Source organism: Oxyura jamaicensis, chromosome 1, assembly GCF_011077185.1.
Source record: "Oxyura jamaicensis isolate SHBP4307 breed ruddy duck chromosome 1, BPBGC_Ojam_1.0, whole genome shotgun sequence".
NCBI lineage: Eukaryota > Metazoa > Chordata > Aves > Anseriformes > Anatidae > Oxyura > Oxyura jamaicensis.
Window position 1 is genome coordinate 5,823,621 of NC_048893.1, and position 110,186 is coordinate 5,933,806.

A 110,186-nucleotide genomic window follows, 5' to 3' on the forward strand; every position below is an offset into this window, starting at 1 on the left:
CCCCCCCCCCCCAGGCTCCCTCAGCGTCTCCCTCAGCCGCCGTCTCCGGTTCCCTCCCCCCATCCCCGGTTCCCCCCCCGCCGTCACCGGCCTCCCCTCATGACCCCGGCGCCCTCCCGCCCCTCACGTCCCGGTGCCCCCCTCACGTCCCCATCACTCCCCCCTCCGCCCCCGCCACCTCGGCCCGGTGCAGGCATCGCCCGGCCGCCGCCGCCGCCGCTCGAGGCCCCCTCTCCCCTCACGCCGCTCTCCGTGCCCGCGGCCGCCCACCGCGCTGCCTGAGCCGAAGCGGCGTTCCCCGAGCCGAGCCCCGCCGTTCGCCTCCTTCCGCCCAGCCGGCAAATTAAGGACGAGGAGGCGGCTCGGTGCTCGCCGTTGTGGCCGCTCTGTAAGGCTCGGCGGAAGGAGGTTGGTGGCGGCAGGGAGTCAGGCAGCGCACGGGGCAGCCCCGGATGGGGTCCTGAAGGAGGGCGGCCGTGCTCGGGTTACCGGCGGGGTGCGGAGGCGGAAGTGGCGGCGGGGGGGGGGGCGCTGTGTGGTGCCGCGTGACGTCACCGTCAAGTGGTGCTGCGTGACGTCACCGCCGTGACGTTTCTTCACTTGTGTAGCTTCCCATCGCGTCACACGGCTCGGGCGGGCTGACGTTAAACTCCGCCATTACTTGAGGCTATGAGTCTGCCTGCCCTCTGCCAGACACAAGTTTTGGGGCAGAAAACCCCAAATTACCTCACAGCGTGTGTCCCGCATGGCGCTGGCTGTGAGATGGCCCTGAATTAGCCCTACCTGAAAGGTCTGGCAAGGTCCAGCCTCAATAAGAGGGTATTTTTGGGTTAAAATCTAGTTCTGTAAACACTCGGGTGTTTATTTTCATAGAATTACAGAACCATTAAGGTCAGAAAAGCCCTCCCAGATCACCTGGTCCAACCACCCCCTGCCACCAATGTCACCACTAAACCCTGTACCCAGGCACCACGTCCAACCTTTCCTTGAACACCCCCAGGGACGGTGACTCCACCACCTCCCTGGGCATCTCATCCCAATGCCTGACTGCTCTTTCTGAGCAGAAATGTCTCCTCATTTCCAACCTGAACCTCCCCTGGCACAATTTGAGGCCATTCCCTCTGGTCCTATCCCTAGTTACCTGTGAGAAGAGGCCGACCCCCAGCTCCCCACCCCTTCCTTTCAGGCAGTTGCAGAGAGCAATAAGGTCTCCTCTGAGCCTCCTCTTCTCCAGCCCAAACACCCCCAGTTCCCTCAGCTGCTCCTCACAGGACTTGTGCTCCAGGCCCTTCACCAGCTTCGTAGCCCTGCTCTGGACACGCTCCAGGGCCTCGATGTCCTTCTGGTAGTGAGGGGCCCAATCACTTGGACTCCTGTGAGCTGTCGCAGGTACAATGAGGTTTTTGTGCCCCTCCAGGCTTAGAGTGAGCACACAAACACCTGACCGCAACATCAGGGCCAAGCCTCAAGGGGCAAAATAAGATTATTCTGCTGTTAAACCCGCTTTAGTCACAGGGAAGAGGTTATCTGAATACAAGACTGCTTACTGACTTGGTTTTTGTGTACTCTGCCAGCCGGTGTAGGGCTGGACAGTTTTTTGTTGTTGTTGCTGTTGTTTTTTTTTATTTTTATTTTTTTCTTTCTTCCAGGAAAGAGCTCTCCTGCTGTTTACACCTCATTTTGCAGACACATCTGAAAATCTCCATCTGGAAAAGTTTATGAATATTTGAAAGGGTGAAGTCATGCTTCTTATTTACATCGATCATTCAAGTGTCTTTGCGGCACTAAGATTTCATTTGCCTCCCAAGATGGTTACTGGGTTGCTTAAACTGATTTGCTAGAATGGAGAAGATCCATGTGATGTGCTAAATAGAGAAAACGGGCTAAAAGGGGAGGATATCTGCAAAGATACTGGTGTTTTTGGAAAAACAAAAATAACATCACCTGTGAGTGGATGCCTCTGAATGCAGCTTTTCTGTTATGGTTTAAAAAAGGCAGACTCAGCATTATATTAGGGCTACATTGCAGGTTCAGTGGCCTTACATCAAGAAATGGTGGCTTCTTTTATTTCGAAGAATGGTATTGCTACCTTTTCTAGCATGAATAAAATGTACCACGCTAAAAATTTGAAACAGTAGTACCTTCTGTATTTACACCACACTCCCCACAGCTACAACTTTGTTGGAACTCTCTTTGGTAAAGACACTGCAAGTGAACACTGTTTTTTTTTTTACCTTTGATAGATCAGAAAGCTTCTCCTTATCAAGTACCTGCTTCATCTGTGGCTGCCTAAATACTGGTCAGGTTTTCCTACTAATTTACTAAAAAGAAATCCAGGTGGATCTCATTACCTAAGTTTCAGATGTAAAGCATGTCTTCCAGTTTTTTAATTCTTGAAGCTCTTCTTGACTTTTTCAGTATGTTTCTTCAATTATTGGCACCAAACATGCACACTATTCAGAGAGTAGTTGCACTTATGCCAAATACTGGCCTTATGTAGAATCTGTAGGTGTGCTCAGTATTTGCCTTGTAGCCAAATCCAGAAAATTACCTTTTTTTTTTTTTTTTTTTTTTTTTTTTTTCAATTTTGGAAAAAATAAAAAAAATTTTTTTTTTCTTTTTTTTTTTTTTTTTTTTTGCCAAGTGAGCTGATATTCACATAACTTTTTCAGACCCATCTGTTTTATTCCTGTGATTTTTTGAGATTATTTATAGTCACTGTTTCCTGGAAAGGAGCTACATTTTAGTGCACATACTTTTTAAAGGTGTACAAACATATGTCCAATCCTGTTAAAATAAATCACATTTGCTTACATCCACCTTAGTATATATTTGCTTACAGTCCACCTTAACATTCAGATCCAAGATAACCTCTCTTCACCACTTAACTCCAGCTGACAAACCTTGTCAGGGTATACTCTGTGGGAAATTTTGGGGTTGATAGAAGTACTAAAGTGCCGTTCCTTTAAAATGCACCCATATGATGATTTTCTATTTAAAATATTGCAAGTTTAATCTGCTAGGTAGTCTGCTCTATTTAGCACATTGCTTTTGAAATACTTCTAATTTTCTTAACCAAGACATGAGGTAGAACTGATTCAGCCTCATACAGGAGCCTTCTCTCAGGCAGCCTCTCTGCCTCTGCTGGCAGAGTCTGACCAGGACAGTCCTGTTGGGAAGTCAGAACACGTGGACTTAGCAGTGGTGTTTCTGCTGGCATAGGTACCATCTTCTGACACTTAAGCCATGAGCCAAAGTCAACAGAGCCTCTCTTTTATTACCCTAGATATAGTTACAGCAGGACTTTTCCCACAGGTAATCACGTCCCAGACAAGATGGTTATGCTGGCAAAAGTCTTCCAAGCACTTTACATCTTTATTTTCAATTTTTAATCGCAAACAAAACCAACACGCAACTCAAGAGATAGACTTGATGAGATATAGTTTCCATAAACTCACACTTAGACTTGATTAAGGCAGTAAGTGAACCTTTATATATGCAAATATTTTATTACTCCTCTGGGATCCAGACTGTGTGGCTGAACCACCTAATTAGGTCCTTTATAGCTTTGGAAGATGTTTAATGTTCAGCCCCATACATATCAGTGTTGATTGAGAAATATTCAACTAGCTCTTTATCTGTTTTGACGCAAAACCATATTGATATCTGTTATTTGCTTAGGGACTGTGGAAAAGTATTTAATCACCCGTCTGCAACATTTGTGGGTTTTCCCTAGTGCAGAAAATTATTTAACTACATCAGCATTTTCTGCCTCTCTACAAAATGGTGTAATATAGCAACTTTATTTTGATGATTTCTTTATCCTAATGTACACTAAAAATCAATACTGAAAGTCATATTCCTTCTATCCTTTATTCTGTTGCCATGTCATCTGTCTTTCTATGGCAGTATCTTTTCGCTTTCTTTGCAGCTTTATAGCTTTCTCCCTTTTTTTGCCCTCCCGAACTGGCTTTTACAAACCTGCACCAAACCAACCATCCCTCCCTCAGGGAACACAAGTGGCCCCCATCCAGGAACTGCAAAGAGAGTAAGATCCCCGGCCAGCTGTGGTGTCACAATCTATTTGGTTGCAAAATCCAGTTCCACCTGTTCCAACAGCACATAGCCACTGTTTGATTTGAAGAAAGAAATGCTCTCTTCGATTTGATTTCCCCATTGTGCAGGCTATCTACAAAGCAGGCTCGGTTATCTTATTTCCACAGGCACAGCCAAGCCGGCGCCACTCCTGCCTCTGGCCTGCACTCACACAAAGCCTACACAGAACTTTTAGGTTTTGTTCAAACCTCAATTCTCCACAGCTCTTGTATTTTTTGGTAGGTTTTCCAGAGGCAGTGAGGTTAATGTGTCTTTTACCAGTCTAATCACCATCCAGCCTAACAAATGCACAGGGTTAAACTTTGATACTGAACCTGTTGCGATGTTTTAACAGGGTACAGGGATGTGTTTCTGAAGTCACCTAAGGGGTCAGAGAGAAACTGAATACACAGAGATCACCTAAGGAATCAGACTGAACACACAGAGGAGATCACCTAAGGAATCAGGCTGATCACACAAAGGAGAAAAGCTTCCTGCAGTACTTAAAATACGTAATGCGTGGTTTTGGTCTTTTGTTTCTCGTTTTGCACTTTGCACAGTCTTTCAAGTGCTGTAGTTAACATCTGGAAATCAATAACGGTCCTGGGATACTGACTGGAACGATGAGGGGGAATGGGCTAAAGTTGTGCCAGGGGAGGTTTAGGTTGGATATTAGGAAGAACTTCTTTACTGAAAGGGTTGTTAGGCATTGGAATAGGATGCCCAGGGAAGTGGTTGAGTCACCATCCCTGGAGGTCTTTAAAAGACGTTTAGATGTAGAGCTTAGGGATATGGTTTAGTGGAGGACTGGTTAGTGTTAGGTCAGAGGTTGGACTCAGTGATCTTGGAGGTCTCTTTCAACCTAGATGATTCTGTGATGCAGGCCTGCCTGAAAACCCTTGCAGCAACACACTGAGGAGCTCAAACCTTCCACTCCAAGCCCCTCTTTGTGGCCACTGAAGTCAGTTCTGACTGAGATAAATGACTGGATTGTTAGGATATGGAGGTGGTAGGTTATCCAATGGCTCCCATTTATCATCTTTTTCCTGTTTTTCTTCTTCTTCTTCAAACTTCTCATCTGCTTTTAGTGTAAATATTGAGGCTGGAAAAGGATGTGAAGTCCTGATCCATAATCCTGCATAATCACTTTCCTCCTGGCTAAAAAGTTCCTTTGAATTAACATATATATTTAAGGGCTGGCAAATCCAGTCTTCAAAGGATCCAAAAACAGGCCAAAAGACATGTGGTCTTAAAGGCTCCTTTGGCCATTCTATCATACAATACCAGACCATTTTTAATTTACTTTTTCCTTTTCTGGGGCTCCTATCATTCCAATTTCTAATCATTATTCCTAATGGACTTTCTGGTGGTATGTCTGGTAATTTGCTCCCTTTCTTCTGGTCCCTGGTCTTTGATTTTGTCTGATCCATCTGGGAATTCTACTATGGCAATTCCTACCGCCCTTGGTTACCTAGTAAGAGTGTCTTGCAGGGGGTTTAGGACCTATCACCCACCAGAATCCTATAGGAATCGCTTCGGTCCTTCACCGGCCAAGTCCAAGATTGGAACCGTGGTTAGAAGACCTCCACAATAGCTTCGGAACTAAGTTCCGTCTCAGTCACACTCTTACACACACAGGCAACCGAATCCCACCCAACCAAACAGTATATGCCTTAAATACTTAAGACTCCGTCATCCTCGTTCAGATCTTTGCATGCAGAATTACGGGCAAAATATAGTGCTGCAGCCGGCAAGGGAGCTCTTAAAAAAAAATCAATTTATTTGCTTGCCATATTCAGGTTCAAGATGGCATTAGTCCCGACCCGACTCGAACAGGAGCCTCCAAATGGCGGGGCGCCTCTCCTAGATCAAGTCAGAATTCAGGAACCAAGGCCATCCCGGACGAGCCCCCAATTGAGATAAATGACTGAGTCCCAAATAGGATTGCAATCAGAGTTTACAATTTATTAAATGAATAGAGGCCAGCAAACAGCGCTGGGTGTGCCGGGAGTCTCTGCTCCACCAAGACGCACACGTGTTCCATCAGGCAGCTGTTTTTTATGTTCCTAGGCTAGTACCTATTCATCACTACTTCTAGAAAAGGCAGGGTTATTATAATTAGTTCCCGGAGTCCGAACCCTCCCATGGACACATGCCTATCGGTCTCCGGTGGTCCCTCTGGGAGGTTGCTTGTGCTGAAGGCCCGTAGTCTTCCTTCTAGGCTTTGTCCTTCGGTCATTCTTCAGCTTCCCCTTTCCCCTTATTTGGTGATCTCTTGGCCAAATATCAGAGACTTGTGCAGCGTCCCATGCAAAAGTCAATGGTTTTTGAAAACTCCTTTGTTCTCTTATCCCCTAGACCCGAGTCTCAAGGTTTACCCTTCAAACCCTCTATTGACACGAATTGCTGGACCATTCCTTTGCAAGATACAAGAACTACATACATGAACCACTGTTTTTCTTAGACTTGTGGTTATACAAGGGCATGTAAGACAGTAGGTCACATTTCATCCTGCGGCCCTAGCATTGTTCCATATTGACACGAATCAGATGAACACATTTGACATGACCACAGCGTGCCTGCCCCCCGACCCACAGGACGGAAAACGGACGGCAAACCGCCCCCCTCCGCCGGCTGCAGATCACCAGTCCCGGCTCCCTGCCTCTCCCCCAGCCCCGGGGCTCCCTCAGGCCTCCAGGCGGGCGGCTCCGGGCTCCTCCCCGCCGAGCCCGGGGGCGGTGGCGGCGGCGAGGCGGGCGGTTGGCTGCGGGCAGCCCGGTGTCGGCAGCGGAGGCCATGGCGGCTGCGGGCCGCGCGGGCAGCGCTGTGTGGGGCTGGCCGTGGCGGGCCGGGCTGCGGCGCTGGTACCGCACGGAGCGCGGCGTGTACGGCTACAGGCCTCGGAAGGCGGCCGGGGAGATCTCGGCGGAGCCGCGGCGTGCCGGGGAAAGCGGCGGAGCAGGTCCGGGGGGGAGCCCGCAGCCCTCCTGCGGCACCGGGCGGAGCTCGGGCAGGGGGCTCGGGGTGCGGGGGGACCGCGGCTGCGGGGCCGGGGCGAGAGAGACAAACCCCAACGCCCCGGCGGGCTTGGATTGTTTTGTTTTGTGTTGTTTCATTATTTTTTATTTAATTTCTTTAATTACTTTTTATTTAATTTTATGAATTTTTATTTCATTTTATTGATTTTATTTTATTTCATGTTATTAATTCAGTTTACTTCACTATTATTTTTTATGCCATTTTGTTTCATTTTATAATTTTAAGTTTTATCTCATTTCACCTCACTTTATTTCATTTTTATCACGTTTGATCTCATTTTACCTCATTTTATTTCATTTTTACTTCATTCTTTATTGTATTTCACTTTTTAATTTTTTCATTTTTTACTTAATTTCATTTCATCATTTTTCATTTAATTTGATTATTTTTATTTTATTTTATTATTTTATCTTATTTTATTTCATTTTGTTATTTTTTATTTCATTTCATTCTTCTCGGCCTTGCCGAGCCGACACATCTCCCTGACAGCTTCAGGGGGCTCCGGGCTGTTTTTTCTTGTCCCGAGGCAGCGGTTCTGTTACCTGCCCTGCCGACAGCTGTCTGCAAAACAGCTCGAGTCCTTATCACAAAGTTGTTTCCTTTGGTTCCCCGTGAAGCGTGCTGATACCTCGCCAAACTCCATGGGCAGAAATAATTGTGTTTGGGCTGCACAGACTGCTGAAATCGCTTTAGTCAAGTAAATGTGCTCCTGGAGAGCTTTTCCTGCTTGTAAAGGTACCAGTGCCATGTGCCTTAAGTCTTCTATATTAATTTATTATTGGGCTTAACGTAACTAACTACAGGTAATTCTCTTCTATAGCAGTGACTGTGATGCTTTTAGCTGACTTTTATAGCACAGAAAAATAATTTTGAGCAGAAAACTGCTGTAGGAGCATTGTCCCTGCATTGACTTCTACGGAGACTGATGTGAATTAAGCCTCCTCATGAAGGAAGGAAAGCATTAATACATTTTTGTGCCATGTTTTAAAATGGCTTCTAAATGTCTTTCTTGCCATAAGTGTTGAGGGAGCAACCTGTCTGAATGTGCTGACTACAGGAGCAGAGTGGCTGAACCAGTGCCAGCAGCTGAAATACAGAGAGCAAAGAACTTTGTGAAATATTTTTGCTCTGAAATTGCAAGACCCTATCTTCCTGTCATCCCAGCAAGGAACAGGGTAGCATAAGTGTTATGATCGAGTCCGCTCAGGAAATAAGACTGCCCACTGGTTCCTTACTGTTCTCAAGTTGGATGTATCCATTGCCATAAAGAGACTTGAAGCAAAATGAAGTAGCTTTGTGTGTGTGTACAGGAGCCTGACTGTGAGGGCAGCCATGAGGGAAATGTAAACTTGCTTGAAAATCTGATAAATATGCAGACCTAGCAGTTTGATGATAGGAGCTCTTTTGGGGAGATATGATTAAAAACCTGCTTAGAAAAAATCTTTCCAGCTCAAACCTTGATGGTTATCAATGGACAGAGTGCTCCTGTGCTGGTACTGTAAATGGCTTAAATGTGACTGTGTGCTATACCATTCTGCTTTCTTTCTGTGTTTAGTCGACCATGCTCTTGCTCGGTTAATAACTGCATACTCCGAACATGGCCACAAAGCAGCCAAAATAAACCCACTGTGTGCTGGCCAAGCTGTTATGAACATGGTACCTGAAATCCGAGAGTTGACAGAAGTTCTTCACGGGCCTCTCATTACTACAGGTAAGTCTGCAGCCTTATCACAGCAAGTTTTTCTCCTGGTTGGTTTATTGAGAGGCTGCATACTCTGCAGATGAGCCAAATACTGAATGGCAGTTGAATCAATAATGTATTGTTGGACAAAAGGCTATTAACTTCAACCTACTTACATGTTTGCACAAATCATTATGTAATGAACCTCCTAGCATCTTCAGTAACCATGAAAATTTTTAATTGTACTTAAAACTACTGAGGTTGTACATTAATTTCTGTAACATTCTATAATTTAGCGTATTTTTGAAACTATAGTGAAGCTGTCGTGGCACTTGGATAGAAGTCAAGATTTGTCTTTTCTCAGATCTTTGACTCTTACTGTGGCCTTGACAAAATGAGGGTTTCTCTCCATGCCATATTTTCACCGTCTACAAAATAGGCACTTATTACTTCTGATGCACATAGGATTGGAACTTACCTCTCTGAGCAACGAAACAATGAATGCTATACCAGTCACAAAAACTTGGTGTCATCCACATTAAACTCATTCAGAAGGACATTTTGAGCACCTTGCAAATAAGCGTGAGACCCTCCTGTTAATAACACTCAAGTGTGGTTATAAATTTTTTTTTCTTGAATTTTAATTTAAATGAAGGAAAGGAAATCAGGACGTGAATTTGTACTCTCAAGATCTTAATGTAATTGAAAGATGTCAGCTTAGTTCTTAGTGTTTCCTCCCATCTCCCCACAAGTGACTAATAACATTTATTTCTGACCAGGGCTTCTAAACATGGGAAAAGAAGAGGCGTCCCTGGAGGATGTATTGGCTTACCTTGACCATATATACTGCGGGCATATTTCCATAGAAACAAGCCAGCTTCCAACCTCGGAGGAGAGAAAATGGTTTGCTAAAAGGTTTGAAGAGCTAAAACAAGAAGCGTTTACAACTGAAGAGAAAAAGCACTTGTGCAAACTGATGTTGGAGTCCCAGGTACCTTGTTAACTATTACTTGATTCTAACAGAGTTGCAGAGTCTGTTTTGGATCCCCTGCTGCTCTGGACATTATCTGCTCAGGAAAAGAAGAATCACTACCCTAAGAGGTTTGACAGTATCCCAGAGGAAGAAGAACAAGATTTTGCCCAAACAAGTGCAATACCCAAATGCAGGAATCTTTATGGGGGGTTGTTGCTGAATGTACTTAGCAGCCATTATTGAAACATAGAGCAATGCCTTTTGCTTTGCATTGATTTATTGGGAAATTATTTGGAGGAAAACATTTCCAGCCAGATCCAAACTCCAAAAACTCTTAGAACTAATTAGAATATACCTTACATGAATGTATCTCACAAACAATATATGTTCTTTGACATCTGGAGGCACAAGTAATGACCCTACAAGCCTGTGAGGAATCAGTCCTAAAAAGTGAGATTCTCTTCAGCTAGTGGTCTGACAGCGTATATTGCATAATACTGGTGGAAACACAAGGTTGGGCACAGCTCTATGAAGTTCTGTGCTCTGCGTTTTCCTTTCACACTCAGCCACATTCCGATCAGTTTTGGTAGCTTTAAAGCACAATGTTTGTCAGAAGTTTGGTAGAACAAAACAGGGTTGGACTGGGGGTTTAGCCCCAAAGGTCCTGCTAAGTTTGCTGCTTTTCAGCAGAGGAACATGCAACCAATGCATTCCGTAGCAAAGGTTTATGTACTTGCAAAGTGTGCAGAGACAAATATTTCTGTACTGTGCAAAAGTTCAGTTTTCCCCTTCTCTCCCTGTGTTATCTAGAGGGATGGAAAGGTAGAAGAGCAGGATCTGTGAAGGTGTCCCTGTTTCCAGTTTTCCAAGTGGAAGGAGTGTTAAATGTAATACATATCAATGACGAAACAGAAGCATATAGCATGTTTCATATTTTTCTTGCCTCTTTGGCTATTAAAAGAATTTGTTAATGATGCAGGAGGGTGAAAAGTGACATCAGGACCTTGAGAAATCCCTTATCACCTTCAGTGTGACCAGAACTGTACTTGGAGTGTAGAATTTAATTTATGGGGAAAAATGTTTCTCTGTAGAATTTAATTGGGGAAAAATGTTTCTCTGTGTGATTACTTTTGTATATGTTCTTCTTTAGAATTAAATGTTGCTTAACTAGAAGGTGTTCAGGAGTTGGCTTGGATCTTTGGCTGTGACTCAGTCTTCCCTTCTCAGTTACAGTCTTTGCTTATTTTCAGTCTTCAGTTGCAAAACAGTGCAGACACTTCCATTGCTTCCAAAACTTTGTCACTTAAGAGAGCTGTCTAGGAATAGTGAAGTGGGAGGACTGAAAGGAAAATACAGTAAATATAGATTCCTTTGTTTTCCTTCTTTCAATAATTCTTTTACCTATGTACTAAAGGTTGTGTCTAACATAATCAAAGTGAAACACTGCTTCTCTAGCACTTGACATCTCAGGGTACTTAAAGCTTATGCTGTAAAATTACTTATTTTACCATTGTTTTACCATAAAATTACTTATATTACCATTCCTTCATTTTCACCTAAACCAGGTAAACTATTAAGAAATTGGTAAATTGCTCTCATGTAGTTCTGTATCCACCTCCTTCTGCGTTAGAGCCATTTTGGCCCTCAATCCAACATTTGTTCTACCTAAAAGGAGAAAAGCACATGTACACATCATGGCTTCTGGTCTTAGACTGGGGTGGTGGAGAATGAGCTGGGACTTTCAGGCGGTATGCTTAGGTTTGTCCAGCTACAAAAATAAATGATATTTCAATCTTAGAAGAATACTGCTTAGAATAGCCTAATACTGAAATTCTTCCGTTTTTAACAGGAGTTTGATCGCTTCTTAGCCACAAAGTTTGCCACAGTGAAGCGATACGGTGGTGAAGGAGCAGAGAGTATGATGGGTTTCTTCCACGAGCTGTTCAAGATGTGTGCGTACAGCGGCGTGACAGACATTATCCTTGGAATGCCCCATCGTGGGAGACTTAACCTGCTCACGGGCTTACTTCAGCTTCCCCCCGAGGTAAGAGATTTATTGGATGTTGCTATGTGCCTAGTTTGTTTGCAATGAATAAATATCCCAAAAGTTTGTATTGTTGTGAATGCTGGAGCAATCGAAGTTACCATGTGAGAGTATTCTGCTCCTGTCAGTACCTCTGCCAGATCTCCCTGAAAGACTGGCAAAAGAACTGTATTAAAGTTCTTTTTTTTTTTTTTTTTTTGTCACTGGTATCTTAGGCAAACGTGCTGTTTCAGGAGTAGGAAAGCATAGGATTCTGGAAACGTTTTTCTTTTATTGTGTCCGTGGATTGGAAAGGCGATTTAACCAAGTTTGTTTCCATGCAGCTCATGTTCCGTAAGATGCGTGGTTTGAGTGAGTTTCCAGAGAATTCACCAGCCATTGGGGATGTGCTCTCCCACCTGACATCTTCTGTGGATCTTGACTTTGGTTCGCACAGGCCTGTGCATGTCACCTTGCTCCCTAACCCCTCACATTTAGAAGCAATCAATCCGGTGGCCGTGGGCAAGACACGAGGAAGGCAGCAGTCTCTGCTTGATGGAGATTACTCCCTGGAGAGCTCTGCACAGCCAGGAGACAGAGTTATTTGCCTGCAGGTATTTTGCACACAACTTGTAAGTGACCTTTGTAAGGCTTCCTAGACTAGCATGTGAACAGAAATGGTGTGTATAAAAATATCAAACAAAACTGAATTAGTGTAGAATATGAAGAACTGGGATCTTCTTTACGAAGAAAGTGGAGGAAAAGGAAGATTTTAGGTGACGTACATGACAATATTGGCCTTCAAACAGTTCCACTTCCTAGATTTCCAAAGTACTGTTTCAAATACCTTCTTTCATTTTAATACCCTGCATTGAGAGCCATGTGTGTCTTTCCTCACAGACCACTTTTGCATTTAAACTACCACTGCTAGCCTTCTTTTAACTTAAATGGGCTTGGAAAAGAGCTATTAACAAAAAATGTATCAAAAATATACAGGAAGATTTAGAATTTTGTTGTTTTATTGTGGTGCTGTTGAAGTAAGTTGTTTTGTGCCTACTGGAATTGGTTCTAACTCTCTTTTTTTCCAGTGTCTTTTCCACTTCTTTTCCTAAGGTGTCTGTTCTTGTCTCTATTAGTTAAGGCAGGAGTAGGTATAAGTCATGGCTCACCACTATTTGGCAAAGAGAGTAGCAAATCCTATGGTGCCTGGCTTAGTTTTGTTCAGTGGTCAGTGACTTGCTGCTTACTGCTGGAGCTTTGCTGGAGCTGTAATACTTGCAGTCACCTAGACACTGGGGGGGGCAAGTTAAGAAACTGGGGATCTGTTCCAAGTAGGCAGTCATGTACCAGTCATGAAAACAGCCTGAAAGGGGTTAAGAACTGGACCCAACTAAGACTGTCTGTTCTACCTACTCGGTTTGATAGGTCTTGTGTAATGAGCTACTGTTTGTTGATTTTTCTATTCCTCCGGTGTTCTCTAATGAGACTTCTCCATCTTCTTCCCTAACGTAGGTTCATGGTGATGCAGCTTTCTCTGGGCAAGGGATTGTTCCTGAAACGCTGACCCTCTCTAATCTACCGCATTTCAGAGTTGGTGGGAGCATCCATCTGATCGTTAATAACCAGCTGGGCTATACCACTCCTCCAGAGCGAGGAAGATCGTCACTCTACTGTAGTGATATTGGTATGTATAGGTTGAATCAGAAAGAAAATTGCGTCTTGTGTGAGGAAGGCTTTTTAACACCAGTGTGTTCCCATTACATGGTATTGCAATGGGCTTTTCATAGCAAGTGGTGTCAACCCCAGGGAATTATACTAATCTATGTCTCTTTTGATAATAGAGTATAAATTCAAATTATTATTGATTATTGCCTCTTCCTAGCAAAAAAATTAAAGTGCTAAAAATCTACTCTCGGGCAAAGGCTAATTATCAAGGGAAGATCCTGTGAGGCCTTTACAGGATGTTATAAAATATTTACAAAATTTAGGTGAAGTCTTAATTTCATTTCTGCCATGTCATTGACAGCTTTTAAAAATGTATTGTGGTGGAATGTGTAATAGATATATTTTCAATATATCTTTTTAAATATAATGAAAACCATTCCTTTTTATTATTTTTTTTTTTCTGAGCAAGACTTATACTAGTCAGCTATTCCTTCTTTTTCCAGGTTTGTTTGTTGTCAGGTGAACTTGCTGAGCTTTTAATTGAAAGATGAGGCTCACTCCACTTCTAAGCTTAATCTTCGAAAGCCTTTTGCTTTGGACTGATCTTTCTTAGTGATAAACACATATTGCAGTCAGCAAAACCACAGACATAGTAGTTATTTCCTTTGTGTAAGTCTCTTAGAATTGAAAATATCGTAGTGTATATATATAAGGTTCAACATCACCTGTTTTTCTTCTGGCTTCATCAAACTGAACAGGTAGAGTCATGAAATCTGTTAAGGTATATAGGATATGTTATTAGGAGTTTTTCTGTGGGCTGATTTTTTTGTTTTGTTTTGTTTTTTTTTCTCTATCCTTAGTTTTTTTCTTTCTTCTTACGTGGTTATTGAAGGGTGTGTTACCCATATGAGGTTCAGGAGGAAATACTGATATCAGTCAGAAGTGGCGGAGTGACTGAAGCATCTTAATTTACTTGAATTTGGTCAGAGAAAATACAAGAGGAGCATTGCTGAGAATATTTGCATCCAAAATGTCATACAGGAAAGGGTGTTAAGATGTGTGAATTCTGCAGTGTTCCCTTTTAATGAGAGTTTTCTTTGTGCCTGGGGTAGCAATGGTTTGAATGACCAGTAACAAGCAAAAAGATTTTGTGTCACCTGTATGGGTTCATAGTAGTAGTTCATAGCTTAGGATAACAAGGAAACAAAACTGTTTTTGTTTGAAAGATGCAGTCAAATACTTCTTTCCCATTTCTTGAATACTTCCATTCAGATTAAGAAGAATTAAGAACTTTGTGTAGAAAATCTAATGGGAATTTAGTGCTGGTAAAGAAGTTGTGTTCCAACTGTGACAAATAAAACAGGTTGAGCCAATTGCACTTTCTTTCAGGGGAGACTCCTTATCCTAGCTGTCATCACAAAAAGCATCTTTTGTAGGTTTCTTTTGTTAAGTACACTACATACGCATTATGTCTGTTTCCATGTTCTTTGGAAGGGGTTGGGTGTGACTGCTGTTATTATGCTCTGAATCCCTGGGCAGGTAAAATCGTTGGATGTGCAGTTATCCACGTAAACGGGGATGATCCTGAAGAAGTTGTCCGTGCCACACGGCTGGCAGTCGAGTACCAGCGCCAGTTCCGTAGGGATGTGATAGTGGACTTGCTGTGCTACAGACAGTGGGGCCACAATGAACTTGATGAGCCGTTCTTCACCAACCCCAGCATGTACAAAATCATCAGGTAAGTGTATCACCGCCTGATGGGGGAACCCAATATGTGCTTTCTTCTACATCAGCTCAGTGTTGTTCACTACTGCGATAGTCTTTGTATAATGAAGATCCTTTGCCATACTGACAAGTCTTAATATAAGTGTAGCTGCACTGTTGGCAGCCCCTGACTAAGTCCCATGTCTGATAATGGCACATGAATAAAGATAACCACTGGTGTTGGCTCTTAAATATGAAGCTTGGTGCCTCTTGGAGAACAATCTTGCATATAGCCCTTGAATTTCAGATTCATTATTGCTGGTAATCGGAAGGCAAAGTTGCCTACCGTGTGCCAGAGGGAAAGGTAGATTGTGTGGGAGAATGTGGAGGAAGCCTACACAATGTGTGTTGTGTCCTTACCTGGTCCTGCTGGTTCCGATGGAGCCTCATCTTTACAAGCATTTAAATATAGTCAGATTCCATTTTGGTCCCCAAATAAAAATACTGGCCAATGAATTCTGGTATTTTATGTGGAGCATTTATGGAATCAGGTGCCTTGGTTCTCAGCTAATTGTGAAATTCCACTGTCAGTTTGCTTAAAGAACAATATAATAGACTGGCACAGAGCCAGTCTGAATGAGAGATTTTTTTTATTATTATTATTTTTACCTGCAGCTGCCAACTGTAGACACTTTAATAAAGAAAGAACTGTAAAGTATTAAAGAAAGGACTGTAAAGTAAATCCAAGAGAATTGTTATCTTTCTGGAAATGCCAGGAAAGAAAACGTGACCCAAATGAGTATAATACACTAGGTGATAATTTATTTTCATTTTCCTTGGTACCTGACAGCAGTAAGGTGGTATTTCCCTGTTCTGCAGTGACACTTTTCAGGGCTTTGATTCCCTCACTCACAGATCCCGGAAGAGTATCCCAGACACGTATGCAGAACACCTAGTAGCTGCTGGGCTCATGACTGAGGTTGAAGTGTCTGAGATAAAGGCGACCTACTATTCTAAACTGAGCGATCATCTTGCCAACATGACTTTGTACAGTCCACCTCCTACCAACCTGCAGGCTCACTGGAAAGGTTTGGTTGAGCCTTCTGCTAAAATCACCACCTGGGACACAGGTATGCCTATACCACTTCTGCAATTCGTTGGAATCAAGTCTGTAGAGGTGCCGGAAGAACTCCAGATGCACAGCCATCTCCTGAAGACTTACGCACAGGTCAGTAGAGTGTACGGATGTTTCTAGTCCTGTTTCTTAAAGGTATGACCTGTTACAGGGAAAAACTCTAAACTGGCAAGGCTGCCAGTTAAAGAAAGCACAATCTTCTCTAGGAAAAACAGCTTGTTCTCTTTTTTCAAGGCTAGGTTTTCTCCTAGGTTTGAAGAAAAATATGTTCTCCCTCATATCTGAACATATATTTAATTCTGTTATTTTAACAATGTTTTGATACAGTGATGAAAAAACATAGAAAATACAGTTTGTTGTTCTTACAATGACTATCATTTCAACTTCATGATTATGAGTGCTTTGAAAGACAATGAATCAGGAAACTGGTAACAGTGTACGCAGTGTGTAAATAATGTGTGTGTACACATATGTTTATATATAAATAAACACATGTGGCCAAGTTTGAAAGTCACTGTGTTTGGTGAGTCATAAGATTTCGTGCAATAACTGGATTGGTTTGGGTTTGTGAATGTTTCACTTTGATGAATGATGACCGTGGGCTGGTGTCTGGTTGACAGATGTAGAGAAGCCACGAGCTGAATATTTCAGAAGGCTGATGTTCTTGCCTTCCCAGTCCCAGTGGGAAGTCTGGGTGTTATCATTCATCTGCAGTTCTGCAGATAGAGAATTCTGGAGACTGAAATGCTTACACCTGGTATCTTTCAGCGCTATACCAAAAGTCTGTCAAGAGCGCTCTCTCTGCTGTGCTAAGACCTTTAATATTTCAAGACTAAGATCTAATCTCTTAATCCAAAATTTGTTGGCTGGTTACTGAACACATGGGTTATACGCGGTTTTGTGGTCTGCAGGGCAGCCTTCTTCAGGATGTGCGTGTATTCAAAATCAAACCAACCAAAATTGGCTGCTGGAAAAATAGTATTTCTCTCTGCAGCTTTTTTTTTTCCTAACAATGCATAAAGATGGAAAAAATCAAAATAGTAACCTTTCCTTCTTGTTTACTTTTTCAGTCAAGAGTTCAAAAAATAGAGGAAGGAAAAAAGCTGGACTGGGCAACAGCTGAAACTTTAGCATTTGGTTCCTTGCTGTGCCAAGGTAAGAGATAACTAGACAGCAAACAATGAAATATTTTTTGCTTTGATGTCTGTAAAGTATAATGTGAGACTTTTTAGGTGTTTCTGAGTCCAAAGATTGATATGCTGCATAAAGCTGACAATTTGCATTTTCATGTTAGCGAGAGGACCTAAGTGTGAGTCCTGTATGTCACTAATATTTGTAGATTGGCTACTAAATTTCAGAGAACTGTTGCTCTCTCCCATCCCCTTGAAAAGCTGGTGCTCAGTGCTGCGCACATGAGCAATGCATGCGGCATCAGCTGGGCCTCCCACACGCTTACCTTTTATAGTGTTTCCTGCTGTGATTAATTTCCTTCTTCTCTACCCTGAATTCATATTTCAGTTTACATGGGGTACAGGATGCACATATTTTGCAGTTTGCTTCAGCCAACTGTTTAGTTACAAATGCTTAACCCAAAATAATTTTTGGCTGCGAAGAGGAGAAATGAGATGTGAGCATCTCTGTGAGATGGAGCTGTTGCTGGTTAAGATTTGATATTGCTGATGAGGGGAAATCCAGGAACAGGCTTAACAAGACAAGTGGTATTTGAGAAGTGGGAAGTTACTGTCCTGCATGTCTTCTTATTGTACGATACATTAATCCAGTGTTTTGCTTATTGCTTGGCAAGGGTTTAACGTCAGACTAAGTGGACAAGACGTCGGCAGAGGAACCTTTAGCCAGCGACACGCGATGTTAGTTTGCCAAGAAACAGATGATACCTACATTCCTCTGAATCATATGTCCCCAGACCAGAAGGGTTTCCTAGAGGTAGGTTTGGTGGTCCACAAGACAATCTTCTTCAAGTCGTGCTGTAAGAGTGCATATTTTAAAACCGCTGAGGTGTTTGTATGTAGCCTGTATGTTCTGGCAAAGCCCAGACACGGAGGCATAAAACCCACCTGATTGTGGGTTAAGGAGAGTCTACCTAAAGGCAGATTGCTGAATTGTTTGTAGCAAGCTGATATTTGTAGTGCATGGTTAGTTACCCTCTTTAACAAGGAGTTCTGCCTTTCCTTGAGAGATCACCTATTATTTTTCTTCCCTCAGTGCCTTCCTTCAAAAGCAAAAGAGAGGTGACCGTGAATTGCATTTAGGAGTGCATGTCCTCAGTGTGCCTAGCACTGATGTGCCTGGTCCCAAAAGTTCTAAACCCTGCGTTGTCATCTCTCTCACCTGCCCCTCCCAACAATTTCCTTTCTGTTAGGTGAGTAACAGTCCCTTGTCTGAAGAAGCTGTGCTTGGTTTTGAATATGGAATGAGTATTGAGAGCCCTAAGTTACTGCCAATCTGGGAAGCTCAATTTGGAGACTTCTTTAATGGAGCCCAGATAATATTTGACACTTTCATCTCTGGAGGTGAGTGTACAAGGAGCTAATTAATATATTTACAATAAATAATTTGTAGTCAGTACAGTTTTAGATTAGAAAATTCTTTAGCTTTAAAGGAAAAAGGCAATGTTTTGAGGAAAAAAAAATCTGTTTTCTCAAGAAGTCTTGTGAGCTTGCCTATTTGATCCCAAGTTCTGTGCAGATTTTCTCTAAAGACGGTCTGTCTAAAATGACAGAGACCTCATCCTTGACAGAAAACAGTTATTCTGAAAGCACAGTTGATTATGTTAATGGTCTTTCTTCTCTGCTCCCTCTATTTATTTTAGTGTGTATATATATTTAATAGCTTCTTATGATGTACCCTTCCTTTGTGAGGCATCTATAAAGTTCCTGAAGCAATCTAAAAGGAAAGCAGTGATACAGAAAACAGTGATACAGATACAGAAAACATGCAATGAATTATGGTTGGGAGCTTTCTTATTGAGGAGAGATACCGTTGTGGATGCCTGTTAATAAGGAGGACCATGTCATTATGACGATTTTTTCATAAGGTGCTGATGTTCCTGAGTAAGTTTGAAAACTTTCAGTGCTTGACATGGAGCCCGAAGAGCCCTGAAAGCCCCAAGTTATACAACAGTTTCAGAAACTTCAGATCATCTGATGTGTGCTGTTTCACAGTTGTGAATCTCACAGCTAAATACAACAGCAGGTTTCAGGGCAGTACTTAATGATGTGGAAATCAGCTATACTCCATCTTCCTAAGTAGTTCGTGCAAAGTAATGTCTGTTTGGGGGCTCTGTGTTCTGTTGAAATCGTTTTTCTTTCTTTCTCATCGTGTGTTTTAGGTGAGGCCAAATGGCTCCTGCAGAGTGGGATAGTAATTCTTCTTCCCCACGGCTACGACGGTGCAGGCCCCGAGCACTCGTCCTGCCGGATGGAACGTTTCCTGCAGGTACCCCACCCCACCTCCCTTCTCACATTCACATATTCCCTATCACAGCACTGGCAAGCAGTGCTCTGGGAGTTCTGGTGCATCAGGAATGTGGTATTTTGCAACTGCTAGTGACTTAAGATCTCACTATAGGAGTGGGTTGGGCTGAAAGTGGAGGAAGAAAGGGGACAGAGGTGCAGGTCTACAAGTGGTGAGGAAGCAGCATTGATTTAAATGCTGCCACGGCAGCTCTGGTGCAAGAGTCTGGTTGAACTTTGTGGTAAGCGCTTGTTCCTGTTAGATCACTGTCACCTGCCCAAGTGTGTGTGTGGTATCGTGACATTTTGTAATGAGATTTGCACAGTGTTTGCAAAAGCCCTGTGCCCTCTGCAAACATCCCTGGTGGGGTGTGCTTCAGTACTGCCTGCTGTCTCTTTTCTGATTGCCAGTCTTCAGCAATGTCCTGTACCACAGAATGAGTCCAGTAGCGAGACAGAATTGCTGTATTGCAAGTAGCAGACCTTTAATGGGCACTTGTTAGAGAAAGTGTTTTGGGGTTGGCATTGTAAATGGGCAGCCACCCTCCTGTGCAAGCCACTCACGATGTTCCCACTGTGCACAGACCGTACAAGCAGAACACTGGGTGCTATTAAATAGCAGTAAGAAAATTTGTGGCATAATTTTCAAAAAAAAATCTGTTGTTGTGCCATTGTGACTGTAGTAAATAAATGAAAGCTTTTTTGACTGAGTAATTGCTTAGGGAGGTGCTTGGAGCATCTTTAGTGGTTCTGCCATTCTGTTGAAGTTGTCATGACTGTCCACCGTTAGAAGAATTGGAATGCCGTGGTTATGATGCAATTGAAGGAGGCATTCAGATAGAGTCTTACCAGGTAAATGCTAAAGCCATTTCTCTGAAGTTGTTTTTCCCTTGCTATCAGCGTTTGAATTGGGGTATTTTTTTCTCCTTCTGTTATACCAGTAAGCATGTCTTATGACCTAAACTCCTGCATATTTGGCTCACTAATTATTTCTTGACAAGGCATTGCTGTGTTCCCCATAGATGTGTGACAGCTCAGAAGAAGGAGTTGATGGGGACCAGGTGAACATGTCGATTGTGCATCCCACCACCCCAGCACAGTATTTCCATTTACTTCGGCGGCAAATGGTCCGAAACTTCAGGAAACCTCTCATTGTTGCCTCTCCAAAAGTGCTACTCAGGCTCCCTGTAAGCTGGAAAACCTCCTTTTTCTTTTTTCCTTCTCTTCTGTGTTCTCTTCCCCTTTCTGTTTTCTATTCCTCTGTGTTCTTCTCTCTCAGTTTTGGGGTGAAATCAATGGGGTTTTGACTGTCTGTGGCAGAATAAGTTGAGGATTAAAGCTGGGTGGAGGTGAGCCTGAAGTAAGAGTGATTCTGGGTCCAGTGGTGTTCTTCAGAGTCTTATCATTCTGTCTTTCATCTGTGGGAGTGGGAATGTGAAGAGAGAGGGAATGTATCTTTTGTGCTTACCAAAACCCTGTCTCAGAATCCTCCCCCCATCTCTGGCTAGAGAGAAAAGGCACCAAGATTTGGTAACTTCTGACTCTCCCCCATTTAGGCTGCTGTGTCAAGTTTTGAAGAAATGGCTCCAAGGACAACGTTCAAACCTGTCATTGGTGACTCCTCAGTAGATCCTAAAAGGTAGCTCTACTTTCTTACAAGAGAAGCTCAGAAAGGAAGTCCTGTCCCTTTCTTCTACCTAACAGCTCAAGTCTGAGGTGATGTGAAAGATGTGACGTGGGGTGGGGGGGCGCCCCAACTACCTGCATGGTGAGTGACTTAGGGTTTTACTTGTTTCCCTCCTTTTCCTCTGCTTGCTTGTTGGCAGTTATCATACTTGTCATCATAATAATAAAGTGTTGAGGCTTTCAGCCCTTGCCTCCAAGGAGAGGCTGTGATCAGAGTTACTAATCTGATGGATGCTATTGTGAACCATGGCTGTTAGCGAACAGCCACCGGGAGCAGCTGTTCCATGAAGAGATGAAGAATTTTTGTTCTGCTGTCGGGACACTTGAGCTGATGAAATGAAGTTAGGGCAAAAACAAATCATTGTGTGTGCATTATCTTCCTCCCTTCAGATATGACTTTGGAAAACCCTGTTCACAAAGGGCAATTTATATTTTTCCCTCCTAATGTTCTTATCTGTTCCCTGTCCTAGTAGTATAATCACAAGCCTGGAAGTGTCTTAGCATCTTTGTTTTTTAAGTGGGCCGGTGAGGCACAAATGGTGAGGTTTCTCTCCTTGCCTTTGTCCATTAAGCTCAGACAACTAAGACAACAAAACAGTTCCTATTAGGCATGGGAGAGAATTGTCCTCTGGAGGTATTTCTCTCCCTCTCTGGTTTATTCTCTACACAGAGAGCGCAGATGACTAACTTCAACAAAGAGTTTAATTTTAGATAGTTAAAAGGCTGAGTTAAAGCTGAAGAAACAGGACATTTGGGCCCTGGCCTGCTGTGCTCACAGGTTAGTTTGTCAGCTGTTGGATGGGAGTGGGATGGAAGGGAAGACAAAGAAAAGATGGTTTGGGGTAGCAGTTTAGCTTCGTAAAATTGTCTTTAAAGTTTGGCTGGTTGCTTTTATTAAAGGTGTGAAACTGTTCTGCATAGAGCTTCTGTGAAATACTAAACTTGGAAACACTGCTATTTTTTTTTAGTGTCACCCAAGTGGTGCTCTGTTCCGGTAAACATTACTATGCTTTGGTGAAGCAAAGAGAGACACTGGGAGAGAAACAGCACAACGTAGCTATTTTGAGGCTTGAAGAACTGTGTCCTTTCCCCTTGGAAGCTCTACAGCAAGAGTTGAACAAATACAGCCATGCCAAAGGTAAGCAAACCTTTTACCTTTTTCTTTCTGGACTCTTTGAAATTCTAAACTGACAACTGTTGATTGCCTTTTAGGATGAAGAGCTGTAGTGGTGTTTTCCTCTTGGTCTTCCCCCCATATATCTGGTGTTTCTGGAGTGGGATAATACAGGTGTTTGCCACGTGTGCTAAAAGTTCGTCTCTGCTATTGTTAGCTTTTCTAAAGCACTACTGAAAATCAGAGTGAATCATTTGGGGCATTTTTGCATTGATCTTTTCTATCCAGTCCTTTAAGTATTTTTTGAAAATGATAGTTGAATAGAAGAGTATACCCACGGCATGCCCTAATGGTGGACATACTTTTAGTTTGACTGCAGCAAGCTATTACTTGCAATGAATTCAGTCTCACAAGACTTCATTTTAAAGACATTACCAAGGCAAAAAAGGCAGAGGTGCTATAACAGGAAAACATAGTTTTCTTGAGCTACTGAAAAGATAAATTTGTGCATTGTAATGTACCATTTTCCTTCCTTTAGTCTTCATTTGGAGTCAGGAGGAACCACAGAACATGGGTCCATGGTCCTTTGTGTCACCACGGTTTGAAAAGCAGCTGGGGGTTAAGGTAAGGTGTCCCCATGGTGCTCTGGTCTTTAAAATGAACTCTGAAGTTATCCTTGATTGCAAAATTCTGTGATGCTTACACGTAAAGCCTAATGCATAAATCCTAACCTAGTGCCTGAAGTGAATGTGTGTCCTAATTTTAGCTACTTGTGCTTTTTATAGCACCATGTACTAGGGATGAACAGGCCTGGAACTTTCTTTTACCAGGTGTTTAAGTACCAGGTGTCTAAGTAGACAGGGTGATGAAATATCCCAGGTAGGAAACAACATGCTCAAGGTGCCACAGCGAGCAGGAGGAGAATCTGAAGAGGAGAATCTGTTTGCTGTGGCAGATTGAACACTATAATGGTCGTGGAACTGTAGTCGCAGGGAGATGGAGGATAACTTCCTGCAGCACCTCCAACTGGAACTGCCCAGTATCTGACAATAGGCATCACCGTGGCATCAGAGAACCTCAAGATGTGGTGCCATGTTTGTACTTCACTAATCTTTTCCTCCTGACTCTAATTTCAGCTCAGTCTTGTGAGCAGACCTCCTTTACCAGCCCCAGCAGTCGGCATTGGAACCCTCCACCAGCAGCAGCAGGAAGACATTCTCACCAAGACGTTCATCTAAATTTTCAGCGGACAGCCTACTCGTGTAGTCAGTCATGTCTGTTGCCGTCCTCCTGTGAAAAAGAACAAAAGCCAGATCCTTAGGACTCTTAATTTTCCAAAATGGGGAAAAGAATGGAAGAAGTTCTGTATTGACGAAGCAATTTTTTCATATGGGGACATACCTAAGGATGAAAGCTGATGTCTGTTACTCTAGATAGTTTTTTGGTTCTTTTGTAGCATTTTCTACAAGAGATCTTTTTAAAAATTAAAAAAATAATAATGCAGTCCAGGGGGAAGATCAGTGAGGTGGGTATAAAATACCTTGTATCTGATCACTTATCTGCATTTGTCAGTTCCCTGGGATAGTATATGTGTGGAAACAGTTTCTCATTTCTACAGAAGTGTTAGTGCTGTTTGGATGAATAAATGCTTCCCGGTGCCTGGGAATGAGCCATTTCTATAGCAGAGTGTTGTGGATTTTCTCATTTCTTTTCTTATCGGCTTGCAATGAAATCTGTGCAATTGTTGGTACTCTTCTAATGGCTTGAAGGGGTAAGGGTTGTTAAAGGAGGATTTCTGGGGGGACCTAGCAGGATGACCTCCGAAGGCTTCAGGCACTGGTTTCTCTCATGAGGAGAAGCAGTGCTCCCACATTGAAAGGGTGGGAGGTGTGCTGCAGTGAGGCTCCTGCTGTATTTTAGAACCCCATTTTGTAGAAGCCGAACAGTTTGGCTACCCAAAGAGTTTGGCTACCAGTTTGGTACCCTAAAGGCCACCCTGAAAAGTGATGCTTCCCCCTACCCAGAAAATTCTTAGTGTCCACTGTCTATTTTTTGTTGTTTTTGAGGGCTTGCCTCTGTTCAGTTTCTTTGTCTGTGATCCCTAGCTCCTATACAAAATCTTCCTTATGCTGTAAGAAGGCTGAAGGTGTGACCAAGGGCAACAAAGAGTCCAAAACTGTGGAAAGCAAGACAGAAAAGTGAAATAAAGCAGGCTGTGAAGTGTTTGAGCGACACTTGCTGAAAACTGTAATAGTGAGTCCTGTTTTGAATACAGCAGAAGCTTGAAGGGTGAGGGGTGGCAGAATTTGGAGGTCGAAAGGGCTTCTCAAAAAAAAAAAAAAAGCTGGAGCAAAAATATCTCATGGCTTATTTTGGTTTTGTTTTTGGTTTGGGCAAACTTCCCACGTGGAGGCATGTTGTGAGGCTCCTGAGCAACAGCTTTTCTTTGCAGTGAAAAGTTGTGGTATCAAAACAGATTACAGAAGAAAACAGATTAAAGAAGAAATCAGTGACATGAATAGCAGCAAATGGCAACAGGAGGTTGGTTAACTGGGTTTTCTGAAGGAGTTCTAACAGATATTTATGTTCAAGCCACATGAAGTTCCCAAAATGCATAGAGCAGACAAAAGTTTTCTCACTTCAATGCTGTGGCATGTTTCAAAATTTTGTGAGAATATTGATTGGCTCCAAAATTGATGTATTTTTTTTAATATGGTTTATTACCTTTCAATATATTTATTACCTTTTTTAAAAAAATAAATGAAAAACTTCAGGAAACTGAAATAGAGAAGCAGGCTACGATCAGGTATTAAAATCATGGTCTCCGACTTGCTGATTAGAAGCCTTCCCTGTGAAGGAATAAGGCAACCTGTGCTGGAGGTAGACCAATAGTTTAACATTTAAATAACTTACCATCCCGAATGTGCTTTACAAATAATGTCCATAACTTCTAAGGCAAAATTTCACTTTCATTTATGAAATGCTGCAACAGAAAAACTATGCATTGAAGCTCTCTGGATCCCTGCCATTCAATGAAGAAAAAAACCATAGTCTTTGCATCTACTGCCCCCTCTTTTCAGACTCCTTTTGTGTGTGGGCTTGGAAACTACGCCTGAGTGTGGTTGCCTTTTTTCCCCCTTCTTCTAAAACAGATGTTCTTATCCTTGGTAATGAGTTTCCTAGAAGCATGGCTTTTCTCATGAGCAGCAGTCAACAGCTTGCCGTTTTTTGTATTCTGTTAAGAGTATATGAAATTGTAGCTCAACTTTTCTTTAAATATGCCATAGGAAAACAAAACAACAACAAAAAAACATCGTTTGCATGTAGCACACTCTTCTTCGGGGGGAAAATGGTCAGGATTTGGTTCCCACTTAAAGAATAAGTGGTAAGGTGGGACTCTTGCTGTAATCTCTCTCTATTCATTGAATCATTTAGGTTGGAAAAGACCTCTAAGATCATCTGGTCCAACCACATCTGAAGCAGTGTGAACCTGGAAGGGCTTCAGGTGGATTTGTACATTTTCTTAGCAGTAATGTTTGAGTCTCTCGGTGGAATCGTCAAGGTTTTTCTTGCTTAAAAGGAAAACCTATACAAATGAAAAACTAATTCTAATTCACAATGCTAAATGAAAGAAGAAACCTAAATGCCACCAATTGCACTAAACACAACAGAAACTTACATTTCTACAGTACCCAAAACCCATGCAAGTTTCTAGGGATTTTCTCGACATGCAGTGATAAAGAAATGCTATCTGTCTCAATTTTTTCCTCTGGTCACTTTCAAATCTTTATTTTTCATAGAAACTTCAGAATTTATAGTATTCTTCATATGACACTAAAATAAATAAGAAACAGTTAAAAATGAAACAAAAAGCCAGAGCTCCTCTAGGTGCACGGCCTGTTGGCTTTGGAGAACCTCTGTTCCAGCAACAAGGCAAGGTGAGCAGGAGAGGAGAGTCACAGGGATACTAACTGGAGTTCTGCTGAGTCCTCACAAGCAAGGAGTAACCACAAGACTTCACCTTCCCCTCGCTGCTTCTCCTGAAACCCATCTTCTCCCTCCAACTAGAGCAATTCTCTTTTCCTCCATGGTGAGTGGGATCTCTGCATTCATTTAGAGGACTAGTGTATGTGTCTAGGGCTCCACAAAGGGATTTGTAAGGGCTTCTTAAAGGCTGTGTTATACCACTGCCTGTTTCCTTCTGCTTGAGTGACTTTTTCAACTTCATGAGTTTTAAAGAAATGCTAAAAATGTCCCTTGCCTGCTTGTTCCCAAACTGCCCCCTGTTAACAAGCAGTGGGATGTTTCTGTAGCCAAATGCTACCCCAGCAGCTCCTGGCTGGAAAGCCCTGGCACTCCCTGAGGCAAGGTTTCAGCACAGCTGCCACCTGGGGAAAGGAAAGAAATCAGTCTTTATTGGGAAGCAAGAGATAAATGAGCACAACACTGAGTTTAAGGAGGAGAATAATGAAGACAAATGGCAAAAGGAGACAAAAGCTGCCCTCAGTGTTGAGTGCCCCAAGGCAGCGCTCCCATCACCACAGTATTTTCCCCAGCGTTTTGTCTTTTATGGTCTCATTGGCATCATGGATTTGGCACCTCCCTATATCTCCCAAAGCCGTTTGGGGGAGCATGCTTGAACAAACCAAACCCACTGTGCACAAAACACCTTTCTGAAGAGGCAAGTGGGGTTTAACTGAATACAACACTTTATGTGGAAAGCACTGGCATGTCAGGAGGGGCCAGACTACAGGCAAGATGTGCATCTGCCACGGCGAACAGCTCCCCAAAGCTGCTCAGAAGCACAGTTTGATATCGTACCCTAATTAACTCACGCATTCATTCATTAATCTACGTGAGCCAGAAGTAACCTCTGTAATCTCAGTTCTGTAATCTGCTTCACGTAACTTCTTTAGCGCATCACAGTGACATGAGGCCATGTTTCTTTCACTTTGCTGTAGCAAACTTCACAACTTTTTAGGCATTCTGAATAGCTTTATCTAATCAAGACACATTCTGGTTTAAACTTCTGCTCTGAGTGCCCAGGGATTTCTTCCCGTGGTCCCTGAGCGGTGTACTCATCCACATAGAACTCCCTTTTCCTGAGAACAGCTGGAGCTCTGCCTGTCCTTTACTTCTTATAGTTTTTTACCATGAATATGTAATATCAACAGCTGCACTCTTACAGAAATATGGTTATATTTTGCTTGGATATAGCAGAATACTTGGGGTGCATACTTCAGTTTTTCAGAGGTTTTGTCCAAACAGGCGGTGGTTGTGCTTGGTGCTTTTTGCACAATTTATCTCCGATAGTCTGCTCACAAAGAACCTCTGTATCAGTAAGCAGAAAAAGGAGGCAGAAGAGTAGCGTTACTTTGGCTGCAGATGTAGCTAAGTTGTACAGCATAAACATCAGCTTTGACTCCAAACTGCTGGGAACATAAAGCCACATTTTCTCACTATGACAACACACAAGGGAAGAACAGACCCAGCATTTTGAGTTCCCCATTGCCTGCCTGAACCCAACCTTGTTATGCACCATTCACACACCGGCTGTGCAGGTTTACCTAGCCAAATAAAGGACGCTTGAGTGTTCAGACACCGCTATTACTGTAGTGCTGCTCGGCTAAACGCCCCCAGCCCAGTGCTGCTGTGCCATGTAGCCCCCCCAGGGATACTGCGGTAAGGAAAGGAGAGCTTTGGCACTGCTCTCATGGTATCGCTGATGCAGATTTGTCTGCAGAATACAGCTCTCTTGTGATGGCTAACAGCTACAAGGAGCAAGTCAAAGCCTTTGCTGAGTTAGATGTTAACACCGTGTCCCCCACTGATTTTGGATGCACATGAAGCTGTTTTCCTTCTGTGTGCCTCTGCGTGCAGACTTGGCTCACCCTGCATGAGTGCTGGTTTGCTTTTGGAGTTCTGGGACTTGCTGCCTTTAGAGGCCCTCAGTGTCCCTGTTTTCAGACTGGGTACCCAGTTCCCTCCAAAATGCCGGGCAGAGGAGGAGGCTCTTGGGCTTACATCTGATGGAGATCACCATTACTGCTTCTGTGGTGATACACTTGTGAACTTACCCAATTTAAAAGCATTTCAGAAAAGAGTAGAAATTGTGAAAGCCCCAGATGAGGGTGCTGACTGACAATGGGAGTGAGTTTTCTGTGTGTGCAGGACACTCAGCTCAGGTAAGTGCCAGATGAAGCACAATAAAAGTTGCGTGAGTGGGTAACAGAGTAGGACCCAGTCTGGACATTAAATTTTTTGGGTCATTTAAAAAGTAGATATGCTGCTTTATGTGTTGGTAGATAGTAAAAAAGCTACCTAGAAAAAGAACAAGTGTTACAGCACTTGCACATTGTGGTGTGCGGGATGAAATGTAGAAGTCAAGGATGCATGCTCAGGATTTTCAGGTAGAATTGCAAGACTGGAAAAAAAGATATCAAAGGAAAGAGATGTTAGGTTGAGCAGTTAGGTTGAGCAGTTCATTAAAGACAGTGGTAACACAGTTACAGAAGAAAAAAAAAAACAAAACAAGAAAAGAAATACTTTACAATAAAAATTTTAGTAGGTGATGTTGTTTTTGATTTTAAATAATTGTAGTCTGAAATTTGAAGGCTTAAAATTTTGAATACCCCAGAAGTATTCTTTTGGAAGGAGCAAAGAAAACAAATTTCCTTTTTTTTTTTTTTTTTTTTTTTTTTAAAAAAAAAAAAAAGTCACTGGGAACCCGTTGTTGATGATGCTGTAATATTTCTTCAGTGCACCTGCAGTGGTGTATCTGTGTTAGAATAGATTGAAGAAACCTCCTGGATTTTTTATCAATCATCAAAACAGGGGCCAGTGACTTACAGGTACAGAGGCTTGCTGTGAGTGAGGAAGCTGGGAGGACCTGTAATTTAGGGAAGGTGTCAGCATGACTAAAAATCTGAACACAGGTTAACTGCAAGAAACTACCTGGAGCTCAGCTATTAACCCTGGCATCTACAAGTAAGACACAAGGCCAATTAATGATGGACACTTATTGGACTATTCAGGAACCTACAGGAAAAAAGTAATTGTCACAGGGTAACTCGGTAATGTTTGCAAAATATGACAGTGTAAACTGGATAAAAAAGCCTTAGTAAATAATTTCAGCTGAGGGTGATTATTGAACAAAATTCCTTAAAGATGCTGTAGTGAGGTCTTGGTTAAGGGGATTTCTTCTTGGGGGATCCAATCTATGGACTGGAGGCTGGGGAAGGAGCCTTCATCCTCCACACAGGACTTGGATTCTTGGTAACTTGGCCCAAAACACCAGCCGTGCCCTGAGGAAGAACACAAACCCATGTGTAGGGTGAGTTAATTGTGAAGAACAAATACTGTTTTAAATCACACATAAATCCTGCAATAAATTCTAATAAACATCATTTTATAGACCATCACCTATTGCAACAGCAAGCTCCTTAGAAGGGTTTGATACTGGTTTCTGCAATACCCATTCCCACTCCAGATACTCTCACATTTTGGGGTCAGTTTACCCACGTACCTGTGATATTATCAAACTGGGACATACCCATGATTTTATCAAACTGGGATGTGGGTGACTGGGGGCACCAGTCAGACACAGCAGGCACACGCCTCTAACCTTTATTTCTTTTCAATAACCCAGCTGAGAGATGCAGCCAGGCTGGGCTGCAAGCAGCAGCCTCTCACTCCAGAAAACAAACCACTGCATTTACCAGCTGGGCATTGCTTTGACCCAGGAAATATGCCACCAAGGAAAGCAACCCCAAAACTCAGAAGAAATTGGCAAAAATAAACGAGCGCCAGAGCTTCTTCGCCTCAAGGGGCAGGCGGGAAGGGGCAGCCGTGAGGCGCCGCCGCCTCAGCCCGGCCGCCAGCGGGACCTGAAGAGGCTCCGCTTCGGTTCCCCTGGCTCCTGAGAGAGGAGGAGGAGGGAAAGGAGGAGGAAAAGGAGGAGGAGAAGGAGGAGGAGCGGGTGCCGCCATGCCAGCAGGGAGGAGCCCTGCGCCCGGCTTCACGTCACGGCGGCGGCTGAGGGAGGGCGAGCGGCGGTGACAGCGGCTGAGGCAGCGCCGGCCCCGCCGCCGCCATGGGCAGTGAGTAGCGGGTTGGGGGCGGCCGCGGGGATCCTCCTCGCTGTCCCCCCTGAGGGGAGAACATGGCCTGGGGGAGTCCGAGCAGGACGAAGGGGGGCGTCGGTAGCACCCACCGGCAGGGCGAGGGTGGTCGGCGCTTTTTGGGGTGGGATTTTATGCCGCCCCCCCCCCGGCTCGCCATGGGGCGTGAAGCCGGGCTGTGGGATGAGCTGTTATGGGGGTGAAGGAGAAGCTTGGCCCAGCCGAGAGTGTGAGCATAAATCACGGGATTTCGACCCAAAAAAAGCTGCCTAACCTCGGTCCGCAGCGTAACGAGTGCGGTTTGGTGGAAGGGGAGCTGCTGGTGGGTTTTGGTGGATATCCAAATGTGAGCGTGTGTGGTGGGGGCGCTGGGGATACCCTGCAGGTTTTGGCAGGGAAATTGCCCACCTTTGTGTGTTCTGGATTTATTTTTTATTTTTTATTCATTTTATTTTCCAGAAAAAGAGCTCAAACTGTTGAGCTTTTCTGTGTTTTTAAAGGAGAAGCTGTGAGCAGAGATGGACCAAAAGTTAAAGTAAAATCCCACGAAGTTCTGAGCAGAATAGGTGTTGCAGTGATTTAAATTAAGGTTTCTAAAAATATTTGAGTGATTTTTTTCCTTTCTCTCACCTAAGTGCACACGTAAACCACAAGGTACTGGTCACTGTGTAGGTACTCTTTAGCATCCTTTGCTGCTGTGTTTAACAGGCACAGACCAATATATATATTCTATTTATATATATATATATGGAATATATTCCATTTATTTTTAAATGGAATATAATTTTGTTCACTTTTGTGATATATCCACTATTACTTCTCCCCTCAGATGATTAGAGGAGTAGAGGATGGGTCAAATCTGTGTTAAAAAAGGATTCTCTTCCACATTTTCACCCATTTTTCAACAGCTTCAGGAAAACGGAGTTATTTTTCAGGCTTGAATTAGAGTGCGTGTTGATGAAATAATTGCCTTATAAAGTGTTCTCACATTTTATTTTTTCCCTGGAAGATAAATAAAGTTGTAAGAAGCCTTATAAATTCATGTATGTTCATTAAAATATTTCCCTCTTGCCCTCTTGTTCTTTTTTTTTTTTTTTTTTGGTTTGTTTTCTTTTCTGGAACAGTTAAATTCTTGGAAGTTATTAAACCATTCTGTGCGGTTTTACCTGAAATCCAGAAGCCAGAAAGAAAGGTGGGTGCCACATTATGTTTCTACTTTTATTGGTTCATAGATAAGACTGTTGTGCTATTTGAGTCTATGCTGCAATACTCACACAGACAATGGGCCCTAAAGTAGGACAGGTTCTTTGGAGGAGAGGAAATCCATGTTAAGGTGAAAGATTAACATAATGATAAAATCTTAACTGCCTTCTGAGTTGTTCCACTTGGTAATTGTATTAACTCATTTTGTTTCATGTCTTATCTCTAGACTAACTTTATTACTTTCAGCTCCCTGTGACTGGATCTATGTTAATATACCAAACCGGAATTTTCAAGCTTTTTTTCCTGTGGATAACAGTGTTGGCATTGGCTTTAAGTACTGGTGACACTTCTAGGCTTTGAGTTGGCTTAGGTATTACTTTTAAAAGGCCTGTGCTGGAATTCAGGAACCCCACATTTAGTACTTCCTTTCCTACAAAACAAAACGTTTCCTACTCCAATAACCATTTCCCTTTTGATGAGGTGGGAAAGTGATCTGTGATAAAGTTCACATAATTGCTCCCTGTTCACCTACTGGATGTGACACTTTCCTTTGTTTTGAAACCAACATACTGAGTTCATTTACAGCTGATCTACCTATTCCCATAGCCCTAAAACCCACTTCTCTGCCTATTTTGTAGATCAAAATTAATTTCTGCAGATCAGAAGGATCAGAAAGACCTGCCCTGTCAAAAAAAAATAAATGAAAAATCTCTCCCTGGGACTGATTTTTAAGAAGATTGGGATTTATCCTGTCTCTTCATCTTGTCCATCATTCCTTGTTGATTCCCAGCATCTTTCCCTCTCAGGACATGTCTCCAAACAAGTGATATCAGTCAGACAAAGGCATCTTCAGAGCAGGAGTCTCCAGACCCAGACCTTGTGCCCAGATCAGGATGCAACTGCTTTGAGCAGAAAGTTTGAGTGCTGTGTTTCTGCAGCAGTGAACCTTAGTGCAGTCTTCTCATGCCGGTTTAGGGCATATCTTTGGGATGGTTATATCTGCCTATCCCCCTTTTTCTAATGAAGTAGATGAGAAGAGGAAGCTAAGATAAATCTATAGAGATATTGAGGTTTCTGTAAAGCTCAGCAACAGTTGTGATTTTTCTCTTGGCTTCTTTCTCCTACCCTTCTCTTTGCCAGAGAGGAAGAGAGACTTTATTAGTCCATGTCCTCCATCAGCTGATGAAAGATGCCCAGGGAGGTGCTAAAATTCTTGTCCTTGCTGCTTGGGTCACTTTGTCTCTTTCACTATCTAGGTCACTGTCTAGGCAATGACTCTCGGTTGCCAGCCTTGTACAGATTTGAAGTGAATAACATATTTGGGAACAATGTTCCTAGACTGAAGAGTCGTTTGAGCATTTTACATTATGTTCCTTGCTTGTGTCTAGTCTGTTAAGTGACCTAGGTCACTCTGTATAACTGTAATTCTTCTTTGTTTATTGTTTGCTTGCAAACTTTATGGGCAAACATAATTAGTAATGATTTAGTGGGTTGGTTAAGGGCAGGACAAGAAATGAAGATTTTTTTTTTTAAAAAGCCCTCTTCTCTTAGCTTGTATTGATGGTCCAGTGAAGATGAAGTTTTGATTCAGATGTGCCCGCGTTGAACCATTTTTCTATTATTTTTGATGAGGGAAGTGGGCTTTTGCTGTCACTGGGGAGTGTTGCTTTTGTTGTTAGGCCAAGCTGGTTACCAGAAGCAAATGCTGCTTTTTGTAGTTAGTAGCATTTGTTCGTATTACCCTGATATGCACAGATTTTTTTCAAAGAAGTAGAACACAATGTTCAGAACGCCAAGATGATGATGCTCAAGTCCCTTTATTTTCACAGGTTGTAAGTGAGAAAAATGTCAAAGGAATAAAATGTCCAGTTGAATCTGATCAGATGATGAAAAGTACTCTTTTTGGGCTTGTTATCATTTGTGGCTGGAATATTTTGGTACCAGTTGGTATTTTGCTGTTCTTGGCATGCAGATTCATATGCCTTCTTTTTCTTTCCTTTTTTTTTCTTCGTTTTGAATCACAGAGACTGTTCCTCATGAATAAACTGTGATTTGACTGTTGCAGAATTTTCTAATGCTCATGTTCACCATAGTTAAAGTGAGAGCCTGGGCAGTTACACAGCTTAAGAGACTGACACCTCAGAAGCTAAGTTTAGGCTGCAGAGATAGTGCTGCTTGTTTTTCTTGTTTTAAAAGTCTGTACTTAAAAGCTGAAGAATAAAATTCAAACAGCACGTAGTAAAGTGGGTCAGCACTGCATAAAATCTAACACAAGACATTGGATTTATTTGCTGCTGTCACTATTTTTCTTTTTTTAACTTTGTACTGCGTGTATTTTTAGCATCTGGCCTCTTTTAGCAGTGAGTCTGTATCAGTAAATACATTAAATTACTGGAATTATTTTGCTTCAAAGTAAGTGCATGTCTTCACTTACAAAGATATGGATTATTTCCGAGTTTTTCTTTGAGAAGCTGCACTGTTGCCTCAGTTTGTAGCTTCTTATTTGTGGGGCCTAGAAAACTAGGCACTAATCCTTTCTCTTGTTACTTCTCTACAGGCAGGTTCAGTGGTTGGAGGCAGAAATCTCTTGCTTCTGCTGGGTCTGTCTTGTATGTTAGTTCATGTCTCCTTTTAGTAGCTGCTGTGCTCTTGTCTGCAGAGAACACGCTTCTCCCAGGGTTTACAGTCCGTGGAGGAGAGGTGGGAATTTGAACATAACGCTGAATCTTAGATCTCTCTTGGTCTCTGCAAATGCTTTCTTTCTCTCTCAGGCTTTGAGAAAAACTCTGGTTCAAATGTAAACCTTGTGATTCTTCTCTTCTTGCTCGTGGCAGTAGTTACAGTATTCTGCCTCAAAGTTGTGGCCCTGAGAATCTCCTCAATACGCTAGTGACTGATGATCATTAATCTGACTATCTTTTAAAAATTGTACCTAATCTGCATGGATAGAAATACTTCAGAGGGGAAAAAAAAATCCTTTAAAATCACATTGTAGTCTGTGTCTGTGATTGCAATGGTTCATTTAAGCTTCCTGTGACACCTTTTGACTAAATGTCTTCTGACTGATTTGAATTCCTGTCCAAAACTAATGGTTCTTCTGGTTTTTAATCACTTAACTTTCAGCCTTACAAAACTGTACCTCCAATCTTTTGAAGCCTAGAGATAAAACCTCTGCAGATAAGTTTTTTTTTTTTTTGCATTAATCTTTCATGTTTGTTCTGTTATGTTCATGTTTTTAGCCATGCTGCTGCTTTTCTGTAAATACCCCCTGTATTAGAATACTGTATATAAAACATGTTCTGCTCACCAAACATCAAGCACACTGTCTGCCAGATCCCATATAAGCTTTCTTTGACTACCCAGTCACAGACTAGCCCGTGACTATCTCTAAAAACTCTGAAATCATATTAAAAATAATTTCTGATGAGAAACGACGCCATCTGGCTCAACGTCTTCACATCTAATTCTGAACGATGATCAGCACTAACGTGGTAGTGGAGTGAAAATTCTACGTACGACGAGCACAATAATCTCTGTCCCCAATCTGTTCTGCAGATCCAGTTCAGAGAGAAGGTGCTATGGACAGCTATTACACTCTTCATTTTCCTAGTATGCTGCCAGGTGGGTGTTGATATTTTCTGCGTTTCACAAAGGATGTATTCTGTATGTAGAATGCTAAAAATGTGAGCCTTTGTCTGTTCATGTTGACCTGTCAGTTTCAGTTATGTATTTTTGTGGTTAAGTATTTAAAGTTCATTTAAATGAATAAGACTATTTCAGAAATAGTCTTTATTATTCATTTATATGAAGTTAATGCTTTCTATTTGATCTGAAATACTTTTTAAAAGTGAAATATCCTACGAAATAGTGATACTGGCTGCAGGGTAAACAGCAGAGCTAATTATTCATTGAGTAACCTAAGCAGCAAGTTTATGCATTCTTTACTGTCTGTTCATAGCTAAATTTAAATTTTAGCAGTAACAAGTTTGAAAATGAACTGGAAGTGACTGTTCTTACCTGATTCCTCTTGAGCAAGCTAATGAGTTGTAAAGATTGCGGGGAAATGTTTTTCTGAGGTGTTTAAGTTGACATTTAGAACTTGAGTTTTTTAATATATTGTTGAAGATGTTAGGTAACCTCCCTTCCCCAGGGTCTTTGTAAACATTTACATGATCCTTAATATTTATAAATGTGGGAGTTCTTAGAAACCTGCACTAGGGTTGTGAACGGATAGCTTTGTTTTTTAAAGAATACACATTGCAGAAAATCCATACGTTACTTGATTTATTTTTTTATAACTTTTCGACCTCTTAGATCATTTAGAATGAACCAGACATCTTCAGGCTTAGCTTCTTTAGGTTATATTTTATTTATTTATAAACTTGAACTTGCCTGTCCCAGTCGGGCTCTGTAGCAGCAGTTTATTACTTGGATGTTTACAACACTGAAAGACTGTTGAAAGGCTAAACCCCAGCTCTCATACCTAACTGGATGAGGCAGGAAGGATACTAGAGATAGAAGAACGTGTTGTTTATCTATGCTTCCTAGCTGCTAAATAGATGCATAATTAAGACTTTTTGTATAAACTTGGCTAACTTTGACATTTTCATATAGGACATTTTAAAAACACATTCCCAGCTGTAGAACCTGAATATTTAAACTTGATGGAGGAAGATATTTATGTTGTAATTTATGCTTGATCTTTAATTTGTACTGAAAATAAATTTTGTTTAGGGCTGCTTAAAAATAATAAAAATAAAAAATATTGCTTTCTTCTGTCTTCTCAGAAAAGTTTGGTTACAGTTTTTGTTCCATTATTTTTTTGAAGTTCCAAATTGATGCAGAAATTTTGCTGAAATAAGAAATGGAATGTCGCATAGTTATTTTATTTTCTACTTTTTCCCCTCCATTCTGTTACTCGTTTGTAATAACCTAGTTATTTATTTTTTCCCTTTTCTCCCTCCCCCTGGGCTGTAGTACTCCATAACTGCCTAGAACAGCCATTTACATCTTCAGCTTTAGTAATCTAGCTTATGTGCACTGACTCTTTTTTTTCCAGGGACTTCTGTTTTTTTTTTTTTTTTTTTTTTTTTTTTTCTCCTGTAGAAGGGGTCTTAGGTTCCATAGCGTAGTCCTCTGAGTCATACCCCAGTTAGAGGATTAAAATAGATGGTCTCGGTATCTCTGTTATTGTACATTCTGGTTTAATTAAAAAAAAAAAGAAATATGTTAAAGAGTGTAACAGTTGAGTCATTACAAGTTCAGATTCTTGGGTTAATGGAAGCTTTCTTTGTACATGTGTTTAATGCTGCTGTGTGCTTTGACAGATACCTTTGTTTGGAATCATGTCATCAGATTCTGCGGATCCTTTCTATTGGATGCGAGTCATTCTTGCGTCAAACAGGGGTTAGTAGATTATTTCTTTTCTCTGCTTTTTGTCGGTATAAACAGACTGGGGATAAAATGGGTGGCTGTTAAATTTCATAGAACCCAGGTGTAACGTGGAAGAACTTTGTAAGGTTCTTAACACAGAATGACTGATATCTGAGACATACTTCAGTGCAGGAATGGGGTTCCCTCTGATGTGTAAATTAGATTCATTTTGACTCTCAACTTTGGGGATGATTCTGTTTCAAAGTCTCTTCCTGATAAGTGTATGGGACATCAAGTCTTTTCCCCTGGCAGTTAAGGAGGAAAACACTGTATGCATGCAAATCAGTTACGTCTCGTAACGCCTTGGGTGATGATAAATCATTATGGGTGATTTGATAGGCTGGAAAGCTAAAGGCAGAAATGATTAGGCTTATAGTTTAGGAAACCCAAAGTAATTTTTTGTAGAATAGACAAATGAAGTCCAAACGAATACATAAAAGATTTAAACTAATGCTAGAAGCCTAAAACTTAGGACCTGGCAAACATGACTACAAATGAGGTCACTACCCAAACAGAATAGTAACTGGCTGGGAAAAGACTAGAGAGACTGTGAAGGCAACAAAAAACAGGAGTGGGAAAGTTAATTTACACCTAAGTCAACTGACTAGATGTCATTGGAGGATGTGAGGTAAAAGGCTAAAGTTTTTGACATCCTAATTTTCCCAAATAGTTATTAAGATCTTGATCTCTGGTGGGAAAAAAAAAAAAGTCAATAAGGTGCGGAGAGGCACTTTTTCCCCTTAGTGTAAAAGAGAAGGGGCAGCCCATGGTATTTTTAAGCAGCATGTTACAATTGGTGGCAGAAGGTGCCAGAAGCAGTTCCTGAGCAAATTCCTCATATATGTATGGGAAAAGGGAAATACAGCATGGTACATCCCATGGAGAAGGGGCCCTTTTCAGAGATGGGATGTGAGAATAGATGAGCTTCTAGTCTGATCAGCTATGAATACAGCATTCCTACTTCCTTTGACCTTCCTTGTGACCTTACTGACCACACATCTACTGTCACTGATTCTTATTGAGACTTTGCAAGTCTCTAGTGGCTAAACACTTTTTTTGATTAATAATTTTCTGGTAATTTTATGATGGAACACTACTACACTACTGTGCTACAAGCGAGAGCAGAATTGCACTTAAATGTACAGAATTCTGAAAAACTGTGAGCTGGTTCTCCTTTTAATCTCTCTGGTGGATATTATGACAATGTCAGAAAAAACATGCTTTATTTATACACTTTCAGTGTTCATGTAAAAGAGTTCAGAAGTAATCTGGTCTGGCTTAATTCAATATTAAACTTGTAAAATGTGTCCTTACCCAAACTTTTTTTCTCCTTAGATTTAAGGTTCTAGTTTGAGAAACGTGGGAAGATTCAGCACCTGGTAGTTTGTTTATTAATTTTCATCCAGGTTTTCAGCTTTTTATTTATTTATTTATTTATTTATTTATTTATTTATTTATTTTTAATAAACCTTCAGCATTTTCATACTGGAGAAGAATTTCTGGTATGAACTGAAGGATAAATTAAATGTCAAAAATGATCTCTTTATAATAGTCTTGCTCTAAAAAGGTGATGTGGAAGATGTTTCTTGTATAGTCAAGAGAGTACATTTTACAGGCAAAAGGTGGGTTATTTTCCTGAGTTTAATTGCTTTGAGTATCTTCAGTTCTGCTCTCGTACCACGAAGTAATATAATTCAAGCAGATACCAGTAGTTAAACAAGACCTTGCTGAGGATATATCTGAGTTCGAGTACATGGTGGTAGTTCAGTTACTGTGTGTGTGGCACTGAGGGTGTAAGCAATGTTACAGTGCCTCAGTTTTTATTACACCAGATGAAACAATGGGGGGAAAACAGACAGGTTTTCTGGAACATAAATCTATATGCTGCAGAATTAGTGTTTTACAAAGTTATATTTTCCTGTTTGAGTTGTCTGGAGTTGAACATCAATACCTTGCACCAGTAGGTGAGGTGGAACATCTTAATGATGTGTTTGTCCTGTTAAGAACTGGTTTAGTCCTAAACTTCTGTTCTCTTAACTAGAGGTAGTGATTCGGAGAGTGCTGTTGGCGGGCTCTGTGGATCTGCATCTTCTTTCTTGTGGTCTTCCCAATTAAACCTTTGTAAAAAGTGACAGCTGAAGCAGTGACTGAATAAACAACCAAGGAGAAGATGGCTTCTGGTGAAAGGTTCCTTGATATGACATGCCAAAAAGCTAGCTCTGTAACCTGCTAAGCTTCAGTGCGTGTGGACCTGTAGCATTCATGTGGTTTCATAAAGATATTTAAGGTGAAAAGCTACATAGGTTTGTCATGCTGCCTTCAAACTTACAGATTCTAACTTCTGTGGTAAGATGATGGTCTTTGTTTTGGTTATGTCTGTACTGGAATATTCATTTGAAGGGTTATGAAAAACGTTCCCTATAGGTCAGAAGTGAAATGTTCCCTAGAGGTCAGAAGTCTTTCAACAGGCCTAATATCCTCGGTGAATAATCCTTTAGGAGAGATGTTTAAATTGTAATTTTGTTGTTTTTTCTTCCTGGTCAGGTACGTTGATGGAATTGGGTATCTCCCCCATCGTGACATCTGGTTTGATCATGCAGCTGTTAGCTGGAGCAAAGATCATCGAAGTTGGTGATACGCCGAAAGACAGAGCCTTGTTCAACGGGGCTCAGAAATGTAAGTGCTGCTCTGATTGAAATGAATGATCATCTTTTTATTTGGAAAGCAGTCTGCTGAAGTGATACTAGATGTGAAATTTCTTCGATAGGTGAATCCGGGAGATTTTTTTTTAAAGGATTTGCTTTCTTTCTTGTTCTAGTATTTGGGATGATTATTACCATCGGGCAAGCCATTGTCTATGTTATGACTGGGATGTATGGAGATCCTGCTGAAATGGGTGCTGGGATTTGTCTGCTTATTATAATTCAGGTTTGTAATCAGCTATTTTGTGTGTAACTAAAACTGGTTAGATGCAGTATGGCTGGAAGGAAAAATCTTTCTGTGTTTGGCTGCCTTTTATTTATTTTTAATACTAGGAAACACCATCCTTCGTGTCTGCTGTCTACATATGAGAAATTCCTAAATCTTCCGTAAAGGAGGAGAAAGTCAGGATAATTAATATCACAAATGTTTCAGACAAGGAGTGGCTGCTTGATTCCAAGTGTAGAAACTAGTAGACTTTGAAAGCAGCAGCTGCTGTTCAGTACCACAGAAGAGTTCTCATTTAGGAGTAAAGATTCAACTTGCAGGCATTATCCTTTAGAGCAAATCAGTAGATTCTCAGACTTAAACACTTTACTGAAGAAAAAAGTGCTTTCTGAGTAGTCCATTTGCTTGCGTCAATGTTGAAAAGTCACCGAGATTATTGCCAGGTGAGATGTGCAGGTGCGTACGTGAGAGGGCAGAAATACTGCATGAATGGTATTTGGATAAGAAACAACTTAAAGATCACTTTCCAGCATGATGAAAATAACTGAAGCAAGTAATTAATATGTAATTCCTAACTCCATTTATTCTTGTTTCTGCTCAGTTTTGTTTCTTTTCCCACAGCTGTTTGTTGCTGGCTTGATTGTGCTGCTGTTAGACGAGTTGCTACAGAAAGGTTACGGGTTGGGGTCCGGTATTTCCCTATTTATTGCTACCAATATCTGTGAAACCATTGTCTGGAAGGCTTTTAGTCCCACTACCATCAACACTGGCAGAGGTATGGGTGCTCTTACAACTAGTTGTAATGCGTTTCAGTGGCTTTATGCTATGCATACACTTTATCAGCTGTAGCTTCTAAAAAAAATTGTCAGACATTGACGATGAGAATGGTGTCTGACTTGCAAGAAGATAAATTAATTAGCTCCAAATTTTCTTTTGCTGATTTGAATTTCAGTAGTTAAGAGCTATAGCCCCTTGACCGAAGATTTTAGATTTTCAAAGTGCAGTAGCCTTGTTTTAGCATAATTTAGTCTGTAGAAATAGAAGAGAGATTAAATTCTGTATGTTCAGGGGAGATGTTTTTGATCCAACTGTTGTTTGTGGCGAGGGGTTACTGTTAGTTATTGCCTCCAAATTACTTAAAGCTTATTTGAGTCTTCAGAGCCTGCCATCTGTTTGTTCTTCAGCCAATATCTGGTTGTCCAGAGACTCTGGAAATACTAAGTCAAGATACATCCTGTGTTTGCATCAAGAAGTTAATTAGATTAATGAAATCTAGTTAATTATCTGAAATTCTGAGCCAGGATTTTAGTTAGCTCTCATTTTCACCAGACTTCTCATACTTCTCTCTGCTGTGGTATATTTCTGCTTTTCTAAAGCTATTTTTTCTCCTCTTTTATTATTTCTTCCTTCCAATCCTCCTCCTACCCCCAGGAAAGAAAGAAAAAAGAAAAAAAAAAAAAAGATTCTTTTGTGTGAGACCTTTTTTTCTTTTTCTTAACCAAGAATAATCTTGATTATTCTCCCTTCTGTGAATTAGAACACTGTATTGTGATACATTTCTTGTAACAGGATTTATGTCCTATTGAATCTGATTTTAGACATGTTGCTTTTAAAATTCCCTGAGGAAAGCTGTGAAGATTTTTTTTTTTTTAATTTTGTTTTAAAAGTATGGTTTAAAACTTCTTTTCTTTTTTTTTGCTTTTTGTAGGAACAGAGTTTGAGGGTGCTGTGATTGCCTTATTTCATCTTCTGGCTACGCGAACCGACAAAGTCCGCGCTTTGCGGGAGGCTTTCTACCGACAGAATTTGCCCAATCTCATGAATCTGATTGCTACAGTATTTGTGTTTGCTGTCGTCATATATTTTCAGGTAAAATGAGAAATTTCTCATGGTACCTCATGCATAGGTAGAAGTGCTTGGGCTCCAGGGAGTGCAGTCGCTGGGGAAAAAATAAATTGCAAAACTACAACAACTGAACTATCTCAGATTTCAGTAAGGAATTCTTTTGATTTGAATAGTGTTACTTCAGTACAGTACCATGCCTCTGTGACAGTACAGCTGTTAAATTTTATACCTATACGCAGGCAGTGATGTAATTTCACATTCTGTTAGGTGCCATACAGGCTTTTGTGCTAAAAGATGGTTTCTGGAACTGCAGTGATTGTATAATACAACAAATAGCATTGATATTCAAAGTCGAGTTAAAAAGTAATACCTTTGGCCACAGCTAGAGAACCTTGCTTCTTTGGGGCACGCATGATACAGATTTGTTCAGGAAATGACTCTGTAATTAATAGATAGCTTATGGTGCCGTGTTCCCCCCTGCACTCCCACTTCCCCCAGATTTTCTTGAAATACTTAGCTGTTTATTTTTAAATTTGAGTATTTGCTAAAATGGGTACTAAAGTAGACCCTTTTTTTTTGGGGGGGGGGGGGGTTGGTTTGGTTTGGTTTTGTGGGTGTGTCCAAAACATGATGTTTTTCAAGCTGTTGAGAGTGAGTGCTGGCAAAAAACAACAACCTTGAATTCTATGGTTTTCAAATTCGTGTGGCTTTTTTGGGCCTACTGAGTTCGGAGCCCACCCCAGAAAAGAGAAAGGTGGGCTTGCAAATATAAGTCTGATGCTCACCGGTTAAGTTAAAAGCCGTTAAAGGGTTCTATCAAACCATCTTCTATAAAGTAAGTGTATTTTAGAGGAATGTTACTTAGCAGTGCAGAGAGAATGTTTATATAAAAAGAATGTAACACGACCAAGCAGTAACACTTACAGATCTCTAAAATCTGTAACACAGGCTGTAGCAGAAAGCCTTTGGGCTTTACTGTCCTGGAGTTTGCACTCCTTGTTTATCTAGCAGATATCTTCAGGGATAGCTTTTGGGCACACTAGGAGTGATTTCTATCTTAGAAATAAACTCGATGCATTTGTGTTCTTTCTTGTAGGGATTTCGTGTTGATTTACCAATCAAGTCTGCACGGTATCGTGGACAGTACAGCAGCTATCCTATCAAGCTCTTTTATACCTCCAACATTCCCATCATTCTGCAGTCTGCCTTAGTTTCGAACCTCTATGTTATTTCTCAGATGTTGTCCGTTCGTTTTAGTGGCAACTTCTTGGTGAACTTATTAGGACAGTGGGCAGTAAGTATATTATCACTTAAAAAAAATAATAATGACATATAAATCCATGTCCATATTACTTTACGGTGAGACTTGGGTATTTAACCAGCAGAAAACTGGAATGCTTATTTCCTAACATTTGTAGGGAAAAACTGTTTTAAACTCTGAAGAGGGATTCCTCTGTAAACACAGGATAGGAAGATGAGGTCTGGGAGAATTAATTACTTCTTTTCTTCCCCTCTCATAGGATGTCAGTGGCGGTGGCCCTGCTCGTTCTTACCCTGTTGGTGGCCTGTGCTACTACTTGTCCCCTCCGGAATCCATGGGTGCAATATTTGAGGATCCCGTCCATGTCATAGTTTATATAATTTTTATGTTGGGATCCTGTGCGTTCTTCTCCAAGACTTGGATTGAGGTGTCTGGTTCCTCAGCAAAAGACGTAGGTGTTCTGATAAATGTGCCTAATGATTGTATTTTCAAACACTGCCTCTAATTTAGAACCGACTAGTTCCTAACTGATCGGTTATTGCTCTGACTAAACACCAGATGACTGTGAAACACTGCAGCAGTTTCATAAAATCATGTTTCTGCAGGTTGCCAAGCAACTCAAAGAACAGCAAATGGTGATGAGAGGCCACAGGGACACTTCAATGGTTCACGAGCTTAACAGGTGAGGAAATGCTGACCTCCAGCTGTGCTGCTCTGCTGGGTGGGGAAGAGTGCTGGGAAAGTGTCAACTAGAGCAGATACGCTCGGAAAAATCAGGGATTTTTTCCAGTACAAATGTCAAGATCCTTCCCGTTCAGCTGTCTTCTGTCCCGGTAATGCAAAAGATTTATATAGCGGTGGGTGAGAGGTTAACCTGTAGAATATTTGAGTAAGCAGAGTAAGGAGGGAATTTGGGTTCAATCTCTTCTATGTTTTTAAAAGGAAGAAATCTTGATTTTCCCAGGTGTTTAATTTACCATTTCTGAACTAAGATGACACTACAGAAGTGGTACTTGATGCACTACGCAAAGCGTGCAGGTGTGGATTGCAAGGCAGGTTTGTCCCTGCTTATTGAAGCCATTGGTTTTAGTCCCGTGGAGGTTACATAGTATGCATATAACGAAAAAAAGTTACCCTGTTAACTAAAAAGCTTTGTCGGTGGTCAATTATTTATGCAGCTTTCCTAGCAGTGAATATTTATTTTAGCTCCTACACTGTGCAAATATGACTTAGAAGATTGTAAGATGTAACGGCAGAGTTGCAATTGCAATGCTAAACTCGTCCCTAAATATTCAAGTTGGTTGTTTTAGTTGTAAATGTATTGCTAGAACCTTTGCAGGAAAACGTGTCATTCTGAATAGTTCCCTTTGTTCCAGGTACATCCCTACAGCAGCTGCATTTGGTGGTTTGTGCATCGGGGCCCTTTCGGTTTTAGCTGACTTCCTAGGAGCCATTGGGTCGGGCACCGGCATTCTGCTTGCAGTCACCATTATTTATCAGTATTTTGAAATATTTGTAAAAGAACAAGCAGAAGTTGGAGGAGTAGGTGCGTTATTTTTCTAGATGTCCAAATATTTCATGGTTTTGTGTGAAAGGGAAAGTATTTTGACAACATGCGTCACTTAGTCCAATAATGCTCTTTTCTTTTTACTTGTTTTAAAGTGCTCCGTGTCCCGTTACTGTAACGGGCATCGAGCCATGCCTGTGTGCAGCATCAGTACCAGCTGCCTTAAGAATAAAGTTTACATTATCTCGTTTAAGTATATCTAGTGTTGCCTGTAATGCTGGAAACCAATTCATCTACCTTGCTGTTGAAACACTACAGTGAGATGGTAAAATGTATCAGTTCGATGTTGGTAAACATTTTTGCACAGTATTAAAATGTTAAATTTATTTCCGAGTCCTTAATAGGAAAAAAAAGAAATCTCCATTCAGATTGCCACGCGTCAGTATTCTTAACGAAATTGATTTGTAGCCTGTATTTTACATTAATTTTTGTACTTTTTTAACTTGCATTTCCCCATCACTGAACTCAGCACTCGTTATTCCTTTGCGGTGTCTCCACCCAGGCACCTTTCTTTAGCTCTAAGGGTGGACGAGCAAACGTTTTTACCAGAGACTGATACTCATCTCACCTGTGCACTGGTTTGGTGGTGGGTTTGCTGCATCACGGGGACTGGGGCACTGCTGTTTCTTGCCCTGGGTTTCCTGTGAGACAGCGTGTGGTAGCTGCTGTCACGCTGGCAAGTCAGCCCGGTAATTTTGTTTGAAACATGTACTTGTGAAAACTGTGCCACTGAAACTTCATGTCCACTTTGCTTTCGTGAGTCTAAAGAGCAAGGCCTGGTTCCTAAAGCAGTGTTCATAGAAGGGAAAGGGGGGGGGAACGTGGAGTTCCTGCTGAAAACTTATTTATGTTGTCGCACTTTACAGCGGCAATGTAAGAAGTGTAAACGTTAGACAATAAACTTATTTAATTAAGCTCTCTCCTGTCTCTTTTCTGTGCAACATACATAATTCATATGCAGTTCTGAGTAATTTCCTACAGGCTTTGATAGTGAGGTAGGTCTGTAAGGCCTTTTTTTTCTGTTTACCCTTTTTCTTTCTAGAATATAATTAAGGTTGCTGAAAAAAAACGAATCTCAAGTTTTCTCCCCTTAAAATTGTTGAGTTTTCTGCTCACTTGGAGCTGCTGGCTTTTTCTCTTTGATTTTCCATTTTGATTTCTGTCTTTCATACTTGAAAGTAACTTTGCAGTGTTGTTTGGGAATGTAGGAGAACCTTAAGGAAGATTTCTACTTCATTTCTAAGTTAGGAAAGTCTTTCTTATTTCTGCATGCTCATCCAAATGTATTTCAGAGGCAAGACTGATCTTAGCGTAGGCTTATGATGACTTTTAGACCCTAACCTTTAAGTTGTGGTGGTTGTTTAGATAATTAGAAGCGGGTGACTGTGCACTGAAGAGTTGTTTTTTTTGGCAGAAGATTTACCTAGAAGCGATTAGAGTGAAATAAACTACAGCCTAGTTATGCAGATGCACTTTCAAACGCTGTAGTTGGAGTATGCAAGGTGTGTCCTTGTGCAGCCGTTGCTGCTCCTAGTGCAGAAAATTACCTGTGGTTGTTTAAATGATGCTGCCTGTGCACGTGGACAAAAGCATGATGTGCTCTTCCTGCCCTCTTCCTCATTTTGAACAGGTGTTGCTACCCCACCAACTATAGTTCCTTAAGCATCTTCCTTCCACTGAAATACAAATATAGTGTTGAACATGAAATGAAACAAGGTGTTTTGAAAATTAAACAGTATTTTTATTATGATTATTCTCTAAAGGTTTGATAGATTAAGCAGTTAGGAGAAATACTTTTTGTCAGTTACATAATTACAGGTAAAAATATCAGGATTATTCCAACAAACTTTTTTTTTTTTTGATTCTGGACATAACGTAAAGGAGCTTTATTACAAGAAGAGTTACACTTCTAAGCCATCTAAACTGGACAATTTTCAACTACATTTGTCGTTGTGAAATTTTAGAACTTCATGAAAGGAACTTGGAGCGGTTTTTCTGTTGCACGCTTCAGGGCCAGTGCGTAAGTATAAACCCTGGCATCCACTGCAATCTGCTCTTCTGCTACTAGCTCTGGGAGAAGGGAAAAAGATGAGATGCTGTTAAGACTTTCCATCTCCATAAATTTCCAAGTTCATTACTAAAATGAAGATGTACTTAGACAGATGATAGGACAAGGGGGAATGGCTTTAAACTAAAAGAAGAGAGGTTTAGATTAGATATAAGGAGGGAATTCTTCACTCTGGGGGTGGTGAGGCCCTGGCCCAGGCTGCCCAGAGGAGCTGTGGCTGCCCCATCCCTGGCAGTGCCCAAGGCCAGGCTGGATGGGGCTTTGGGCAGCCTGGGCTGGGGGGAGGTGTCCCTGCCCATGGCAGGGGGTGGCACTGGGTGGGCTTTGAGGTCCCTTCCAGCCCAAACTGTTCTGGGATTCTACGTACAGCATTCTAGAATTAAATTCTTCAGGCTAGTGTCTAAGACTCTCTGTAATTCTGTCATATGACCACATCTCCTGCAGGTTTTCTTTAAGATACAGAACTGTAGGATGAGAAATGTCAGGAAGAGTTATGAGAAGAGATACTATGGGTTTCTTGAAGCTCATATTAGTGCTTTTAATGTGTCAGAAAGCTCTTACCATCAATCCTTTGCAGTAAGTCATTCTTTGGAAGTGAAATAACTTCCACATATTCTAAGAGAGAAGAAAACATTAACTGTCTATAAATCAATGGACAGTAGAGGAAGTCTGTCTCTGTTCCATTTCCTATTGCCTACAGGAGGCAACAAACTGGCTTAATGCTCATCACCACCTAGAAGTTGTGAACCTTTGTGTATCATAAAAAGGCTCATTATATACGGGAAGGCAGTGACTGGGGTCATTAAAAAACAGATTTGGCAGAACAAAAGTGGGGAAAAAGGTGGTAGCTATGGCAGGTGAGAACCCCTCAAAAAGAGACTTTCCCCCTTCTGAGAAGGGAAAAATACCATATTGTCGAAGTCGACTCCTGTCTGGCTTAACTGGTAGAGTAAGGGATTTTAGATGCATTTGAAGAGCAAAACAGCATGCTACCTAAAGAATAAAGGTTTGCTAGTGGTGAATTTGTATTGGTTTATACCTGCCCAGTGTGTCTGAATTAGTTGCATTTGGGGGGTGCTTGAATTAATTACAGCTGTTGTAGATTCACTAATTTGTATTTCTTGAGATACCAGTGTCATGCTTGAATGTAACTGGTGGGATAATACCCCGCAGGAATCTTCACGTCTAGGCCAGTCAGTCTCGTGCATGTTTGATTAGGGTCAGGAGATCAACCAAGCCCAAACAAAAATATTTTTTAACTGACATTTTCTACATAAAACACAGAAAGATCACACTTGACCTTAAATGTCACTGGGAGCACAGTATGTAACATACCTCCATCATCTGGAAGAAACAAAACAGAAAAAGCAAGTTAAGGGTTTTGAAATATACTAATGTTTACAACTAAAAAAGCAGTTTTTATACCTGACTGGCTGTGAATGATACCATACTTATGTCCAGGTCAAGCCACAGCTAAGGAAACTAAGCTCACAAGTGCTTATGGCACTTACTGAAGTTTACTATCTGAATTTCTCACCTGACACCTAACAGCTAGGCAGTTAGCAAACAAATATGGTTCTGCTCCTCTAGACTACAGCATGCGATTTGAAGGATTTATTTACAGTCTAAACCAGCAGTGAGGGAAGAGAAGAACACAGTGGTAGGTGTGGTTCCATTAAAGTTCTGTTATCTTCTAAGAATTTCTATATAAATGGTAGAAAACTCACCAAGTTTTTGCTTAGGTCTTGTATTCTCAGCGTCATCTCCATTAATGGTGACACTCACAATGTGCGTTGTGCTGTTTGACAAACCTGGGTCCAAGCAGAGAGCTGCAGACAAGCAAACAGGTTCATTTCTCAAAAGCAGAGGTCAGGCACCTTGCCATTTTACAAAAACTTCCATCCAAATAGACTTTAGCAGAACATATATTTGCCGTAAATTCATGCTGGAGGTATAGTGAAAAGTAATGCTTCTGTAACTCATCTCTTCCAGATTCCTTATAAGATGTGCTTTCAGCACTTAAGTTTATTCTTCATTCCATAAACAGTAGATTAAACTGTAAACTACAATTCTCCTGTAAGCTTCCTCAGCCTATTAAGTCTAATTTTGCTACCACCTGTCTCTACTTCTCTGTCCCCAGCATGCAGTTATACCCAATAATCAAGAGTCAAGTTTTAATTGTACTGACATTTACTTGAAACCATGCATAAGTTGCCTCACCAAGTCACAGATTTTGTGTAAAGTCGCTTATTTAATAGCAAAGTTTTTCCCTATAGATGTCAGCCTTACTTTAGTCCTGTTTAACAGGAGTTCAGCAACCGACTCACCAAGGACCAAAGTCTCATTGGTACAGCCATGGGATAACTCTGCTAATCTGTATCAAGTTTTCTAGAGAGGTATTTCCCTTTGGTTTAAAGCATGTTGTATCTATCAGAGAGAATTAGCTTTGGGTGGGAAAGGAAAAGAAAAAAGCACTGACCTGGAGTACATTCAACGACTTCCCCCTTGTACCCCGTTTCTTCCTCCAATTCTCGCAATGCAGCGCTTTCTGCAGTCTCATTTTCCTCAATGAGGCCTGTGAGATAAATAATTGCATAAGAACAATGTGAAAATTAGCATGCATGTACCCACAATATCCATTCTGAGATCTACTGCAGCTTTACAAATGAGGTGAAACATCCTCATCACCCTATTTTACTGAGGAAGAAACTGAGGCATTAGGGAGGGTTCCAGTTCCTGGATTCATCGTTGCTGCTGCCTATGTCTTCAGCCTCATGTCCCCTTCCCAAAAGATGGCATTAATATTCTCAGGAGGGAAAGAAGCCAAATGCTGGGGCTCTTAAAGAGAAGAGTGGAGGGGAATGCAATATTGTCCTATCAGACTCCTGCGCAAAATGTCTCTAATCTCCTAAAATGAACGATGTTCATTTTGTATTCTTCATTACCGAATATTATTTCTGAGCTGTACACTGAGCTGTACACAGAGACCTCCCTGGATTTCTCAGAGGTACTTCATTACGACTGAAACTCTAGACATGCTTAACTATCAGCTTTATGTGACTCATTTTAATGTTTCAGCCACTTACCTGCAGGAAATTCTAAGCAGTAGCCGTTAATTGGAGGCCTGAACTGTTTCACTAGGACAATGCAGTCGTAGTGGAGAGTTCTCTGTAGTACGGCTATCACTGCTACACCTATAGGCAGCAACAGAAAACATAAGCACAAAATATCTGAGTATAACAAAGTGAGTATTTAGTGCTGGATCCAAAAAAGAACCTATGGACTCTAACACCGTGCATTAAAATGACAAACGGATGCCTGCTCTGTGATCCTGGACTACCTGATATCATGCATGATGAGAGACAAAAGCCCAAAATGGGATCTCCAAAATACCCCAACAAATTATAGATACATATTGCAAACAAGACTGAGCATCAGCCCACCCGTAGCTTGGTGGGTGCTTGCACCTGCAGACAGTTTGGATGCCAAAGTATGGAACCTACGCTCCTTTTGTGGCTGAATTGTGTCCCTCTTTCGCCTGAAGAGCGTCATATCCCTAGTCCCTAACAGCAAGCCCAGTTCACCAGCCTGCGAGCTGCTCTGCATCACGGCATCCCTCATTGAAATTGTCCCATTGTTACAAAGGGAATATAATTATCTTGGGAACACACTCCTACCAGTCAGTTCCTGATACTTCAGCTCTCGAGCTGGGATCTCGCCAGAGCACGCTTGCTCAGTGGTCTGGCATATCCTGGGAGCCCTGCAGAGCTATTTGTGCGTTCGGAACCATACTGTCTCGCAGTCTGCTCTGTGAGTTTATCAGAACTTTCACAAAAGCTGCAAACAATCAAAGTCTTCCATCATCTTACCATCGGCTGAAACTCCCTTTTTCCTGCCAGCACGCTTTACGGTTTCCCAAGTTCTGTTCAGCATAGAGAAAAGAACAAACTGATACATTAAAAGGAACAATATCCATTTCCTCTAAGTTGTCTTCTCCCCTTGCTTTCATTTAAAAGCAAAATATGCCATCATTCAGTGAGGCTCCAAAAGAAAGCAGCTGGCCTTAGGCATCCCCTGTCCTGCTTTGGCTCCATAAGATGTCTGAGGTACAATTTTGTTTTGCCTACCTAAAGGAGAGAGAAAATAGATACCTACTGATTGCTTAGAGTCACTGAAAACAAGGGAAAGACATAAATGATGGTCACGGAACACACAAGTCATATAAAAATCATCCTGGAAAAATGCAAAATAAAGCAATTTATATATTAAACCCATCAGATTTTCTTAGTTTTGAAAAAAGACTATGTGCATTCTTTTATCTTGCCTTTGCATACCATTAATAATTTAAGTTATTGTGAACTCTCAGCTCAGTTACTTGAGCAAGAGAAGCCTGTAGGCAAAGAAGACCAAAACTTCCCTCTCGATATAAGCAATGAAATGAACAAAATCCCCAAACCCATCAGCAATAACAATCCATTCACATAAGCTCCAATCTTTGCTGTTTCTTAAAAGGATACTTTGCTGATGAACAGGGAGGCACTTAGAGAAAGCAAACATTATGGAATCTAATGGAAGGGGGGAAAAATAAAGCTGTGTCACATCTAGATAAATGTGGCAAAACTAAAGCATACAAAAGGATTGGACAGGTGTTATACAAGAGGACAGTAACTTGTCAGTACTATGCAAGGTCCTATTCAACCAACAGGGAAAAAGGAGCCCATAGTGAGGATCCAGAAAAGTCAAAGGACAAACTCACTGATCATCACAGCTTATCTGCACTGCTACAACTTCCTTCTGCACAGCATCTTTACAAGGGAGTGGAAATGCAAGGTAAAGCAAGGTCTAACGCACCCTAAAAGATTTAGGAGCCAAATTTGATCCCACATGCTAGCTAGAGTAGGATTTCTTTCTCTGAACAGTACAAAACTATAAAGAAATCGCACCATAAATAGATGGCCTTGTGTTGAATAATAGGTTTGTAGTGCTCATATTCTCTCTAGCCTGTGGCTGGTCCGTATAACAGGAACATGATAGGAATCTGAAAAGAATCCAGAAATAAAATTACCTGGTTTTACCATTGGGATCAGTATAAGTTGTTTCCTCAAGTTTCAACCATTTTCTTTCTACAATTACCTAGGGGAAAAAAAAAAGATTCCTTGTTAAATAAATTATAAGATTAATCTCAAATAGTTGGGCTTAGGGGGGAGAGGCAATACAACTTTATTTGAAATTATTTTGTGACAAAATCTCAGCATCAGAATATACACAGGAACACTTAACGACTTCCTGTAGCTGGTAGGGAAAAAACATTTTTGCCATGTTCTTGAATTGCAATAGAAAATAAGCTTAGTAAATTCTTTTAACTTGATTTTCATAACCAAGCTGCAATGAATTCAGTGGGATTTCATTTAGTGAAAAGTCCTATCCCCCACCTCTTGTTAGAAGAACTTTGCAAAGGTCAAGTTTCTGCTTAAAATGAGGATCTTGTCCGCACAGATTTAGGTATACTGGAGATTGTGAGTGCCGGCTTATCAGAAAGCACAGCCTAACGGCTATGCATGAAATAGCCAAGCTAAGACTGAAAACCCAACTATTTTAAAACTATTTTTGGCCTTTATTATGGCCTCGAGTCACTGTTGCCTTCTGTAACTGAGAGCCCTTTTTACATGCATGCATACCTGAAATTTAGGATTTCTGAGAGCTAGTGATTGAGTGCTCAGCATTAACATTATTCCAGCTTGTCTGTTCTGAACTGATTTTTATTTTTTTTTGCCCTGTGATGTTTTCTTTTATGTAATCCGTTTAAAAGGGGAAAATAGTGCATTAGACTTTCAGTTTATATTCTTTTAGCATATCTTGTATTTTAAGCCTTACTAATTGTATAGGCAGACAAAAAGCTTGCCTCCAGAATTTTGTATCAAGTTTGTATCAATCATGAATAATCAGCAAGATGAACAAATTGCTTTCTATTGTCTAATGAGACATAATTCTGAGAGCAACGGAGGCTGTACAAGCAAGAGGAAAAGAGGCTCTGAAAAAAACCCACAACCTTAAATTGTAGCAAAGAATGAAGTTAGAGGCTATTCATGTGACAGGCAGATTACAATCCTCCAATGCAGGACAAAGAGCAAATAGGACCTGAGTAGCCATGTGAATCATGAACTTAAGCTGAGAGATTCACCAACTAAACCAACAAACATGTAGAAATGAAATGTAGTATATGACACAGCTAAAACCAGAGTACAGAAGCAGAGAATAGCTTCAGCTGGATGGAAACTGGGAGTGACTCAGGTGTCCAGTAAATGATAATGGAGCTGAGTAAACTCACATAGTCCTTAATCTGTGTTCTTCAGAACAATTAATTTGATATTGAAATATCAGTAGCACTTCTATGGTTGTAAATATGACCACACATACTTTACATGGAGAGAGTTTTGGTATTTGTTCAGGGAAGCATATTTCCAGGTAGCAGGAATTGAAGAGGAGACCTATGTGCTCTCAAAAGGGCTTTCTAAAGCATTTGCGGTCACAAAACCAGCAGGAAGCTTATGATGTCTCCTACAGGTACACGAAGTAATTCCACTTGGAAGCATTCAGATATATTTTAAACAGCTTTGCATTCGCTCCTAAGGCACTGCAGAATGAGAGAGAGTACAGGAAGATCTAAAAGAGATGAAAATCATGTCTCAGCGGTTGACCAAGGAGAAGAACCTATAGACTTCAGTTGAAGAAACAAACACAGCCAACTGTTTGTGTTAATGAATTTTTTAAACACTGCAGAGAACACAAAGGACTAGGCTATTGGTTGTAGTTTGTTGCAGCATTCAACAGAACTGGCAGATCACTACCGCTGTCGCCAAGTTATTGTTTGCTAAGCAGAAAGGGGAAAATGGCTGAAAAACAGGAAAACATCAGGTGCCAGGAGTCCTAGAGGAAAAAGAAACCACTAGCCTGTAAGAAATTTGACCTATCCAAACTCCAAAAGGACAACAGAAGGATAAAATGTAGATTTTAGGTGTATAAAACAACCAATGTCAAACAAAGTGTCTTGTTTTTCATCCGGTATTCTTAAATACAGCTTTTGGCCTCTAGTGTCATGGAGCAATAATTTAGAAGTACTCTAAGCCACACTGCATAAATATGTACAATAGAAGTGAGGTGAACTCCTTGCTGCTAATTGTCTACAGGGTAAGAAAACAGAAAGCTGCCAGGTTTCCCTAAAAGCAAAATAAAATGATATTGTCACCCACCTTGTCAGGTGCACAGCTAAAACCTTTTGGAAGCTGGCTTAGAAACATAACTCTTGGCTTGCAGAACTCCTTACTTAGGGCCCAAAGGCACTTTTCAGGGCATGTTCTACTAACCATACTCAGTTTTAGAACAAGCAGTTTTTATGGCTTGATCTTTTGCTTTGCTGGGCGAATACCATGTGCTTTTGCTCACAATAGCCTGACTGGGGGGTTCCCAGAAGCAGGCAGAAGAAAATAAGATCAGCAGCTACATTTGTGAAAGAAGATTCTCCAACATCAAACCACATAGGTGCTGAAGACCAAAACACTTTCAATGTAAGGCTGACTGGCAGACACATGGTAAACATTCTCCTCAACTATGCCCAGAAAATGACCAAAAAAGCTAAATTGCTTAGAAGATGTCAAGATCTAATTACGAACTTCTAATGACACTGAAGAGTGCAATATTACAAAGGAGAAAACCTAAGAAGATGCTCTTTCATGAAGAAAAAAGAGCATCAAATTCAAGTATTACCTGAAAAAAAAATCAAAAAAACAACTACAAATATGTTCTAAGGTTTAATAAAAACTCGTAGTTTCAATTAAGGAAAATACTCCTAATAAGCAGCCAGGAGTACCTCAGAATTCCATTCTGAAGACCTGATATTTTCTGATTCTGTAAAGGTAAGATGCAACTACAATGTTTTTGACAAATCTTACTATCTCCTTACTAATGTCTTTAGAACAGCAATCATTTAAATTCAAATCCTTCCAGGAAACATCAGAGAAGGTCAACTCCTAAATGTTAAGGCAACTCTTAGAGGTCCATCTTAGAGGAACAGACATTTTTACAATCTACCCATTTCTACAGTCTCTGAGAGGAATCAACATTATTTCTTAATATTGAGAACAGCCTGAACAGTCAATACAACAGCTATAAAATTAGGAAAAAAAGCAGAAGCTTAAAAAAACTGAACTGAGTAGATTTCTCTCCCTCTCCTTGATCATTTGTATGATTGTTTCGCAAGAAGAATTACATATTCCTCATCCACGTCACCTTCTTTAAACTCTTTGACCATCAGGAAGTTCTTTGCCCGAATAGATTTTACAAACCTACAGCATCTATAACATTTCTTATTCTGCACTAACAAACATTCTGATCCATCTCAGCTGGTTGTTATTTAGCAATAAAACATGTCAAAACCAAATATGTTATACCTCTTCTTTAAGGACGAATTGCCTAGCAGTTTTCGGAACTTCTGCGGATGTCTCAGTTGCCATTTTCAGGAATGTCAGGCTTTTCCCCTCCTGTGCAAAGTCCAGACTACTATGAAACAAAGTCAATATTTGCTTTCAGAGTAAAGTTAAAAGGTTCATTTCTGCATTCTAAATTAACAAATCAAACTTGCCAGAGAAAGTTAACAGCATGTGATGGCAAGTGCAATTCACATTTTCAGCTCCACCTGATGGTTTCGAAGGAAGTCTGGGTCAAATCCCAGACTTACGTAGTTGGTAGTAGTCCTATCAACTGCAGAATAGTTGTGCTGGCTGAAGATACCCTCGTTACCCGTTCAAAGGTCAGGCACACGCAGAAGCAAAGTTGATCCATTTAGCAGAATTGTTTTATTCTGCTCAGTGAAGTGTCAGTGCAGCATTGCCACAACAAGTCTAAGCACTCCGGTGTCAAAGTGGAAAAAAAGCTTACACCAGCAGGACTTCAGGAGTAAAAGTTGCACACTATTGAGAAAGAATCAGAACCAGAACCTACATACCTCACAGATACATACGTAAATGACCCAATTCTTCCCCCAAAAACTCCAAGGTCAAAAAGTCACGTGTGTGTTGCGAGTCTACGTGGCACGTGGAGTTAGCGTGACCAAAGCACGTCAGTCTCCCTTACTAGGAACAGTGTGGCCAACACCGTGCAAAAGGCAGCTGGATATGCCCAAAGCAAGGCTCTGCCTCAGCCCCTGTCTCACTGCTGAAGTGTGCAGCAGAGAAACTGGTATTCCAAGGAAGCTCATCTTTGGTATTATGTTGCGATACTGAAGTCCTGAAAATTAATTTTAAGTAAAATGATTGTGCAAAGAAGCAACTCAGTTTAGGTGCCAGCAGAAACAAGATATGTCAGAGATCCCTCATCATTCATTGTCTTAAGAGTTCGTTTAAAGTTGTAATCTTTCCATTAAGTCAACGGGAACCTTTCCCTTGACTCCAACTACAGTTTAATAACGATTCTCTAGCAATGAACACTATCTTCTGTGAGTGCTCACCTCTGTCACACCCAATTTTAGCACTTTCATTCTTACTTTATCCTTCTATGATAAGATCTACAGCACGTTTGTGAAACATACGTGAGCATGGAGCTATATCGGCTTTCTTACATATCAGATTTGTATTTAATTTCACAAAGTAGTTCAGAGGACTAGACAGCACAAGCTATGTCTGATTATCAGAAGGATTACAACTAATGTACATAAATCCATTTCCTCAGTAAGTACAAAGGGCAGGCTCCTTCTTATGTCTTAAGACAGTCTTGTTGGACGCTGTACGTTGTGGTGGTTGTCAAAGTTTCAAATTGTCTTTAGGTAACATAAAACTTGGAAAGGAACCCTCACTTACGAAATCCAATTCTGTCATTTCAAAAATGCATTATATTATCCTTTTTTAATCCTAAAATTACATTATATTATCCTTTCTAAAAGCAATGATGCTTCATCTTAAAATTATGTAGTTTTATTGCCTACCTTACCATTAGTATGAAAAACTGTTCTAGGACCTTACTTGCTTATCTTAGGTTTATCCCATATTAGTTCACAGTTAGTGTTACCCATTTGTTCTTAAGCCAACAATAACTCAAACCCTCCTCACCTAGGATTTAAGAGATGTGGCTGGCAAACAGTCACAGTATCTTGCTGTGAGTCTTGCTGTGAGAAAAGGCTCCTGGTCATCCAGGGGAAACAGTCAGACTAGGCCCTGTGTGATGCCCTAAGTATCTATCTTCAAAAATACAGAAAACTCACATACCTAGCTACAAGAAATGCACCTCCAATGTTTGGAAAGAATGATAAGCTTTCTGACTGACAATATACACATATCAAAGACAGGAGATAGCAAATGCTGTTGATCTTAAACTTTTTTAGGACTGGCTGAGTAACTATTCCTCTTTTAGTCCCCCCTCAAAAGAAATCCCATTCCATTGATCATCGTAACCGTTCTACATTAACTGTATCTGTGTATCTCTCTCAAACAGATTACAGCAGTTGTTCCCAAAATCTCATAAGCAACTTTATTAATGCTTTATATAACAGTATTAATACTTACCTACATCAATTACAAATACACCCTAGGAGCTCATCTCATGCCAGAAGCTCTTTGCAACAGAATTTGCTCTCTCCTGCAGTGACAGATTCAAGGATGATTTGTGACTAAAATTACAAGGAATTACTGAAGATGGCTTCAGTTTGAAATAGCAAGAAAATGTGCAATAAGCGAAAATGAGACTCATCCATCTCAGGCTCTGTACTGAAGATCTTCTCCACTAGTGGGTGCAATAACTCTATGAGTGACATTTTAAAAAGTTCTACCAAAAAAGTATTTTTTTTCCAAATCCAACTCATTGTATAGAATTGAAAATTTCTGAAGTTAGAAGGCTGAAATACCACTTCACTAATTGAAGGCTGCAGGTCTGGTATCTCACATTAGTCAAGGCTGCTCAGACAAAGGAGGCAACACAGCTCCTGTTTCATAAACATTAGCGGCGACTGACAAATCTACAGCTGCAAGGTAAAGCTCTACGTTAGGTTTCCGAACAGACGTTGTCTTACAGTCCTCAGAGAGGAAGGCTCTTTCTCATACAGTTACCACTGGATCATCTGAGTCAAAAAACATAAAGCTGCTGGCACAGCAGCCAGGAACCCAATTACGTGACTTATAATTACATGAACTCCGTGAATTTAAATACTTAATAATTATCAGTAAAATGTTAAGAATGCATCAAAATGTCCACATTTACCAGACTTCTTAGCGTGAATCAACACTACTTGAACCATAAATTCTAGAAAAACACACAGGTTGGCCCACTTCTACCTTCTTGTTGGCCCACCTCTACCTTCTCTGTTGACTTTTCATGCTACTATCACAGGATACTGCTGGCAAATTGTGCTACTTGTTCCATTTGGCTCATGTAGGGCTCAAATTCAGTCCTGAAAAGGCCGTACCATTTATAAAAGTTATAACTTTACACCAATTACTTATTCCTTTATTGAGTGGTTTCCTTTGGAGGGAATATCCAACCTTCTGACATCAGTCTCTACATTACCCTTCTGAAAGTTAAGATCTAAAACCAAGTGAGGCCTGTGAATGAGTTCACAGAGGAGCCAGGCTACCAGGGAGTTACGTTAACCTCTTCAAGTCACAATAGATGGATTAGCTTTTCTAAACCTCTTTTCAGAGTGAATTACTTGATTCAAGCTACGTATCCCAACTGACATCAACCAACAGTGTCCCAAGGCAAGATTAAACTAAAACAAGAGACAGGATCCCTTCCACAGAACGGGAAAAAGGGGCACTGGTGAGTGTTTTATGCACAATTTATCCAGCAGAGTGCTAAGATACGTGCTCAAAACACACATTGCTGAAGTTTGGGAAGTCACTTTTATTCACCGGTTTGTCACCAGGTTTCAGTGAAGTTCTGTATTTCAGCAACGCGATTCAAGCACCAAAATCAATTGATTAGAAGTTGAGAGGGGAAAAAAGGAGAAACAACATTTCATTTTTGTCCTTATTTCAGCGGTACGGACCACCCACTCACTCAGAGCTGAATAAAATATGGAGAAATAACCTGTTCCTGCCACATAGGAGAAAATAAATAAAGAAAAAAGGGAAAAGGACAGCTTTGTGCAAGTAGAAGAGGGTTAGCAGCACCCGTGTGTTGCTGCCAGCCTCCCCTAAGAGGCAGAGGAGGGTGAATTAAAATCATAAGAATCAGAGGAAATAGGAGAATATGGAACTGAGCACGGAATGGGACCGAAGGGGGCTCGAGGCAGGGCAGAACCGGAGGGCTTAAAAAACCCACATCTCCGTGGGTAATTTCGCGGCTCCCGGGGAAATACTTAAGGAAAGGGATGAAAGGGCGTCTGGACGCCGTCCCCAGCGGGTGAACCCGCAGAAAAGCCCCACGTACGAGTTGTGCCCGGCTGCAGGACGGGAGCCGGGGCCGCGGCCGGGTGGCGCTGACGAGATGGCGGCGGCTGAGGCGGGGCCGGGCCGGGCCGGGTGCGCCGCCGATGCCGGCCCGTGCGGCTCCGGGAGCGGAGGGGAGGTTCCGGGCGGAAAGGGAGCTTTTTGGGGAGAAAACGGGCCGAAACGGGTCGGGCCGTGCCGTGCCAGGCTGAGGGGAGGATGAAGAAGGAGCAGGTAGCGCACTGCCGCTTCTCCGTGTGGTACCCGCTGTTCAGGACCGTCACCATCCGTAGGTGTGTGGGGTTGGGGGAGGCCCTGTGGGGCGGCGTGTGAGGGGGTTGTGGGGCGGCGTGTAGGGTGATATGTGGGGTGATGTGCGGGGTGGTGTGGGTTTGGAGGCTGAGGAAGTTTATGCGAGGCTGGCCCTGGCCCTGTGGGTTAGGCTGCGAGCTCGGTTAGACCCGGGGACGGGTGTTTGGGGCCGGGCTGGGTGAGAAATAAGGGCCTGTGTGGGGCAGCGCTGGGTGGGAGGAAGCACAGAGGGCTCCATCGAGCTTCCAGGGGCTGCCCCAAGAGCTGGAGCCTTCTACATCCACCCCTGGGAGCTGCTCTGGGAGGCCCGAGGTGCAGGCCTGGCACTGGTGTTCTCCACGTTGTGCTCTGGTGGGACCCCAGGCTGTCCATGTCCCACCTTGTGCCCATTTGGTTGCTCAAAGAACCAGGCTGAGCGCCCCCAAACCAAGTGTCTGACTTCATGTTCCTGTATATTTTTTGGAAAAAGCTGCAGCTTCTGTGGTTGCTGAGGTGCCACTGCAGGTCACCTGGTGGTTATGAGACCCACCAGCAGCTCAGGGAAGTCCCTTGGTGGATCAAAAAACTGTGACATCAGGCATTTGGTAATCAAAACATTTAATCTTTATGCATTTTAGTGTTTAGCAAGTGGAGGGTTTTGGTCAATTTAGCAACAGCCATGCATTTTTGGAACATTCAAGTGATAAAGGCAAATTTTGGTTTGGATTTTAGAAGGGAAACCTTTGTTTTGAACAACACATTGCCCCTCCTTGCTGGCCATGTGCAGTCTTTGAATTTCTTGCAGGTTTGAAGAAGTGGAGTATTTTTGTGCATTTTGTTTGAGATTTTTGTCTTTTTCTTTCTCCTCTACTTCCCTGGAAGGAAAAAGAGTTGCATTTTGGGAAGGGTGGGAGGGGAGAAAGAGAAACATGTCTTTTCATAGCATTAGAGAATAAAACATACTGATGTTGAGGTACATTCCATTTAAAAACTATTGTTCTTATACAACTATTTATTATTTTAGCAAGTAATATTGATAAGAAATTACTGAACTAATTTTCTTGTTTTTTTTTCCAGTGTTATACTTCCCCTCCCAGATAATGTGAAAGAATACTTGCTGGATGATGGGACGCTTGTGGTTTCTGGAAGGTAAAGTGTGTTTCCCTCCCACCGCGCAAGTATTAATACTATTTTGTAATCACAATGGTATTTTGTATTCATGTATTATAATTTGCATAATGAGTTTTATACGTTTGACCAGCCTGGCTGCAGTAAACCTCATACTACATGAACATGTGAGTGAGCAGACTGTTGCTGTTAGCAAAGCTTGACTTGCTAGTGCCTGATACAGATCTAAAATTCATGCAATACACTTGATTGGATTCTTTTATTTTCAAAATTAAAAAAAATCTTTTATTTTTTTCCTCTTCCTTCCAAAGACTACCAGTCTCTTAGGTTTCAGTGCATAGCCTGGTGATTTGCGTTTGTTGCTTTGGTACAGTTAGCTCCAGTTCAGTGGCCTGGACAGTGCCACGGCATTCCCATGCCTGTAGCCTTATTCAGGGTTGAAGTGTCATTACTTGAGTTTAATTCTCAATAATATGAACCAAATACAAAAATCTTAGTGATTTTTGAGTTTATATAGTCATTTGCTTACATATAATCAGTGCCTATGAAGAGGCTGAATGTACTGTATGTATGCGTATGCCAAGATTTTGGATGTAGAAGAGTGAGATAGATACCTGTGAAAAACAGTTGGTGTGAATCTAGGCTTAGTTCTTTGCTTTCTCCTTAGAATCTCACCATATGGCTTCCTTGTAAAATGATTATTGCACAGATCTATCTTGCTAATGATTGGACTCAGAATACAGTCCACACTCAGGAATCAATCTATACAAAACTGAAGCTATTTAAACACTTTGTAAAGATGAAAGGTCAGATTTTTTTTTTTTTAAAACCAATTTGGTTAAGAAGTAATACTGTCACCTGTTTCTGCAGAATTTGGTAATCTATTTAACAACAGACATTTAATTTGTAATCAGACTTCAGAGAAAATAAAACTGAGGACTTGAGTTCACAGCTATGCCATATGAACAATTTCTGCTGCCTTCAGTAGAAAAATTGACAGCTTTGTAATTGAATTAAATTACATTAAGGTAATTCTAATTTAGAAGTCCCTTTTCAAAACCAGTTTTTCTATTAAGTTGAACTTTCTTAGCTAGAAGTCAATGTGATCTTCCTACAGTCAAGGCCAACATCAATTTTAAACCGCAGTGAGCTCCTATCTGAGCTCTGGATCTCAAAAACTGAATTGACAGTTTGATCTCCGTGGAAGTGCATTAAGGAACTGCAGAAATGTAGCTTGTTGAACAATTGACTTTTTGCTAACAGTACCTAGTTGAGAGGATGTACATTTGACCTTAGCGTGTTTGCTATGCTGACTTGCCTTTTTCAAGAACTTGGTCTTCTACCTTAAAAGATCTTCACACTCAGTTGTATTGGCCAAATAACTTAAAAAGTAATGTAAAACCTCAAGGGAATATTTGCAACCAAGTACTTTCTCCCACATATGCTAATGTTTACCACAGCAGATCTCATCTGTAGAGAAAATGGAACTTTCCAGGAAAAAGTTAATGGCCATATAATCACTTTCAATAGGATCCTCTTTTTCTATGTGTGGAGTGTGAGGAATTTTTATTTCCAGAATCTGAAATACACAGGTCAACATATGAAACTGAAGTTTTATAAATTTTTACTTGGAAAAAGAGTGTGGAGGCAAAGCATAATCTAAGTTGATTTTTAAGTTTCCTACTTTACTGTACTCACACAGTAGCACAAATTAAAAGAATTAATAAGGTGTTGAAAAGCTTAAATTATGGTCTTTTCAGAGCAGCAAGCGATCTGCTAATTGGAAAGAATCAAAGTGTTTTGGATAGGGCTCAAGTCTAATGCCAGGGAGCTTTGTCTTTAGTTTTTCTATATTGTCTTGCTCTGACTTTCTCTGCCAGGGGTTTGAGGCTTAATCCTCTTATGTAAATATTTTGAGATCAGAAGCTGGTAGATGCTGTGGAAGTGTAATATATATGATCAAGTCAAAGTCTGGTGCTCATTTTTTTTTCTTATTAATGTTTTGATTTAGAGAAGATCCGCCAATTCATGCTCAAGAAGGGAGTGACGATGCAGAGGAAATACAGGTCAGTGTAAAACACAACTTAATGTCAAGTGTCTGGAGAAAAACATGAATATTTATGCATGCATTATAGGTGAGGATAGTACTTCACCAAAATGATAATCACATACTATTTGCCTTGAAAAAACTTAGAAACATCATGATGTCAAGGGAGGCTTAAAATGTTTCTATGCTTTTTTTGCACAAAACTTTTTTAATTTTTTTTTTATAATTACATTTCTAATAATGACCAAGGAATGTTGAAGGATGTTGGAAATGAAATGAAGATGGCTTTATGTCCTGAAAAATGAGAAGGAGGTGTTACTTCAAGAAACAATGGAAGTCTGTAAGGCCATAATACCTCTGAGGGGTATTCCAGAAATAAAAAACATTGAAAAACGTTATAAATGCAAGGTAACAGAAGGTACAGAAAGGATGAGAAAGAGATATAGAAGTGACACTAGTAGATTGTAGGTCTAAGGATGGAAGTGAGGGAGGTACAGACAAGGTTTAGATAGGGAAGACTCCATTAAGTTCTGAAATGTCCAAGTCTGCAACATAAATCACAGTTAAAATATATAGGTGTTGTATTGTATCTGTACTTTACAACAGTACTTCAGCTGGATATACACATTTTTCTGTGTTAATTTATACCCATAATAATTAGAGGTTAATGGTATCATGCTGGAGAAAAATCAGGGCAATGATGACATCTACATGTTGTAGGAAGTTGTACAGTTTCCAATATAAATAAATTCATAATAATTATAAATAAAATCATAAAGGATGTCACAGGAAAGCAGTGACCTTTAATTTGTTCTTATTTTAACAGTGGTCAGATGATGAGAATACTACGACGCTTAAGGTAAGGTCCCGACACGTGGGTTTATGTCAGCAGTATTCTTCCTGAAACCTTGTGATAGGAACTTTTTGCTGGTTAGAGATATCCATTGTAGGTAGCATTTTCAAACTGTTCTAGACAGGTGGCAGCATAGATATCTGTAACCCTAAAAATGTTGTTTTGCTGGCTTAATTTTATTTAACTAAAAATAAAATGCTTCTTTTCTTCATCCCCAACAATCACACACTTGTTAGACTATAGGAAATGAACTGAAGGATGGCTCTAAATATAGCTGTCTTTCATTTTCACCACTTTGAATATCTCCCAATTACTTAATCAGACTGGATGCAGAAGAAATGAAGCCCCTGCAGCTCAATTTTCACAGCTCTTCTCTTATACCTTTGCCATTATTTCCTCCTAGGTACCTTTCTCTCCATCACCGTTTTTTCCCCTTTTTCCCCTGTCTTTATACTCCCCTTGTGCTGTGCCCAGTTTAGAAGCAGGGTCATGATGGGTATGATTCAGGCTCCCTTCTTTTTTATTTTTAATTTGTTTTTTGAAACTTGCCATTGCCCTGTCATTGTCAGAGTTAATATACTTGCACCACTTGTCTGCCGTTGATACTACTGCCTCAGTCCTGTTAGCTCCCCAGTGTTCAACGTGGTGTTGGATTGGGTGCCTTCTCTGAGTTGCATATACGCTACGATAGGATTTAAAGCATTTTAAGACCAATACATTGCCAACTTTGTACATTTTAATAGGTTCAGTTCAAATACCTGCCTTAGATTGTAATTCGGAGCAAGGACTTTGGTATTCGTCTTACTTTTTGCAAAAGTCGTGTTGGTCTATCTATTTTATAGAAGAAATCGCAGATTTTCAAACTGGGTTTCAACATAGTGTACAATACAGTATAAAAATCCTTACGTTGTGTGATAGCCACTGGAAGGGTACAGGTCTGCAGTGGCTTTGCCAGGCAGAGTAAGAGTAAGGGAGGGGACAAGAGCCAGGACAGCTGACCCAGATTGTCCTCAGGGATATTCCATACTGTATAATGTGATGCCCAGCAATGAAATGGTAGAGGGAGAAGAGGGATGTTTGGGCTTCCAGGGTTGCTTTTGTTCAAAGACTGGCTGGACCTTGTCTGTCATCAAACCTGGCACTTTGAAAATGTTTGATTATGAATGTGGTTTGAGCCTGTGGCTCTTCCCAACAAAAATAAGGCCACATTTGGTCATACAGAGATTCTAGAAGTGGGATTTTATAATGTGCAAAGAACCACAGAACAGCCCAGGAAAATAGTATTATATGTCAAGAGACACATCTCAAGGAAGGAAATCCATACTTCCCAAATTTATTTTGATCCAGATGTGAAGGGAGAGTCAAGAGACAACAGAAACTTTACTTTGTCATTAATTTCTTTTTAAACATAAAATGTTTCTCTTGAATGAGAATCCTATTTCCCTGAAAGTTTCTGTTTCAGAACACTTTGTTAACATATTCATTACACAAAGTATCATCTCCATCCTACAAATAGGATCTTGAAACAGACTTGTTTAATTTAAGCTGTTCTGAAATTTGGAAAGATATAGGATTATAGAAAATTGTGTTTAAACAAATGTGTTAATATTGATGATTGCAAAGTTAAATGTTCAGAATTCAGTAAAAGTTGGAATTCAGCTTATTTATGCTGCCTTAGCGCTATCTTCTTGTGTGATATTTCTTCACTTGTATTAATCAAAGGATGCGATGGTAACATTTCCCCAGGAAAGTTTTGTGTGTACCGGTATTACATATGTAGTGTCACTCCTGTCTTCTGTCAAAAGAAGAAGAGATTGGGTCAGAATGCACTGCACGAAGTTTCTCTTCTTGCAGCAATGATTTCTAGAATCGACTGAAGCTCTAAAAATAAAATAGCCTTTTTAGTACATTACCTAGTCTCCATGGGAAACTACACCTGAAAAAGTAAGGAAAGATTCAGAATGGATGAAGTTCAGTCTAGGACACTGCACTTTTTTTTAAAGTATCCTCTTTGTGAGAGGCTGAAAGGGGATGGTAAAATATTCAGACTTTTTTGGTCACTTGTCTGGATATGAGGGCTTTGTTTCAGAGATTGGTTAGCTTTAGCCTAGATGTTATCTTTGGGTTACACTTCTAAATGTAACTCCAGCCTGGATGTGGCTCTGGGCAGCCTGCTCTAGTGGTTGGCAACCCTGCCCAGAGCAGTGGGGTTGAAACTAGATGATCTTTAAGGTCCTTTTCAACACAGGCCATTCTATGATAAATATAAGTAGAAATAGTGCTCTTGTATACTGTGATTTATTTCTACAAATGTATTATGTCTGTGGTAGAAAAGCTTACTATTTTTTTGGACAAGTTTATTCCTTCTATGATAAGTGTTTCTAATTTTTAAGAATCTTAAAAATTAACCTTAATTTTTAAGATAGCTGCACTTCATTATTACATGTATTGAAATTGTTTTGTGTTTTTTTTTTTTCTTGTTCTTTGTTCAGGCACCAGAGTTTCCTGAGTTTACAGCTAAAGTTGAAGAAGCAATAAGTTCCTTGGGTGGTAGTGTTTTTCCTAAGCTTAACTGGAGTGCTCCGAGGGTAAGAATGCTGACTGAAAATTTTTTAACAGATGCTATCACACAGATTTTTATTTTCTATTTTTTTGGTTTATCTTAATGCATTGGAAACTAGAGGAGACTAGTGGTTCTGATAAAGAAAGGAATGATAGATGACAGTGAAGATTGATACAGCAAATTGTTCTGGTGGATTAGAGTTAAATGGTATGCTGCTTGGTCAGCCTGGTGCAAGACAGCTCTGTCTTTGTTCTATAACCCCCTATGTTATTGTTATAGATAACTGTATGGTGGTCAGACTCTCCTCGTTTAGGATATTTGTTGAAAACTTTGCCTTGGATAGAGAGGAAAAAATAGAATAATAAGCTTCCTTCTAGTTATTTTAGGTATTCTATCTTAAGGATGGATACCCTTAAATGACTTTGTATCATAGTCACAAGGAAAAATTAGTGTTCAAGCATTCCGGGAAAGTACCTGGAAGCAAAAGCTTGGTTTTCAAATGGATTTTTGCAGCATACTATTCATAAGAAAAAGAACAGCTATTCTACATCCTTGTAACAGCAGATTAAACTTGCCTCAAAATCCAAAAATCATTTTCTGCATGTATATCAAATGTTGCATAGTATTTAGATCTGAAAAATGTAGCTTGTATCTTGTAGCTTTATCTTTACTAGATTCTGCTAAAAGATAATTTTTGGATATATTTTTTCTCTTTAGGATGCCTACTGGATAGCAATGAATAGCTCTCTGAAATGTAAAGCTCTAAGCGACATCTTCCTCCTCTTCAAAAGTTCAGACTTCATTACTCGTGACCTCACTCAGCCGTAAGTAGACTTCTAACAGAGAATCTTATTCTTACCCCGTCAAAAAAGTACAAAACACAGGGTAATTTTTCAGTTCCTTTGAAAGATCTCACTCTCTGCTGCAGAAGAACATCAAATATCTGCTACAAAGATTCTTATTTATGTCTAAAAGTTGTGAATCAAATACATTTCAAGTGCAGTAGGAAACTAGTTCTTTGAAACTTACCCCCATCCCTTTTCTCCTTCATCTTTTTCATTGCACCACACAAAAATAAATTCCAGGTTCAACTTAGTGCAGAGAATTGTGAGGCAAATTCTATTCAGTGTTACTTACTGTAAGTGAACTGTTTCTAGTAAAGCAGAATTGTTTACCTCGTTGCAGTCAACAAGAGAGAAGTGGGTTTATTTTATTCTTATACTTAATTATCTTGGTTTTTATACGTAAATGAGTGGAAAAACAAAACACAGATTATATTAAAGAAATGACACTATGAACTAGGACCGTTTTTATTGAGTTGATTTCCTTGGCAAATGGTATTCTAATGTTATGGTTTTTTTTTTTTCTTTTTATTTCTTTTCCATCCCACCTCTCTTTGCATTTACTTCTTGGTAGTTGTTAGCTTGTTACTGCCAGTTTTCATGGTAATACAGCATGACTTTTCCATGTCCCTTCCAAATTTTGAACACACTGAAGTTTGTGTGGCTGCCTAGAAGGAGCCTGAGACTTCTGAAGTATTGCTAGAGCTCCTTGTGAATCCAAGATCTTGAAGCTCTTGAAGTTCGTGCACTCCAGGAGCTGTGACTAAGGATAATAGGTCAAGTTTTATAAATGCAGTGTGCTTGGTATTTATTTTATCTGCGTACGTAAAGAGAATATTCAATTGTACACGAACAGTTTCCTCCTGTAGTAACTGAATCTGATTCATGTAACTAATTTCTAAAATACAGGCTTTCTGGAAGAAAACACAGTTATTGAAATTTAATGTTCTTCTTATTATGATTACTATTATTTTTCATTTAAAAGGAAAAAAACACAGAATTTCAAAGAGAGGGCAATCCATGCCTCAAAATGAGAGATCGTTTTCCAGTAGTTATTCAATGCTTATTTATGTTACTACAATATTTAGGAGACTGAATCAAAGGCAGGAGCCTTGTTCTAGGTGCTTTGTAGAGGCTTACCAAGCATAATAGTCCTTGTCTTAAGTAGCATATGAACCAGTAAGAACTGTGTTGTCTAAAATGTGAAACATATTAATGCTGTGCAACTGCCTTCCTTTTTATTTGTACAACTCTAATAGCACTTTTGTTCCCAATTTGTAGGTGCATTTAAAAAAAAAAAAGAGTAGGTAACAATATCTTCATCCTTATCTCTGCATTTATGTAGTGCTAACAGTGTTGTCAGTTCAATTCTGAAAGGGCTGGGGAGATGAGAAGTCTGCAATTCAGAGCTGAGTTTGTATTGATAATCAGGAAGCTTTGATGCCTTACTAAGGAGCTCTTCTTCGTGATTTCTGGTCATGGGGGGCCAGGCCACTTAGCTAGGTGTTCTGAGGACAGTTTGCTCCAAGGATTGAGCACTAACATTTAATGTAACCTTTGTAACTGCTTTGAGGACTGAGTTGTGTGGGTCTGAAAATATCTGTACGCTTTATGTCAAGCCCTTTGTGAATATGAATACATTTAAAAAAAATATATTCTACTGTCCCTGTGCATAAAGAAGTTGAGAAAAAGCTACCCCAAGCTCCATGGAGAATTCCTGTTTGGATAACCACACTCTAATGAGTCTGATAAATGTTTGATTGTGTCCCAAACACTGTTTGATTAAAAGGTGTGTCAGCTGGGGGTATATGTGTGTGTGGTCTTGTGCTCTTAGGTTATGCTGTTTGTACAGTAGAATGAGTCGGTTTGATGACTGAGATCTAAAATGGTGCGTTTCTCTTGAGTTTTATCTCATATCAGGCAAAGTTTAGCGCCTCAGCTTATTCAGCTTGCCCGCTGCAGGCAGCACCGACTTACAGGGGAGGCAGTGAATGCGTTCCTGTGTTGTGAAATTTCACAGCATGGGTGATAACTTGAACCATCAGTAATTTCACCTTAAATTCACACCAGACGAAGAGCGGTAGTGGCTGAGCAGCCTGTAGCAGATATGTTCTCTCCACTGGTCCTGCTGGGGGAGAAGTAACCTCCAGCAGAAAGGTAGTACCTCAAGTTGCACTAGTTCAGTCCATTTGTGCTCCTTTCCAGAGTGCTAAGATGGATACAGTTGGATAATGGAGCTTAAGATGTGAGTAGCAAATAAACCAACCTTGTGTTGTGAGCGTGGGATTATCACCTAATCTAACGGTTAAAGTGAAGTTTCATTTGAGAAGTATGGTATTTATTTCCCTTCCCATAAAGTCTAATGTAATGTTGGTATAAAATCAGTTTGTTTTTTTTTTCCAAAACAGCTTTTGATGCTTTATTACAGTAGAGTTAATGTGGGCAATGCTGCCTTGCACTTTCATGCAGTATTCATGAATTTGAGTGGAACTTGTGCATATGACAAGGTGAACATAAAGTGTAAAAACACTTCAGTTTCTGCATATCTTGTATTTTATGAGTGTGTTGTACCTGAAGAAAGCACACATTATGGTCCAGTGTGTGCATGGTATTTCTAAATTACTAAGTTATTCATACAAAATGTCCCCATCCGAGCACAGAAATGATTACTGCTGAATCACAGAGGTGGTCTTAGTTATGCTATTGATTAGCTGCCAGCTCCCTAGTCCTTAGCAAGCAGAAACTGGAAATGCAGTTGGCGTAAGAACCTGAAGTACTGAACAAATGAAAATTGGAAACGTACCCAGGTCCCTTGGAAGAGCTAGTCAGAGGGAGGAGAAGGGATAAAAGCAGTTTATTTCTGCTTCTTTCATTAACAGTCAGTGGAGTCTCAAAGTTTCTTGTCCTGCATAAGTAGCAGCTGAAATGTAGTGTGTGTATATATATACATTTTATGTATATTTTTATTTGTATATGTGTACATATTACATATATATATATATATATATTTCCTGTTCATTGGTATTAATTTAAAAATCCACTTCCTAGGCCGTAATATGAAAACTTCACATTGGCAATTTGAAGATCTGTTTCTTAATGCAGCTTTGCCAGTGATGTGGGACTTGAAGCACTTTCTATGCTTCTTTCTTCCTCTTCTGTTTCCTGTTTGCTTATCTGATACTGATCTATACGTTGTTCAGGTCAGGGAACTGCCCTTTCTGTAATTCTCAACTGTCTCAAGTTCTGAGAACGTTTCAGCTACGCAATACTTCAGTACAAACCATCAGAAAATGCGGCCTTAACTGCAGATATAGTGAATGTGACAAGATAAGCTTTAACTCTTTAAGTGTTTGGTTTTTCTCATGGTGTTGACGCTTGTTAGGTTTCAAGCTCAGAATAATGAATTAACTTTTGGAACAGGAGTAAATTAGCAAAGACTTGAGAGCAATGTGCTTGTTGCTGTAGTTGATGTGGTTTCTGCTTCAAGTAAAGCATTATGTTTTACTTAGCTGAGTTTGCAGAAAACTTGGCGGTGGTGTGACCCTTAACTTTTCAATTTTTAATATAGGCTTTCAAAAACTTAATGTGGATACGTGATAAAAGAAACCCCTTTCTAACTGGGATTTCTGTTAAGTGATTAACAATTCTCTTTTGAACAAAACTTCCTCTGAAATCGTGTTGAGCGTATTGTTTTAGTAAGTAGCTTTCTTGCTCATTACTAGGATGTTTGGGCTACGCTTTGTTAAGACATGAATACGCACCTTGAGACATGGGCTACATTTTGTTAAGACACGAATACCCACCTCGAGACAGGTATAAATAGTGGCAATAGTTTTAATGGTATGATAATGCCCTTTCAATTATAAGATGATGCTTTTTAGCAACAACAAGCTTATGTAAACCTTGGAAATTTTGTTGAACTTTGGAGATCGTTCCTGTTCTGCGGTGTGGAGCATTTTAAATCTGCAGGTGTCACTATCAGGATGTTGAAGCCTACAGCATTCCTATTTTTCTGGCTGTTTATCAATCGTAGCACTAGAGATGAAATAGGAAATCTGTAAGTTCAACCTTGTCCAAAAGCAACCTCATGCAAAAGATGTTCCCTGCAGGGACTGCCCTTTGCCCTGGTGCGGAGGGGCAGTTAGGTGCCAGAAGGTGCTGTTTTCTGGTAAGCACATCCCAACTGTTGTAAACCAATTTTCAGTATTTTATTGGACCTGTGGACCTGTTACTTCCAAATGTTCTCTCTTGAAACCTTTCTGAGAAGCTGGTTAGACAGGTGAAGTGAAGAGTCCAGAGTTAGCCACTGAACCCTGTCTAGGCCCAGGATGCTACTTTGCAAGTGAAATAGAGGGAAGGGACCACCTGCAACACCTTTAGTAGTTAGGAAATGTCTACTGGGTTAAGGGAGCAGGTGAAACAGCTCCCAGTGAGCCACGTTTCCAAATGTGTCAACGTGCAAGACGCAAAGGAACGTGAGGGGAGATGCACTTTTGCTGTATAGGAGTTTATAGAAAGTCTTTTTAAGCCCTACATCTAAGTGCCTGTTTCTCAGAGCAGTTGAGAAAGTCTGTTTTCAAGTAAGGTTTAGCCCATTAGGCTCATAAGACCATTGAAACAAGGCTTTAAAATTAAGCAGTGCATTTTTTTTCCTTTAATGTAGCACTCAAGCTTTATTTTTGGAACCAGACTTAACTCTTTAAAATACTGAACCACAAAGTTCTCTGCCTGACCAAAACGTTATGCTCGTGGCATAAAAGCTCACTTATGAGCGATGAAATGCCTGACTCAGAGAGAATCAGGTATGTCAAAGTCTCCTCGGAGGAACCTGATCCAGGAGGTGCAGGTTGGGTGTGCCCAAGCACACGGACATCGCTGGATTCAGCCAGGTGCCTCAGTGCAGAACTGCTGTGCTGCCAGGTGCTGCATCTCTTAGCCAGAACGCTTGCTAGCTAGGATGTGCACGGTGGAGAAATCCTACCTACAACACTACTTGATCTTTTTTATGTTAAATGGCAAATTAAATTGAATTGCCACTTCTATATGTCATCTACTCCCTCCTCCCCAGGCAGTCTGTCGTGAGCTGAGGAAAAAGCAGACCACTGTTTTTCTTCTACCTCTTATTCTCAGTCTGTTTTGTTTTCTTTCCAATTTTTGTTCTCTGAGAGGAGACTGAAATATAGTCGAGGCTTAATATTTACTCTGTTTCTGCCTGCGTCTAAACTTAATTCAGTTAAAATATTGTTTTTGCTTTTTAGTGGGAAGTTACAAAGTTCTTTCAGAGACATGGAGGGATAGTGGCCTGTGTTCTCCTGACAGAACATAGGAGGCAGTGTTGGCTCATAAAGATGTGCCTTGGCAATCAGGATACTTTTTGTGAGAACGGTAGCTGTTGGTTTAGACTTGAGTATAGCCTATTTCAAGGTAAACGGTTCCACACTATCTCATGTGGAAAATAAGGCCTTTGATATTTTTTACATGCATGCCCATTTGTCCTAGGAATTTACAGTGCATATAGTACAAAATCCTCTTGCAAGTGGTGCCTGAATTCCTGTCTGCGTATGGTCCTTAAAGTTGAGTATTTCTTGCTGTTAGAAACTGGACTTTTATTTGTTTATTTATTTAAGGTTTGAAAATAAGCTATGAGACAGTAGCAGGGGAACTGTCTGGTACAAAATGACTTTTACAATTCTCATGATACGTGTAATATCTTAGCTGAGATTATTATTCACAGAATATTTGCAAATGAGTTGATGGTTTTTATAGCAGGCTAGGTACCGGAGATCTTACAAACCTTAAATCACTTGTCTCTGTGGTGCCAGCTGAACTGCATAACAGCTTCATGTGGTGTGCCCTGTCGTCAAGTGTATGCATTTAGAGATTAACATCTGCTACAAGTAAGAGACCTTGATCCTTCTCTTGTTGCCATCTAAGTACAAATCTGTAGGCAAGCTGTTGACCACAGCACAAGCAGCAGAGTTTAATTCCTTCACCTTCCTAGTGTTTAAAATTCTAATTTTCAAAGGCTCTGGAAAAGGGAGCTGGGGTATCTTTGCAGTCCTTGAGTCCCTCTGAATACTCTTTCAGTTACCTGAAAACCTGAATAGAATGCGGGTTAAAGAAACCCTGCTTAGCCTTCTGTCTCTAATGTTCAGAAGGCTGTAAGTAATGGATGAATTCAGCCGTGTCCAAGCAGTTAATGCTAGAATAAGTTGGTAAAAGGTATAAAACGGCAAGAAAAGAGAGAGTATCTTTCCCTGCTTAGCCCCCACCCAAAATATTCACAGAATCACAGAATCACAGAATTTCTAGGTTGGAAGAGACCTCAAGATCATCGAGTCCAACCTCTAACCTAACACTAACAGTCCCCACTAAACCATATCCCTAAGCTCTACATCTAAACGTCTTTTGAAGACTTCCAGGGACGGTGACTCCACCACCTCCCTGGGCAGCCTGTTCCAATGCCTCACAACCCTTTCAGTAAAGAAGCTCTTCCTAACATCTGACCTAAAACTCCCCTGGCGCAACTTTAGCCCATTCCCCCTCGTCCTGTCACCAGGCACGTGGGAGAACAGGCCAACCCCCACCTCTCTACAGCCTCCTTTAAGGTATCTGTAGAGAGCGATAAGGTCGCCCCTGAGCCTCCTCTTCTCCAGGCTGAACAAGCCCAGCTCCCTCAGCCGCTCCTCGTAGGACTTGTTCTCCAGGCCCCTCACCAGCTTCGTCGCCCTTCTTTGGACCCGCTCAAGCACCTCGATGTCCTTCTTGTAGCGAGGGGCCCAAAACTGAACACAGTACTCGAGGTGTGGCCTCACCAGAGCCGAGTACAGGGGGACAATCACCTCCCTAGCACTGCTGGTCACACTATTTCTGATACAAGCCAGGATGCCGTTGGCCTTCTTGGCCACCTGAGCACACTGCTGGCTCATATTCAGCCGATTGTCCACTATCGCTCCCAGGTCCTTCTCCGCCTGGCAGCACTCCAACCACTCATCTCCCAGCCTGTAGCTCTGCCTGGGATTATTACGCCCCAGGTGCAGGACCCGGCACTTGGCCTTGTTAAACTTCATGCAGTTGACCCCAGCCCATCGGTGCAGCCTATCCAGATCCTCCTGCAGAGCCTTCCTACCCTCGAGCAAATCGACACTCGCACCTAACTTGGTGTCATCTGCAAACTTACTGAGGGTGCACTCAATGCCCTCGTCCAGATCATTGATGAAGATGTTAAAGGGAGGAGGGTTTGGAAATTGGAGGGTTGAGGAAAAGATAACTTTGATTTTTTTTTTTAACAAGGCTATTTTTTGCTAAATGGAAGAGTCTGCATCCTACTGGAATGGAGCAGATCACAGATAACCCCATCTCAAATATGGAAGACTCTGAAAGATAATGCAGGTCTTAGCACCCAGGGGCTGCAGACCTGTGGGCTGGACTTCAGCTGCCTTTTTACCTCTAGTTTATGATTATTTTGGTGTGTGGGGAATATTTTCTTGAGCATGGTTAGCAGATACAATCGTAATGGAGGCATTTTGAGTCTTGCAAAACTAGAAGCTCTTAGGAGTGTTTCTATTGCCTTGACAGATCTTAAATTGCTGGGATATAAACTGTAGCTGAAGGATCTTATCTGTTTACATAGGCTTACAGATTTATACGATCGGTTTGATTACAGTACTTTTGGAAGACATGTCTGCTATCACCCTTCTCTTCTCCATGTGGTGGATATTAAAGCCTAATCTAAAAACTTATTTCTTCTGGCGGCGTGCTGAGAAAACTGTTATGATAGCTCTTTGCTTCCAACTGAAGGCTGGGCAGCCGTGTCTTAACAAATGCAGTGCTTTGCTCAGGAAGAGCAGAGACGTTGGGCAGCCGTGTCTTGCAATGCAGTGCTTGTAGGAGAGATGTGAGACTTCTGGATTGCTGAACTGAGCTGAGTGCCAAAAGGAGATGTCTTAAATGGCTGTGTTTATCCTTAGTGCGCAGCACTGACCCTTTACACAGTTCTTCTACGCATCAAAGTAGTTTGTTGCCAATAAGGTCAGGGAGTACGCCTGGAAGGAAAATGCATGTTCTTCCGATAATTCCCTTGGAAAGTTATGGGATTTATTGCAAGATTTGCCGTATAGCAACAAAAACGTACATAGAAGTTGTCTTGGGTGTAGCTGCCTCCATGCTTGGTAGTTGCTGAATGGTAGCACAACGAGTGAGCTACTTGCAAGGAACCAAACCTTGGCATCTGCTTGCAGTTATGGAAATGGTTTTGTTTATTCCCACTCTCCGGAGATTTCTAAGAGCGTTTCTTAAGGCTCTTAATTTAGAAGAATACCATGCTGTGGAATCAGAAGTGTTGAGTGGCGCTGTTTTGCATCCCTTTTTCACAGAAATGAAAATAATCCTGAGCTGCTGTAAGACAAAGCGATGTCTCTCAGTTGTCTGGTTTAGGAAGTTAAACTTCAACAACCTAATCATGTTTCACTGCAGCATGTTTTCCTTCGTACTTTTAACGTTTATCTGGTTCTTGGAGAATATGATGATAGCACATAACAATAAAGAGAAAGGGAGCAGCGGTGTTGAATCAAACAAAGAACTTAACAGTGAATAAGCGCTTACATGTTAGCCAAGTCCCTGTCCATTAAGTGCTTCCAAATTACTCTAGATCAAAAAATATGTTTTTTCTTCTTGATAATTGCGGAAAGGAGGTTTGTTACTGCCATACTTAAATTACCTGCTTTGTATGTCTTAGAGGTAATGTATCTGTAGCTTTTGTGATTAACGTTTTGGGGCTAATTTTCCTCACTATCGCTAAAATCTTGTATGTAAAAGCAGATTTTGATGCCTGTGACTTGTTTTCCAGATTTATTCACTGTACTGATGATTCCCCTGATCCTTGCTTAGACTATGAGGTAAGACTCTTTGTATGACTTGTAGGTAATTTAAGTGAATTACGGACGGGCAGGCTGCCACTTGTACTTGGGCGTGTGCCCACTATACTTTTTTGTTTGTTTGTTTTAATTGTGTTGCTTGGGCAGTGTGGGGGAAATCAGGTTAAGAACTACAGGTCATAAGGAGTTCATTTAGTTACGGGTCAGAGATGAGCTCAGTGCAGACTTTTGAAGCTTCCTTGCAGTTCCCTGTAGTGTCTGTCTGGTTTTGCCAGGAAGGACAAGCTCAGTAGCTGCAAATCCCATATTCTCAGTAAAGTGCTTCTTGTGGCCATCACAGCTGAGAGAGAAGCTGGCTGTAGTGGCTGGGGTTTGTAGCTCTTTGCTAAGAACTGAGATGGTCTATCAGATCTTATACACGCTGCATTAAAAAGGTAACTTAGCAACTTAGATATTAATAATGCTTTAAACTCTTCTTGTGGTGCTATTGGTTTTATGATGGCATCTAGTCACGTCTCTAATTTTAACGTAAAAATAACATTTGTCATCATCCTGTGGGCTTAAAGGGCTTTAGACAAGTGAATGCACCTCGTGTTTTGAAGCGCTGTCTTAATGTGCTTTAAAGGTAGGCCTCTGAAACTTGCAGCAGTTTTGTTTACGTTGTATTTAGGTGTGTCACCTTTGATTTCTGAGGTTTTTCTACTGCAGTTGATAGGTGTTGGGAGTTTCCAGGACCCGTGAGCAGTAACTGAGGCCCTCTAAAGAATGGATCCATCTGAATGCTTCAGCTTAGGAAAAAACAGAACTTGAAGTGCCAGAGAGATGCTTTAATTACCAGGCATTCTGTCCTATTGGCAATAATAGTTTGGTTACTATTTCTATCTCACGTCCTTATCTGAACCAGTTTGTACCTCCAAAGGCATCGCAGAATTGCGCTTGGGTGTGTACCAGAATAGAGGTTGAGTTGGTTAAATTTAATTCTGTTCATCAGCTCTTTTTACTAGAGAGCAACTTCTGCCAATTCCATGACAGATTTGTTGTGCTGTACAGCAGGACTTTTTGTCTTCCATGCTGTATCATTAATGTAACTTGGAAGTTGTTTCATAAATAATTTCACATTTAAATACTGGACAAAGTGGAATAGCATGGGCTAATTAAGGTGGGAAGAGGCCTCAGTAGTTCTCCAGTCCATTCTCATGATCAAAGTTAGGTAAAGTGAGATCAGTTTGGGTTGCTTAGTGTTTTCTCAAATCTGGTCTCGAGAACATCAGTTCTCATGGTGAAAAGGTTTCTTTCTATGACCAGCTTCATAAAAGGGCGCTCTAATTGGTAAATTATAGTCTAGTAGGTTAATTTTTTTTATATTCTCATTATGTACAGATTAGTATGAAGTCAAATTGCTTTGAAGTATTTCCTAAGATAGCTGTATGAACTGCAAGTTAAGATTGTTTTGTTTTCTTGTATCAGAATTAACGTCAGAGGTTGTCTTACAGCCAAACTGCTGGAAGATCTACAAGGTATGAGTGGTGACAAAAAAGTCCTGTTCTGAAACAATACTTTGTCATTTGTTTTCCTTTATAGCTCGTTCTTCGCAAATGGTGCGAACTAATCCCTGGTGCGGAATTCAGATGCTTTGTCAAGGAAAACAAGCTTATTGGTGAGAATTGTCTTAGCGATGAAATTATTAGATGAAGTTCTTAGAGTTTCTCCGATTACTTGGATCAGTGCTAAATCTGAAGACACTTCTTCCTTATTGCTCACATTTCAGGGAATTAACGTTTCTCTTCTTTCTCTAATTTAAAATGTGTCATGCCAATTTTCTTTCTTCACGGTATTTGAAGGCCTGATGACATAGTCTGTCCAATATTGCAGCGGGAATATTCTTGATTCTAATTGCTTATTCAGAAACTTCACCCAAAAACTGGTTGGTAAGGGATTCCTTTATATCCAGGAGATTATTGAATCATACCCAACTTGCAGAATGAATACAGAGGCAGTTGGATATTATGCTGATAAGATGTGACCACGTTTGGATACTATATACCGAAAGTTGTGGAGGTCAGAATGTGTCCACAGGTGTCTGAATTTGCATTATATGGAGTGTAGCTTAGGCAAAAAATCTATTGATCTGTTACTCTGGCTGGAAAAAAAGAAACTAGGTGTAGAGTGTTGTAAATGGCACTGAACAACTAGGGTGTCCACAGCATGCAAAGAGCTGGAGGATGCATCAGGAGCCCTGTGACGGCTGGAGGACAGGCAGATTGCACGAGAGCATGTGTGTTAGGCAGCTTTCAGGTGAATTTAGCTGAATTGTGCTCCTCTAGATTTATTGACTAGTCTCTCCTGACCATAACAAGAGCTTAGACACCTAGTGCACGTACTGCTGCTTAAACTGAGGGGTTTAATTTCAGCCTTAGTACCATCCTGCAGTTTGAATTCCCTTTTGGTGTGGTCTACCATGGAATATTTAAAGATGAATGGACAGGTGAATAGCATGGGACTGGTGCACACCTGACCTTAACTACTCTGCCTCAACTCTAACCAGGACATGTCCTTCATAGGAAGGAAGGTGACTTTTGCTTTAAAATAAAAGCAAATTTCTGCTCTTTTTGTTGCACACCTACATATTCACAAGCACCAAGATACATATATGTAAGTGGTCTGTCCAGGATTCCTTGTGATGATACAGAGGTAAAGAGGTGTAAGGTCCTCATTCTTTCTCCTGGCACCTTCTCAGCAGGGTGACTGTGTGCTAGTACTGGCTGTACCGTTTTGTACCTGTTAGGAGCTGTCAGCCATTTGTCTCTATCCTGTCCAACCATTAGGAATTTATTTATTGTCCTTTGTCGCTTGGTCTGGTTGTGCTGTGAAGCTTCATGTGAAGTTTCAGGCTCATTTTCAGTTTTGGGATCTGCTAATCTAGGTGCTGTCAGCACATACAGTTCTCAAAACCCTTTCATGTGGCTGTGCTTCCACACTCATCTTCCCATTCTTTCTCCATTCATGCCAATTGCGGGGTTTGTGACAGTTCTCTGTAACAGATTTTGTCTTACTAATGGCAAAGACTATCCATTAATCCACTATTGCTTAATTGTATTGACGTAACTTTAAGTAGGAAAAAGCTGAATCTTGTCCTGGTTATTGCTGCTGGAACACAACTGGCAGAGATACGCATCGCTGTAATAACCTCTAAAACATTTGACTTTAGATTTATTATAGAGTGTATATATCTATAATCAAGAGAGAGAGCGAGTGATATTTACTTTCAAATAGCCCAACGCATTTGTACTCTGGCTAATTAAAAGCTCTGCACATTTCATTAGTAGGTTTTGAAACCTTGGGAAATCTACCAGTATGGGTTTTTCAGCTAGCGCTCCAGCTGCATTTCTGAGCACCCTTCCAAGTTTTTTCACAATATGTTCCCATGCTCTTAAAATTAATGAGCCTGTCAGTCAAGCTAAGAGTGATACTTGCAGAGCGTAGTGAATGCTTTTCCAGTTAGACATCTGCATCCCCTGAGATGCCACCATCTCTTTTTTTGTTTGTTTGTTTTTTAGGCCCGAGTTAAGCTGTGCAGTGATATTAATAATTCAAAGTTCCACTGACTTCATAAACTTTACTGTATACAAACTGCTTTAAAGGGCAGATCTCAGAAGGAAATCAGCGTTGTCCTACAGTAAAACTTGATCTCTGTGCTTTGTGTAAAGTTAAAATAGTAAGCTACCGTCATCGATATCATGGGGACTTCTGGCTTTTTTCCCTCCATGCATTGCATATATTACTCATTCTGCAGTGATGGTGTAGGTCTTGCTTTGACGTTTGTCCAGCAGGATATTGCAGTGGCTTATGTTGACATATCCTGTACGAGAACTTATGTCATTGAAAATGCAAGTGTATAATCCTGTTGATGTCAACTTAACCTATTGTCTTGTAGACAAACAATGTCTGACTGTCTGAAATGAAGCACTTGTGATGTAGTTGGAATAGTTTACCTAATGTCAGAGATGCAAGAAAGCCCTCAATGAGGGACGATACTAGGCTGTATGCCAGTCTGTTGATTCTAGGATTTAAGGCTTCACCTCTTGTGTCTTTTCAAACAGGTACACTCTATTCCATGCTTAATAAATAGTTTAAATGAGAATCTTTATGGTACACTCAGTCCTATCATCTTTGCTAATGTGCAAACCTGGCCTCTTCTCCATAAAATATGGTTCCAAACTCTGGTTTCTACATTTGATGTGCTAAACAGAAAAGGTTTTTGACCAGAGTAACTAGGGTGAATGAAATCGAAAGGACAGGACAACTACTGGAAACTTAAACTCAGGAAAAGATTCCTCCTGAAATTCACTTAAAATAGTCAAAGTGTGTACGTTTAGAATGAGGCTGACAAAATGTAGGGCAGAACTGTTCAAGGAGAAAGTTCACAATGACAGTGTTTCGAGTAGTGGAGAGTAAAGGCAAACAGCAAGTCATTGTTAATGGCTGAAACTTGGGAGCATTGTGTTTTGACTGTTTGTGGGGTGTTTTTTTTCTGTTTGCTTGTTTGTTTTCACGTCTAAAGCTCTTCATAATCTACTAAAATTTTTGACAGGTATATCGCAGAGGGACTACACGCAATACTATGATCATATCTCTACGCAGTGTGAGGAGATCTGCCGATCAATACAGGAGTTTTTCAAGAAACACATACAGTATAAATTTTTGGATGAAGACTGTAAGTATCTTAACTCTTCAATTAGGGGAACATGGGCAGGGAAGAAGGAGCGTTTATAAAGGTTTTTAAGAAGACACTGCATTTGTGGTTACAAAGACTTAAAAGTGGTTACAAAGACTTAAAAATGAAGGGTCTACCTTTTTAAAGTTACTTTGCAGGATACTGGGAGGTTTGAAATTGCAGGGGTTTGCAGGACTACCTCTATAGAAATGAGACCTGTTGTCCTGTCCCCTTGCTGAGCCAGGCTTGTTACCTCTACAGTGCACCAAGTCACAATGTGCAAAACTCCAGTTCATTGCTGGAGAGCAATGGAAAAAGCGGTACACGTCAATAAGAAATGGTAGCCCCAGTATTTGAAGTCTGTGGATGTGTATCTGTCTCATCATAGCTGTTCATTTCACAGGGCTTGGTTCTTTTTAACTTGGGAGAATGTTACATCTCTAGTGGCTACAGCATACATTCAGAGTGGGGTTGTGCTTGCCTGACCATAGAACTGAGAACAAAAAACCCTGAAGGAAAAGGTTCAAGCTTTTCAGAAAAACACCAAAAAATGAGTGAAAGGTCCCTTTCAGAGGACATAATGTGTTTTTTGTTTGTTTGCCTTTTTGATTGTTGGCTGTTTTGTTTGTTTTTGAAGGCATTTTCCCCTTATACATGTTTTTAAATAAGAAAAATTCAAAATCTGAGCAATGGATAAGCAATAGTTAACAAAAGACATTAAATAAGAAGGATAAATAAGAAAAAATGTTTTTAAAAATGTTTGCTGCTATATTATTGTTGTATTTTCCAAGGAAAGGTTTTGTATAAGTTCTTGAAAAGAAACTTCAGACTTCTCCTAGAATATTGATGTGCAGAATTTTATCTGCTCAAACTTTTGAATGGTATTTGATGAGATTCTACTACACCTGAGCAGCCTAAGTAAATTGTTTCAGTTTATAAATATGGAGTCCTTTACAAATTTTATTGGAAATAGTTTCCTGCCATAGTTTAGTGAGAATAAGGTAGTGTTTTTGTCATGATGTGTGATCAGGACTGGTGAAAAATATGATGAAGGAATTTAAATTGGTCTGGCATGAACCAGCATGTGGTTTAATAAAATGCATAAACATAAGAATTATCTGTCAGTTGTATTGTCTTTCATAAAGCTTTGATCGCCCAACCTCTAAGTGAGTTTTGAGCATGGTTAACTATTTTGCTGAGTAACCAGGACAGTCAAGTAGATCTGTTCTGAATTTCTAAAAAGAATACATTCTAATGGCAATCTGTTTTACTGACATTCTTAAAAATTTGACTCTGCATAGTTCCTTTATTTCAATTTGGACATAATACATACAATTAGTATACTAATTTAATAGATCTTTAGCCCTAACATTTTGAAGTAAAATCAATCATACAGATCTGACATTCTGATTACTGTTTTAATTTTCCTCTGTGTTCCAACATAATTTCAGCTGGTGTGTAATCAACTGATAGATAAGAATTCAGGGCACTATTTTTAGAAATCGACGCCTAGATTTAGGCTCTGAAGCTGCTGCCTAGTGAACTGAAAAATCTGAAGTGTTGTCCTGCGTAAAGTAAAACTGTGCCATCTGAATTACCTTCTGGGGGCAAAGAGGTTTCAGGGTCGCCTACTGGGATGGAGGTTCGTTAACCTTTTGGTCTTGGGCACTAAGTGAGGTGTCTGACCTGTCCTTCTGCAAAGAAATGACACGCAGAAAACATTTTCTGCTCTCTTTCTTTTTATCCCCCATATCTTCATTCATCTCTCGGCATATTTCTTGATCCACTGTCTGGTAGCATATGTGTTGTTAACAATGAAAATCTGCGTTTACTTGTTTGTTTGCTTTTAAAAGGAAAGGTATTACAGCTCTTCCCCTGACTTCTTGCTTCGTTGAGGCTTTCAGTGCTGTTTGCTCTGCTTTTTCCAGTTGGTCTGGTAGCATCTCCAGATGGAAGAGTTGAGTCAGAGCAGCTGAAGCACTGCGGAGTCAGAGCAGTAAGATAACAGATGGGCGAGTGCTTTTTAAATACTTCTAAATGGTGCTAGAACCCTCTAAAATCTTCTCATAAGAGCCCACTGAAAACAATCCTACAGAGGTATTGATGCTCGCCGTAGAGTCAAGCCTTAGCTTACCCTCAGTTTTGAGCAGCTGCAGGTACAGTCTCACTGGCGCACAACACGCCTGTTCTGAAGTGTTCCATAAAGAAGAGGGACACAGTTCAAGTTTTCCTCTCTGTTTATGGTTTGTGAATGTCCCGAATGAGTCACCAATGTGCAGTCAGTCTTAATGGGGATGTAAATGTAAATCCCACTAGATGTGGTCAGCCTCGGTGATAAATGATCACTGCTGCCGTAGGCTCGCCCCAAGCTGACAGCCATTGTTTTATAATAAAGCTCAGATGAAAGTTTTTTCATTAATGAAATGTGGCTAATGAGAGTATGTGGTACAAGCAACAAGTTCAGCTGAACAGCTGGGGAAGAAATCTAGGGTTGCTGTGCTTTTCTTTGCATCAGTGACTTAGGGCTTGTCTTAGTGAGAAAATCACAGCAATTAATCCTACAGCATCACTTTAAATTGACATAACCAAGCTTGTGCAAAAAGCTGTGTGGATGTCTAGGCCACATAGCCAAAAAACAGTTAACGTGACTGGCTTTAGCTCGGAGTTGTGGTTTGCCCTTAGCGCAGCCAATTTCACACAAAGCAGTAGGTTAAGTTACGGAGTAGCTTTACATGCGTGGATGTGATCAATCAATGTGTCTGCTATTGACAAGCAGCTTCCTGAGGAGCTGCTGAGGCTCAAGTGCTCTTCAGTCATATCCTGAGTTTAGTTTATCTCACATGGATTGGGAAATCTCTTAGTTAGCTGAACTATTCCCTCCCTTATTAGCGAAGGAAGTGACAGTACAGTGTTTGTCTGAGTTTTTTCTAAATTTGGCTTTTTTTTTTCCTGCTGAACCAGTACAATTTCTGCAAGCAGTCATGCCTGAATGCTTCTCTGTATGTTTTCCGTAGCTGAATGGAAAGACAAAGATTTGTTTAACCATACAGTAGGGAAGCTAATAGGTAGATACATCTACAAAGATTTCTGCTTAATTAAGCAATGGGACGGACAACAAAGTAACTGTGCAAGACAGCTTGACTTAAATCACTGAGCACCAGAGTCTCTTTTATAGAGCTGTTGATAATCAGTAGGTGTGCAGGATCTATCTGCAGTATCTGCTCTGTTTTACGTTAAATACAGGCATTTCAGGGCCACCTTATCTTCAGCATGCCCACTGACTCCTGTCTTCCTACCACCTGTTTGTCTTATCTGCTGAATTCCTAATCTCTCTGAAGCAGGAACTTTCTCTTCTTGTATGTTTGTGCCACGTCTAGCACAATGGAGTCTTGATCCTTCCTTGAAATGTCTCAGTTTTGCTGCAAAACAAACAGCAGAAAGGCAGAAGATAAGCCTCTCTCTCTGCTAAGAGTTTATCAAATGTTCTCCATTGGGGGAAAAATCAGCAGAACAAACCAGAATTAAATGGAAAAGCCTGGCAGACGCGCTGTCAGTGCTTTAACAGTAGTTCTTGAAATTTTTCAACTTCCTCTTGGAAATGAACCTAATTCTGGCTTGCATGCAGTTCTTTGGATGTATTGACTTTGCAGATTGTGCCGTTTAGACAAGCATCTATTTAATTTTAGACATCGTCTGTGGAATTGTATATCTTTAAAGATTAACATATGTATTTCTCTTTTTCAGTTGTTTTTGATGTCTACAGAGACAGCAGGGTAAGTGAACAACAGATTATGTATGTCCTTAGTATTGAATTGTTTATTCTGTGGAAACTGCACCTGACACGCTACAGAGGTGAAGCAAATAATAGCTTCATCTTCCTAGAAGTGGTCCTGGCAAAAATAAAAAATAAAAGCAAAAAACGTCAAAAACCATTACCTAGTTTTATCATTCTCTCCCAGTTCCTTTTCAATGTCTTCTGCTGTCAACGGTAGGAGAATGATAGGATTAGGGGTGCAAGTATGTCTGTGCCAGTGATGTAATTATTTAGTAAATATCTTCTTCCAGACAAGTAATCTGGTTTAAAGAGCATACCTTTGGATTCAGCTGCAGTTCTGTCTGAATTGCCTTCTACTGAAGGCAATTTAGTTTTCTTTTAAGACAAATACTTAATATTGTACAATATCACCAAACAGTTCTAGTGAAGCAGTACTTGTTATTAAGGCTCCCTCTATATAGTGCCTACTGGAGGTGCTTTTGACAGAAATGTATCTGAACACTCAGCCAGAATGACTGGGCTATTTCAAAAATTAGGGGGAAAGGAGGATGTTCTGCTCACTAAAAAAATGCAGGAGATTCTTACCGCTTTTCCTTCCAAAAATCATTTCTTTGGCATTTTGTCCTGTGATCAGCCCTATAGCATCTGAACTGATCCAAGCTAATCATTTCTTCAGACTGTCCTTCAGAGGTCGACAAATAATAACTCTTGATCTAGGTTACAAAAGGATGATCGTTATAACAGTGTATGAATGTTGTGTGCTCAGTTTGAGGCAGATGGAAGCTAATTGTTTTCTTAAACTGTTCCAGCTGTGGTTCCGAGTGCTCAGCAAATCGGAACCCTGAACATCTGGATAGGGACAGAGCAGGGAGAAACGTCCCACCCTAACTTCACATGCAGATACCTGCATTAATCACTTTCACCTTTTCTAGTGTCAAGGGAGAGAAGTAGGTCATATGAACTCTGCTCTGAAGGCTGTTAATGTTGATATTCTCTTAAAAGCAACCACAACCAAAAAATGCATTATGTAGCCTTAAATCTCAATACCTGATTTTGGGAATAAAGTTAATACATGAGAATTAAATACTTGTTTTAGCTTAAATGTATTCCTAAATCCTTATCCAGAAATGCAGAAAAGGATGACAGCAAATGCTATATACTTTCTAAAGTCTCGTTGTTTGACATGTTTACAGTTAAGGGTCTGGGAAAAGTCTTTATTTGAGGTGAGTTAGGAGTATTTTTAGGAAGTCCTGATTATGACTTTGAATGTTGCTTAGGTATTTTTTAATTGTGTAATAGTAAATCATGCCATTGTTTGCAAAAACAGAAACAAAACAAGAATATGTCATGTGAAAAGTAACTACTGTATTGTTACTCAGCACAGCTTTTAATGTAAGTACCTGAAATCAGGTTGCAGGCTAAAAATGGCCATGCTGAATGGCAATGAAAACTACCTGCCTGGACTCAAATCATCAGACTTTAGGATGCTGTCAACCGAAATGAGAATCAATTCTTTAGCATCTAGCCAAGTTCTGCTTTTGGGTACTCCGCTTCACAGCTGAAGCATGAAGACAGATGATTTAAGTAAAAGGTTTCAGCCTGTGTGATCTCAAATGAACAGTGTTTCTTCATCTGTCAGGATAAAATATATCTGTTTGTAGCTATCTCTTGGCGCCTTTTACCCTCAGGTCTTGTAAACTGCCAGATAGCCCTGTGTGTCAAGTCTTCCTCCTTTCACACATGCTTTTGTGGTTTGCAACTGTATTATTCATTGTTCCCTTTGTGTGCAAGTTACAGGCAGCAAAAGAATATTGAGTGTTGCTGAGCCTGATTAATTTCCAGAGCCCATGCTCTTCTTTGGGCTGGTTGCATGGCAACCTCACCTACAGAAGGAGAGAAATGTCCAATGTCTGCTTATTTTAAATGCTTTCAACTCTAAATATTCAACTTGGACAAGCTTGTTCTTTGCTGTAGTTGTGGAAGAGAGCAAACCCCTCCACATGCTTTCTTTAGTTACTTGAGGGGCTGCAGAGTGCTCTGCCACAAGGCCAGCTCATTGAGTCGGAGGAGGGCATAGGATCAGCAGTTCCCCTTTTGAGAACAACTTTTTCTGTGTCTGCCTCTCCTGTTACTCTCTCTTCACCAAGTTCATCTGAGCTAGCACCTGACTTGGCAGACCACTCGTCTTTTAAGGAAGAAAAACCATCATGCAGTCTTCAAAGCCAGATGAGCTGGAGACCAAGCCCTGAAGAAGTCATACTGCAGGACTAGTAGACTCTTTTCTTTTGGATACTTATTTTTTTTCTTCTAGCAGCATGCATCATTGTGCAACAGCTGACCAGCCTGAGACTCAGCTCTGCTGTTGCTCCTTCTATGTCTCTTACAAGTCTTACACCTTGTAACCATGTTCGAGACAAGTCACTGTATTAAGATGAGGAAAAGCAAGATATGCGGCTCCAGACCTCTGCTAGTTCCCAACTCTTCTTGTTAACATGCAGACTAGTGCTGGTGTCTCTAGAGCATTGGCACCGTGCATGAAGGTGCAGCTGGAGTTAGGGAAATGTAACAGTTTGGTTTGCGTTTTATCTATCTTTTAACTTCCTTTAAACAGTCTTTGTCATAAGCACTTCCTTTCAGCAGCGTGCTGCTTAATGCTTCAGTAAAACAAAGCACGAAGGTGTCATGGTATGGTAAATCTAGTGGTTGCTGTTTTAGGATGAGAGAAAAAAATCTCATGTAATACGCATTTTTTTTTTTTTTCTCCCTCCAGATATGCACAACTTTGCTTCTCTGGCTTGTGCATTTCTGTGCCCTCATGACAAAGATTACTTATGTCAGAAGACAGCAGATAAATAGCTTTACTCCTGCTCTTCAGATACACAGGGCATGTCACCTTAAACTACATTTCAATAGCAGAAGACCTGAATGAGTATTTAATCTGAAGAAAAGATGGTTTGGTTACTGACCCAGAATTGTATACGTTCCCTTTATCGAGGCCTGAGAAGAGGTATTTAGTTTGTTTGCCACTTTTCATCAGTTTGCTGCTACTGGAAGCTCAGTAGAGATTTAAGACAGTCTCGTGGAAGCAATTGGTGTTGTGGATGGAGTACTGCTGTCTGCAGAGAGGGAAAATACTGCTAGGGTGCTCACAAAAACCAGATGTTGCTTCCAGTAATCTCAAACCAATTTTCAGTTTTTTTCTATGGTACATCTCTTCCCGAGAGAAATGACCTTGAGTTTCTATTTAAAAAAGGAAAACACAACACCAACAATTTCATGCGTTTGGGGTGAGGAAGAGTCTCTGTGAAAGCCTTTCCTAAGGAAGTCCTTTATTAAGTGTAAACATTTCTGATGCAAGGAAGGATTCTATGAACTGCACAATGAACTTTGCCAGCAGTTGCCTCTGCCCGTGATTAAATTGGTTCATTAGCTTGTTTTTCTAGTGCGATAGAATGAATCTAAATTTCAGATTCCTCCTCCCAGTGCCTTGGAGCTAACAAGATGTCCCCATTAGCAAAAGTAAAACATCGCTTATAATGAGAATTTGTGACTGTGTTTCAGGCAGGAACAGAGACAGAAAATGATAGCAGAGTTTGCCCGTTTTCTGTCTGCACTGACGGTGTCAGTTTTGGTTCAGAGGTGTTGCAATTTAGTAGGTTTGTGCTTCCTCACCCTTCCAAAAATAAGAAGCAGGTCCGTGTCCCTGCAGTTCGCCGTTTCTTTTGCAGCTGTCTGCTTTCGATAGCACCGTTGCGGTGTATTTGCTTCCTAAAACTCGCTTTGGGACAGCTGTACCCCATCGATCTACTCGGAGGGGGTGAGACCTGTGACAGTCTGCATGCAAACCCCACGGTCACAGCAAACCCCAATGTCACCGCTTGCTGTGCTGGCATGGTTCCCATTGACAGGAAACATCACCACTTTTGTCTGCGCTGGGACTGCCCCCACCTGCATTAGTAACTCCGTGCAGATGATGGCAGACTGCTTTTAGCCTCCAGCATTTCTGCTCTCCGCTATTGGGTGGGTTTCTACTTGTTTCCCACTCTGCAGTGCCTCAGGGTGGTTTACGCAGTGTGGGTGGGAGAGGAAGTCTCCATGTTACTCTGACTGAAGGCTTCAAAGGGATCTTTGTAAGTTAGAAGACAAATGGCTCTAGTGTAAATCGTTAAAGGTACCTACAGTTTGTATCAAAAGAGGAAGGCTCTCTCAGAGAAGGGAGATCCTTTAGGAATGAGGGAGAGAAAAAGCCAAATAATTTTTCGGTAGCTACACAGTTTTGGGTTTGGTTTCCAATTCCAATCGGTTTTTACTAAACACAATAAAACCCTTCAGTACCAGATGTTGCAACAAGCTTTTTCTCTCCATATTTGATAGATCTGATTTCTTCCAGATGTTATGCTTGTTTTGCTAGTTCTTACTACCAGTTGTATTCACGTTTCATTATAACTGATCATAAAGTATTTGTTTTCTTAGAATAGATGATACTTTCTTGGGTAAGAAAAGAAGGCACTGCACTGGGGGTTGTATCTCAAGATGACTCAAGGAATTCAAGCTCTTTCTTGCTCCTGGCAGACTTCAGTTACCTTTAATAAGTCCCATTAGTCTCCCTGCTTTCATTTTTCAGTTGTAAATAGGCACGCTCTTGTGCATACTACCAGAGCTGTTGGACGCATTAATATATTAAAGACAAGGCAGGAGAAAGTCTGGACTACTAGCGATAGCTGTATTAGAAATGCCGTTAAGTTACTATTTTATTTTTAAATCTATATCTGTACAGCTTTCATGATCTCCACTAGCATTTTGCAGACTGTGCTCTGTTCTTTTACAATCCCTTCTGAGAGTACAGGGGTGCTGAGGCAGCTTTTAATGGAAAGCAAAATCCCCATTTCTTATCTCATTTTTTTTTTCCATCTTTGTTCATGCTGTCTGTGAATCATGGAGGACCACAGCAAATCTGTGCTCTCATCCTTGTATACAACTGTACCTTGTGTAGAAGGGAATTCAGTTTATTTGAGCTCTGACCGATTTTCTGCCTAAAATAATAATAATAAAATATATACTAATAAAAGTTTGCTATGTTTTAAGACTGTTGGTCTAATGTCAAGTATGTTAGAATACTTTCAGTGTGTTGGAACAGATGATTTCAATTTTGACACCTTTTTTTTTCGTCTGTAAAGACCAGACATATTACAATAGTAGAAGTGTGTGTGTGTGTTCTGGTTTTGTTTAAAATTTTACGGCTTGTTCTAATTCTTCTGTTGTTTCGTTGCAGGGTAAGATTTGGCTGATAGATTTTAACCCATTTGGAGAAGTAACAGATTCACTGCTGTTTACGTGGGACGAACTGACCTCTGGGAGAAATTTGAAAGGCGACCAGAGTGAAGAGGAAGCAACAGAACAGGTAAGGCTGTGCTGTGAGGAAGGCTGGCAGGTAAATCCCAAAGGTGTTAAGGCTTCTGCTGCTTCTTTTTTATGATCAAATTGTGATGCAAATCCCATTGAAGTAAATGGATGTCCTTGACTCTTGAAATGTAAACTCTTTGTAGGAAGAATCGATCTATCTTTTTACATGGTAGTTAGTCTCAACAAGTATCACCTGCTAGTTTTAGATGCTTACAAGGGAGTTTGTAGTTCAAAACATACACGCCCATGTTGCAGTTCTAACTTGAGTTGAAGATGATGCCCCACAACTTGCTTTGATGCATCTTAAATTTCTCCTCATTCTTTTCAATTTCTTTTAAAATCTGTTACTTTTCTATTTAATCACTTAAAGTTTTGCTTTGTTTATGATACCATCATACAAACTCTCCCTGAGTTCCAGATTTGTGTTTGATGGGAGGCAAAAGAAGCTCAGCTTCTGTGTCTCTCATACTGAATGCCCTCAGGGAAGAAGTGTTGTCCTTTGATTGAACTCCATCGACTTGCAGAGCAGGTCCTTTCTATCCCTGTTCCAACCTTCTTCTGTAAAAACAACTAACTTCCCCTTAATACTGAGAGGGAGGCATAGTCTTCATTTATTTCTACTCCAACTTCTTCCATGTGTGACTGAGACTGAGTCCTTGCATCATAACAAGTCCTTGGATGGCTGGATAGGAGATGTAAAGTAGTATTACCTGATCTTGTGAAGCATTTGCTGTTTGTCTGAGGAGCGATGGCTAGTCAAATAGGGCTTTTCTTTAGTTTCTAGCTCTTAACCTGCATTAAGAGTATCTGAAGTGTCATGCCATGTAGAGCTTATTTTTAACATTTGAGCTTTGCTTTTCTTTCACCGTTTTCATAATATGTTGAAAGGGAAATAAACTGCTGTGCAGGTTACTGTTCATGCTATTTTCTTAGTTTCATGGTCTGGCTTTTGCTGTATGAAAATTAATTCAGTGAACCTTTCTGCTAAAACCTGTCTCCTTTGTTAAAAGCACATTCCCATTTCTCAAGTTGTCCATGAGACACCTGGATTTTGGATTTATTTTTCTGCGTGCCAGATGCTTTACATAATTTCTCTGTTGTAAGCCCGTATGCCAAGTAGAATGACTTGTCTTCATCCTTCAGCCTAAATTGAATCACAGGATCTGTTGTAAAGTTACCGAATGTCTGTCTCTTAAAATGAAGTTACTTATCGACGTGTAATTGCCAATTAGGTTGCATGTGTAGAGCATCTTTAATGTACAATATGTTGAAGTGAAAAGTGAAGTGAATTGAGAAGTTTAGAGATACGTCTAGGTATTCTGTAGAGCAATTTCTTCACCAAACGCAAAAATACGTCAGAAAGCTTAGATCATCATTTTAATAAGGTTTTATTTGCAACTATGGATTCAAAGAAGGAACCTGCAAAGATGGGCTTAGGGATATTATTGTAAATATTTATTCACATATCTCATTGTAGATCGTAGTGCCTAAATTCACTGGTAGCTCCATTACTATGGCGCCATTAGAAATGTGTATATGTATTAAACACATTAACAATCGGTATACTGTAGAAATCTTGAAGTGAGGAAATGAATGCATTTATTTGACTGCTGATAACATTTTAATTATTGCTCTTAAGTGGGCAGAGTCTTTCATGAAAAAATAGTTGTTAGAAAGTGCAGGTTTAGTTGAATGAGAACTAAATAAACTCGTTGGCAAGGTGATTCAGACAATAGGAGGAGTTCAAATGATTTTACTGGTTATACTCTTGGGCACTGTTTTTATGTTATCCATTATCTTTCCAAAGGACTATCCAGTTTTCCGCTGTACGAACAGTAAAGTTACTGTCCAGCCTAGTCCATACCTGAGTTACCGACTGCCAAAAGATTTCGTGGACCTTTCTACAGGAGAGGATGTTCACAAATTAATTGACTTTCTTAAACTGGTAAGAAGTACTGAAAAAAATTATCACCTTTCAGCTCTGTAAAATGGCAACATCTAACTAGGTGCCTGGAATTGTGCTTTTGTAATTAGCATAGATAACATACGTACCTGTAACATATATGAAGCCATGATACCAAGTACTGTTGGTTTTTTGTTTGCTTATATATATATTTATGTATATATTTTCTACATATATACATATTTCTTTAGTGATTAAGAACACTCTCATTTTGATCTTACTTTATTTAATTATCTTAGGGAAGCAACGTAAATACAAATTAGACTAAATGAAAATGTATTTTTTGAAGAGCTGAAATTAATGCTTCTAAGAACTTTTTAGAAGTTAGAAGATGAGTATATTAGCAAAATGCTGTTTCTTTGTTCCTTTGATAACAGTGACATGAAAACATGACGTCTTTGTAAGCTGGGGAAGGGAGGGCAAGTTGCCTTCATCTTGACTACTGGCTTCTGCCACCACCATTGTTTTCTGTTGGTTAATGTATCGGGCAAATCTTGTTCTTTACTGTAAATACAATCCAGTAGTTTGGGATGAGGGAAAGGGTTGATGTATTTGCTGGAAAAATTACTTCTTGCCATTCAAAAATGGCTTAGAAGCACAGTCATTGTCTGATATCCAACATCCAACCACACTTGTGGTTTAGCAGCGCTCCCATTTCAGATAAATGTGTCCTAACATTATGAACTCCTCTGTTCCCTTGACAGAAACGAAATCAGCAAGATGATGACTGAGGTATCAAGAAGCATTACAATGAATTACAAACAAGAAACGGGGCAAAAGTTATATTTAGCATAACTATTAAGCTATCAATTTAAAGAAAATCTTTTTTTTATAGTCATTGAAAGAACTGAAGAGCTGTTCATCCTGTGTGTATGTTGGGTTATTTAACAGCGTAGAAAAGCTTTTTCATGGAAACCTGGGGGGTTAGGGTGAGTTCTCCTTGGAATCCACGTTTAATGCAATTATATGGCGATGCAAGCAAGAAACAATCTGAGCACGACTGAATACCTTCTTATCTCCTGATGTGAAAACTGATGCCACTGAAGTATGCTGTTGGACTCGGGTGATAAATATGACAACACTGAATTCTTGTGCAGTTAAAACATCAAGAATTCTCCAGATTTCAAGTAAAGTAACACTTACACACTGCAGCTAAAGCTATGAAATTTGTTAAACTTCATCAAATTTAATTTTGTTTTCATACTAAAGCCTTCTTGGAACTTGTTTTTAACATGATTACATATCAGACATCAGCTTTGGCTTTAATATAAATAGTTAAGCATAACATCAACCCATGATTTTTATATGTGGACTCAGTTTTGTTTCTTTTGTATTAAGTCTCTGAGTTTCTTAAGAATACGATTACTCTTTTAGCTCTTAAATTCTGTATTTATTTGGTACTTCTTCACGTTCTTTGTATAAAAGGAAGTTTGACTAAGTTTGGGGAAGCAGAAGCTCTTGTTACTGATTTTCTGTAATTTTTTTTGGAGGGGTGTTCAGTTTCAGACTAAGAACCAATTGACTTCTGGATATAGGTGTTTGCGTGGCATCAGTAATTTAGGTGTGCCCAACTGCAATGAAAGGAAATTTAGAGGTGCTCACAGCCCCTGGAAATTGGTTCCTATTTTGAACCAGTTATGTGATACTTTGTGTGTGTATATAAAGTTGTTCATATTTCTTTGCCTTGCTTTTGCTGGCAAATTGATGTGGCACTGAGTTACAATCTGTTCTTAGATGCTAAATCTGCACTTCGATGTTAAATCATTTCTTACTGTCTCTATTTAGCTTCAGTTTTCAATGAGCTTTGCTTAAAGATTATGCAGATTAAGGATCCACTTCTACCAAATACAATTATTAAACATCACAGATTACAACTTCTGGAGTCTTGAGTACAGAATCTGCCCTACCCTTTCCTTCTGAAGCAGTGGAATCTCCTCCATAGCTTTTTGCACATAAATTAAATGGACATTAACTCAGGTCTGGGCTATACTCAATCCTGTCATACTGTGGGACTTCGAATGACTTTTTTTTTTTTCACCCTTGTCAGATTGTTTCTTAATCAAGTAGGAACTTTAAAATAATAATAATAAAAAGCTTTACTCTTTGCTTTGAAGTTACTCCTTCCTGCCCATAACCTATTCAGGTCCTGTTACAGAAAGTCCCCCGCTATAAAAAAAAAAATCTGTTCTATATAATTGGGTTCCCCAAAATACCATCTCTTCATAATTTGAACGTATATTCAATATTTACTTTGCTTCTTTCTTTGTCTTCCGGTTACCAGTTTTTGTTGTTGTTGTCTGCTAGATCAAAGATTGCTCTTCTACAAGAATTCTCATCCCGTATGACCTTTTGGTCTGTGAAAATAATTAAATGTGCTCCTCTCGGGGAGGTGAGGAAGCCAATGTTGCTACATAAAAAATGTGTTATATCAGTTTTAAATGGAAAATATGTGAAAATGTTAATGCTATTTCAGGTCATAATAAAATCATTTTTTGCCTCTAGCCATCATACAGGAATTTCAAAATACAAAACTGCAGTTGTACAAGCCCTTGTTTCTCTGATTCAATGATACGATCACCATTCGCTGAGTAAGGACCAACTAAATACTATACATTTATATAATGTTTTAGGCATATAGCTAAAAAGGTATTTGTAATCTCACCTACATAGCAAACAGAGAGAGCTTTAGAAGGAGGTGGCATGTGCTCTCTGTGTACAAATCATGTTTGCCAAATTGCATCCTCTGAAAGTCTGGCTACATCTGAGTCTCTGTTCTTGGACTGCAGCTCTGCCACAAGTGTCAAAGAAGTCTTCATTACTTCGTGGCCAATGGTTGTGATATTCTATCTCTTGGATTTGGAATAATGCTCGTGTATTTCTGGGCTGTGGACTGTCCATTACATTTGTACTCCTTTGGCTCTTTTCCAATATTGTCCTTATCTTTCTGACCCACCAATGTAATATTTGGGTGAAAGTTAAGATTAGAATAAGCAGCAGCATGGATGTTCTCTTTAATGTTCTGATTTAATTTTCTGAGGGGTGCTGTATCAGATATGAAAAGAATCCTAAAAATAGGGGAGTAATTTGTTCCTCAGCTCTGAGCCTCAGTAAAATGAATAGCACCTGTTAGATTCGGGTCACACCGTAGGGGTTGTTAATCCCCATAACTGCATCTGACAGTCTTACCTAGAAATTTCATAAATCTCATTCTTAAGCACTTGCAAGTAGCTGATGTCCAGGGTGCCGTGCTGGCTAGAGGAAAGGTACCACGTCAGACACAGTTCAGGTGTCCATTTAAGCAGTGTAGGCTACTAGACTAAAGGCTTTCAAGAGACCATTGCCAGATGAAGGGGTTCCAAAGCAGATCGATGGTAGCATGGGAGATGAGTAATAGTGGGACACAAATGGCGTAAAAAGACTTCCTGGTACCTTTGTGCACACTGGAGTTAGCTTAGCTCTTACAAACCATCTCGATTCTCAAGTGTTGGATAGCTGGAGAAGACCACAGGCTACCTGCCAGGGAATAGTATAAACAAATCAGCCTGGAATCTAGTAAAAACTTTAACCTCAGAGGTCAGAGTTACACCATTCAGTTTGTGTTTGGACAGCAGATCTGTGACTTCAGTCAATAAGGTTGTGTTAAAAATCATATCTTTGGTCAAGAGAAGATGGGCCTTCAGAGACAAAGACAGACCGTGGGACGTTTGATTCATGACAGATATTTGGTAGTGCTGGTATTTGGAGTCTTAAGTCCAGCTGTCTTAATAACAGAGGTTTACCAGGATGTGGAATTTATAGAGATCATCAAATTCACACTAAGATTTTGTGAAGTCTCCTTGAACTTGCAGCCATCCTGAAATTGTATAGAATTAAAATAAGATTTGTTGCCTAACTGGCTTATTTTATGCAGACCTTAAAGGTATGGAGTCCTTAAGCAGTAATGTGTGATCATAGATTTTTGTAGTAATAAAGAGATTAGCACTGCACTGAGTTTTTTTTTTTTTTTTTTTTTTTTTTTTTTTTTTTTTTTTTTTAAGACTTGCTTTATTTCTGTGTGCTGCCTGTTGTAGCAATGTGCTTCCTGGGCACTGCAAGTGTTTTGACTGCTCTAGGGCCCTCTCGATAACTGGTGAGGCTTTTCCAGCAGTGTATTTTGGCAGGTTGTGCGGGAAGGTTGGTTTGTCAAAAGTGCCGGCTTCTCACAACCTTTCTCTATGGGAGCATGCTAGCTACAAATACCATTCATGAGAGATGTCAGCTCCTTTAAAACATCATTTCTGCCAAGAGAAAAAACAAGCAGTACCTTTTATTTCTAGTCTTCAGGGCTCACGTTCAGATTCTAGAATAGGGCTTAACGCTTTTGTTCCTGTCTCCTGTGACCCGGGATCTCTGAGTGTGGGTTCCTGTCTCCTCAGATGATGACTTCTAGCTCTTGACCCTGGTTCTGGCATGAAACTCTATGTCCTGCCAGACTGTTGCACTTCATTGATGTAAAAAAAAATTCTTCATTGGCCTGAGGCTCTTTCCAGGAGAGAGAATAAAGCAACATGTTCGGCTAAAATATCTTTATACCTGCATGGGTAATACAAGAGAGGAACTCGGTGTCGGTACATCTCAAAACTCTGGTTGATGGGCATATAGCAGAGACTGGGAGACAAACTACAAAACTGAAATAGAGGGACGTGTGGTTCATTCAGGAAGGATTGATGCCGAGGCATGATGCTGAAGAGCAAGTGTGTCCATATTTACAAGGCTTGGGAAGCCAGATGTTCCCACAACAGGAATAGTGGAAGCCATGCCTTAGTTGGTATTAGGGTAGATTAATTAAAGAAATAAAAAAAGAAGTCAAATGGGGACTTTAGACATCAGGTTGACAAATAAAGTCTGGTGGAAATGGGAGGTATTTGGCATTCCTGTATCTGTTGGGGAAGTAACACGGGAAGACCCGGAAAGACAAAGAGTTAATGGATTTATTTATTTATTTATTTATTTATTTTCCAAGAGAACAGGATTTGTATCTCAGAGGGTGGAGGGTGCTGTACCAGGGTCAGCTATTTTGGATTCCATTCAGGCTTATTAAAAGTGATTAAAAATCTTGAAGTCGGAGGTAATTCAAGTGGAAGCGCCTGCAGAGTCAGTGTTCAATGCTCTTGGGAAAGGAGGGAAAGAAGCAGAACGAGGACCTCAGAAGGCAGCTCCAGTGAGCGTGGGTGTTGGTTCCTGGGTCCATTTGGAAGATGATGAGTGGGATAAGGAAATTGAGGGGAGCTGCTTTTCTAATGGCCCAGCAGCAATCTCCTAATGTGAAGAAAAAAATATTACATAGCACGAACTTCTAAGGATCAATCAAAATGAAGCTACAGAAACGGCAAGGAAAGGCACATGATTAAGTGTGAAAAGATGAGGGGATGGAGGAAAAAATGATGAATGATTCAGAGAAAACTGATGCAAGTAATGTTTTCTTTGCCTCACTTTCTTTTTACAAGCAAATGAAGGAAATGGATTAAATTATCAACAGTGTGGCAGGAAAAAAATCTACACTTCGAATAGTTACTGGCATGTAGTCAGAGTATTGTTCTAGTAAGGTCTGCATCTTTCTGTATCTTCATTAGTGACTTGAGTGGTGAAATAAATAGCCCATATAAAAATTTGCGGTCATCACCAACGTGAGAACACATGCAGGCACTTCAGATGGCTGTATCAGACTTTGAAATGGCCGTAATACCCGGGAAAAAATGGCCTGAAATCACCAGGAAGAAATCTGGTAAAGGTGAGCACAAAGTGCTGTTCTTCGAAGGAGATAGCAGGCATTCGGATACGAAATGGGGAAATTGCTGGCGGAGCAGCAGGACAGTGGGAGTGGGTGAGTTACAGGAGGGACCATTAAACGCAAGGCGATAATAAGCTGTTGGGGGAGGAAAAAGGCAGGTGTCATTGTGGGCTAGCAGGAGAAGGACAAGTAAGAAACATGATTATGTTGCTTGGTTTGGTGATGGTGTGCTGCAGTGTCCAATTTTAGGCATGATATTTTGAGAAATATGTCGATCACTGGAGAGTGGCCAGAGGGAGGGAAGATCGTTATCACGAGAAAACATGGCTTGGTAGGAAAGACAAAATCTGAATCTTTCAATAAGGAAAGTGGCGCTGAGCTCCGTGTTGTTTCTAGAAGAAACTGGCTGTGTGTGGCAAAGGTGAGCAGGGAGAGACCTCAGAAAAATTCTTTTCCCAGCCCTAAAGTAAGCTACATGGGTGTTGCTTATGCTTAATTTTATTTGAGACCTTTCCTCACCCTGCTTCTTCAGGGCACGGAGCAAATTTCAGCCTTACCCATCAAGACAACCCTCCCTGGGACTTCACATCCCCTCTGTGGGTGCCGCGTGTCCTTTCCCAGTTGTACCTGTGCTTCATTTCATCGATTTCATCGGGACGTCCTTGGTGTTCTCCTGTCTGCACGTGGCCACCACCACCTCCTTCGGGGACACAGCGGTCCAGCCCTGCTCAGAGCATGGTGGTGAAGAGGAGAGTGAGTTCAGCTCCAGCACTGGGGTTGGATTTGGGTTTTCTCCCTCGCGGAGAGGCAATGATCAACACCAAGCAGTGCAGCAGTGTCAGGGAACAGCAGTTACTCTCTCATAGAAACCATTTGATTGGCATCAGTGAGCTGCGAAATGACCTGGTGGGCTTGCTGATGGATTGGGATTGCCTGCAGATAGGTTTTCTCTCTAACCTCACAGCAAGGGGAAGAAAACTCATCTGGTATCTTTTGTTCTTGCATACACCTGGGAAAGGGAGAGTGGCTCATTTGGCAGGGAGATGCAGATCAGGAGCAGGTGAGCAAAAAGGAAGATGGTGCCACGTTGGAAGGCCTCTGTCTCAAAGGGTTTGCTAATCGCCCTGCAGCATTTGGTGTTCTTTGGAGCATAAATATCCACAGAACAGAACAAAAGAAAAAGGCATTAGTATAATTTGCTGGTAATTTTTAATTACAGAAAATCCTGCATGAAAATCCTGCATGATGATGCTCTGTGTTTATTTTGTTTCTTGAACCCCTTTCAATGACCTTGAGGTTTGTAAGAAATACTTGACTCAAAGAACTCTGGTAAATCTGGACACTTTTGATGTGCTTCTGATGACCTTTTTCCCTAAAGAAGACCTGAAACCAAGGGATAATGAGCGCTAACTGCTGCTTTTTCACCAGTCAGGCCCACCTGGCTCTAAGAAGTGATTGATGACTCCTCCTTCAGTCTCAGAGCATGCAAGGTTTATTTACGGAATTAGCCTTTGGGGAAGAGATGTGGATTTCTGACCATCTGATACCTCAAATACCTGGGCAATCTGCAAATGAGCCACCTCTTCCCTCTCCCTCCCCAAATCCTGCCTAGCAGTTTGCCCAGGTTGCTGCCCAACATTTGGATGTTAACGTAAACATGGTTTTGAATGTAACATTGGGATGCCTGGGTTGCATTTTTCTTGGAACATAAATGCAAACCCATGTGGTGGCAATCCAGCCTGAGCTTCTTCTGGGCATGGCAGCTGTTGCTCCATTTGATGTTATTTTCCTAAGCAAAAGATTATCTGCTTCTCTTTAATATGGACGTATAATTTCTAAACTTCAATTATGTTGTTTTAATACATATCCTAAGGATAATTCTCCTTAATTATTACCTTAAGCACACGGCTCAGATGCTGTTTACACATTATATACACATATTTTCAGTAAGGGAATCTGCATTAGTCCTAATTTTTGACGTGTTTTTCATTATCTAGGGTGCTAATAAGTTAGTCACCCTACAGCTTTCATACGTCAGGAGATGAGGGGCTGTGATGACTTCATGGTTTCAGAACCCTCTTTAAAGTAGGAGAAAAACAGTACCCAACCCTGAAATAAATTAACTGGAGTAATTCCAGACACCTGCAGCTGCCATGTGTAACCATCAGTCTTGTGGCTGACATTTATAGCAAGAGAAACAGGTTTCTGCGTGGAATGGCATTAACCAGCTGAAGCCCACGAATGGTGGTGTGCACAGGTGATGAGTTTTCTTCTGAGGACTCTTCAGCAAGGACTATGACTTTAAAGGGTCCTCCCTGGGTAGGGGGCTCTCCCTTGTGCTCTGTGCTCACTGTGTCATCCAGCATCAGGAGCTTCGATCTGTCTTGAGGCTGGAAGGGGAGGAGGCATGATGGCTGGATGGGTGTTACGCTGAGATTCAGGTCTGTGGGCTTCAAGAGGCTGCTGTGAAGCAAAATCCACTGGTTTTCTGCTGTGTTCAGCTTGTTCAGTCTACACAGGCTCCTATGTATTAACCACGTGTCCCTCCCATGTGTCCTCTTCTTCCTCAGCCTCTTCTGGTCCTCAGCCATGGGCAGGGTAAGGCACAGCCTCCTGGGGCTGATTTTGAGTTGTCCCTGGGCTCAGCAGCTCGTGGGCAATCAGGACAAACAACAGATTAATGTCGCTCTTGTGATGCAGTTTATTACGGAAAGCACTAATTTCAGACTCTCCTTTTCCTCTGCCTAACCAGCATTCTTCCCAGAACGTGCTGCTTCTTCACATCTTTGATTTTTAGCTGTCCAGGTTGGTACAAACTAGCCACTATTTGTGGGGACAATACGGAGACAGAGCAATGACACAAACCTCACGCCTTCAGGGAATCTTACATCCCAACATCTGGACGTGCCTTTTTTTCCACGCCAGCTCCCTCTGGAATCACATCCATCGTGCTGCCTTCAGACCTGGGTGCATGGAGGCTGAGCTCAGCCCATAATATTCCACCAAGTTTTCTGTGAGCCTCCAACAGCTTGTTAAACCAGATGATCCTGGCTGCATACTTCCTACAAACGTTTCCATTCATAGTTCCAGCATGTGTTTGTCCTCATTAGTGGCAACGCTCCCGATTCAGATAGCAATTTTGTTATCAATAAAGTGAAGGGCGTCTTTATGTTAAGCTAATAAGAAACACAAAAGACTCTTAACATCAGATACTAACACATGATAACTTCAGAGAGAAAGCTGTTTTCTCACTCTAAAGTACAATTTGTAAAATTTGGCTCCCAGCCTATAATTTATTTTGTAGCTGTTTGATGATTTTTTCTTGTATCATTCAGGCCTATTAAAAACAATTTTCATTTTGTTGGTAAACATTAACCTAATAGCATCTTTTGGCAAAAATAAGTATAATTCTTTTAGGGAAAATTATGACGATGATTTTGGATTCCTGGTGACCTAATGCTGAATTTTGTCCAAGCTCTGACTTCACTAAACTTTTATTTGTTTGAATTTCAGATGTTATTTATTAGTCTGGAAGGGAGAGCATGCAAGAAATAAGGGGCAGAAAATAATTAGCATTATTAGTATTAGGTGAAAAGGGAGGGCAGAACAGGAGGGAGATGGTTATTGTGATCCAGACAGTGTTTGCACATAGGTTAAACGTGGTCAGGATTTCCATGAAACCATAACCTGTTTGTTACAGCAACATGGTGTCCTTTCCATTGATGGGTTTGTAGGTCTTGAGCTGAGCCTTTCCAACAGTGAGGCACCTTGCAAGTCAAATGCAGACCTATGTGGAAATGTATGTCTTTCAATGTCTGAGGCTTTGATATAAGAAAAATAAATAAAAAGGAAGAAGAAAACCTGCTTTATTGCCTATATCCTTGTGTGTGTCTTTGGTGTAGTGTAAGGTGACTTTTTGTTCCAGCTTGAGTGTTTTAGCTGTGCTTTGGGTATGTGGGTGGAGATGCTTTGTGAACGTGTTTGTTTAGCTTTGTGCACAGTTATGCAAGAGCATATTTCTTAAATAAAGGAATCCTGGGGAAGGGAGAGACTGCAGATCCTTCCCTGGTGCTCCCAAAACCTCTGCAGCAACCTCATGCCTCCTCTGAGAGTCAGCCCCCCTGGGGAGGAGGAGCAACTTCCATTAACGCCTGTGCTGCCTGGCGTTAATGGAAGTTGCCATAATCTGATTTTCTTCCAATAGCTGGTGGGGCTGCCCACAAGATGGCATCAGCTTGGCTAGAGGCTCCAGGAACCTACCTGTCCTTGGGGTGGAAGGAAAGTGTGCCACAGTTGTAGTGCCCAGAGCCATGCTTGAAGCAAAGCCCAGTATGGGCTGAGCCCCATAGTCTAGGGCATCCCAGATGGGCTGCTCACATCTGAGCAAGGGGACCAGGTAATTTTGGAGAGGAGCCCTGCTCGGCACAGCCCACTTCCCCATGGCTTTCTCTTCAGCATCAAGCAGGAGCAGGGAGGTGATCATTGCCCTGTACTCTGCTCTGGTGAGGCTGTACCTCAAGTGCTGTGTTCAGCTGTGGGCCCCTCACTATAAGGACATTGAGGCCCTGGAGCGTGTCCAGAGCAGTGCTATGAAGCTGGTGAAGGGGCTGGATCCCAAGTCCTGTGAGGAGCAGCTGAGGGAACTGGGGGTGTTTGGTATGGAGAAGAGGAGGCTCAGGGGAGACCTTATTGCTCTCTGCAACTGCCTGAAAGGAAGGGGTGGGGAGCTGGGGGTCGGCCTCTTCTCACAGGTGATAGGACTACAGGCCTCAAGTTGCACCGGGGAGGGGTTCAGGTTGGAAAAGAGGAGACATTTCTTCTCAGAAAGAGCAGTCAGGCATTGGGATGGGTTGCCCAGGGAGGTGGTGCTTAGGGACATGGTTTAATGGGTGACATTGGTGGTAGGGGGGTGGTTGGACCAGGTGATCTTGGAGGGCTTTTCCAACCTCAGTGATTCTGTGATTCTATGTTTGAGGAGGTCTTGGGTGTACTGGGCTGGCTTTTTACATGTACCATTCCTGTCCCAGCTCTTGGAGTGTGTTTGGGAACTGAGAGCTTAGCACAGGCGTATGGTTCCCAAAATCAACTGGGGGGAAGCTTATGCTGCCTTTTGGGCATTTCTGAGGTACAGCTGAAGGCTCTGCAGCTCCTCACTTGTCCAGCCCTGGCTGTTCCATGCTCTGAGGCCGCACACCTCCGTGCCCTCCCTCCTCCTGGCTGCATTCATTTCCTTCCATGGGAACATTTCCGTCCTCCAAATGTGAGCTTTATTGAATTGTATTCACAGCTCATTAGGGCTTGCCAATTCATCTAGGGGAGCACAAAAGCTAATATTCCTTGTGAAAAGCCATTAAAGCTGAAGAAGGAAGGCACCCACAAGCCTGCTCCAACGTGTTGTGGTGGTCTGCAGCACCAAGGCCTACCTGAACCTGAAAGCCTGAAAAGAAAATCCACAGAAAACAAGGCTGGGGGCAGAACAAGTTGCCCAGGACCTGGGGCCAGAGCTCAGCTCTGGATGCAATGGCTCGTGGGCACTTACCGAATTTTTTTCCAGCAACTTAAATGATGGTACCAAAAGCTGAGAAAATATATTTTACACGGCGCAGGTGTCTGAGGAGGAAGGTGCCAAGGAGCACCTCCTGCCAGCCTCCCTGGGCCCTGCACCAGCTGATGCAGGGATGCAGCTTCAACAGCAGGGCAAAAGTCTGCAGATGGCTGTGACTTTCTGCCTGCATGATGTAAATTAACGTAACTGTAATGGTGTTGTCCTGTTACAGCAGCTGGGCTGCTCTTCTCTGTGAAAAAGGGCTAAATCACTAAAGCAGCAACAGGTTTTAGATGCTCAGAATCGAATAACTTATTTTATAAAGGCTCTGGGTTAAGTAGCATCAGATATGATGGGTATTCCTGTGTCAGTCCTGGGGAAGTCTGCCTCAGTTACAGTCCTTGAGGCACTAAAGCATCGTCGGACAGCACTTAAATGTCATAGTTCCTCAGACAGCTTCTAAAACATCTGGAAAACATGATGGGAGATGGCAAGAAATATTGCTGCCTGGTGGGCCAAAAATACCACACTTTTCTGGGGCTGCAGAAACATTACATGTGCAGCTTGCATGGGCAACAAGGCTTTTCAGCAGCATGTTTTAATGAATGTATGGACAAAGCTGGCCGCCCTGCTGTCACTGGGGGAATGCCACACAAGAGTCGGGCACCCGGCATACAGATAAAGGGGTAAAACAGCTTTTCATCTTTCCAGTTGGGAACGTAGGAAACAAGCCACTAATTCAGATTTTCAGTTGTGCCAAGTAAGAGAGAAGAAACAATGTTTTCTTACGGTTAGAAGAACAAACTCTTATTTTATGTGCTGGAGGAGAGCTGCTAGCAGGCCTTCAGACTTTTCTGCCACAACAAGACGAGCTGTCCTTTCATGTCAGATACAAAAGCAGGAGCAAACGTGCTTCTTAGTACATGCCTTCTTTGTTCCGAACAAGAAAAGAGATGGCTTCTCTGCTGATATAAATCAGCACAGCCCCAAAATTGCAGTACCTGAGGAGCTGACCATTGCTGCACCAGCGACTCAACGAGCAGCACTGTGGCTCCATTAGCATTCGCTGCACGCCAGCGAGGATAAACCCATGGTTATCTCCTCTCCGCCTTGGGCAATGCTTGATGCAAACCGGGGCTTTTGCACAAAAAGATGTACCTTGGGGCTACCTGCAGCCCCGACGAACTATTCAGCAATCTGAAGCAGTGCAGAGGGAAGTGTGTGCTGCATTTGGGATTCATCCTGCCTGTCCTCAGCTGCTCTGTGCCCGTGCTGGTGCCTGGTGTGGAGTTGCTGCTGGTGTTCATGTGCTGAAGCATGGCTGGGATGCTGGGACTGCAGCTGTTTCCTCCCACTCTCAATATATCTATGTAAAATAATAAAATAATAGAATCCCTCGTTATCTTTTATGTGCAATGCCATGTGCATTGTAGAAAAATCCCTTTGGCCCTGACTCTCCTTGTTCTTATCAGAGCTGGTCAAAAAGGGGATGTTTTTCCCCCAGAGTATTTCCAGGCTACCAGGGGAAGACGAGTGAAGTGATCCTGGCCAGAGAGGACTGCATCGTCACAGCAGAACGGCAGTGAAATGATGATGTTTCTTGAAGCTGTTGCAGCAAAAGAGGACAGATTTGAAGGTGGCTACCATGGTGGGTTGGGGAATATTTTCTGGGAGCATCTCTCCCATGGGCAGGGCAGGGTGGGAGGAAAGTTCTTGTTTCACAACACAGCTCTGCATTCATTTTGCCAAGGCTGGAAACAGCCCGACCAAAGAGACTTGCAAGGGAAGGGGGAAAAGTGTGCAGAAAATAGCAGGATTTATTCAGCAGCTTCTTGAGGATCACATAAAGATAGGCACCAGCCTGAGAAAAAACTTCACTGAGCTGGGCCTTTGCAGATTTTCAGAGTGTGATAGGGGTTAAGTGGGAAGGATGGTGCCTACAGATATATATATGTGTGTGTATATATATAATGCATATATATATATACTCAAATAAAAATTCTGTTCTCTTCCATGCTGTATCTTTCTTTCATGGAACACTGATAGGCAGGGCTGCAAAAGGAAAAGCCCTTTGGTACCCACACAACCACACCTCACCATGGCTGGGTGTCCCAGGATGGAAGAAATGCTGGCTTCTGGCCTAAAAATAACATCTTTTTAGTATTTTTTCCTTATGTTTCACAGGCCATCCTTTGTGCCTGTAGCCAAAAAGCAGCACCATTTTACCTTCTGGATATCCCTGTCATTTCCCCCCCTCTTTGGGACCTTGCTTTTCTAGGAGAACCCCAGGCTATTTTCACTGAGCATTGAATTTTTCCCTGCAGTGTTACCAGGGCCGCCCTCTTCAAACTGACCTTCAGGAAGGACAACAAGTGACCTCCACAGAGGTGCCACCTTCGTGTTTTTTGATCATTGCTTGGTACGTTGAGCACCAAAGTATTAAACCATCTAGCTCTGCTTGCTGCTTTGCCTGGGGAAGCAAACACCCTGTCCCTGCCGCGCATCACAGAATCAGAATCGTTTAGGTTAGAAAAGACCTTCAAGACCATTAAGTCCAAACTAATAGATCCTATGAATCAATGTAAAGAGAAGTTGGAAGTACAGCAGAAAAACAAGCTGTCAGGATCTAATGAATCTTCTTGTTTTTTCATTATTATTTTTTTTTCTACCCAATAGCCCCAAATTTCCTACTCAGTAACCCCACAGGAATATGTTTCACGTTATAAGGAGAAATGGTCTAATGGTGATCCTCATGAGACTCACCCCCATATCAGCAGCATGTTGTGATCCTTATGAGACTCACCCCCATATGATCCCATTTCTCCCCAACCATGACTGCCCTATGGGGCTTTGGATAAAAATTGATTCCCAAAATGAAACTGGTCCCATTGCTTATACACCTGCATGGCCTGGCTTTTCCAAGTGAGTCCAGACCCCCCCAGAAGGGAGAGGGCTTTTCGTTGCTATTTTGGGAGGCATGGGGGCAAGTGGGGGAGGAATAATAAGAGCAGTGAAAAATAAAAGAGTAAAGAAGAGGAAACAGCCTTTTTTTCCCACATAGGATATCCTATAAAGAGGCCTCTCTCAGAGGGACAAGCAACGTGGCGCTGGGGGATGGAGGTGTTGTTGTTCTGGGAGATAAAGCAGAAAATAAATGAGCCTGTGCTGGGTGGAAAACGTCATGGACGTGGCTGTTTCCTGGAAGAGAGCTGTTTGTCTGAACTGTGTCCTGTATGCTCCAGCCCCTGGCAATCACAGAGCAGCCCAGGGTACAAAGAGACCCGTGTCAAGGCACCCCAATGAAACACGTGGCAGCAGGAAGGGTACTGCCCCTTCCAGAAGACCAGGCAGCTCTAGAACAGTGCTTTTCACTAATTAAAGCAGGTCTTTTTGGAAATAAAACCACTGAAAGCTTCATTTTCCTATCTGGTGCATGAATTAAGGATCAGGCAGGCTGGGTCAGACTCTTCCCATCCACGTCCTTATCTGAGTAACTGAGGCTTTAGGAAAAAGGGGGTACTGGTCGGATGTTAGTATAGGGTCTGGCTTAGATGTGCTCTTTCAGACTGTAATTTTCAGTTCATTGCCTTCAGCAGATCTGCTTTGCTTTAACAGTCTGAAACCACCTAGGCAGTGGCCCTACTGAAGCTCTCCTCCTGCCTAATCTGCCCTGACCCCAGTGGGCAAGAGGATGAGCATCCAGTCTCCCTTTTAGGTGTGCAGTGCTAGCAGAAATTACTGTGGTTTCCACTCAGGTCGAAACTAAGATGTTTGGATGTGCCATCTCCACCACCATTGAGCAGCGAGGTCCCAAGCCGGCAGCCTGCCTTCACTTTGCAATGGACGCCGAGTAATGGGCGCCTCCATCCATCCCATTTCCAGGTGTCTCAGCAAGGCACCAGGCTTGGTGTGTGCATTTGAAGGCTGAAGGTAGGTGAGATGAGTTCAGGTCTTCATCATAGGCTTCTAGGCAGAACTGCAAGTGTGTTGTGGCTTTTCCAGGCCTTCATCCACAGTGTGACTGCCACATAGAACCACACGGGCAGGAGGACAATGGCCAATGCTCAGTGGGTGCACCCAAAGTCTATGGGTGAAGGCAAACAGTGCATGCACTGGGTCCCCACGGAGCCCCAAAGGCACATTGCAGAAATGGCAGAGCTGAGGCATCACTACGTGGCTAATCTTGTCCAAGCAATCAGCCAGCATTGGGTGACACTGGAGGAACAGCTGGGGAGATAGGCACAGCCAGGCTCCTCGGCTGCTTCTCATACCAGGCTTTTGTTTTTGTTGGAGACATGGACCTGCTTTTGGGGGCTAAAGGCTTGTTTAGGTGTCCATGAAGGGCTGTGATAAGGTGCAAGAGTTTCAGGGAGACTCAAAACGATTAAAACATGCCAGTGACATTGTTGATCAGGCTGATGGCTTTTCTGCACCTCTACAATGGGGATGAGGATGTTAACAGCAAGCATAAATCAAGACAAGAGCTTTGTTGACAAATAGGATGGAGCTTACCATATTCCAACAGGAATTGCTGCAGAGTCAAGGTCAGGAACCCGTTTTTGGCAGCTCTTGGGGGCTGATGTAGTTGTAGAGCAAATTGCCTGCAACGGTCCCGGCTCAAAGCAGGTGCGAGAGGTGAGTGAAGGCAAAGAGCAGAGAGCTGCTGAACAGAGCTTGGGAGAAGGCCTGGCTGCTGCTCCACGCTGGAAAGGATGCAGTGTGCTGGGGAAAATGGGTATTGCTGAATGAAAGGAGCTGGGTTCAATAAAGCAGGCTGTCTTTCCTTGCTTTTTATGCCTATGCAAATTTATTTAAGGGAGGGTGCCTAAAATGCACCAGAGTTTATGAAGAGCACAAAGTGAAGCTCAGTTCCATGGGAGAAAGCCACCTGCATTGTGCTGCAAGGATTAGAAACAGCTGTTTAATTAAACACTGTATAACAACCTTTATGGGGCTGTAGCTTTCATATCAATTAGATAAAAGCACATTTTTTCCAGATGAGTTACAGATCTCTGGAAAAAATGAGATTCATTCTTCTGCTAGAATCCTTTCCCCGTCCACTCTGCATAACTCACCTTCTGGAGATGTTTTCACAGGCTGCTCACATCTCAGTAGCCACAGATTTGGACAGCGGGAAGAATTACACTGGCTGGTGCTGGTGGCCTGGAAGTTGGGAATTCCATTAAAACTTTCCAAAACACGTCTGCTTCTGCTAAACACTGACACCTTCTGCTTTCAGCTCTGGCAGGGAATGAGACTTCTGGCAGAGCTAAAATTGCAAAATTGAACCCTTTCTTCGCTTGGCAACTCGGTTGGTAATTCATTTTGTTGTGTAAATGGAGTGTGGCTAGCAAAGAGCAGAGGGCATTGATCTAGCCAGCGGGCAACTTTAGCTCAGCTCCATCACTCGATTGCTGCTGGGGATGTGCAGGATGAGGCAGTGTTTAGGCATAGATCCAGTGCCCTGCACCAGATCTTTGCTTGTGGCTTCTCTGGCCTCGTGAACAGGAGCAGGGGTACGCCCAGCCACGTTGCTTTTTCTCCTTTCCACCATCGTCCCTACAACACAGCCCTGTTGCCAAGGAGCTGGTGCTAATGGCTAGAGCTTGCCTCATGCAGCCCTTCAGGGCACAAATAATGTGATGGAGAGGGAAATGGGGTGAATAAGATCAGGCTGTGTAAGCTTCTTCCTAGCTTGCTGTCCAGTTAGCCAGGGATGCCAGTCCTCACCAGGGTTTTCCAGGGGAAGGTGAGGAACATATTCCCCAGCAGACCTCCCTGTTGGCAATCAGACTGCCCACTATCCTTGGAGATCTCTTTGGGGGGAGATAAAAGTGCTGCCTGTTTACTTTTTTCACTGCCTGCTCCAGGGCATTTACTTTTTTTCCTGGCAGCCAACACCTGGAGCGAAAGACCCAAGGGATTATCTTAGCCCTCATTTCATAAAAGCAGCAAGTTTCTGTAGAAAACCAGGATGGAGAGACTGCCCCAAGTGTGCATTTTTGTGTCATATCATGACTGAAAGCAAATATAATAGTTTTAACCTGGAATCCTTTTGTGATTAGAAACATATAGCAGGGAACCATGGAAAGCAGGCCTGAATAATGTATTTGGATAGGGAATCTGTCCATTAATAAAGACTACAACACTTCATCTCTCTTCTGGGATCAGTTTGGACATCAAGGCTCAGCTCTGGCTGTTGTCTCACGTGCTCATCCACTGATGGCACGGTGCCTCTTCTTGCGTGTGAGTGCAATGTCAGCCTGGACTTAATGCAGTGGCTGTGGTTAATTAACAAAGTTGCTTCTCTCTTCATTATTCAGCAATGTTAATGGCTGTGAAAGGAAAGAACAAAATGAGCCAAGTTAATTTCAGTTCTGTGAGAAACACAGGAAAACAGAAATGTTCACCAAATGGGAAAGAGAGAAAATGAGGAGATAGAAAAAAAAAATTAATTTCCAGCTTCGAAGAGGACTTTTACCAATAACAATATAAAAGATAGCTGAGTGTTCTGCTTAAATGAAAAAAGTGATTACATCCAAGGCAAGTGAATGGCTTTCCATATATTCTTCTTCTGCCTGTGTCATTTAATTTCTGTTTTCCTCCACTTTTCACTTATTATTTGACTCCTAGATGTAGTGAGATGTTGTTGCTGGAGGCTGTCAATATTTCTCCTGGGTGCAAGCAGAGGAGACATCCAGAATAAGTCCCTTCCTTTGGCTGAGAGGACCCTGTGCTGTCACCCCTGCAAGAGAGTTGTGTCTATGTGACATTCACATGGCTCGGCAATGCGTGTCAAGCTCATGGTGACAACTCGTGTATGGCCTGAGCAGTAATGCTGCGTGAAGCTGGGGGGTTGTGATCTGTCCTCAGGGTGAACCCGGACCCAGTGCAAGCATGGGCTGAGAGGGAAAAAAGGCTCTTCTGTGGTGTCAGTGAAGCCTGCTTCATGGAACCATAGAATGGTTTGGGCTGGAAGGGACCTCAAAG

The 110,186-nt window shown here is 41.2% G+C and overlaps 5 protein-coding genes across 11 annotated transcripts in view; 3 read left to right on the forward strand and 2 right to left on the reverse strand.

Moving 5' to 3' along the window:
- UPF2 (UPF2 regulator of nonsense mediated mRNA decay) overlaps nucleotides 1-469 on the reverse strand; it is a 61,095-nt gene extending 60,626 nt beyond the window's left edge. The window contains exon 1 of one of the 4 annotated variants that reach the window (XM_035325149.1): nucleotides 179-468. The gene's annotated coding sequence lies outside the window, so the exon portion shown is untranslated. Of the gene's footprint in view, nucleotides 1-178 lie in introns of all 4 variants that reach the window. The other 3 variants (XM_035325164.1, XM_035325155.1, XM_035325171.1) reach the window with 3 other exon arrangements.
- A 6,354-nt stretch (nucleotides 470-6,823) lies between these two features.
- On the forward strand, nucleotides 6,824-24,938 carry DHTKD1 (dehydrogenase E1 and transketolase domain containing 1). The gene is made up of 17 exons (XM_035325180.1): nucleotides 6,824-7,057; nucleotides 8,690-8,845; nucleotides 9,595-9,806; nucleotides 11,638-11,832; nucleotides 12,156-12,425; nucleotides 13,324-13,495; nucleotides 15,016-15,214; nucleotides 16,096-16,408; nucleotides 17,386-17,470; nucleotides 18,120-18,259; nucleotides 18,696-18,846; nucleotides 19,665-19,771; nucleotides 20,811-20,975; nucleotides 21,345-21,427; nucleotides 22,443-22,612; nucleotides 23,127-23,212; nucleotides 23,725-24,938. The coding sequence occupies exons 1-17, from the start codon at nucleotides 6,892-6,894 to the stop codon at nucleotides 23,824-23,826; spliced, it is 2,772 nt and encodes a 923-aa protein (XP_035181071.1). The 5' UTR covers nucleotides 6,824-6,891; the 3' UTR covers nucleotides 23,827-24,938.
- A 5,591-nt stretch (nucleotides 24,939-30,529) lies between these two features.
- Nucleotides 30,530-45,863, forward strand: SEC61A2 (SEC61 translocon subunit alpha 2). Of its 3 annotated transcripts, XM_035325205.1 has the most exons (13): nucleotides 30,534-30,687; nucleotides 31,833-31,900; nucleotides 34,469-34,611; nucleotides 35,467-35,532; nucleotides 37,239-37,317; nucleotides 39,889-40,020; nucleotides 40,163-40,272; nucleotides 40,894-41,047; nucleotides 41,981-42,141; nucleotides 43,214-43,411; nucleotides 43,638-43,829; nucleotides 43,984-44,060; nucleotides 44,755-45,863. In XM_035325205.1, exons 5-13 carry the CDS (start codon nucleotides 37,257-37,259, stop codon nucleotides 44,939-44,941), a joined length of 1,272 nt encoding a protein of 423 aa, XP_035181096.1. In that variant the 5' UTR covers nucleotides 30,534-30,687; nucleotides 31,833-31,900; nucleotides 34,469-34,611; nucleotides 35,467-35,532; nucleotides 37,239-37,256; the 3' UTR covers nucleotides 44,942-45,863. The 3 variants fall into 3 exon arrangements, with proteins under 3 accessions (XP_035181082.1, XP_035181096.1, XP_035181089.1); XM_035325191.1 differs by lacking the exon at nucleotides 34,469-34,611 and having other exon boundaries at nucleotides 30,530-30,687; XM_035325198.1 differs by lacking the exons at nucleotides 30,534-30,687; nucleotides 34,469-34,611 and adding an exon at nucleotides 30,882-31,030.
- Nucleotides 45,864-46,664: 801 nt separating this feature from the next.
- On the reverse strand, nucleotides 46,665-59,461 carry NUDT5 (nudix hydrolase 5). Of its 2 annotated transcripts, XM_035325264.1 has the most exons (11): nucleotides 59,320-59,461; nucleotides 57,567-57,639; nucleotides 55,461-55,569; nucleotides 52,079-52,146; nucleotides 50,883-50,935; nucleotides 50,100-50,207; nucleotides 49,493-49,588; nucleotides 48,741-48,842; nucleotides 48,349-48,357; nucleotides 47,575-47,628; nucleotides 46,665-47,015 (listed from the first exon to the last, which is right to left on the reverse strand). In XM_035325264.1, the coding sequence occupies exons 3-11, from the start codon at nucleotides 55,521-55,523 to the stop codon at nucleotides 46,906-46,908; spliced, it is 663 nt and encodes a 220-aa protein (XP_035181155.1). In that variant the 5' UTR covers nucleotides 55,524-55,569; nucleotides 57,567-57,639; nucleotides 59,320-59,461; the 3' UTR covers nucleotides 46,665-46,905. The 2 variants fall into 2 exon arrangements, with proteins under 2 accessions (XP_035181155.1, XP_035181163.1); XM_035325272.1 differs by lacking the exon at nucleotides 57,567-57,639.
- A 36-nt stretch (nucleotides 59,462-59,497) lies between these two features.
- Nucleotides 59,498-93,987, forward strand: CDC123 (cell division cycle 123). Its single transcript, XM_035325246.1, has 13 exons — nucleotides 59,498-59,719; nucleotides 60,795-60,866; nucleotides 62,857-62,911; nucleotides 63,719-63,751; nucleotides 66,238-66,333; nucleotides 67,026-67,132; nucleotides 75,999-76,047; nucleotides 77,608-77,683; nucleotides 80,618-80,740; nucleotides 84,485-84,513; nucleotides 89,788-89,916; nucleotides 91,726-91,863; nucleotides 92,586-93,987. Exons 1-13 carry the CDS (start codon nucleotides 59,646-59,648, stop codon nucleotides 92,610-92,612), a joined length of 1,008 nt encoding a protein of 335 aa, XP_035181137.1. The 5' UTR covers nucleotides 59,498-59,645; the 3' UTR covers nucleotides 92,613-93,987.
- Nucleotides 93,988-110,186: the final 16,199 nt, after the last annotated feature.

Coding starts and splice junctions, on each gene's coding strand:
- SEC61A2 (XM_035325191.1), top strand. Junction 37,318..39,888: donor CATTCTTGCGTCAAACAGGG/GTTAGTAGATTA, acceptor CTTCCTGGTCAG/GTACGTTGATGGAATTGGGT. Junction 42,142..43,213: donor CTGTCGTCATATATTTTCAG/GTAAAATGAGAA, acceptor TCTTTCTTGTAG/GGATTTCGTGTTGATTTACC.
- DHTKD1 (XM_035325180.1), top strand. CDS start 6,892: ATGGCGGCTGCGGGCCGCGCGGGCAGCGCTGTGTGGGGCTGGCCGTGG. Junction 18,260..18,695: donor ACCAGAAGGGTTTCCTAGAG/GTAGGTTTGGTG, acceptor CCTTTCTGTTAG/GTGAGTAACAGTCCCTTGTC. Junction 20,976..21,344: donor AAGTGCTACTCAGGCTCCCT/GTAAGCTGGAAA, acceptor TCCCCCATTTAG/GCTGCTGTGTCAAGTTTTGA.
- CDC123 (XM_035325246.1), top strand. CDS start 59,646: ATGAAGAAGGAGCAGGTAGCGCACTGCCGCTTCTCCGTGTGGTACCCG. Junction 63,752..66,237: donor AGAATACTACGACGCTTAAG/GTAAGGTCCCGA, acceptor TTCTTTGTTCAG/GCACCAGAGTTTCCTGAGTT. Junction 84,514..89,787: donor ATGTCTACAGAGACAGCAGG/GTAAGTGAACAA, acceptor GTTTCGTTGCAG/GGTAAGATTTGGCTGATAGA.
- NUDT5 (XM_035325272.1), bottom strand. CDS start 55,523: ATGGCAACTGAGACATCCGCAGAAGTTCCGAAAACTGCTAGGCAATTC. Junction 52,147..55,460: donor AATTCGTCCTTAAAGAAGAG/GTATAACATATT, acceptor TTTTTCCCCTAG/GTAATTGTAGAAAGAAAATG. Junction 48,843..49,492: donor AGTCGTTGAATGTACTCCAG/GTCAGTGCTTTT, acceptor GCTTGTCTGCAG/CTCTCTGCTTGGACCCAGGT.